Here is a 132794-nt window from a genome sequence, read left to right on the forward strand (position 1 = left end):
AAATTCAATATCCATTCATGATTAAAAAGAAAAGTCAGAAACCTAGGAATTAAAATAAACTTCCTTAGCAAAGGATTTATTAAAATAGTTATAGCATCATCATATTTAATGCCAAAAAGTTGAAAGCATCCCCTTGAGATCATAAACAAGAAAACGCTGGCACGGTGGCTCACGCCTGTAATCCCAGCACTTTGGGAGGCCGAGGTGGGTGGATCACTTGAGGCCAGGAGTTCTAGACCAGCCTGGCCAACATGGTGAAACCCCGGCTCTACTAAAAATAAAAAAATTAGCCAGACGTGGTGGCAGGCGCCTGTAATCCCAGCTACTTGGGAGGCTGAGGCAGGAGAATCACTTGAACCCCAGGGGTGGAGGTTGCAGTGAGCCGAGATCTCGCCACTGCACTCCATGCACTCCAGCCTAGGTGACAGATTGAGACTCTGAAAAAAAGAAAAGCAAGAAAAAGAAACTGTAAAAAAAGGAAAAGGAAGGAAGCTGTACCTCTACTTCACACCATCACAAAAATCAATTTTGCAGAGATTGAAAACCTAAATATGAAGGGCAAAATGATAAATCTTTAAGAATAAAATGAGAATCACTCCATTACTAGGAGTAAGCAAATGGTTGCATGGGCGTTCGATTTAGAATTGTTCTTTAAACTATACAATATGTTTGATGCACTCTGTTTCAAACAGCCTTATCAAGGTATAGCCTACATAAAACAAAGTGTGTGTTGCTTAAAGTATACAGAGGCTGGGTGTGGTGGCTCACACCTGCAATCTCAGCACTTTGGGAGACCGAAGCAGGATGATTGCTTGAGGCCAGGAATTGTGGCATGCACCTCTGGTTCCAGCAACTTGGAAGGCCAAGGCAGGAGGGTCACTTGAGCCCAGGGGTTTGAGGTTATGGTAAACTATGATTGCCACTGTACTCCAGCCTGGGAAACAGAGTGAGACCTGTCTCTAAAATAATGATAATAATAAAGTATATAATTTTGCTGGGCACCATGGCATGTGCCTGCAGTCCCAGCTCCTCAGGAGGCTGAGGCAGGAGGATTGCTTGAGCCCAGGAGTTTGAGACCAGCCTGGGCAACATAGTGAGACCCCCATCTCTAATTTTCTCTAATTTAAAAAAATAAATAACATAAAATAAAAATAAAACATAAATAACATAAAGTATACCATTTGGTCCATTTTGACACAGGTATACACCCTTAAAACCACCACAATCAAGGTAATGAACACAGCCATCACCCCTAAAAGCTTCCTCCTGCATCTCTAAATCCTTCCTCCCAACACGCCCCATATCCCAATCTCTGGGTAAACCCCTGATCAGCTTTCTGTCACTATAGATCAGTTTGCATGTTCTAGAGTTCCATATGATCATACAGTATATCCTCTTAATGTGGCCTCTTTCAGTGTAATTATTTTCACATGTGTTTAGGTCGTTACTTGAATATTGTGTTCCTTTTGGTTGCTGAATAGTATTCCTTTGCATGGATGTACCACAATTTATCATTCACTCTCTCAAGGACATTTGAGACATTTCCAGTCAGAACTACTACAAATAAAGCTGCTATGAACATAAAAATTCACAAAGAGGTTAATTCCAGGTCAAGAATGCAGATTGAACATCTGCATCTCATTCCACACCCCAGTAAAGCTACAGTAAAGCAACTTTTGGGAGAGGAAAAGGGGCATAAATCGACATGAATGGGGAGGGCGGGGGATGACACAACAGGAACAAGGTTTGGGGAGCTGGACAAACAGCTCTCAGTACATCAGAGGGCAAGCTGCAGAGAGGGAGCCCAGGGCCCAGGAACTGGAGCTGGGGGCGAAGGGAGCACTAAAATAAAGAGGACTGGGTGAAGGTTGGCCTCAGTGACTCCCGCCTGTAATCTCAGCACTTTGGGAAGCTAAGGCAGGTGGATCACTTGACCCCAGGAGTTCCAGACCAGTTTGGGCAACATGACAAAACCCCGTCTCTACCAAAAATACAAAAATTAGCCAGGCGTGGTGGCTCATGCCTATAATCTCAGCTACTTCGGAGACTGAGGCAGAAGAATTGCTTGAACTGGGGAGGCGGAGGTTGCAATGAGCTGAGATCGCGCCACTGCACTCCAGCCTGGGAGACAGAGCAAGACCCTGGTTCGAAAAAAAAAAAAAAAAAAAAGGAAAAGAAAAGAAAAAAGGACTGGGTGAAAGCTGGTTACTAATGGTTACTAAGCACTCTGAGCTCCGGGTGCTAGGGTAACCTATTGTTCCAGACACTTTCAGCACTGCCAGTCCTATGTCCTTTGAATGCCCTCAATCCCAGGCAAACCTCTCTGCCCCTGGGCAACTGTGCCTCCTCCATCCTGACAGAAATGGGGGACTTTATTCTCTGGAGAGGGCAAAGGAGTCAGTGAACTGTGGGACACCAGGTCCGATTGAAGGCAGTGAAATTCTACCCAGAGCAGAGTGACGCTGTGAGCCGGCGCTGCCTGCATGCGCAGAGCGACATCCCCTCCCCTGCTCTGCTCCCAGAACTCTGCAGCCAGGCCCCGGCCCTCCAGACAGCTTGTTACAAGTGTCTTCTCTGGGGAATCTGATGTCCCCAGACCTTCTTGTCATTCTCCCAGACTGAAAGGCAGGAGCTGCCAAATGGAAAAGGCCCACAGTATGCCCTGTGTGTGGCTGACAGCAGAGCCTCTCCCAGGCACATCACCATGACATCTCAGAGCACCAAGGATACGAGGAAGGTTCAATGAGCTTCCAAGGAGAGTTTGGTGTAGAAGCAGGAAGCAGAATGGCGGGCCAGTCAAGTGAGCCACAGTACAGGCTCAGGAAAAAAGAGTTGATTGTCCTCACGGGTCCTAGACGTGGGAGACACGGCCGGGCACACGAAGCCCCACAGGGAAGCACCAGGGGGTCGGGAGGTGGAACACAGGGGCGACAGGATGACTGAGGCCAGAGCCTTTATTGGGGTTTCCACAGCAAAGGCAAGGCTGGGCAAGGCCAGCAGTTTAGGGAGCTTAAGGGCACAGGGCTGGTCCCTGGTTGCCTGGTGCCTGCCTCTGGGATGATGAAGGCAGAGCAATCTGGCCTCCTAGGGTGTACTGGCCAGAAGGAGGAGGAAAGGGCCTGGGCTGCTCAGTCTGCACACCAAAGGCCTGTTCAGGGCAGGGCCCTTCCTTCTCTCTAAGAATTGGCTGGCCCTTGGTAGACAGTCTCCCCAACCAGAAAGAGTTTTTTTGTTTTCGTTTTTTGGAGTTTTTAGAAAAGATGTCAAAACATCATAATATACAGGTAATGTATGTGCACAGACACACACACACACACACACACACACACACACACTGCAGTGGCAACACCTGGAGCTAATGGAGCAATTCCCTCCAAATGCTGGAGGAAAATCATTTCCAATCTAGAATTCCACATGTAGCCACATCATCAACGGCATCAGTGGACAGAAGTTTGTCAGACATGCACGCTCTCAAACATTTGTCTCCCATACACTCTTTCTCAGCGCACCAAACTCAGGGGGTAGACAAGAACAAGACGACAAGGGCTACAGGGACACTGGCACCAATAGACGTGAGATGCAAAGGAGACCCCGGGAGGAAGGTTCAGCCTGACCAGCTCCCAGGCTTGAGGGCAGCCAGCCTGGAACGGTAAAATGTGACTTAGAGACAGGTGTGCAGTCTCTGGTTCCCATCCCAGCCCTGTCAGGTGCACGATTGCAGACCCCTGTTTCCCAGGAGTCGCTAACAACCTTGCCCACGGGCTTTCCCAGAAATGAACTGTTAGGGAAGCCAAGGCCAGACCACGACCCAGAAACTCTGTCCGGCTTCCTTCTCCTGGGAGCCTTGGCCTAGAGAAAGGGCAAGCGGGTTGCTCTTTCCTTACTCACCACTTGGTTTTCTATGCATCACCTTTCTTGTACATTTCTACAAAGAGAGACTTCCCTGTCACTCTGTCTAAATTCACAACCCTCCCACTGCCTGTCATGCTAGACTCTGGGGGTAGAACACTGAAGAAATCCGCAAAGATGTCATTTGCTCCTTGACACCAATAACAAAGGCAAGAAAGGTGCGAGTGTGTTTGCAGAAGTTATCCATTCGTGAACTGGCATGTGGTGCTGATGCTGGGCCAGACACTTCCAGACGCTTGAGCCCTGTTCCTGGGGCACACTCCTTTGGGCAGTGAAGACCAAAGTGAACATACCTCTAGAATCTGGAACGTTCAGTAGCGATAGGTGCTTGGAAGGAGGGCAGAGCCAAGGCAGAGAGCAGGACCAGGTAGCAGTGGCAGTGGCAGCTCCTGTTCCAGATGTGCTGGGTGGAGAGGGTTTCTCAGCGGCCAATGCCATTTGAGTAATTGATTCTGATTTCCTTTGCAGCATGATATATTATCATCCTTTGTAAATTTGTCCTTGGAACTACATAGTGCACATTCTCTGTAGTGTGCACAGTGTGACACATAGTTTTAGCCAGCTTGTTTCCTTCTCTTGGTTTTGCCCCAAGAAAAAGACTGTGTCATACTTCTGCCCATTTCTTCTTCACCTACTTCCAGCAAACTGTGCTTTCTCTAATAAATGCTGCCTGGTTCATAAAGATTGATTACAGTTACCTCTTTATGGCAAAGTGGTCTCCTTATTGACATAAAATTATACTTTTTTGATACCATTTAATGTTCTTTGAGTTCTGCTTTGCCAGACACTATTACTACTTTTTTCAGTAATTTACATTTATTCACCCAAACTGAAAGAGGTTGCTGAGAGCAGATGGGTCTCTGAAGAGTTCAGACAGTTGTTCAATTAACTGGTACTTCTGAGGGACAAACAAGTGACCCTTTTCTTGGAATGGCAGGGCCATAGGGCCTAAGTCAGGAGCTGGTTCACAGGGAATCATCCCCATTTTTGAAATAAGTGGTTATCTGGAAGGAAACATTCTGGAACCAAGTCTAGCAAACTCAGATGCGTGGAGCAACAGCGATTTGAACAGTGGCGGCGAGCAGGAAACCCACGTAGATGGAGAACTGTGAGAAAGCCAAGCAGCTCAAATGCTGCTATTCCAAAACAGCACGTAAAAGTCTAAAGCTGGTGGGTAACAACAAGTGAAAAGCTGAACAAATCTAAAAATCAACAGCTTTTCTTAGACCAATAAGAAAAGCTCACTTCCACTGCCCTGGAAGTTGGAGAGACACAGGTGGATACAGAGAATCACGACTGGGCAGAAACATCCATGGGAACCACTGCTGGAGGGGAGACCTGAACTGTAATTGACGAATTGCTGGAGGCTAGGTATGGACAAATTTCAGAGCTAAAAACTTCAGGGGTGGCCAGTGATGGGGTGAGCACGATTTTATGAGTTTTACCTCCAGGAACTTGACCAGGTTCTCACAGTAAATACCAGAGAATAACTTCCTCATGCTTTTGGCAGGGGGAGGGAAAAGGAACCATTTTGAAATCATTACCTCCAACTTCTCAGAAACCCTGGAAGCAAGGAAGGAGCAGAGTGAAATGTTTCCAGTGTTGAGAAACTCCACTGACCTAGAATTCTGTACTCCTGGAAGTTATTCTTCGAGAATGATGGAGAATAAAGACTTTCTCAGACAAATAAATATTGAGAAAATGTGTTGCCAGTAGACCTGCATTGCAGGAAATGGTAAAAGAAGTCCTTTAGAGAGAAGGACGATGACATAGGGTAGAAACTTGGATCTATGTAAGGAAAGGACAGCATCAGAAAAGGAATAAATGAAAGTAAAAGAAAAACGTTTATTTTTCTTATTCCTAATTGATCTAACAGCTAACAGTTTCTTCAAAATAATAGTAGCAACAATGTATTTGATTATGTAGCCTAATACACAGGTGAAATGAATGACAGCATTGGCACAGGGATGAGAGGGAAGCATTAGGATTATTGTGTTATTATAAGGTACTCACACTACCTGGGAAGTGGTGCAGTGCTATTTGAAAGTGGGCTTGGATTAGTTGTAAATGTATATGGCAAACTCTAGGGCATCTGCTAAAAAAGGTATTAAAAAAGAAGTATAACTGATATGCTAAGAAAGAAGAGAAAATAGAATCATATGAAATGCTCATTTAAAACCACAAAAGGAAGAAAAAGAGCAGAAAACAAAAATAGAAACAAAAGCAAAAATCAGAAAACAGCACCAAATATCATTAAATGACAATAGTTTAAGTACACCAATTAAAAGACAGAGATTGGCTGGGCGTGGTTGCTCAGGCCTGTAATCCCAGCACTTTGGGAGGCCGAGGCAGGTGCATCACCTGAGATCAGGAGTTCAAGAGCAGCCTGGCAAAAATGCAGAAACCCCATCTCTACTAAAAATACAAAAATTAGCCAGGCGTGGTGGCAGGCACCTGTAATCCCAGCTACTTGGGAGGCTGAGGCAGGAGAATCACTTGAACACAGGAGGCAGAGGTTGCAGTGAGTGGAGACTGGGCCATTGCACTCCAGCCTGGGTGACAGAGTGAGACTCCATCGAAAGAAAGAAAGAAAGAAAGAAAGAAAGAAAGAAAGAAAGAAAGAAAGAAAGAAAGAAAGAAAGAAAGAAAGAAAGAAAGAAAGAAAGGAAGGAAGGAAGGAAGGAAGGAAGGAAGGAAGGAAGGAAGGAGAGAGAGAGAGAGAGAGAGAGAGAGAGAGAAAGAAAGAAAGAAAGAAGGGAGGGAGGGAGGGAAGGAGGGAGGGAGGGAGGGAGGGAGGAAGGAAAGAAGGAAAGAAGGAAAGAAAGAAAGAAAGAAAGAAAGAAAGAAAGAAAGAAAGAAAGAAAGAAAGAAAGAAAGAGAAAGAAAGAAAGAGAGAAAGAAGGGAGGGAGGGAGGGAGGGAAGGAAGGAAGGAAGGAAGGAAGGAAGAATAAAAGACAGAGATTGTCAGAGTAAGTCACAAAACATGACCCAATTGTATGTTGTCTACAGAAACCCGTTTGAAGTGTAGACACCTGTAGATTAAAGGTAAGTGGATGGAGAAAGATATATCATGCTAACAACTAATCAAAAGAAACCAAGGAGTAGCTATATTAATTTCAGACAGAGCAGACTTCAAAGCAAAGAAAGTTATCATGGATAAAGAAGGGCATTACAGGCTGGGAGCGGTGGCTCACGCCTGTAATCCCAACCCTTTGGGAGGCTGAGGAAGGTGGATCACCTGAGGTTGGGAGTTTGAGACTAGCCTGATCAACATGGAGAAACCCCGTCTCTACAAAAACACAAAAAATTAGCCGGGCATGGTGGCGGGTGCCTGTAGTCCCAGCTACTCGGGAGGCTGAGGCAGGAGAATCGCTTGAACCTGGGAGGTAGAGGTTGTGGTGAGCCGAGATCGTGCCATTGCACTCCACTCTGGGCAACAAGAGTGAAACTCCATCTCAAAAAAAAAAAAAAAAAAAAAAGGCATTACGTAACAATAAAGGGGTCAATTCTCCAAGAATACATAACAATCCTCAATATGTAAGTGCCTAACAACAAAGTGTTCAAATATATGAGGCAAAAACTGGTAGAACAACAAGGAGAGATTGATAAGTCCATTGACAAAGTTAGAGATGTCAATACTCCTCTGTCAGAAATTAACAGATCCAGCAGGCAGAAAATCAGGAAGGACATAGTTGAACTCAACACCACCATCAATCAACCTAATGTAATTGACATCTATAGAATACTTTATCCAACAACAGTAGAGTACACATTCTTCTCAAGCTCCCATGGAGCATTCACCAAGATGGACTACATTCTGGGCTATAAAGCACACCTTAACAAATGTAAAAGAATAGAATTACACAGTGTTTTCTCTCAGACCACATTGGAATTAAACAATAAATGAATAACAGAAAGATAACTGGAAGTCCCCAAATATTTGAAGATTAAACAACATGTGTCTGAATAACACATGGGTAAAAGAAGAAATCTCAAGAGAAATTTATAAGTATTTTGAACTAAATGCAAATGAAAACACAGCTTACTAAAATGTGTGGGATGCTGTGAATGCAGTGCTTAGAGGGAAATTTATAGCATTGACTGCATATATTAGAAAAAAAGAAAGATCTAAAATGAATGATCTAAGCTTCCACCTTAGGAAATTAGAAAAAGAAGAGCAAATTAAATTCAAAGTAAGCAGAAGAAAAGGGATAATAAAAATTATGGCAGGCCAGGGACTGTGGCTCATGCCTGTCATCTCAGTGCTTTGGGAGGCTGAGGCAGAAGGATTGCTTGAGCTCAGGAGTTTGAGAACAGCCTGGGCAACATAGTGAGACCTTATCTCTACAGAAAATAAAAATAAAATAAAATTTAAAGTAAAAATTATAGCAGAAATCAATAAAATTAAAAACAGTAAATTAATAGAGAAAATCAATGAAACCAAAAGCTGGTTCTTTGAAAAGAATAATACAATTTGTATGGCTCTTGCTAACTAGGAAAAAAATAGAGAACACAAATTACTAATATCAGAAATGAAAGAGAGAACATCACTATAGATCCCATGAACATTAAAAGGATAATAAAGAAATCCTATGAACAACTCTATGCCCACAAATTTGGAATCTACATAAAATGAATCCATTCCTTGAAAGACACAATCTGCCAAAACTCACACAAGAAGAAATAAACAATCTGAATAGGCCTATATCTTTTTTTTTTTTTTTTTGAGACAGGGTCCCACTTTGTCGCCCGGACTAGAGTGCAGTGGTGCAATCTCCTCTCACCGCAGCCTCCGACGACGCCCGGGTTCAAGTGATTCTCTTGCCTCAGCCTCCCGAGGAGCTGGGATTGCAGATGCCCACCACCACACCTGGCTAATTTTTTTTTTTTTTGTATTTTTAGTAGACACGGGGTTTCACCATGTTGGCCAGGCTAGTCTTGAACTCCTCACCTCAGCTGATCTGCCCACTTCGGCCTTCCAAAGTGCTGGGATAACAGGAGTGAGCCACTGCGCCCAGCCTAAATAGGCCTATACCTATTAAAGAAATTGAATCAATAATTAATAACCTTCCAAAAAAGGAAGCACCAGGCCCAGATGGGTTCATTGTTGAATTCTACCCAACATTTAAGGAAGAAATTACAGTCATGTGGCACATCAGAGCCTTTCAGTCAATAACAGACTGCACATATGATGGGAATTACAAAGCTTAGGATATGTTTACATACACAAATACTTACCATTGTGTTACAATTGCCAACAAAATTAGTACACTAACATGCTGTACAGGTTTGTAGCCTGGGAGCAATAAGCTAATCCATATAGGCTACCATTTAAGTTTGTATAAGTACACTCTGTGATGTTCACGCAACAATGAAATTGCCTAATGATGCATTTTTCGGAACATATCCCCATCATTAAGCGATGCATAACTGTATACCAGCTCTTTATGATCTCTTTCAGAAGAAGCTGAGAGAATACTTCCCAATGCATTCTATGAGGTCAGCATCACCTTAATGCCAAAACCAGAAGAAGACATACCAAGAAAACTATAGACCAATATCCCTCATGAACATAGATGCAAAAATCTTCAACAAAGTATTAACGAATAGAATTCAACAATGTATACAAAGAATTATGACTATGACCAAGTAGGATTTATCCCAAGTAGGCAAGGCTGGCTCAACATTCAAAAATCAATTAACAAGGCCGGGTGTGGTGGCTCATGCCTGTAATCCCAGCACTTTGGGAGGACAAGGCAGGTGAATCACCTGAGGTCAGGAGTTTGAGACTAGCCTGACCAACCTGGTGAAACCCCGTCTCTACTTCCCAAAGTGGCCGAGACGGGCGGATCACAAGGTCAGGAGATCGAGACCATCCTGGCTAACCTGGTGAAACCTCGTCTCTACTAAAAAATACAAAAAACTAGCCGGGCGAGGTGGCGGGCGCCTGTAGTCCCAGCTACTCAGGAGGCTGAGGCAGGAGAATAGCATAAACCCGGGAGGCGGAGGTTGCAGTGAGCTGAGATCTGGCCACTGCACTCCAGTCTGGGCGGCAGAGCGAGACTCCGTCTCAAAAAAAAAAAAAAACAAAAATTAGCTGGGTGTGGTGGTAAGTGCCTGTAATCCAGCTACCTAGCTACTCGGGAGGCCAAGGCAGGAGAATTGCGGAGGCTGCAGTGAGCTGAGATTGCGCCATTGCACTCCAACCTGTGCAACAGGAGCGAAACTCTGTCTCAAAAAAAAAAAAAAAAAAAAGAAGAAGAAAAATAAAAGAAAAGAAATTTGTCCAAGCGTGGTGGTGTGCTCCTGTAATCCCAGCTACTCGGGAGGCTGAAGTAGGAGAATCGCTTGAACCTGGCAAGCGGAGGTTGCAGTGAGCCAAGATTGCGCCATTGCACTCCAGCCTGGGCGACCGAGTGAGACTCTGTCTCAAAACAAACAAACAAACAAACAAACAAGAAAATTGGGTCGAAAATCTTTAGAGAAACCTCCCCAAAGAAGATAGACAGATGGCAAATAAGCATATCAGAAGATGTTCCATATCATACATTATCAGGGAAATGCAAATTAAAGCAACAATGAGAAGCCACTACACACCTACTAGAATGGCCAAAATCCAGAACACTGATAACACCAAATGCTGGTGAGGATGTGGAGCAATGGAAACTCTCATTTCTTGCTGGCGGGAGAGCGAAATGATACAGCCACCCTAAAAGACAGTTTGGTGGTTTCTTACAAAACTAAACATACACTTGCCAGATGATCCAGCAATCACACTCCTTGGTATTTACCCAAAGGAGCTGATAAATTATGTCCACACAAAAGCCTGCACATGGATATTTATAGTAGCTTTATTCATAATTGCTCAAACTTGGAAGCAACCAAGATGCCTTTCAGTAGGTTAAGGGATAAATAAACGGTGGTACATCCAGTTGATGGAATATCACTCAGTGCTAAAAAGAAATGAGCTCTCAAGCCATGAAAAAAACATTGAAAGAAGCTTAAATGCACATTACAAAGTGAAAGAAGGGAATCTGAAGAGGCTATCGACTGTAGGATTCCAACTCTTTGACATTCTGGAAAAGATAAAACTATGGGAACAGGGGGAATATGGGAATTCTTTGTACCTTCCTCTCAATTTTGCTGTGAACCTAATAGCGCTCTAAAATATAAAGTCTTAAAAATATCTGGCCTTCCCTCTCCCTCAACCTGCAGGGGCAGGTCCTGCTGCCTGCCTGTCCCATGATCCAGGCCTAGCTGGTTTCTGGCTGGATTTGACTATAGGAGACCCGAGCCGGAGACTAGAGGGAAGAAGCAGTGGGAGGAGCAGCTTGGCGGCAGCTGCAGCTCCTACCGAAAGGCCCCTGTGGTTCTAGGCCTTCTCTCTGTGGCCCTCCAGCCTCGGGTGGGCTGTGCTGATCCCTTATCAACCTCCAAGTAGTCCTGGGTGCCCTTTTCCTGGTATTTAGTGCCCTCAGTCGAAGTGGTTTCTGTTTTCCTGGGACTACTCTAAACTGATGAAACAGTCACTTGGAGACGAATATGGTTTGGATCTGTGTCCCCACCCAAATCTCCTGTTGAATTGGAATCTCCACTGTTGGGGGTGGGGCCAAGTGGGAGGTGATTGGTTCACGGGGGTGGGTTTCTCATGAATGATTTAGCCCCATCCTCTTGGTGCTATCCCCACAACAGTGAGTGAATTCTCACCAGATCTGGTTGTTTAAGAGTGTGTGGCACCCTGGAGTCCCAGCTACTCAGGAGGCTGAGGCAGGAGAATCGCTTGAACCCGGGAGGCGTAGGCTGCAGTGAGCCAAGACAGCACCATCCATTGCACTCCAGCCTGGGCAACAGAGTGAAACTCTCTCTCAAAAAAGAAAGTGTGTGGCACCTCCCCTCTCTCTCTTGCTCCTGCTTTCACCACGTGATGTGCCTGCTCCCCGTTTGCCTTCTACCATGATTGTAAGCTTGCTGAGGCCTCCCCAGAAGCCAAGCAGGTATCGGCACCATGCTTCCTGTACAGCCTGCAGAACTGTGAGCCAATTAAACCTCCTTTCTTCATAAATTACCCGGCCTCAGGTATTCCTTTATAGCAATGCGAGAATGGACTGATACACAGACCACAATAAAGAGCTGACTATGCTTAGCCTCGTGGCGGAAGGCAGTGTCTGGTCAGAAGAAGCACTGACCAGATATTAAGCAAAAGAAGATCTTCAAGGAATTTCAAAGAATAGAGAAGAAATAATAAAGAACACATTCTTGGAATGGAAAATTAACAACAAAAAATGCAAAAAAGCAAACAAGCAAAATCCTTTGTTTAGAATTTAGAACTCCCTTTAAAAAAAACTTCAGTCAAGGCCAGGCGCAGTGGCTCACACCTCTAATCCCAGCACTTTGGGAGGCAAAGGTGGGTGGATCCACTTGAGGCCAGGAGTTCCAGACCAGCCTGGCCAACATGGTGAAACCCTGTCTCTACTAAAAATATAATAATTAACCGGGCATGGTGGTGCACACCTGTAATCCCAGTTACTCAGGAGGCTGAGGCAGGAGAACTGCTTGCACCTGGGAGGCAGAGGTTGCAGTGAGCTGAGATCACACCACTGCACTCTAACCTGGGTGATGGAGTGAGACTCTGTCCCAAAAAACAAAACAAAACAAAACAAAACCCTTTAGTCAAAAAAATTCAAAGAAAAATTTGCAGAATATCTAGAAACCAGTAATGATGAAAACAAAGTACCAAGTCAGAATACAGAGATATCAGATCATTAATACATCAATCCCAAACTGGTTCTTTGAGAATACTAAAGCAAGACAAAAAGATAAAACAGTTGCCAACACAAGCAAGGGAAAAACGGAAGAAAACATAATTAAAAGCCCAAACTGGGAAATAATAGATACTGGTGAAGTCTCTAATCTCCTTAGACCTTACAGAAGTGGCCATAAACCTCTGATGCCTAGTTGAGCTTCTGCCACCATTCCATGTCACCTTCAGACCTAACCCTGTCCAGGAGAAGCAAATGGCTGCAGCTTCCAGAAGCCCCTTAGTAGACTTGTCTACCCTTCTCATTGGCCAGAACTAGGGCAGTGACCACCACAGTTCACATTGGGAGTTCTTCCTGAATCACAGATGAAAAAGAGTGGGTGCCGGAATGTAACCACCCACCAATAAGGCAGAAGGGGATCTTCCCCAGTGTGTTTGGTTCTCCTGAGGCTCAATCAATCCCATCGGTCTTCCATCTGTTTGGGCACTGAGAGGCACTATTTTCATCAGTGTCATTTCCTAGTATGTTCAGATACTAAAGCGTGTTTTCCCTTTGTCAACATTTTCTTCGCTGATCTTATGGGTGTATGCTAATGAAACTTAGACTCAAACAGCCAAGTTCTACTACACTCAGGTGGGGGAAAATGGATATAATTTCTTGGGGCCCTTCAAACCCCAATAGGCTTTTGTTCTCCTTCCACTTTCCCACCTCTCCCTTGGTGATTACTTTTCATCTTTATCAGGATGAGATGTAAATGTTAACCCTGACAATGTAAAATTAAAGTGTAGCTGATGCAAAATGGTCAAAGATAACTTTACTAGTGAAAGCTAATAGAACAAGAGGTTTAAATGTATTATTTAAACATACAAAGAACTAAAGATAACAGTGGATGGTGTTACATACATGGTCATATATCAGGTGTGGGGGTCCCCAACACCACCCTCAGGAACACTCAGGCCTGCTGGAGTTATCTCTTGCTACACATAACGAGGAGAGAAGTGTGTCCCATCCAGCAACAAAAACCTATCCCTCCATGTTTTGTGTATAGGTTGATGATAAAAGCTGAAAAGCAAAAACAAAAATTCACATTAGAAAGTCTATATAAATATTTTCAGTGCCAGGTCAACAAGAGGAATGCTAGGATTATATTTCCTTCTTATACATCTAATTCGATAGTCCCTGAGCCATTTGAAAAGAGAACTTTCTTAGCACCCAGGTCTCAGTGATTCTCTTCTTACCATCAATTAGGAAAATTATGATCTATTTTACTTTGCTTCTTTTTTCTTTTTTCTTTGTTTTATTTTTATTTTTTGAGATGGAGCCTCGTTCTATCACCCAGGCTGGAGTGCAGTGGTGCAATCTCAGCTCACTGCAACCTCCGCCTCCCAGGTTCAAGCGATTCTTATGCCTCAGCCTCTTGAGTAGCTGGGATCACAGGTGTGCACCACCACACCAAGCTAATTTTTGTATTTTTAGTAGGGACAGGGTTTTGCCATGTTGGCCAGGCTGGTCTTGTACTCCTGGCCTCATGTGATCTGCCCACCTCGGCCTCCCAAAGTGCTGGGATTACAGACTTGAGCCACCGCGCCTGGCCTGCTTCTCGTTTTGATCATAACTTTCTTTTTTTTTTTTTCGAAATGGAATCTCGGTCTGTCTGTCACCCAGGCTGGAGTGCAGTGGCGCTATCTCGGCTCACTGCAAGCTCCACCTCCCGGGTTCATGCCATTCTCCTGCCTCAGCCTCCGAGTAGCTGGGACTACAGGCGTCCGCCACCATGCCTGGCTAATTGTTTGTATTTTTAGTAGAGACGGGGTTTCACTGTGTTAGCCAGGATGGTCTCGATCTCCTGACCTCATGATCCGCCCGACTTGGCCTCCCAAAGTACTGGGATTACAGGTGTGAGCGCCCCACAGATCATAACTTTCTTGTATAGTTCTTTCCTCCTGGTATTTCTAATTGCTTTTCCTTATTTTCTTGTACTATTTGCCATTATCGTATCCAACTTCAAACTCCCAATCACACCATCTAATATGTTGAATTCACATATACACAGTATTTTTTTTTTTTTTTTTTTTGGAGACGGAGTCTCACTCTGTTGTCCAGGCTGGAGTGCAGTGGTGCAAGCTCAGCTCACTGCAGCCTCTGCCTCCCAGGTTCAAGTGATTCTCCTGCCTCAGCCTCCTTAGTAGCCGGGATTACAGGCATGTGCCACCATGCCCGGTTAATTTTTGTATTTTTAGTAGAGACGGGGTTTCGCCATGTTGGCCAGGCTGGTCTTGAACTCCTGACCTCAGGTGATCTGCCCACCTCGGTCTCCCAAAGTGCTGGGATTACAGGCATGAGCCACCACACCCAGATAAATATATATATATATATATATATTTAATTATTGGAGTCCTCTCTCCCAGAGCCTACCATTCTCCTACTCCAACCTGGACTGATTGCCAACCAGGCTTTCTGCCCAGTTGGCATCCTTGGTATTTCCCATCACAGCTCTCCTGGATTAGATCCATTGTCTTATGGATCCCATGTTTTCCTTTTCCTTGGCTTGCACCCTTGATTTGCTGCAGAACATCCCCAAGTAGCTTCCTAAGAAAGTACATTTCAGAGGCAAATTTTCTTAGGTCTTGTGTATCTAAAAATATTTTTGTTCCATTATCACACATAATGGATATTTTGGATAGTATATTTCTATGTGGAAAATCATTTTCCCATGGAATTTGGAAAGCATTGCCCTATTTTCTTTTCTTGTTGTCCTATGATCTTTTATAATTTGGCGTTGTTTTGAACTCTGGTGCTACTCTGATTCCTGTTCCTTTTTCTTGATTTCATTTTTCAATAATTCTTGTTTGTTAGTTGCTTGCTGGACTTCTTAGATCACTCTTCAAAGTCCCTATATTTTCTCTCATATTTTTGTCCCTATTGTTTTGTTCTATTTTCTGGGAGACTTCTTCAGTTTTATTTTCCAGTAGTTCTATTGAAATTTGAATTTCAGTAATCATATTTTAATTTCCAGTAATTCCTTCTTGTTCTCTGATTGCTCTTTTTACATAATATTCTGTTCTTGTTTTATGAATACAGTATTTTCTTTTAGTCCTGTAGATATGTTAAATAAATTAAAATTTTTTGGTACATTCCCTGAATTTTTTTGAATTCCAAGTTTATATTTTTTTCTACAGGTTTATCTTGACTCTTTTTCTGTTGAAGGCTTTCATCAAATTTCTGATAATGTTTACTGCCTGGTTTATATTTAATAAGGAAGGACTGGATAAGTATTGTGGATTTAATCTGCTGTTGGGCAAATAGGTCTGTTTTCCTGCTGTGACTCTTCTCTGTGTAGGGCAGGGAGGTGAGGAACAGAGTATCCCCCAGATGCTGGAATGAGGAAACAATTGTTCAGGGGTTGTCAGCATCCATGCTGGGAGCCTTAGCTCTCCACCAACATTTCAATCAATTTCTTTAGAGAACTGTCAGGTGTTTTCCCTGTAGGCCTGTGACAGCTCCCAACTCAGCTGTCTGGTGGGGAGAGGAGGTTCCAACTGGTATAGTCATTCTGTACTGGGGCCTTCAATTAATCCCCGTGTGTTCAATCCTATTTAATTCTATTGTTTTCTACCACATGCCTGCTGATTCTGATTGTCTGGTGTTACATCTAGCAAACTGGCTTCCACTTTCTCTGTGGCTCCCTTGTCAAATATTTTCACCTGGATTTTTACTGCCTATTTTATTCATCAATCAATTCCCATATGCTTGCTATAAAGTTGTTGTCCTTTGATGATAACCTTCCATCCTCATCACATTCTCTTCAGTCTGGTGGGTTTATTCCTTTCCTTTTTTTTTTTTTTTTTTTTTCCTTTTTCTTTTTCTTTATGTTTTTTAGACGGAGTCTTGTTCTGTCGCCCAGGCTGGAGTGCAATGCCACGATCTCGGCTCATTGCAACCTCTGCCTACTGGGTTCAAGCGATTCTCCTGCCTCAGCCTCCCAAGTAGCTGGGATTACAGGTGCGTGCCACCACACCTGGCTAATTGTTTGTATTCTTAGTATAGGCGGGGGTTTCACCATGTTGGCCAAGCTGGTCTCGAACTCCTGACCTCAAGCAATCCACCCCACCTTGGCCTCCCAAAGTGCTGGGATTACAGGCATGAGCCACCACACCCTGCCTCCTTTCTGTTTCTTGACATTCTTCTTTTAGTGCACTTCTATGAGTAAAGAAGGAAAACTCTGTGTGTGTGTGTGTGTGTGTGTGTGTGTGTGTGGGTCTGTGTATGTGTCTCTGTGTGTGTGTGTCTGCATATCTGTGTGTCTGTGTGTGCGCGCACGTTCAGGCACATCTGAGCCTGCTCATGGTGTCTTATATCAGAATTTATTCATCTCATATATTTTCTAACAAATATGGTTAAGGCTATTACTTTTTCTAGGTGACCTCTGTAGCCCTATCTCCTGGGTTTTAATATGTAGGGCTCTTAATGTTGGTCATTTCTTTTTTTTTAGAGACAGGGTCTTGCTCTTTCTCCCAGGCTGGAGTGCAGTGGCACGATCCTCCCACCTCAGCCTGCTGAGTAGCTAGGACTACAGGCGTGCACGCGCCCAGCTAATTTATTTCATTTTTGGTAAAAACGGGGTCTCACTTTGTTGCCCAGGCTGATCTCGAACTCCTGGGCTCAAGCAATCCTCCCACCTTGGCCTCCCAAAGTGCTAGGATTACAGGCGTGAGCCAGCGCTCCTGGTATGGATTAGCTCTTCTGAAATATATATATTTTCTATCAGTTCAAGGGATTTTTAGACAAATGGAGTAAAAGTTTGTGTCGTTTGTCATATTGATAAAATCCTTCTGGTTGTGGGCTTTCTGTCAATTACCATCTATACTAGATTTTCCTGGTTTTTAATTTCTACCGTCCTGTTTTTAAGGGGACCTTAAACTATTATAGTCCCATTTTTTAAATGACCGATTTTTAATTCTAATAGTAAATAATTTTGATTATAGTATATTTTTCTACTTTTCAATGGAAAGTGTGAAACTGTATAACTTAAGTCCCTTCTATTCAGTCTAAAGAATTTAGCAAGATTTTCATTATTTCTTAATATTTCAAAAACTTCTTGACTTCTAGTCTTGTACATTACTCTTTCCAATCTAGATTTAACCTGTTACAGCCCATGAAACTTCTTGACTTTTGATTGAGGCAAAGAGTTTCCAGAGTAATTGATGAAGAATAAACATTTCTATAATGTCGGTGCTTCCCTTCCAGGAATATGCTAGTGTCTGTTTTTGTCTTTGTTTTCTTCAGGTCTTCTTTTAGATTTTTCAGTAAAGTTTTGTAGCTTTTTGATACAGGTTTTGACATTTCTTATTAAGTTTATTCCAAGCTGCTTTATAATTTTTGTAGTGAGAGTGAGTTGAATCTTTTTTTCCCTCATTACATTTTCCAGATTTGTATTACCGGTCATGTTTATACGCCTGCATCCTAACACCAGGGAACTGACTTGAAATGGGCCTTTCTCCCCACAGTGACGCACCAAGAATGAGGTTTAAAAGAAAATGGAAGAAGGATGTATGTGGAGCTTTTTATTTTTGTTTTTTAATTGACACATATTTAGGAAGTACAATTTGATGTTTCAGTATATATTTATGTTGCACAATGATCCAAGCAGGGTAGTTAATATATCCATCACCTCATGCATGTACCATTTCTTTGTTGTGGGAATTTCAAAAGTCTCTTTTCTAGGTATTTTGTAACATACAATATATTGCTGTCAACCATAGTCACCCTGCTGTGCAATAGAACAACATAATTTTTTTTTTCTTGAGACAGAATCTCTCTCTATCACCCAGGCTGGAGTGGAGTGGTGTGATCTCAGCTCACTGCAACCTCTGCCTCCTGGGTTCGAGCAATTCTCCTGCCTCAGCCCCCTAAGTAGCTGGCACTATAGGTACCCACCACCATGCCCAGCTAATTTTTGTATTTTTAGTAGAGACAGGGTTTCACCATGTTGGCCAGGCTGTACTCGAACTCCTGACCACAAGTGACCCAGCCACCTCGGCCTCCCAAAGTGTTGGGATTACAAGCATTTGCCACTGCACCTGGCCAGAACACCAGAATTTATTCATCTTATCTAATAAGAACTTTGTACCTGTTGACCAACCTCTCCCCATCCTCCTCTCCCCGATCCTCTCCCTAGTCTCTGGTAACTACTGTTCTACTCTCTGCTTCTGTGATATCAATTCTTTTTTGTTTTTGAGATTCCACATATGACTGAGATCACGTGGTATTTGTCTTTCTGTTTCTGGTTTATTTCCCTTAACATTATGTCCTCCAGGTTCATTCATGCTGTCTTAAGTGACAGGATTTCATTCTTTTTTATGGCCGAATAGTATTCCATTGCATATATGTACCACATTTTCTTTATCCATTCATCTGTTGGTGGACACCTAAGTTGATTCCATATCTGGCTATTGTGAATAGTCCTGCAATAAAAATGGGAGCGCAGATATCTCTTCCACATACTGATTTCATTTCCTTTGGATATATACCAGTAGTAGGATTGCTGGTAGTTCTATTTTCAATTTATTGAGAAACCTCCATACTGTTCTCCATAGTGACTATACTAATTTACTACCCCACCAACAGTATGAAAGTATTCCCTTTTCTCCACATCTTTGCCAACTTGTCTTCTTTCGTCTTGTTGATTAAAGCCATTCTAACTGAATTGAAGGGGTATCTCATTGTGCTTTTGATTTGAATTTCCCTGAGATTGAGTGATGTTGAGCTTTTTTTCTCCTTCCTTCCTTTCTTTCTTCCTTCTCTTTCTTTTTTCGAGACAGGGTCTCACTCTGTCACCCAGGCCAAAGTGCAATGGCACGATCCTAGCTTATTGTAGCCTCAACCTCCTGGGCTCAAGTGATCCTCCCACCCCAACCTCCCAAGTAGCTGAGATGACAAGTGTGCACCACTATGCCTGGCTAATTTTTCCTCTTTTTAGAGACAGCGGTCTTGCCACGTTAACCAGGCTGGTCTTGAACTCCAGGACTCAAGTGATCTTCCCACCTCGGCCTACCAAAGTGCTGGGATTACAGGTGTGAGCCAAGGTGCCTAGCGAGCTTTTTCCCATATACCTGTTAGTCATTTGAATGTCTTCTTTTGAGAAACGTCTATTCAGGTCTTTTGCCTTCTCCTAACCTTTTATTTTATCTGTCTGTCTCTCTATCTAGCTATCTATTTATTTTGAGATGCAGTCTTGATCTGTTGCCCAGGCTGGAGTGCAGTGGCACGATCTCGGCTCACTGCAACCTCCACCTCCCAGGTTCAAGCAATTCTCCTGCCTCAGCCTCCTGAGTAGCTGGGACTACAGGTGCGTGCCACCATGATCGGCTAATTTTTTTGTATTTTTAGTAGAGATGGGGTTTCACCATTTTAGCCAGGATGATCTCAATCTCCTGATCTTGTGACCCATGTGCTGAGATTACAGGCATGAGCCACCATGCCTGGTCAATTTTTTTTTTTTAAGAGACAGGGTCTTGCTTTGTTGCCCAGGCTAGAGTGCTGTGTGCAATCATAGCTCACTCCTGGGCTCAAGTGATCCTTCCACCTAAGCTTTCCAGGGAGCTGGGACTACAGGTGTGTGCCACTACGTCTGGCTAATATTTAAATTTTTTTTTTTTTGTAAAGACCAGGTCTTGCTTCTTGCTATGTTGCCCAGGCTTGTCTTGAACTCCAGTTCTCTGATTTTTAAAAAAAATCATAAGTAGATGTTGAATTTTATCGAATGCTTTTTCTGCATCTGTTGAAATAATTATGTGGTGTTTTTCCCCTTAAGTTTGTTAAGGTTGAGTTTCTAATTGTAAACCATATTTGCATTCTTAGGATAAAACTGAACTCGGTTGTGATAGATCATATACTGCAGGATTCAGTTTATTTAGAATTTTAAAACTTATTTCCACATCTTGTGTCATACTTTTCTTGGCTCATCATAGTAGATATATTAGTCTAGTAAAATAAGTTTGGAGACATTTCTTTCTTTTCTGTGTATGATTGGCATTGCCTACTCATTAAAGATTTGGTAGAAGTCATCCGTAAAGCCCTCTTGGTCTGTTTTCTCTCTCTCTCTCTCTCTCTCTCTCTCTCTCTGTGTGTGTGTGTGCGTGTGTGTGTGTGTGTCTGTGTCTGTGTGTAGGGGGATGGGTAGGTTTTTAAATACATAGTCAATTTCATTCTGGTTACAGGGATTTTCTGTTTCTAGAGTTGGTTTTGGTAAGCTGTACTTTCCCAGGAATGTATTCCTTTTGCTTATGTTTTCAAATTTACTGACGCACGGTTCACAATAAAATCTTTCCATGAGTAATATAATTTACTTTTCTCTTTTCTTTTTATATCCAGCTTGTTAGAGGGTTGGCTCTTGTTTTTCAGCTTTTCAAAGAAGCAGGTTTAAAATTTTCTCAATCCTCTCCATCATTTGTTTCTATTTCATTAAGTTTTATTCATCCTTATTTTTCTTTCTTCTACTTTTGCAGGCTTACTCTGTCATTATTTTATGGCTTCTTGAATTGGATGTTCAGCGTGATGACTTTTTGACTGCTTTAGCTGCATCTCTATACTTCAGCATCACACACCCAACGGCTTACTCAACATCTCCATTTTCACACCACTGGGCACCCCAAGCTTAATATAGCCAAAGCAGAACTCTTGATCTGCACCTCTGAAAATGTACTTTTCCTGTAGTTCTCCCCACCATGGTGAAAGGCACCCTTACTTCCCCAGTTGCTCAGGCCCCAATCTCAGGAATTACCCTTGTTTCTTTCCTTTCTCTATGCCCTACATCCAGTCCTTTTGTTCAGTTTTGAAAACATATCTTGAATCTCGCAACTTCTCAGAGCTGCACTGACTGCTACCACCCTAGTTAAAGCCACCATCATCTCTTTCTCCTAGACTGTTCTAGGGCCTCGCAACTAGCCTTGTGCTGTAGTTTTGTCCCATCATGTCCAGTTCTCCACTCTACACCTGCAACATACATCAGACAGCTCCTGGCTCAAAATCCTCTGAAGGCTTCTCATCTTAGAATAAACTCTCGGTTCTGGCCAGGTGAGGTGGCTCACGCCTGTAGTCCCAGCACTTTGAGGTGGGCGGATCACCTGAACTCAGGAGTTTGAGACCAGTCTGGGCAACATGGTGAAACCCCATCTCTATCAAAAATACAAAAACTTAGCCAGGCGTGGTAAGCATCTGTGGTCCCAGCTACTTAGGACGCTGAGCAGGGAGGATCGCTTGAGCTCAGGGTGGAGGTTGCAGTGAGCCAAGACTGCGCCACTGCACTGCAGCCTGGGCTACAGAATGAGACCCCATCCCCCACCCCCCAAAAAAAGAATGAACTGCCAGTTTTCATAGTGGCCCCGGCTGCCTTTCCAATCACATTCCCTACCACTCTCCAGCAACACTGACCTCCTTGTTAGTCTCCAATATGCCAGGCATAGTCTCTCCTCATGGCCTTTGAACTTGCCTGGAATGTTCTTTCCCCAGATATTCAAATAAGGGAGTAAAATGAGGATGAAAACCCATAGATACCTAAATAGCACCCCCTTTACTCTTACTCTATCTTTCTCAAAGCCCCTGTCACTATGTGAAATGATACATTATATTTACGTGTATGCTAGTAGGAATCTTCCCGGCAAGAATCTTAGTATGCTGTCTGTTCAGTACCATGCATCCAGAGCCTGGAAGAGTGCCTGGCACATAGCAGGTAGTCAATAAATGAATGGGGGCAGGCAGCCAAATCAGAATCAGGTTTTCTTGCTAAGCATAGAACAGAAGGATCACTGAATGGATTGGATAATGACTGGCATCAGGATAAGGTCCCCTTAACAAACACTCCTGTCCTGAACACCTGGTTAGCTAACACTTTTCTCATATTTTCCCAAAACACAATTGCTGGATCTCAGCTCCAAATCAATTTTTCTAGGAAAGTGAACAATTGCTGGATCTCAGCTCCCAAATCACATCTTTCAGGCAGAGCTAACATTGCCCCTTATTCACACCTCCACCAAACCATCTGATCCAACAATGACAGGTGTCACGAGGCCTTGGCATGCACTCTCTTCCCCCGCCAGAGTTCTGCGAAGGCCAGGGTTGGGATTTGTTGTCAGTTTATTCCCCACCCCTACGAGAACGTAACCACTGGGCAGGCTCAGATAAAATAATGCATTGAGTAGGCCTCTGAAACCAAGGCCCCTCAGCTGGGGCAACGTCAGGCTCCAGGGCGGGCAACTTTGCTGCTTCTGCTGAAAATGGTGATATTGAGAAACTGCGGGTGCAGTGAAACGCTTATTGCAGCGCACTCGGTGCATCTGTGGACAGAGGGTCAATCGCCCCTCAGGGCCGCGCAAACAGGCGTCCCGAGCCTGGGCCTTCACTTGCCCCAGCATCCGCAAGGGTCCATTAATCCTTAACATTCAAATTCCGCCCACTAAACCAGCCCCTCCGCGCCCAAGCCGCCTCTTTTCCCCAAACGACGGCCGAAAGCAGCCAATCAACAGCTGGCGGGGACCGCCTCCTTTTCCCTGGCCGAAATGGACAAGAAATCTCGCCAATTGACGGCATCGCCGCTGTGACCGCCCCCCCCGCCCCAGCCCGGCCATCACAGCCAATGGCGGGCTGGCTCGCAGCGGCGCCGGGGGCGGGGCGCGGGCGCGCAGGTGCAGCAGCGCGCGGGCCGGCCGGGAGGGCGGGGCGCGACGTCGACCGTGCGGGGTCCCGGCGTCGGCGGCGCGCGCGCTCCCTCCTCTCGGAGAGAGGGCTGTGGTAAAAGCCGTCCGGAAAATGGCCGCCGCCGCCGCCGCCGCGCCGAGCGGAGGAGGAGGAGGAGGCGAGGAGGAGAGACTGTGAGTGGGACCGCCGTGGCCGCGGGCGGGGACCCTTGCCGGGGGGCGGGGGTCAGGGGCGGGACGTGGCGCGGGAGGGGCCCGCGGGGTCGGACGACACGGCTGGCGGATGGCGTCCCTCCTCTCTACCCTCCCCCTCCCGCCGCCGCCGGTGGCGACTCTCCCTTCGGCCCGTCACCCGTGCTCGCGGGTGACCGTCCTCGGCGCGGCCTCCCTGGAGCCGCCTTCGCCTGACGCCCCTCTTCCTTCCGCCCTCGGCGCGCATCCCGGCCCCCGGCCCCGCGGGCGCCCCTGTCGCCGGGGCTTCGCCTGTCGGGGCTGCGCGCGCTCCTGCCCTTCTCGGGGCTTTGGGCCGCGGCGCCGTCGCGCGCCCGCGGCCCCGGCCTCTCCCTGGATCGCGCTCTCCCCTCTCCTCCCTCGCGCGCCCCCTCTCCCGTTACTTGGCCCCCCCCACCGGCGCGCGTGCGCACTTCGCCTCCCGTCGGGAGAGTGCGCCACAAGGGTTCCTGAGCTCTCACCCCCATCTCTGGGCTTTGCCTCCCCCTCCTTCTCGCCCATTCCATGAATTTCTGCCCCCCCACCCCCTCGCGAGCGAGTAGGTCCACCGGCTCCTTTCCCCATCTAGCAGGAACAAGGAGGTGGGGATTATTGTCCACAAAAGGGACTAGACATTGTGTTCTGGGTCCCACAACTCATCATAAAGAGGTGGTTATAGTTCCCATCAGGAGCCGTGAGTAGGGGACTGTGCGTCCAGCAGCACCCGAGGCTCTTCGGCGCCTGAGGCTCTAAGGTGCGAGCGTGTCCCCAGGGTGCTCAGAGGTTCTTTGGAGTGCTGTGGCCTCGGAATGTGAGCACCCTCGCATCTTACCCTCCCCTTCGCCGGCGATCTTCCAGTTACATAAGTGGAGTGGGACATAGTAGGTAACGGGCTCTCATCGCCCTGGAGCGCTCGGGATCACCGGTACCAGATGGAGCAAGTTCATCGCGACGCTGTGGCTCCTGTTCATTGTGCCTGAAAGGTTATTCTCTGTTCAGTTTGGTTATGACCGAATCACCCAAACTGAAACTCAGATGACTTTTATATGGCAGTGGCAATGTTTCTGTGGTTTTGCACTAAAGACTTAAGGTCATTATGAAGAGTTTAAAAGGATTGCTCTCGCAGGGGAGACCGTTTATGACATTGCTAAGTATGGACCCCAAGGGGGAGAAAGCTCATTGTGGAATTGCTCTGTGGCGGTGACTTCTGTTGTGAGTGTGTTCGGGTGTGGGTTGGTCACAGCAGAAATGGGCTCCACCACAAAATTGATATTCCTGACTCATGGTCAGGCAGATGTGTGCTTCTGGTTATTTTTCCAGGAACAGGAATGGGCTCTGCCGAGGCTTGCACACGTTGTGTCTCTGCTGTGCGGGATCAGTACCCCAAACTGTGAGATAACAGGATCGAATTCATGGGTTGGTTGGTGATCCAGGAACCATACCTACTTGGATGTGATACTGAGTGACTTAGGCGTTGTAGGACTCTCATAAGTTTTAGGCATTTTGTTATACTGTAAAAAGCATATACGGCCTCGGTAGTAACGTTGCACTAATAGGTAATTATTACTCTAGAGAATTTTGGGTTCCGTGGCTGGAATGTTCATCTGTATCTCAGCAATTTCAGTTAATAACCAGATTAAGCTGACCTCTTGAGTCTTTTGAAATCTGCTGGGTCCCTATAATAAGATGGGGTCTGGATTTTTTAATCTTTTGGGAATTTCCACCAAGGATTTAGGGAAATAGGCTTATTTATGAGCTTTTCAGGATTTCTATTTCAAATCCCAGTCAGGAAGTGTAGGAAGCACTTGCTTTTATTTTCTTACGTGAATATGTCAGAACCTTAAATCACCCAATCAATCTAGAAGTAGTAAAGTTGATTAAAATAAGTCACCACAGGTCACCCATTTGTGGCAGGTCAGCTAGGTGGCTGATCACTGGAATACAGTCATATCCCCAGGCAGACACAGGAGCCTCACTTGACGATCCCAAAGTTTGTACCTCTGAACTTGAGACATGACAAGTTGAGGTCTCTGCTTTGTTCTTCATAGTTGGCAGTTTGTCTCCTCGGGTTCCCCTCCAGTTAGCTGTTTATCATATGCCTAGCCCTTTCAACAGTGCAGGCAGCTTCCATAGTATAGTTTTCAAAGTGCCGGGTGGAGGGGTACCTCCTTTTCCATTGTCCTAATGGCTCCATAGGGCTTCCATACCAGCCCTTTCCAGTGTCCTAACAGCTCAAAGAAACCATCTATGACTTTCTTGTTAGCACTGGCCTATCACACCTTCCTATTGCCTGTTACTAAAATTTAACCTGGAATGCTTTAAGCTTAGAGTACTGGGTCTTTGTTTTACCCGATTGATAGGAGAGTGTCATACAGTCAGCAGAACTCCGACTTTTGTGCTGTTTAAATCCTTAGGTAGGTCTGGGGCAAGGCACAAACCACTGTGTATTCAAAGGGTTATGGTGCTTACATTCTGTGTGTATATGTTTGTAATTTCCAACCAGAGTCATTTCCCGTGCCTGCCCTGCCTCTGTGCAATCTAATCTAGTGGAGTAGAGAGGCAAGCTGTGGAGTTTGAAAAAAAAATAAAGAAACAAAAAAACTGGCTAGATGAGTTTAATAGGCTGTTACCCCCTCTGGAACATTCCTCCCATGTGGAGATGAAATGAGAAGTTCGTTTCTTTAACCTAAAATAAAGAACAACAGAGATAAAATTGTTAGTTCCTTATTGGAGCCTGGTTTCCACTGCTTTGGACTCTGCATGATAAATGACGTGTCCTGGAACCTGAAATATTTTATAAAGGGTAATATCAGCAGAAATCTTTTAATTAGCTAAAAGCAGTTTGTTCTCAAGCTGCCCGAGTTATCTTGGAGGAGGAGAGAATCACAGAAAATGTTTGATATTTCTAGTAACCAGTGTTTTTAGTGCACTCCTAGACTGGCCAGTCCCGAAGAGTGTGGCAGGACACCTGCTTGTTTTCCCTGCCCTCTACTATGGTGACATCCTTGCAGACCAGTCTTGCGTGGCTGGCAGACACAATCTCTTTTTCTTGGGTAGAGCATTATCACCGCTGCGATGGAAGGACCTTGTCCTCGGTGCCTCCATACCAGCCCTTTCCAGTGAAACTGCTGCTGTCCCGGCAAGCCGCTGTGCATGTGCAGCATTCCGGGTAGGACAAGACGCGAACAGGCCCCTCTTCTTTGGGCTTAAGTAGAAGTTGAGCTCTTCTGCTTTTATCTGTTTTCTTCTGCCTTTCTATTTCAAGAAACCTTCTCCTGTCAAAAGCTTGGTTCACATGCCATTGCTTAAATACTTTGATGGTATGTATGGTGTGTGGGATAACAGAGTGGGAGCTGGAATTGGGGGATGGGCAGGGCATCCCCACCCCCACATCAAAGGGAGAATGACCATTTCGTTAGAGAATAAAAAGCCTGAATCTTTATAACTTCTTCAAGCACACATATGCTGGGTCTGGTGGCGTGTGAATGTGTCCCCGCTGTGGTGTGTGGCTGTTTTGCAGTTCCTGTAGACACTGTAGTCTGGGCTCTCATTATTGCCTCTGAAGCTGACAGGACTAAACCTTAGTAAGGATGCACTTCTCTTCCTTGCCTAAGAGCTAGGGGTGTTTTATATATATATGAACTTTCTTCTTTATTAGATTTCACAAACTGCTCTCATTTTCTGGCTTCTTTCTTTCTTTCTTTTTTCTTTCTTTCTTTTTTTTTTTTTTTTTTGAGACAGTCTTGTTTTGTCACCCAGGCTGGAGTGCAGTGGCACAATCTCAGCTGACTGCAACCTCTGCCTCCTGGATTCAAGCAGTTCTCTGCCTCAGCCTCCCAAGTAGCTGGGATTACGGGCACCCGTCACCACGTCTGGCTAATTTTTTTTTTTGTTTGGTTTGGTTTTTTTTTTTTTGGTCGAGACAGGGTTTCACCATCTTGGCCAGGCTGGTCTTGAACTCCTGACCTTGTGATCCACCTGCCTTGGCCTCCCAAAGTGCAGGGATTACAGACGTGAGCCACCGCACCCAGCCTCTGTCTCTTTTCTTTTTGGCATGAAATCTTAAGTTAATTATCTTAAACTTTAAGAACTAGAAGGATCCTTAGTCCAGCACCATCAGTTTGCAAACAAAAAAAAAACCCGTGTCCCTGAGAAGAAGTGACTTTTCCAGGGCCTCCTAGCCAGGATACCAGTTTGGTTTTTATTAGATAGCTAACCGAGTAATACTATTAACTTGACTTCTGGGGTTTCAAAGTATTCTATGACTTGACTGTTTAAGGGAATTATGAGGCCTCACTGAACCTCAAAAGATAATTTTAGATACCATCCTGTTAGCTATAGAGCAGCAAAAGAGCAGTAAAAGACTTGGTTGGTGTTGCCCTTCTTCCGGGTTTGATTACATGAGTAATTGTGTGGATGGTCTCTAAGTTGTATGCTCAGAGCTTTTGTTTTTAGCTTATAAAAGTGCTACTTTTGGGCCAGCATAGTATCAGAAATTGGGTAATTAATATGGGGCAGTTTAGGCTTTAACAAGGAAATGATGGTTATCTTAATGACAGAAATGGTACTGACAAAAGTCCTTTTTTGAACATGTGTTCAAAAGCAAAAGAGAAACTATCAAACTGATAACTCAGTTTGTTAAACAGTGAGATTGACTGATCTGAGAGGCTTAAAACTGATTGCCCTGAAATAGACTTGCATGTTTTGGATGATGGCTTTGGGTCTCCCAGAGCACTTGGTTTCCCGTGGTGCTGATTTTTTCTCTCAGGATTAAAGCCCCTTTATGTGATGTTGTTACAGCAGCTCATTGCAACTTCATTCAGCTGCTTGAAAAAGAAGGGAGACTGCCTCTAGGTTCCATGTGTTCTTTCAGGGATGGTATTTTGATGTTGCATATTCTCTTGAATATGTATTCTTCCCCGAGAATTTCTGTGTGACGTGGTGGAAGAAATACTGGCCAGAAATCACCATTCATGGTATGCTTTTGTACTGTCGAAGTGTCCCCTAGAGGTGACAAGACTTGTGATAGTGTTGATTCTAACAAGCATGAGTCTTTCCTCTATTTTAGCACTGTGTGTTACTTACGTGCCAGTAATTTGCAGTTTATCCTTTGTTTCTAGCTAGGTAAGCTGGGAAATAGCATAGTACTTTGTCTGTGTGTTTATCTTCAAAATGTCCCAAATAGCCCTGGGAAAAAGGTCGTGCAGCTCAATGGGGGCTTTCAACTTACAATTTTCTTTGTTTTAGGCTCCATAAAAATACAGACTCACCAGTTCCTGCTTTGATGTGACATGTGACTCCCCAGAATACACCTTGCTTCTGTAGACCAGCTCCAACAGGATTCCATGGTAGCTGGGATGTTAGGGCTCAGGTAAGTAACCTTCCTTTTTTTTTTTTTAGTATATGTCCTGGTTTGGCCATCTGTTTTTTTTTTTTAAAAAAAAAAAAAAAAAAAAAAAGGAAAAAAGGAAAAAAATATACTACTCTTGGACAGTATAAAAGTACCCCAAAGACTAAAGACATAACTGTGCCAAACTGTGCCATATAATAAAAAAAAGTCACTTCCCTGAGCCCTGAAAGGTCAGTGTGGGTAGGGTTACTTGGTCGCTACAGCGAGATCTGGGGGCGGGCGTCAGATTAGAGCCGGAACTGGTGATCTGCAACTTCAGTTCACCTTGAAGCAGGTCAGCTGAGCTGAGAGCGCTTGCACTGAGCCCTTCTGCGCTGCTGCTGTTGCCTTAGCGGTCTTCAGCATGTGTTTACTTCGGTTTGGGGTAAATGCTTTAGTGGTCAGCGTTAGTGAGCAGTGGTAATGCATTTTCAGATATGGGAACTGGTATATGGTTGGTTCCCTAGAAGGACACCCTCCTGAAAGCTGTCTCAGAACACCGGGGGCCGTGACTAATATCATGTGCTTGCCACACTCCTCCCATGGTAACTAAAGAGAGTACCCAGATATACATCTGTTCTTGAGACTCTAGAGGAGGATGAGTACTTTGTAAAAAGCTGGGGGCCCAAGTCATTCTAGGTCTGACACTCAGGTGCTGTATCAGCTGCAGTTTGAACTAGTTGGCACCATTGTGTGGACTTTAGTTTTGTAAAAATGAATGGTTCCTTCAGGCTCAACATCTCAAGCTGTTTGTTGTTGTTGTTTGTTTGTTTGTTTGTTTTGTTTTTGTTTTTTTTGATTAGTGGTCACTCCACATTTGATGTTTTGACGTGTGGATTTCAGAACTTCTGTGTGGTAAAGCCGAATGTTCCAATTGAATTTTCCCTTTTTTTTTCCCCCTAAGCAAAAATGTGGGTTTTCACATATACAGCCATTGTGATTCCAACTGAGACCCTAAGTCATACTTTGTTGTGTCTCTCTTGTGGTTTCTGACACCTCAGTGTGAAGCTGTTGTAGACATCCATAAGAAATAGCCTGCTTAGGAATTATGTGAGGGCAAGGTTTGGCTGAAGGAGAATAGAAGGTGTGGAAGGAAGGAAGAGCATCACACTCCTTGAGTCCCAAATTTGATTCTGCTCCTGATCCTGTGACTCAAATTGTCATTCTCCTTTACTGCTGTGGGGTGTGCTCTGGGCCCGACTGACAGGACATTCTTTGTACTCCACGTATTTATGCTGGTGGGAGTTGTATGGCTAGTGCTTTGTGCTTTGTCTCAGAAATTGTGTGGACTAAATGTAATATGGGCAGTGAATGGGTTTCTTCTGGAAGATGTTAGGCCTGTAGGGTGGTTTGGGTTTTTAAGAGTTTTTCTCAGATCACACGAATGGATGTTATAAAACAGGCAATGTTGACACCATACAGTTTCTCCTAAGAAATGTACAGAGAGTTCAACCCGAGGAAGCTAATTGAGAGTAAACTTTTAAAAAGAAATATAGAAAGAGGAGATTTTTAAAATATCTTATTACCTATGAATGGGAAAGATGTAGCCATTTGAGCTTCAAAGAACTTTTGAGGGAATTCTCAAAGGACAGTACCTGTCTTTAGTAGATAAATGCTTGGTATCTATTTTTCTTCTTTTACTTTTTAAAGAATTACTAAAATAACACATGGATTTATAGAAAAATCAAACCACTTAAGAATTTGTGAGGTGGCTGGGCGAGGTGGCTTGTGCCTGTAATCCCAGCACTTTGGGCGGCCTAGGCAGGTGGATCGCCTGAGGTCAGGAGTTCGAGACCAGCCTGGCCAACATGGCAAAACCCCGTCTCTATTAAAAATACAAAAATTAGCTGGCTGTGGTGGCTCGCACGTGTAGTCCCAGCTACTCAGAAGGCTGAGGCAGGAGAATCACTTGAACCTGGGAGGCGGAGGTTGCAGTGAGCCAAGATCATGCTACTGCACTCCTGCCTGGGTGACAGTGTGAGACTCTGTCTCAAAAGAAAAAAAAGTATCAGGTAAAAAAATGAAGGCTCCCTGCTTAGTCTCTGCTCCCACTACCCGGAATAACCACTGTTAATAGCTTAATGTAGATCCTTCTAAGACTAAACTATGTACTTTTTTGTGTTATACAGGAGGGTGTTTTTTTGTTTGTTTTTTTCTTTCTTTTTTTGAGATGGAGTCTTGCTCTGTCACCCAGGCTGGAGTGCAGTGGCGCAATCTCGGCTCACTGCAACCTCCACCTCCCGTGTTCAAGTGATTCTCCTGCCTCAGCCTCCTAAGTAGCTAGGATTACAGGCACCTGCCACCACACCCAGCTAATTTTTGTATTTTTTGGTAGAGACCGGGTTTCACCATGTTGGCCAGGCTGGTGTCGAACTCTTGACCTCAGGCGATCCACCCGCCTCCGCCTCCCAAAGTGCTGGGATTACAGGCGTGAGCCACCACGTCCGGCCTCAGGATGGTGTTATATATACATGTTCTGCATTTATCCCTCTCATATATTCATCTCTGTCTCATTTCTTTTAAGTAGTAGTGTAGTCCAGGGCTGACTTACCATCATGCATTTCATTGTCTCTCTGTTGGATTTCCCAGTGGTTTGTTATTAAAAATACTACAGGATTGAAATTCCTCATATGCCAGTGATTTTGAAGAATGGCTGCCTAGACTTGGAATTTCTAGTGGGTACCACCACATCACTGTCCAAGATGGCTATCCCAGTTCCCACAATAGTCTGAGAAAGTGCCATTTTCCCATACCCTCCCAGAATTGGACATACATCTTTTAAATTGGTGCTACTTGGATTATTACTGAGGCTAAACCTCAATAATCATTGTCATAGCTCTTAGTGTATTAAAGATGTTAACTCTTTGTCATGCAGATATTTTCCTATTTTGTCTTATGTCTTGATTCTTGTTTTTCTGATATATAATACTTGTGTTATGATTTCTTCTTTTGCTTTTATACTTAGGAAATCCTTTCTTACTCTCTTTTGAGAGGAGTCTCGCTCTGTCACCTAGGCTGGAGTGCAGTGGCGTGATCTTAGCTCACTGCAAGCTCCGCCTCCCAGGTTCACGCCGTTCTCCTGCCTCAGCCTCCCGCGTAGCTGGGAATACAGGATCCCGACACCACACCTGGCTAATTTTTTTTGTATTTTTGGTAGAGACAGGGTTTCACCCTGTTAGCCAGGCTGGTCTCGATCTCCTGACCTCATGATCTGCCCGCCTCGGCCCCGCAAAGTGCTGGGATTACAGGCATGAGCCACCGCACCCCGCCAGGAAATCCTTTCCTACTCGTAACAGCAGATCAGTTGTCATCTGTATTTTCTTCCTAAAAAACCTGATGATGTATTATATTCATACATACGTATTTAATACATACAAAAGGGTCAGATGTGGTGGTTCATTCCTGTAATCCCAGCACTTTGGGAGGCTGAGGTGAGTGTATCACCTGACGTCAAGAGACCAGCCTGGCCAAGATGGTGAAACCCCGTCTCTACTAAAAATGCAAAAATAGCCAGGCATGGTGGCAGGCGCCTCCAACCTCAGCTACTGGGGTGGCTGAGGCAGGAGAATCGCTTGAACCCAGGAGGCAGAAGTTTTGGTGAGCCGAGATCGCACCACTGCACTCCAGCCTGGGTGACAGAGTGAGACTCTGTCTCAAAAATAAATAAATAAATAAAAATAATAATGTTATAGTTAAGTTGTCCTGTGTTTTTCCTATGATTTAAAAAAATACCTGTTTTGTATTTAACTTTGGGGTGGGATAAGGTATAGCCCACTTAGTCAGTTGTGTCTAAGCTACTTGGTGAACCAGTCAATCCAGTCTTCACCTTTAACAAATGCTGATTTCTTGAAGTGAGCAAAATATCTCTTAAACTTTTTCCTATTTTCTCTATAAAGTTGCTTTTTCTGAATTTTTTCTTTATGAAGTTTGATGGCAGCCCTATCAGCAGACAATTGTTCATTCACCCAACAAATATTTGAGCATCTGCTTCAAGCCTGGGGCAGTGCTAAGCCCTAGAAGTGATACCTTCTCCTTATCCGGAGTGGGGCTACAGTGCTCATTCCAGAAGACTCAAGAAAATAGCAGATCATCACAAAAGCAGGTTTTACATAAATGAGGAGGAATCCACAGGGTTGTGTATATGTGTGTGTGTTTTAAATTCTGATGTAAGTTGGAGCTTTAGGATAGACTGTGACATTAGAGTAGTTTGTTTTGCAACTCATGTAATTGCAGGCTGATTTTTGTCTTGAATTATGATAATGGTAACTTTTTTCTGCTGAAACAATTCTGTATTCATCTTAGCTTGGTTGGGATGCAATAAAAGTTTTATACTGGTAAAAATGATAATTTTTTTCTATGAAGATTTCGAAGCTTTTCTGTAACAGCTGATAAAAATAAAGAGAGGGGCCAGGCTTGGTGGCTCATGCCTATAGCCCCAGCTGCTCGGGAGGATGAGGCGGGAGGATCCTATGAGCCCAGGAGTTTAGGCTGCAGTGAACCATCATCACACCACTGTACTCCAGCCTGGGCAGCCTCGTTCTTTAGAGTAAGACACTGTCTCTTTAAAAAAAAAAAAGGCTTTTAGTGAATATATTCTTAGGGTAGCAAGTGTAATTTTTGTCAATTACATTATTTGAATCTAATAAATACCCTCAAAGCTGAAGTTGAATTCTGATTTGGATTGAAAATACTTTTTATTTGAAGGAAGAGGGATAGAATAAATGATATGATTAAGGAAAAGGCTTCTTGTATAAGGCTGGGGTTTTTTAAATGATTTTTTGAATAGTTAGACAGACAATATGGAATTAAAAAGGTGATATAAAAAATTATCTGGGGCCGGGCACAGTGGCTCATGCCTGTAATCCCAGTACTTTGGGAGGCTGAGGTGGGTGGATCACCTGAGGTCAGGAGTTTGAGACCAACATGGCCAACATGGCAAAACACCATCTCTACTAAAAATATAAAAATTAGCCGGGCGTGGTGGTGCACACCTGTAATCCCAGCTACTCAGGAGGCTGAGGCAGAAGAATTGTTTGAGGCCGGGCGCAGTGACTCAAGCCTGTAATCCCAGCACTTTGGGAGGCCGAGACTGGAGAATCACGAGGTCGGGAGATTGAGACCATCCTGGCTAACACGGTGAAACCCCGTCTCTACTAAAAAAAATTACAAAAAAGCTAACTGGGCGTGGTGGCGGGCACCTGTAGTCCCAGCTACTCAGGAGGCTGAGGCAGGAGAATGGCGTAAACCTGGGAGGCGGAGTTTGCAGTGAACTGAGATCTGGCCACTGCACTCCAACCTGGACGACAGAGCGAGACTCCATCTCAAAAAAAATAAAAAAAATAAAAGAATCATTTGAACCCAGGAGGCAGAGGTTGCAGTGAGCCAAGATCGTGCCACTGCATTCCAGCCTGGGTGACAGAGTGAGACTCCATCTCAAAAAAACTAATAATAGAAAAAAGTTATATGGGGCTGGGAATGGTGGCTCACGCCTGTAATCCCAGCACTTTGGGAGGCTGAGGCGGGTGGATCACTTGAGGTCAGGAGTTTGAGACTAGCCTGGCCAACATGGTGAAACCCCATCTCTACTAAAAATACAAAAATTAGCTGGGTGTGGTGGTGTGCGCCTGTAGTCCCAGCTACTTGGGAAGCTGAGGCAGGAGAATCGCCTGAACCCGGGAGGCGGAGGTTGCAGTGAGCCAAGATCATGCCATTGCCCTCCAGGCTGGGTGACAAGAGTGGAACCTCGTCTCAAAAATAAAGAAAAAAAAGTTGTATTGTAAAGTCTCTCTGCTACCCTCTTCCCAAACATTCATTTCTTTCACTGGAGGCAGCCACTATTACCAGTTTCTTTAAAAAAAAAAAATATATATGTGACTGGGCGCAGTGGCTCACGCCTGTAATCCCAGCACTTTGGGAGGCGGAGTTGGGTGGATCATGAGATCAAGAGATGGAGACCATCTTGGCCAACATGGTGAAACCCCATCTCTACTAAAAATACAAAAAAATTAGCCAGGCACAATGGCAGACGCCTGTAGTTCCAGCTACTCGGGAGGCTGAGGCAGGAGAATAGCTTGAACCCAGGAGGCGGAGGTTGCAGTGAGCTGAGATCACACCACTGCACTCCAGCCTGGTGACAGAATGAGACTCCATCTCAAAAAAAAAAAAAAAAAAAAGTGTGTGTGCACACATGTGTTAAATTTTTTTATAAAATATATATAATAATTTACAGTTTTAATTTTAACTGTACAATTCAGTGGCACTGAGTACATTCACATTGTTGTACAGCCATTACTACCATCCATCTCTGCAACCTTTCGTCTTGCAAAACTGAAATTTCATACCCATTAAACACTAACTCCCACTTCTCCCCTTTCCCCTTCCCCCTGCCTACCCTCTGGCAACTACTGTTCTACTCTTTGTCTCTATTGGACGTATTTTTGTGTGTTTAGGTTTGTGTATATATTTTACATGTGTATACATACACAAGGGTTTGTGGGCGTTGTGTTTTTATATGTACTGTAAAATATTGTGTACATTTGTTTGTTTTAGTTAATGTATCCTAGAGATTATTTAGAATTAGTTCATATAGAACCATATCATTCTTTTTAAGGGTTGGGTTTAAATAGTCTATTATGGATGTACCACAATTTATTTAACCAGTTTTTAAATTTTTTACTTATTGTTTGAAATTATTTTTTTAGAGACGGAATCTCACTCCTTTATTCAGGCTGGAGTGCAACAGCATGATCATAGCTTACTGCAGCCTTGAACTCTGGGGCTCATGTGATCCTCCCACCTCAGGCTGTCTTGTAGCTGGGACTACAGGGATGTGCCACCATACCTGGCTAAATTTTTTATTTTTATTTTTGGTAGACACGGGGTTTCACTGTGTTGCCCAGGCTGGTCTTGAACTCCTTGGGCTTGAGTAATCCTCCTGCCTTGGCCTCCCAAAGTGCTGGGATTACAACCATGAGCCATGGAGCTTGACAAGAGTGGCCTTTTAATTGCACACTATTAAAGAAAAAGCTGCGTATGAGTAAATAAGCATACAAATATACCACTGCAATACTATTTGTAGAGATCAGATAGCTATTAGGCTAGGAAGAAGCTTTTAGCAGTTAGCACTAGAAAGCAAAACTTTGGAAACTTCCATTTCATCAAAAGTGACTTCATCTGAATAGGGCGTGTGAGGGAGGACCTTTTTACTTGACAAGAGGAACTTCAGCCAGTTCTTGTTTGTGAACCTTGAAGAAAGTGGAGCATTTTTATTTTGGGAGCATTCTAGGTTGTGGTAGCTCCTTGGTACTTGGGGTTGGAGAATCTCCCTCTGCTGCTGGACCTTCTGCCTCCTTCGTGCTGTAATATGCATAAGAGGTATCCAATTCAGGAACGGGCTGTGGTTGCTTCGTTCTGTGACTGTTGAACTCTTTATATAGCAGTACTTTATTTAAGCTGTACTAATTGAACACTTATTATGTGTCAGTTACTGTGCTAGCTGCTGGAAACTATCCTACCCTCAACAGTCTTCTGGTCTAGTGGGAGGTACACAGACGGGCAAATGGGCTATGACTTTACAAGAGGCTAACTTCTGTGATGGAGAGAAGTTCCAGCCACTAAGGGAGCACATAAAAAAATCAGAGGAGATCCTACCAAGAATTGGGAGGTGGGTCAGGGAGGAGACTTCTTTGAAAAATGGCATCTAAGACCTGAACAGTAAGGAAACATAACTAGGTCAAGAAGAAAGCATCAGTGGGGAGAGATGCATGAGTCTTTTGGAAGGACCAGCATGTGTAGAGGCTCTGACAGGAGAGAATCTCTCAGGCCCATTCAAAGAGTCCAGTATGTGAAGACGAGGCGGGAACAACCAGCCAGGACATGTGGAGAGGAGCATTTTTGTTTTCAGATTGTGCAGTTAACAGGTGTTCAGGCACCACTGCCCCAGGTGTGTCAAATAGGCTCAACTTGCTTTTTTTTTTTTTTTTTTTTTTTTTTGAGATAGAGTCTTGCTCTGTCACCCAGGCTGGAGTGCAATGGCGGAATCTCGGCTCACTGCAATCCCCACCTCCAGGGTTCAAGCGATTCTCCTGCCTTAGCCTCCCAAGTAGCTGGGATTACAGGTGCCCACTGCCACGCCCAGTTAATTTTTGTATTTTTTGTAGAGACGGAGTTTCACCATGTTGGTGAGGCTGGTCTCGAACTCCTGACCTCAGGTGATCCATCCATCTCGGCCTCCCAAAGTGCTGGGATTACAGGTGTGAGCCCCTGCACCCGGCCAGGCTCAGCTTTCTTTCCAGGCCCCATCACACTCTGAGATGTTCCCTGGGCCCCAGAAGGCAGCGTGAGGTGCTCCGCCCATCTATGCTGTCCCTTTCCACCCCACCCTATCCACTGGGCCCCTGGGGCTCCCACTCCACTCCAGGTCTCTTCATGGAACCTTCTTTCCCTTCACTTCTGTCCCAGGAGACCTGGGAGACTCATGGGGACAGGGCATCATCTTCTCCAGCATGGTTCATTGTCTAATGCACGAAAGTGCCAGGCTGTGAGAAGGTCAGGAGCTTGCATGGAATGGGAGTCAGCTATGGTACAAAGTGCGCTGCTTAGTTCTATTTTTTTATTTTTTATATTTACCTAAGACTTTGATGGTAAAGGAAGCAGTGTGTGAGCAAGCTGACTCCTGTCTTGTCAAGTACCAAGTCCACTCTGATGAGCCCCTGTGGACAGCACTGCTGTAACTCCCCAAGCTTGGGCTCAGGAAGTGGGCCCTAAGCCCTGTTGCCAGCTCTTCCTCCGTGCTGTCAGCTCTTCCACCATTCCTGGCGTCATTTTAAGGTCCTGTCTTCCCATAGTCTTCCCCCACCCTCTTCCTTCGTGGCCTCTACACTCAGCTCAAGTAGTAGCTATTTGGGTACTTTTCACCCAGACTTAGGAAATGTTAGCAGTTGGTCGTATTCCTGTCAGCCCTCTTACTATGGAACTCAAATAGGACAGATTCAGCTGAATTCCCAGCCCTGTAGTTGCACTCTCTGTCTGCCCTGCTTCCCCAAGGTAGGCTGTCCCCTAAAGGTCACCAGGATACTCCCCACGCAAGGTTTTTGTTGTATTACACATGACAACATGGAATAAAGTGTTTTGCAAATTTACTGGATGATATCCTACTATATGAAACATCCTACAACTTACTCTTCGCTCAACATTTGACTTTTGAACCTGGTCCATGTTGCTCCATGCAGACCAGTGTTCATTCATTTGATATGTCTCCTTGTGCCATAGAAATAGTTTTACAATAGAAGCCTGTCCAGAGCCACGGGGGAGAAGGGGATTGTAGAGAAACAAGGATTGGCATCTGGTTTATGTTTACATCCTTTAGTCCTGTTAACCGAGAAGAAGATATTTTTATTTCCTTGTTTGTGAAAGCTTTCCACAAAAAAATGGCATGCATTTTCTAGACTTATTAATAGGGCAGTCCAAAGGTTTTATTTTTAGATTTGAAAGAAAACAAAGTAGGCTTCTGAGATATGCACATTTCCCTGTGTCCCTGTCTCTTTTGCAACATTCCACATTGCTGCTAAAACTTGAACTTGAGCACTTTCAAGCATGTGCTTACTTTCTATGTATGAATCATTTTTTAAAACATTAAAGCATTTTCGGCCGGGTGTGGTGGCTCACGCATATATTCCTAGCACTTTAGAAGGCCGAGGCGGGTGGATCGCTTGAGGTCAGGAGTTCAAGACCAGCCTAGCCAATATAGTGAAACCTCATCTCTACTAAAAATACAAAAAGTGGCCGGGCGCCTGTAATCCCAGATACTCAGGGGGCTGAGGCAGGAGAATCACTTGAACCCAGGAGGTGGAGGTTGCAGTGAGCAGAGATCGAGCCACTGCACTCTAGCCTAGGCGACAGAGCGAGACTCTGTCTCAAAAAAATAAAAAAAACATTAAAGCACTTTGTCTGGTGGTATGTAAGTTTTGGCATTACTTTGGTAAGTTGTATTTTAAGTCTTTCTACACATAATAACTTATTTTTAAAATATAAGTTTCCGTGTGCTTCTGGGTTTTGTGTTTTTGTAAACAGCAGAAGGTATTAGTCCATATTAAGTACTAATTTGTTCTAATATTTTCAGCTGTTTTTGGTATTATACTTGGCAAAAAAATAGACAAATGTCTGCAGTTGTGACAGTTTGTCTTTTTGTTCTTTTTAACTCCAGAATAAATAATTCTAGTGAGTTTTTTTCTTAGCTTGTAAGAACACGGGAATGATTAGAGTCATCATAACACTTAAGTAGTTATGGAAGATTGAATGTCTGTAATCAGTTGTATAAAATTTCCTAGTCATTCTTCCAGGTTGTTTAAAACAAACAAATACATGTGTTGATTAAGCTCTTATAAAATTTAATTGTAAAACATCATTGTAGAAAACTTTGAAAATGCATATAGGTACAAAGATAAAAAATTAGCCAGGCATGCCGTGGCTCACGCCTGTAATCCCAGCACTTTGGGAGGCCAGGGTGGGAGGATCTTTTGAGCCCAGGAGTTCAAACATATTGAGACCCTATCTCTACAAAAATATTATAAAACAAAATAGAATCACTCTGGCGATTCCACTATCCAAAAAAAAAAAAAAAAACTGCTGTTAATGTTTGGTGTGTATCTTTCTAGACCAAGGTCTCCAACTTGGGTTGAGAATTCAGCAGGGTCTGTGACCTTGGATGGGAAAAACATTCAGTCTTTATTTTCACTAATCTCTCTGAAAGTCCAGAGTTTTAGCCGGGCATGGTGGCTCATGCCTATAATCCCAGTGCTTTGGTAGACTGTGGAGGGCAGATCACTTGAGCCCAGGAGTTTGAGGCCAGCCTGGGCAACATAGCAAGACCCTGTCTTTAATTTAAAAAATCCAGCTGGTTGTGGTGGCTCGTGCCTGTAATCCCAGCACTTTGAGAGGCTGAGTCAGGCAGATCACCTAAGGTCAGGAGTTTGAGACCAGCTTGATCAACATGGTGAAATCCTGTCTCTACTAAAAATACAAAAATCAGCCGGGCGTGGTGGTGGCTGCCTGTAATCCCAGCTACTCTGGAGGCTGAAGCAGGAGAATCACTTGAACCCAGAAGGCAGAGGTTGCAGTGAGCCGAGATCACGCCATTGCACTCCAGCCTGGGTGACAGAGCGAGACTCCGTCTCAAAAAAAAAATCCACATTTTTCTTCAATGACAGTTGTAAGCAACAGACCATGGTAGTGTTAGAATAGCAGTGACTCACCAGTAGAGATCAAAGATACTTTCATATCATATTATAGTTGTTACAGATATTTTGAAATATCATATATTCTCATCACTGCTTCAAACTTAGGGGAATTACTGAACCCATCTCTAGATCTGGTTATTTAATGATTTACTGAAGAAGCACATATTCGAGCACCAACTCTTGAAATATGTTGTTAATCAATTTCTGTGCATTTTACACATTTCAAAACATTCTTCTGAGGAGGGGTCCAGAAGGCCAGAAGGGTCCATGGCAGAAAAAGGTTAAGAACGCCTGTTCTGTACTTCATACCATGTGGCTACAAATATAAAAACAGACCTTAAGCCAGGTGTGGTGGTGTGGTGGTGCACACCTGTAGTTCCACCTACGTGGGAGGCTGAGGTGGGAAAATCACTTGAGCCCAGGAGTTTGAGGCCAGCCTGGGCAGCATAGCAAGACCCCGTCTCTTAAAAACCAATCAGGACTTGACTAGTCAGTCAGTGGGGGAAAACACAGGTATAGTAAAAGCAGTCAAAATTACACTTAAACTTAGATCATCTTATTATATTAAACATTTATTAACATGTCTAGTGTTTTGTGTATATTATGCAAAGTGTAATGCACCTAAAACCGTTTAACGCTTCTCAATATCGCATAAATTGGTTGGTACATAATAGCCTAAAAGTTACTTTTGCTGTTGGCATTTTATTTTATTTTATTACTTACTTATTTATTTATTTTTGAGACAGAATCTCACTCTGTCGCCAAGCTGGAGTGCTGTGGTGTGATCTCAGCTCACTGCAATCTCTGCCTCCCTGGTTCAAGGAATTCTCCTGCCTCAGCCTCCCAAGTAGCTGGGACTACAGGCCCGCGCCACCATGCCCAGCTAATTTTTGTATTTTTAGTAGAGATGGGGTTTCGCCATGTTGACCAGGATGGTCTCCATCTCTTGACTTCGTGATCCGCCTGCCTCAGCCTCCCAAAGTGCTGGGATTACAGGCATGAGCCACTGCGCCCGGCCTGCTGTTGGCATTTTAAACATCCTTCCAGAGTCTTTCTTATCTGCTTGTAAGCATGTACACATGTTGTTGTTTTGAGTCAAGGTCTGTGGCCCAAGCTGGAGTGCAGTGGTGCGATCACAGCTCACTACAGCTTCGACCTCTTGGGTGCAAGTGGTCCCTCCCACTCAGCCTCCCAAGTAGGTGGGACTACAGGTGCCCGCTACCATGCCCAGCTAATTTTTCTGTTTTATTTTGTAGAGACGGAGTTTCACCACGTTGCCCAGAATGGTCTCAAACTCCTTTGCTCAAACGATCCTTCCGCCTCAGCCTCCCAAAGTGCCGGGATTACAAGTGTGCACCTCTGTGCGCGGCCCACATAGTGTTTTAGATAAATGAGATCATATGTGTACTTTTGTAACTTGCTGCCTTTTCTCAACAAAATGTTGTAAATATCCATGTCCATAAAAATAGACATATATCTTCACTTTTCCCTAAAATGAAAATAACTTACTTGCATTTTCTTTCTTTGTTTTTGTTTTTGTTTTGAGACAGGCTCTTGCTCTGTTGCTCAGGCTGGAGTGCAGTGATGTAGTCACAGCTCACTATAGCCTCCACCTCCAGTTTCAAGTATTCCTCCTACCTCAGCCTCCCAGATAGCTAAGACTACAGGCACATGCCACCACACCTGGCTATTTTAAAAAAATTTTTTGTAGAAATGGGATTTTGCTATGTTACCCAGACTGGCCTCAAACTGCTGGCCTCAAGTGATCCTCCTGCCTTGGCCTCCCAGAGTGCTGGGATTACAGTCATGAGCCACTGTGCCCAGCCTGCATTTTCTTATTATAAAAGTAATACATGTTCAATGGACAAAAAATTTTCAGAAAATATGCAAAGATGAAAATTAAAAACCGTCCGTAAATCTGTCATCTACAGATAAAGATAACGTCTAGATAATGTTTTTCTGTCATCATTTTTAGTAACCACATAACATTTCATTGTATGGCTATGCCTTAATTTAATGAAGAGGCATTTCCATTATTTCTGCATTTTCATGACTGAATGATGATGTGTCTGCCTGCTGATGGCTTCAACTCCGTTTTTGCATTTCAAACCTCTCTCTTGAGCTCCAAATTTGATGGCCTCGTCAGCATTTACTTGAGTTGCTCATAAGTATCTCAAATTTAACAAGTCCCAGTCTTGATTCTTTTCCCCCTTCAAACCTATTCCTCCTGTTGTCTCTATTTCAGTAAACAACATCAATATCCACCCAATTACTCAGTCCAAAATTCTAGGAGTCATCCTTGATTCTGCTTTTTTTTTTTTTTTTTGATACGGAATCTCATTCCCGTCACCCAGGCTGGAGTGCAGTGCAGTGGTGCAATCTTGGCTCACTGCAACCTCTGCCTCCTGGGTTCAAGCAATTCTTCTGCCCCAGCCTCCCGAGTAGCTGGGATTACCGGCACCCACCACCACGCCTGGATAATTTTTTGTATTTTTAGTAGAGACGGGATTTCACCATGTTGGCCAAGCTGGTCCCGAACTCCTGACCTTGTGATCCGCCCACCTCAGCCTCCCAAAGTGCTGGGATTACAGGCGTGAGCCACAATGCCTGCCCTGATTCTGCTCTTTCTCTCATCATCCCTGAATCTGTCAGCGAGTCCTGTTAGGCCAACCACTTCTCAGCATTTGCACTGCCAGTATGCTAGTCCAAGCCACAAAACACCTCTCGGAGGTGTGCAACAGGACTTTGTTCTTGTTTTGTGTGTGTGTGTGTATTTTTTTTATGGTAGAATTATTTTATAACTTCAAGTGTAGGGATGACCTTTCTTTTAAAATTTTATTTATTTTCTTAATGTTTTATTTCCATAGGTTTTGGGGGAAGCGGTGGTATTTGGTTACATGAATAAGTTCTTGTGGTGATTTCTGAGATTTTGGTGCACCCATCACCGGAGCAGTATACACTGAACCCAATTTGTAGTCTTTTATCCCTCACCCCCTCCCACCCTTTCCCTCAAGTCCCCAAAGTCCATTGTATCATTCTTATGTCTTTGCGTCCTCATAGCTTAGCTCCCACTTGTGAGTGAGAACATACGGTGTTTGGCTTTCCATTCCTGAGTTACTTCACTTAGAATAATAGTCTCCAGTTCCATCCAGGTTGCTGTGAATGCCATTAAGTCACTCCTTTTTATGGTTGAGTAATATTCCTTTGTGTGTGTGTGTGTGTGTGTGTGTGTATAAAACCACAGTTTCTCTATTCACTTTTTGATTGATGGGCATTTGGGCTGGTTCTATATTTTTGTAATTGTGAATTGTGCTGCAGTAAACATGCATGTGCAAGTATCACTATGCAATGAGGAACAACTTCCTCACTGATATCCTCGTGAAACGCTACATATTTCATGGGTCTGTTTGTTATACCAACACTCAATTCTAAATGATGGAATTATTTCACATTTGGTCTCTTTTTCATCTGGCCATTATAGTTCAGTTTAAACACTGAGTTCCATTCCTGCCCCATGCTGAAGGATTTGCAGTACATCAGGCTGTAGTCCATTGATTCATTCCAGAATTGAGTAAGTAAGGTATCTATAGTACCTCAGGCCCTGTGTTGGGCAGGGATGCGGTATCCTAGACAGATTTGGTGCAGCTTGAGTTCAGTGGCAGAGACAGATCTTAGATAATTATACAAGTACTTAAGTATTCAGAAGGACAAGTATGGAGGTGGGACCCCGCTACACTCCTCTACAGTCACGTGCTGCACAACGACGTTTCAGTCAGCAGCAGAGCACACATACAGTGGTGGTCCCATAAGATTAGAATGCCATGTTTTTACTGTACCTTTTCTATGTTTAGATATACAAATACTTACCATTGTGTTCCAGTGATCTGCAGTATTAAGTATAGTACTATGCTGTACATTTTTATAGCCCAGGAGCAATGGGCTATATACCATATAGCCTAGGTGTGTAGTAGGCTACACCATCTAGGTTTGTGTAAGAACACTCTCTGATGTTAGCACAAGTAAATCACCCAATGACACATTTCTCAGAACATATCCCTGTCGTTGAGTGACTCATGACTGTACAATGGGGGAACCACTCAGCCTTGGGAGGGTTAAGGAAGTCTTCCCCAAGGAGGCAACACCGACACAGGGAACCAAGGGTTGAACGTAAGGGGGCAAGGTGCAGAGTGGAAGAAGGCCTTCCAGATGGAGAAGAACATGTGTGAAGGCCCTCAGTCTGTCAAGAGCTTAGTCCTGTGTGGCAGGAGCTGAATGAGGGGTTAAGGGAGAGTGGCAAAGGGGCCGGGCCGTCAGAGAGGTCAACAGGGGCTGGATAATACAGGATTTTGGATGTTAACATCAGAGCAATAGAAAACATGAAGGGTAAGGTTGTTTGGGTTTTGAATTTTTATCAAAATATTGCAACTACTCGGTAACAAGTTAGATGTAACAAAAGACGTTATTGTAAAAACAGCAGTCTACCCCTTCCCCTTCCCTTCCCTGACCCAGACATGTCAACTTTTAACTGTTTCTGATTTTAGGTCCTTTGATGGTTACCTTCAAAATTGAATCATATGCTTATACATCTTTCTTGATTTGCCAACTTTAGGGAACTATATTAACTCCCTGAAATGAAAGAGAATGACTTAGCTTACGTTACCTCCCCATGTTGAAATTCATATTCACATTTCTCTGTTATTTTATTTTATTTTATTTTTTAGTTTTTTTTTTTTTTTTTGAGATGGAGTCTCACTCTGTCGCCCAGGCTGGAGTGCAGTGATGCGATCTCTGCTCACTGAAACCTCTGTCTCCTAGGTTCAAGCAATTCTTGTGCCTCAGCTTCCTGAGCACCCGGGACTACAGGCACTCACCAGTGCATTGGGCTAATTTTTCTATTTTTAGTAGAGGCGGAGTTTCACCATGTTGGCCAGGCCGGTCTTGAACTCCTGACATCAGGTGATCTGCCTGCCTCGGCCTCCCAAAGTGCTGGGATTACAGGTCTGAGCCACCGTGCCGGGCCCACATTTCTCTGTAAATTTTAAAAAGTATTTTAGTCCATATGTCAGTTCCCCTCTGTGTAAGATAAGGATATTAATAACCCTACTTTTCCTTCCACTTTCCCTCCTCAACTTCTGCCTCCTAAAAGCTATACTTGACAATACCCATTCTTGCAATTGTTAACATTTATGTTCTGCCCTGCAACCGCAGCCAAGTTGTAGGTTAATTCTAAAGTTGAAAATAACATTATTTACATTATTACACATGTAACTATTGTTCTTGGCAAAACCAAATAATGAATGTTCCAGGATTACATTTCCTTCTTCACAGGTCTGGACCACTCAAAGGAGAACGACCAAGCAAGGTCAAATGGATTCCCTTTTCTTAGACTCCGTCACCTACTTAAAATCCTTGCTAGGATTTAATCTGCTTCATATTCAAACCTTGGCTTGCTTAAATAGCTCTTTGTTTTGCTCACTGTTTCCAGTTGCCTTTTTATTTTGTTTACTATTCCTCCTCAATTATGTTGTAAAATGCTCTTAGCAGTGCTGTTTATTTCGTATGATTCTGCTTTTTCTCCACCGAAGACCTTTCTCTTGAAAGGCCTCTGCCCTTCTGCAATCTGGGCAAGTATTTGCTCTTTAAGGTTGCATACAGCTATACCTGGATCTTTCCTTCACTGGGCTCTTGGATTGGAGCCCCTGTGTCTTAGAACCCATATCTTCCTTTTACATGGTTTGCTTCCTCGTTTTCTGAACTGCATCCTTAAATAATGTGCTCAGATAGAGTGCATGGGGAGTAAACGGTAGTGGATACCGTTGTCACTTACCCCATATACATTTTTTCTTTGCCCATTCCTAACAGAATCCTGATATTATTCACCTTTCTACCTTATTCCCAACTTCAGAAAGGATCCTTAAGTAATTCCACACATTGTGTTCCTTTGGCAACTGTTACTGGTCAAGTATGGACATAGGATCTAAGTTGGTCCACTCAGACTGAAGGGAAGGACTTTGATGGCACGGTTCAGGGAAGACTTTCTCTTTTTTCTCTCTCTGGAGTAAATGAGAAAGGTGTCGCTGGGGGCCCTTTTGTAACCTCAGACTTAGGGACAAAGCCTGAGGATAAAGCCTACTCACCAAGGAAGGCGGAGCAGAGAAACAGAAAGAGCCTGGGTCTTGATGCCGTTGCTCAGCTGGTGATTGCACTGTAGCTGGGGCCTGCCCTACCTGAGCTAGGGACTCAGGTAGGATGGACTTTCTTACTGGATAAGCCAGCTTTAGTTTTATTTTCTGTTACTTGTAGCCAAAAGCATTGTAACAGATAGGTCTTCTGAGTCACTGCATGTCTGAAATACCTTTCTTCTACTCTTATACTTGGTTGACTGAGTATAGGGTTCCAACTTGAAAATCATTTTTTTCCTCCTAACTTTGGAGGCGTCTCTTCTAGTATGCAGAGTAACAAATGCAACAAATGCCTGATGCCAATCTGATTATGGTTCTTTTGTAGGTGCCCTTCTTTTCTCTTCCTTCCCTGGAAGTTTTCAGGATTTTGTCTCTTTATTTTTAGTGTCCTGAAATCTCATGAGAATGTGTCTAGAGTTGTGTCTTGTTCACTCATTGTACTGTGGTCATTCAATCTGAATACTTTTGTCAACTCTTTTTTTTTTTTTTTTTTAAATTACTAATTTACATCCTTTCATTTTCTCTATGGGGACTACTGTTTAACTTTGGACCTCTTATATTGGTCCTCTGTCTTCTCTCATATTTTTCATTTATTGGGCGGTGGGGGGTGCTCTGAATTTTGGAAGATCTCCTGCATTTATTTTCTTTTTCTTTTTTCTTTTTTCTTTGAGGCAGAGTCTTGCTTTGTCACCCAGGCTAGAGTACAGTAGCCTCATCTTGGCTCACTGCAACCTCTGCCTTCCAGGTTCAAGCAATTCTCCTGCCTCTGCCTCCTAAGTAGCTGGGATTACAGGTGTGTACCACCACGCCTGGCTAATTTTTGTATTTTTAGTAGAGATGGGGTTTCACCATGTTGGCCAGGCTGGTCTCAAACTCCTGACCTCAGGTGATCCACCCGCCTCAGCCTCCCAAAGTGTGTGAGCCACTGCACTCAACCTCCTGACTTTATTTTCTATCCCTTCTGTTAAATTCTTGATTTCAGCCAAACCTTTTTTGTTTTTTTTTTAAAACTTACTGTGAAGCCTGTGTGCCCACTGCTTAGATTAGACAGTTGTTAACATTTTGGCATATTTTCCTGGTCTGTATAGATAGGGTGCATTTTTATACCATTTTGCTCACCATTTAAAAGGAACTCACAGATGTCATGACATTTCACCCCTAAGTATTTCAGTATACATCTCCTAAAAATAAGGACATTTTCCAGTATAAGCACAATACCCCGATCACATCTTTAAAAGTTAACAATGATTCTCTAATGTTATCAGGCACCCGCTTTAAATTCAGATTTCCTCCAAATGTCTCTTATCGCTGTTGGGGGGCTCCAAAGCAATTAGGATTTATACATTTCATTTGAATATGCTTCCTTTGTCTCTTATTTATTTATTTTATTTTGAGACAGAGTCTCGCTCTGTCTCCCAGGCTGGAGTGCAGTGGTGTGATCTCCGCTCACTGCAACCTCCACCTTCCAGGTTCAAGCGATTCTCCTGCCTCAGCCTCCCAAATAGCTGGAATTACAGGTGCCCACCCCCACGTCCAGCTAACTTTTTTGTATTTTTAGTAGAGACAGGGTTTCTACTAAACCATGTTGACCAGGCTGGTTTTGAACTCCTGACCTCAAGTGATCCGCCCACCTCGGCCTCCCAAAGTGCTAGGATTATAGGCATGCGCCACCGTGCCCAGCGCCTTTGTCTCTTTCAACAAGAACAGCCTACCCACCTCTCCTTCACTTGTGATACTTTTTGAAGCAGTCTGCTCAATTGTCATATAGAAGGGCTCACATTTTAAGATACACATGTATTTTTAGAGATGGCATGTCACTATGTTGCCTAGGCTAGCCTTGAACTCCTGGCCTCAAGTAATCCTGCCTCAGCCTCCCAAGTAGCTAGGACTACAGGCTTGTGCCACCACAACTAGCTGGCCCACATTTTAGATGTCTCTCTTTTCTTGTGATATAATTTAATTTGTTTGTCCATATATATTACTTGTAAATGAGAAGTTAGGTCTACAGGCATGTTCAGGTTAAACATTTTGAGCAAGAATATTTCATAGGCAGTACTGTGTACTTCATATAGCATCAGCTTACCAGGCACTTAATGGCTCGTTACCCTGTGGTTTGTGATGCTACGTTTTACAGTTGATTAAAGGAGAAGGAGGTCGGGCGTGGTGGCTCAAGCCTGTAATCCCAGCACTTTGGGAGGCCGAGACAGGCGGATCACGAGGTCAGGAGATCAAGACCATCCTGGCTAACATGGTGAAACCCCGTCTCTACTAAAAAAATACAAAAAACTGGCCGGGCGCGGTGGCTCACGCCTGTAATCCCAGCACTTGTGGGAGGCCGAGGCGGGCGGATCACAAGGTCAGGAGATCGAGACCATGGTGAAACCCCGTCTCTACTAAAAAATAGAAAAAAATTAGCGGGCGCCTGTAGTCCCAGCTACTCGGGAGGCTGAGGTAGGAGAATGGCGTGAACCCGGGAGGCGGAGCTTGCAGTGAGCTGAGTTCCCGCCACTGCACTCCAGTCTGGGCGACAGAGCAAGACTCCGTCTCAAAAAAAAAAAAAAAAATACAAAAAACTAACCGGGCGTGGTGGCGGGCGCCTGTAGTCGAAGCTACTCAGGAGGCTGAGTCAGGAGAATGGTGTAAACCTGGGAGGCGGAGCTTGCAGTGAACAGAGATCCGGCCACTGCACTACAGCCTGGGCGACAGAGTGAGACTCTGTCTCAAAAAAAAAAAAAAAAAGAAGGAGGTGACTGCCAAATCTCCCCATTGTAGATGTACAGTTTTCCTGTGGTAATTGATATATAATCTGTGATGTCATTCTTTGGCACCAACAAATATCCTGTTGCCCAACAGCCATTTGCATAATGATTTTAGCATTCATTGATCCTTGCCTGAAACCATTATTACATTGGGGGTTGCAAAATGATAGTTTTTTTAATTGTCACCTCTTCTACATTTAGTACTGTCTTTTCTCTATAATGAATTTTCCCTCATCAAATAAGGAGGCATTATATTTCCCCCTAAAAAGACAGTATCGGTGCTTAATCTTTGCCTTTAATTATTACATTTCAGAGTAAGGAGTTGGTATAATCACCTCAAATGGTGGCAAAATATTTGCTGTTGTGTTTCCTTTTCTCTTTCATGTCAATGTGGACTCATAGAGATTTATTTATTAAATGTTTTACAATTCAAATTGGGTCAACGAGAGTCCCTTCATGTTGGTGCCTATATTCTCCTGGCATACCCTCATTAATTAGTCTTTGAGCAATTTCTTATTTTCTGGCACAAGATATTCCATCCCAATATGTGCTTTTCCTGTCCTAGAACTGGTTCCAGGGAGATCTCTGGTTCTTTTTAGTGGCAATGGCATTTAGAATCCAACATGTGGGGGCTAAATGTGCTGATTCTTACTGGGGTAGCGTTATATCTAGGCACTTTCAGAGGACACAGCTAGAAAATATATTCAGTTTTTATTTTTTATTTTTTTGTAGAGACGAGGTCTATGTTGCCCAAGCTGGTTTCGAACTGAGCTCAAGCAGTCCTCCCACCTGAACCTCCCAAAGTGCTGTTAAAAAAAATTTAAAAATGAAAGTGCTGGGGTTACAGATGTGAGCCACTGTGCCCTCAATTTTTTTTTTTTAAGTCATGAATGCATAATGATGTCTTCTATGGCAATTTAACATTACAGGGTTCTTTTTTAACGTTATTTATTTATTTATTTTGAGGCAGGGTCTCACTCTATTGCCCAGGCTGGAGTGGTGCAGTGGTGTAATCCTAATTCACTGCAGCTTCAAATGCCTGAGCTTCAAACAATCCTCCTCCCTCAGCCTCCCGAGTAGCTAGGACTACAGGTGCACATCACCAGGCCCGACTAATTTTTAAAATTTTTTGTGGAGATGGGGATCTCGTTTTGTTGCCCAGGCTGGTCTCGAACTCTTGGCCTCAAGTGGTCCTCCCATCTCAGCTTCCCAAAGTGCTGGGATTACAGGTGTGAGCCACCACGCCTGGCTAACTTTTATTGGATCTGTATATATATTTTCCTTACACTGAAAATGTTGGGTCTTACTAATACTAATATAGTTACTTATTTGCTGTATCTTGTAATAGACAAAGTTACAAAATTATAATACCAATATTACGGTTAATAGCCAGGCATGGCGGTGCACGCCTGTAGTCCTAGCTACTCAGGAAGCTGAGGTGGAAGGATTAGCTTGAGCCTAAGAGTTTGAAGCTGCAGTGAGCCGTGATTGTGCCACTGTACTCCTACCTGGACAACAGTGTTGGGCAGGGGTGGGGAGTAATAATAGTGGTAAGACCCAGAGAAAGCCCCAAATATTTGAAAATTAAACAGTACACTTTGTAGCTTCCTCACCTCTCTCAGCCTTCATAGAATTGAAGAGAATTAGGGCCTTGCACTAGATTAGGCTTTGCCTTAAGGAAATGTTGGATTTGGTTTGATCTTTTATCCAGACCATTAAAACTTCCTTGATGTTTTTTAGTAATAAGGCTGTTTCACTTTCATGTCATTTGTGTTTTCACTGGAGTAGCACTTTTAGTTTCCTTTAAGAACTTATACTTTGATTCACAACTTGGCTAACTTTGGTACAAGAGGCCTACCTTTTGGCCTCTCGGCTTTCAACATGCCCTCCTCACTAAGCCTGATCATTTGGTTTTTGGTTTAAAGAGAAAGACATACGACTCTTGAATGCTTAGAGGCCATTGTAGGGTTGTTAATTGACCTGATTTCAGTATTGTGTCCAAGGGAATAGGTGGGCCCAAGTTGAGAGAGAGAGAGATGGGGGAACAGCTGATTGGTGGAGTAGTCAAAATATACACATTTATCCCTTAAGTTTGCCATCTTTTTTTTTTTTTCCTTTTTTTTTTTTTTTTTGAGACAGAGTCTCAGTCTGTCACCCAGGCTGGTGTGCAGTGGCGCAATCTCAGTTCACTGCAACCTCTACCTCCCGGGTTCAAGCAATTCTCCTGCCTCAGCCTCTCGAGTAGCTGGTATTACAAGCATGCACCACCACACCTGGCCAATTTTTGTATTTTTTAGTAGAGACAGGGTTTGCCATGTTGGCCAAGCTGGTCTCGAATTCTTGACCTCAAGTGATCCACCCACCTCGGCCTTCCAAAGCGCAGGGATTACAGGTGTAAGCCACTGCACCTGGCCAACTTTGCCACCTTTTTTTTTTTTTTTTTCTTTTTGAGACAGAGTCTCACTCTGTCACCCAGGCTGGAGTGCAGTGATGCAATCTCAGCTCACTGCAATGTCCGCCTCCTGGATTCAAGCGGTTCTCCTGCCTCAGCCTCCCGAGTAGCTGGGACTACAGGCATGTGCCACCATGCCCAGCTTGTTTTTTGTGTTTTCAGTAGAGACAGGGTTTCACCATGTTGGCCAGGCTGGTCTTGAACTCCTGACCTCAGGTGATCTGCCTAACTCAGCCTCCCAAAGTGCTGGGATTATAGGCATGAGCCACTGCGCCTGGCCAAGTTTGCCATCTTTTATGGGTGCACTTTGTGGTGCCTCAAAATGATGATAGTACTAACATCAGAGAGCATTGATCACAGATCACCATAACAAATATAATAATGAGAAATTTGAAACATAGTGAGAATCACCAAAATGTGACAGAGACATGGAGTGAGCACATGCTATTCAACATTATACTAGAGGTCATAGCCAGTATAATGATGCAAGAAAAAAAGATAAGAGGCATTAATATTTAAAGGAAGTAAAACTGTTTCTATTTGTAGGTGATGTAGAAAATGTGAAAGAAACTATCAAAAAGAAAGAACCTACTAGAACTAAAAAGTGAATTCAGCAAGATCTCAGGGTACAAGATCGTTATTCAAAATTTTCCTGATTTTCGGGGTAACATGTTCAATATTTCACAGTTAAGTATAATCTTTTTCTGCGAAAAGCCTCTTGGTTGCAGATAGTGAGTTTTTAAGAAATTGAAGGTGTGTGGCAGCCCTGCATCCAAAAAAACCTCACTATCTGCAAAGTACAGTAAAGCGAAGCACAATCAAATAAGGTGTGCCTGCATATTACCACCAAGAGGCTTTTCGTAGAAACACGAGTGTGCTTCAACATTCAAAAATCAGTTGGTGTAATTCACCTCGTTAAGATAAAGGAGGCCCGGTGCGGTGGCTCACGCCTGTAATCGCAGCACTTTGGGAAGCAGAGGTGGACAGATCACTTGAGGCCAGGAGTTTGAGACCAGCCTGGCCAACATGGTGAAACACTGTCTCTACTAAAAATAGAAAAATTAGCTGGGCATGGTGGCATGCACCTTTACTCCCAGCTATTTGGGAGGCTGAGGCAAGAGAATCCTTGAACCCGAGAGGCGGAGGTTGCAGTGAGCTGAGATCACGCCAATGCATTCCAGCCTGGGCAACAGTGAGACCCAGTCTGCAAAAAAAAAAAAAAAAAGATAATAAAGGAGAAAAACCATATAGTCTATTCAATAAATACAGAAAAAGCATCTGACAAAATTAAGTGCCCTTTCATGATAAAAACTCAGCAGATTAGAAATAGAGGAAGTGCATGTATGAAAGAGCTATAGATATAGATTGTACTTAACTGTGAAATATTGAACATATTACCCCGAAAATCAGGAAAAAGGCAAAGATGTCCACTCGTAACCACTTCTATTCAACATTATACTAGAGGTCATAGCCAGTATAATGAGGCAAGAAAAAAGATAAGAGGCATTAATATTTAAAGGAAGTAAAACTGTTTCTATTTGTAGGTGATGTGAAAATGTGAAAGAAACTATCAAGAAGAAAGAACCTACTAGAACTAAAAAGTGAATTCAGCAAGATCTCAGGGTACAAGATCATTATTCAAAAATTAATCAGAAATGAAATTTCAAATGCAGTACCATTAGGAATAATTTAATAAGTGTACAAGATTTACACACTGAAACTGAAAATGTTGCTGAAAGAAATTAAAGACCTAAATAAATGGAATGATGTACCATGTTCATCAGCTGAAAGACTAAGGGTCTTTACAATGTCAGTTCTCCCTTCATTGAAGTGTAGATTCATAACCCCAGTCATAACTGCAGAGTTTTTTTTTTGTAGAAATTAATGAGCTGATTCTAAAATGTATATGGAGGCTGGGCACGGTGGCTTATGCCTGTAAACCAGCACTTTGGGAGGCTGAGGCAGTCAGATCACTTGAGGTCAGGAATTCGAGACCAGCCTGGCCAACATGGCGAAACCCCGTCTTTACAAAAAATACAAAAATTAGCCAGACAGGGTGGCACACACCTGTAATCCCAGCTACTAGGGAGGCTGAGGCATGAGAATCACTTGAACCTTGAGGTGGAGGTTGCAGTGAGCCGAGATCGTGCCACTGCACGCCAGCCTGGGTGACAGAGTGAGACTTTGCCTCAAATAAATAAATAAATAAATAAATAAAATGTATATGGAAATGCAAAGAACCTAGAACATCCAAAGTAATCTTGAAAGAAAAGAAAATTAAGGGGCTTATGTTATGTGACTTTATAGTCATTTGATTTTTAACAGAGGCACCAGAACAGTCCAGTGTGGGAAAGGAAAGTCTTTTTAGCACATGGTGCTGGATGATAGCAAATGACATCCATACCAGACAAATGAACCTTGACCTTACCCTAAATATTAGTTTCCTAGAGTTGCCACAAACTAGGTGGCTTAAAACCACAGAAATTTGGCTGGGCGTAGTGGCTGACGCCTGTAATCCCAGTCTTTGGGTGGCCGAGTCGGCTAGGAGTTCAAGACTAGCCTGGCCAACATGGTGAAACTTTGTCTCTACTAAAAATACAAAAAACTTAGGTGTGGTGGTGCACACCTGTAATCCCAGCTAGCCGAGAGGCTGAGGCAGGAGAATTGCTTGAACCTGGGAGGCGAAGGTTGTACTGAGCCAAGATTGCACCACTGCACTCCAGCCTGGGTGACAGAGTGAGACTCTGTCTCAAAACAAAACCACAGAAATTTACTGTCTTGTAATTACAGAGGCTAGAAGTCCAAAATCAACTGTCAGCAGGGCCATGGTCTCTGTGAAACCTGTAGGGGAGTCCTTCCTTGCCTCTTCCTAGCTTCCAGTGGTTGGCAGCCTTTGGCATTCTTTGATTTGCAGCTGCATTACTTCAGTATCTGTCTGCCTCATCACACAGCATTCTCCATGTATGTCTCTGTTTTTACATGGCCTACTTCTTGTAAGAACAACAGTAATATTGGATTGGTGCCCACCCTACTCCAGTGTGACCTCATCTTAACTACACCTGCAACAACCCTGTTTCCAACTAAGGTCTCAGTGTGAGGTACTGAGGGTTAGGACTTCAGCATATCTTTTTTGGGGGACATAGTCCAACCCATAGCACTACCTCGCACCGTATGTAAAAATTAATTCATGAGAGATTATAGGCCTAAATGTTTTAAAAGCTAAAGATATAAAGCTTCTGCAAGAAAACATAGGAAAATATCTTTGCAGTCCAAAGAAAAAGGCGTGGCACACACCTGTGTTTTTTTTAAAGCACAGTTTCATTCTGTTGCCCAGGCTGGAGTGCAGTGGTGTGATCTCAGCTCACTGCAACTTCTGCCTCCCGGGTTCAAGTGATTCCCATGCCTCAGCCTTCCAAGTAGCTGGCATTACAGGTGTGCGCTACCATGCCTGGCTAATTTTTGTATTTTTAGTAGAGGCAGGGTTTTGCCATGTTGGCCAGGCTGGTCTCAAACTCCTGACCTCAAGTGATCTGCCTGCCTCGGCCTCCCAAAGTGCTGCCACCGTGCCAGGCCAAAAAAAGATTTATTAGGATACATGAAGCAATAACTATTAAAAGAAAAAATAAATTGGACTTCATTAAAATTCAAAACTTTTGGTCCTCAAAAGATATCATTAAGAAAATGAAAAGACAGAGCTGGGCGTGGTGAGGCTTGCCTGTAGTCACTACAGGGTACTTGGGAGGCTGAGGCGGGAGGACCACTTGAGCCCAGGAGTTCTAGGCCAACATAGGCAATATAGTGAGACACTGTCTCTTAAAAAAAAAAAGAAAAGAAAAGAAAATAGGCTGGGAGCTGTGGCTCATGCTTGTATTCCCAGCACTTTGGGAATACAAGGCAGGTGGATTGCTTGAGCTCAGGAGTTCAAGACCAGGCTGGGCAACATAGCAAAATCCCATCTCTACAAAAGATACAAAATATTAGCCAACCATGGTGTCATGCACCCATAGTTCATAGTCCCAACTACTCAGGAAGCAGAGGCAGGAGGATTGCTTGATCCTAAGGAGGTCAAGGCTGCAGTGAGCCGAGATCACACCACCGCACCCCAGCCTGGGTGACTGAGTGAGACCCTGTCTCAAAGAAAATGAAAAGACAAGCCCACCAAGAAAATAGTTGAGGCCAGTCATAGAAAAAATAGAAAGTCATATATCTGACAAAGGATTTGTATTCAGGAGAAGAATTCCTACAACTCAGTAATAAAAAGACAATCTGATTTTTAAAGGGTGAAAATATTTTAATAGATTCCTTTTTTTTTTTTTTTTTTGAGACAGAGTTTCACTGTGTCACCTAGGCTGGAGTGCGGTGGTGCCATCATACATAGGTCACTGCAGCCTTGAACTCTTGGACTCAAGTGGTCTTCCTGCCTCAGCCTCCTGAGTAGCTAGGACTACAAGCACGTGCCACTATGCCTGGCTAATTTTTAAATTATTTTTGTAGACATGGGCTGGTGTCTCTGTGTTGTCTAGGCTGGTCTCGAACTCCTGGGCTCAAGCGATTCTCCCACCTCTGCCTCCCAAAGTGCTGGGCCACCATGCCTGGTATGGTGTCACCAGACTTGAGCCACCACGCCCTGCCTGATACTTTTCTTTTGTTGTCTGTTTATTTCTTGTTTATGGGTGTTTCTGTTCTGATTTTATGACTCTTCTATATTCTAGGATTTCTCTGAGAATATTATTTGTTTCCTCTAAGGACAGACTTGGTCTCTCTTCCATGGGGCTGGCTCTTGAGCCACTGGGGATGGGGAGAGGAACTGGGTAGCTGCCGCACTGCCCCTTCTCTGCTGTGGTGGAGTGGCCTGTTGCCTGCGGGGTCTGTCTCTGAAGGGTGGTTTGGAGAAGTTCTGTAGAGGCGAGGCAGGGGTCAGCTCTTGCCCCCATGGACCCTTAGAGGCTGGGAAAAGGTAGGCATCACCTGGGCTGCTGCCAGCCACTTCAAGAGCCTTTGGTTGGGTGGGGGATGCGGGGAAGGGAAGGTTCTAGCTATTGATTTAGAAAGGACCCTTTGATTTCTTGCCTGAGGGAAGAAGTGGCACCTTGCCACTCCAAGTTTGCTCTGCTCACCAGCCCCAACAGCATCAGCCTCACCTGGGAGCTTATTGAAGGTGCCCTGCCCCAAAGCTTGTGGGTCGAGATCTGGCCGTCAGCAGCCCCCAGGTGTTGCACACATGAGAGCACTGCTTGCCCCTCCTCTGGTCTGGTCTGGTCTGATCTGAGAGCTTCTTTGGGGCCCTGACAGGTATACAGGCTCTCATCTGCTCTATAGCTCTCTTGTAGTACATTCCTCTCTGTTCCGTTAAGTCAACATGTTCCTGCCTACTTTCAGCATCTAGAAATTTGCTGAGCATATCTTATCCGTTCAGAGGTCCTCTCCTGTTATTGCCTCTGTTAGAAATTTCTTCCTTTGCATATGTCTGGACTTCTGTTTCTTTGAGGTTTGAAGGGTCAAGTGGCAAATAAAGGTACGCAGTTGGCCATCCTCTGGTGAAGGCTTTTAAGCCAGGAATAACAAGATCCATTGTGTCTAAAACTAGCAAAAACCCTACGTGTCACATGGTGAACTGAATTAGAGGTGATGGGGACAGAAGCCATATTGGAGTGATGGAAGGTGAGGGAGTGGAGGTTGGGTATAGACAACTCTTTTTAAGAAGTTTTGTTGTGATGGTGACCAGAAAAATAGGAGTGGGCTAAAGGGGGATGAGGGTGTTTTTCAGGTGGGTGAATATGAGAGCATGTTTGCATCCTTCTGGGAATGGCCCAGGAGAGAGGGGAGCATGAGGAGGAGAAAATGGGGACCTGCAGGAGCAGACTCCTTGTGTGGAGGGGGGAAGCGGCATCTAGAGCTGTTGCAGAAGGTGGGCTTTGAGTAAATGCTTCCTCTAGAAGTTGCACAGACTTTGTTAAAGCTCAGAAGCTGAGAGAGAATTAGAGCTCAAGTTTACGGAGTAGTCAGAATAAAGTACCCCTAACTGTATTCTCACACAGTGCAGGAAGCCTGGGGTCTGAAATCAAGATGTTGCGGGGCTCCACTCCCCCCAGAGCCTCTAGCATGGGATCCTTCCTTGCGTCTTCCAGCTTTTGGTGGCTGCCTGGCAGTTCTGGACTTTCCTTGGCTTGCAGTTGCGTTGCCCCATTCTCTGCTTGTGTCTTCACATGGCCTTCTCTGTGTCCCCATATTCTTCTCTGGATGCTTGTCACTGTATTAGGCCCACCCTAAATCCAGGATGATCTCATATCAAGATCCTTCATTTAATTACAGCAGCAAAGATCTTCCAAATAAGGTCAGAACCACAGGGTCTGAGGGTTAAGATGTACACCTAACTATTCAGGGCTACCATTGAACCCCTGTAGAAGCCTGTCCATTTCCAGGATAGCAGAGCCCAAGGAAGGACCAGAAGTCCCCCCAAAACAGTTGTTTGCATTCACCAGACTCTAAGCTATAAGCAGATGGGCAGTGGCAGTCAGTCCTAATCCATATACCATTGGCAACAATAGTTTAGCCTAAAGGAGTTCACTGTAGACATACGAGATGCTTATCTTCTGCTGGGTAGTCCTCATGGTAACACCCATATCATTCCTGGCTTTGAGTGACAGCGCTGTACTCTTGTCTGGTGCCCATACTTCAGCAGATGTAAACAAGACAGTGCTCGTTAGTCAACAGAAAGTTTCTGTAGTTAAAAATCAAGTGATCCCTTGAGTCCATTCTAATATTTGTCTGTACCATGTTCTGTGACGAGACATGGAAACAAAACATTAAGAAGTGAAAGTATCTTTGATTATGCTCTTGAAGACAACTTTTTTTTTTTTTTTTTTGAAACGGAGTTTCGCTCTTGTTGCCCAGGCTGGAGTGCAGTGGTGTGATTTCGGCTCACCGCAACCTCTGCGTTCCCGGGTTCAAGCAATTCTCCTGCCTCAGCCTCCCAAGTAGCCGGGATTACAGGCATGCACCACCATGCCTGGCTAATTTTTTGTTTTTAGTAGAGATGGGGGTTGCACCGTGCTAGTCAGACTGGTCTCGAACTCCTGACCTCAGGTGATCCACTCGCCTTGGCCTCCCAAAGTGCTGGGATTACAGGCGTGAGCCACTGCGCCTGGCCAAAGACAACTTTTTAAAGATGCATATGCTCCAAGCCGGGTGCGGTGGCTCACACCTGTAATCCCAGCACTTTGGGAGGCTGAGGCGGGTGGAACACCTGAGGTCAGGGGTTCAAGACTAGCCGGGCCAACATGGTGAAACACTGTCTCTACTAAAAGTATAAAAATTATCCGGGTGTGGCGGCGGGTGCCTGTAATCCCAGCTACTCGGGAGGCTGAGGCAGGAGAATAGCTTGAACCCCAGAGGCAGAGGTTGCAGTGAGTTGAGATTGTACCACTGCACTCCAGCCTAGGCGACAGAGTGAGACTCAGTCTCAATAAATAAAAATAAAATAAAATAAAGATGCGTATGTTCTGAAGGCTAACTACATTTTGTTCTTTCTCAGACAACTTTTACAGTGGATAGTGCTGTAAAGGTTGTTTAGCTCTGGTCATTTTTTTTGTGATCTGCAAAAGGAAAGATCCTTTTCCTGTTCACTGCCTCTAATACCCAACTCCAATACTCCTTTGACCTCACAGGCACTTAGAATCCATCAGTGGCTCCATCTTTTCTCAGACTTCACCTCCTTTGTATCCTTATTCCTTTCCTTCATAGCTTCAGTGCCAGTCAGAGACGTCGTTACTACCTGGCACACTGCCTCAGCACTTCAGCACTTCCTTGCTTTGTTATATTCAGTCGACAAAGCCCCAGCCTCGTGAAATTCAGTCATGTCTGCCCCATGCCTGCTCCATCTTGAAGCTGAATGTGACTCCTTCATTGATCCCCCTTTAAGTTTATGTCCACCCCAGGTAAACTTCTTGCCGCCAAGCCCACCAGCATACTGCAGTTCCCTGGTCTCTCCTAGCCCCTCCCACCCTCCTCATCAGCTGTCACACCTCCTTGCAGCTGATGTCTTAGTTCCCAGAGAGCACAGAAGCAAGCTCAAGAGAATGTCTACAGACCAGCGTCTGCTCCTTTGCTCTGCCTCCCTTGTGCTGTCATGGAGCGCCTGTCCCAGGCCCTTGCTGCTGTTCTAAGGCATCTCTCCAATCCTCTACTGCACTCTCCTGCATCAGAGATTCCTCCCTCGCCTGCCCTAGAAACTTGTTGCTACTTCTCCCACCTTGATAAAAGCTGCTCCTAACCCCCCTCCTGTCTAGCATCTCTGCTTTCCTTTACCAGCAAGACTCCAGTCCCTGTCCCCACACCCTCTTCAACCTTCTACAATGTTCCTTTGCTGCCACAGCTCTGCCAAGCTGCTCCATGAGGTCTCCAGTGATGACCTTCATGTTGTTAAATCTGGGAGCTGCTTGTCACTTCTTGTCCTGGAGCTGTCGTCGTCAGTTAACCCCAATACCCATACGAGGCAATCCTTTCCCTCCCTTGAGTCTCTGCACTGATGTGCACCTTCTCAAACCACAGCTTTTGTCTCTTTCTAGCTGAATACGTGACTGACTGTGCTTATCTTAGCTATCACCCCTGCCGGAGCAGAAGCTCCACAGGACAGGATTGTCTCCTTGATTCACAGATGTAGCCCAAGCTCCTAGAACAGTGCCTGGCATCTGTGGGTCCTCAGGAAGTCCTGGGTGAATGTGTGAATGTCTGTCCTCCTCAAGTCTTTTCTGTTTCGCATGTGATGTTGGAAGGCCTCAAGCTCAGGCTTTTCTTCTCCACCCTCACTCCCGAAGTGATTCCGTCCAGCCTCATGGCTCCTAAATTTATGTCTCCAGGCTGACTGGGTCACGGGAACTCCTTATCCTCCCCAGATCTTCTCTTTCCCTGGTCTTCTCCTTTCCAGTAAACAGCAACTCCAACTCCCTGCTCCTCAGGCCAGAAACCTGGCGCTGGTTATCTCGTTTGTCCACAAATACTGTGACTCCACTTGCAAGATGGATGCAAAATCTGATGAGTTCCCCTGCCTCCACTGCTCCCACCCTGGTCCAGGTGTCCAGCTTCCCTGCCTCTGCCCTTGCCCCCTGGTTCTTGGTTTAGTTCTGCAATATTGTGCGCCACACCAGGGTGCTCTTCTGTTCAGAACCCTCCAGTGGGTCCCTGCTCACTCAGAATCACAGCCCAACAGGATCACCTCTCTTGCCACTCTCCCACCACTCATGCACTGCGGCCTCACTGGCCTCCTGGCTCCTCCCTGGACCCTCGAAGTATACCCCTGCCTCAAGGCCTTGACCTCTCCTCTGCCCTCTGTCCCAGGTATCACGCATGTCTGCTCAAGTGTCACCTTCTCAGTGTGACCCTTCCTGAGCACACCCCTGTCTGTAAATCAGGCAGCCTGCCTCTGTCCCACCAGTTCCCCCTGACAAGCATAGGACTTGTCACCATCTGCCACAAGCTGTGTTACTGCTTGGTTTTGTTTGTGCTCTCCCACTCCCTTCCCTCCCTTTCCCCACTCCTGTAGAATCTGAGTCCCATGAGGACAGAGGTTTTTTTTTTTGCCTCTTCCTCGATATATCCTCAGTGCCTAGAATCATGCATATTTTAATTTATTGAGTGAATTAACAAATAAATTCTGTAGTGGGACATTGCCCTAAAGTTTTGTCTTATAAGAGGGACAGAAGAACATGCAGCCTGCTCTGCTGTTGGCTCCTTAGCTTCTCCATGGCTAACAGGAACAATATTGTTTATGGGTTAAATCAAAGCCGTAGTCATGAGTTAGAAGGTACACATAAAGGCAAATATGTGGAGATTGAGTTACTTTGGCGGGGGAGGGGTGGAGTGCAGTTATCTGAAAACATGGAACAAATCAGTGAGAGTCTAAATAGCACCCACATATTTGCCCCTCTTTTAAAACATACCTCCTTTATGAGCATATAATTTAACAGCACAGTTTCTCAGTGCAGCTTTGCGAAACAAGAGAAATGAATTTTGAGGGCTATCGGGTGCCTTTGCAATCTGTGGCTTAGTATTTGTGTGGCAGCATTTGTGTTTTGCCAACAGATGCACTGCTTAAAGTACCCATGAGAATGGCCTCTGTGGTTTCCTGCTTGCTCAGATGGAACCTTAGGAACTGATTATTGAGAAGAGGTTGACACTACCCACCTCAGCTCCCAGGCTTCAGGGCCTTGGTTACTACTCCTTTGGGCCCTCACTGACCCTTGCAGACGTCCTTTGCAACCTCTGTAGCCAGAAGTGACAACCGCTTTCTGGCATTTTGCTCTTTCCCTAATGGCTTATGAGCTTCTTGAGCACCAAAGCATGTGTGACTCCCTCACGCCTTCCCCTGTATAGTATAGCACCACTAACTGTAAGTATAAGGAGAAGGAGTGAGCAATTGATGGTGTCCCCCTGGATCGCCAAGGGGAATGGGAAGGGGCAGGGTTTCTGGATTCAATCATGTGGAATCTAGTCGTTGGTGACTAAATGTGCCTGTTACTTGGGGCCAATGTCCAGGTTCACTCAGGAGGCTTAGCCTGCTCGTTTCCCTGCTAGGTATCTATACTTTGGGAGAGCATTTTTTATGCTCTAATTGAACTTTCTGGGTCTCAGCAATTTGAACAATGCTTTGTTTTGCTTCTAGTGAGGTTACAAAGGAAAGAAAAGGAATCTGGTGTTGTAGGAGGTGGTGTGTTGTGTAATTGGGTTTTTTTTTTTTTTTAAGTTTTTTTATATTTTTGCAACAAGGCAAGTTTTCTTTGAATAAATAATGCTGGGAGCTTATGACATAGAAGGCATATGTGTTGTACTCAGTACATTCTGAATTATCTGGGTTTATTTTTGTCTCTTGAATTCACTTATAAACAATTCAAAGGCTGCTTTTTTAGCTAACAGAAATAGGAAGAGAATCTCAGAATCTATTTTGTCATTTTTTCAATGGGTTGAGTTATAGTGATTGTGATAACTCGGTGGAAAAGCAGTGTAGTGAGTAAACCTCACTATGGCATATCATGAACATTTTGTTGTTTTTTTGGCTTCTGACCATCTTCATACCTTTTTTTGTGTTAAAAGTCTCCCCATTGTGTATATCTTAGTAGGAGGCAGGTGGACCCTAGTTTCTACCTGAGAAAACCTGAAGATGGGGTTGGGGGCCTGTGGTATACTTCCTTCTCATGCTGTCCATGACCACTGCAGTGGCTTTGTAAGGATCCAGGACCCTGGGCCCCTCAGTGGGTGTCTTCCATTTCTCGAGACTGCCTCTTGGTTGTGAGATGACGGTTGCTGCTCTAGTCATTGCATCCACTCCTCCAGGTAGGAAGAAAGAGGTCATAGGGGAAAGGCAAAATGGCACTTGACATCTTAACTTCTAGGCCCATTCAGTATTTCCATTTCCATCTTCACACCCATCATCTTGTCCCAGGGAACACACAGCACCAGCAGCTCAGTAGGTATAACAGCAATTATTTATTTCTCACACATGGGTCTGGGTCAGCTGCAAGATGGGATTCAGATCTGTTCTCAAGCCTGTCGTTCCAGGACCCAGGAGGGAGAAGCAACTGCCAGGGGAAGTCTCTTCGTAGGCGGAGGTCAGGAGTCCAAGAGGAGTGAGCAGAGTCACAGAAGCCTCTTAAAGCCTCTTCTTCCCCCATCCCATCAACACGTGAGCAAGCCCAGAGTCAGTGGGTGGGAAGTGTGCTCCGCCCATAGTAGAACAAGAGCAAGCTTGAAAGAGAATGATGAACAGGAGTGCGCTCAGCCACTGTCTCCTTAGCCGTAACGTAATCCCATGGTCTACTGGGAAGCGGGAAATAACTCTCCTTAGCTGAGCACAGGGTCTCATTAGTAAGGCAGATGGAGAACATGGATGTTGGGGGACAGCTGGCAGTGTCTGCCACAGGGGAATGGATATATTCCCTCCCCTTGCTCTCTGGAAACGAGGGGATGGCGATGAAGCCTAGGCTTGGCCAAACCCATTCTGCCTTCATGGATTTTGACTCTTGAGGGACAGTAAAGGATTAGTCATGGTGGTGACACCTAAGCCACAAAACCAACAATCGTGGCTAATGTCTACTGTTGATGTGCAGCAGTGCCCAGGGTGGGTGTCCCAACCAGCAGGTCCCTACACTGTAACCTTGGCTGTATTTGCAGTGGTGCAGCCTCTATTCCTGCAACTTTTCTGAGCCTAGTTCTCCAGTTCTCTCTCCATTTCCAGATCTGCTGCCCAAGAACTCCTTTGTGATTGAATTTAACCAGAGTTGATTTCTGTTGCTTGAAACTCAGGACCTTGATGCAGTGTGCAGGGTCTGGGCAAGGTAAAAACACACTTTCATGATTTTGCCTCAAGTATAGTAGATGAGCTTAGGCTTTTTGAGCCAGGTAGCCTTGGGATTAATTCTCAGCTCTTGAACCTAGCAGGTGACCTTGGCAATCAAGTCACTTGCCCTCTTTGAGCCTCAGTGTTGCCCTCAGTTAAACATTGCTTACATGTGTTGCTGAGCATTCAATGAGATTGTATATAAAGTGATCATTGTGAAGGTATTGGAAGATAATTTGGGAAAGTGTTCTGGTCTAAGCTTTTGATTGGCTCTCCATCATTTGGGTAATGGGATAGTAATTTAGGAGTACCATAGCGGTTCAAGGGGCCCTTCTGGAAAGGGTATGAGGAAGGTCAGGGACAAGTCTGAAGTGAATCATCCTGGGCTTAATGCCTCTAACTGGGTAGTGGGTACAATTATCTCAGGCTAGTCAGTAGTCATTTATTGTGAGAATACATGGGCAGATTTTTTAATTTCCTTCTCAGTCTAGACTTGAATGCAAACAGTTCTTATTGCTAACTTACCACTAGTCACCACTAATGAACAAAGACTATGAACAGGAAATTCATAAAAGAAGAGATACAGATGGCCAATGAAGATAGGAAAAGAGTTCTGCCTGCTGGTAATCAAAGTGATGCAAACGAAAACAAAAATGATGCCTTTTCACCTACCAAATTTGTCAAGATTAAAAAGAAAGCAAAGAGCCAGCGTCAGCTGATGTTCATACCTGCACCTGCTCAGTAGCTTGCTAATGTTCTGCCTGCTCCACACGCCAGGCCAGCCTCCACGGCGCAGCCAGGTGAGGCCTTTCCTTGTATACAGGCACGTTTGGATTCACTGTTGCATAAGTGACACATGTGCATGCTTCACAATTCAGGAAGTGCAAACTCCAGAGTGATGCAAGGTCTGAGTGTCCCTGCTGCCCTGGTCTCCCAGCTGCCTACGCCTCTCTTCAGGGAACAGCTGCATCCAGGGTCTTGTCTGTGTCTTTTGAGGTGTTCTGTGCACACACAGACACATCTAAACCTATTTTTATTTTCCCTGCACCTGCTTGGGCTACTGTAAGCTGTTAAATTTTTTTTTCTAAGAATTTGTCCATTTTGTCTGACTAGCATAAAGTTGTTCATGTTATAGTTTTTTGTACCTTTGCAACATCTGTAATTATATCTGCTTTTTCACTGCTAGTATTTGTTGTTTACTTGTACCTTCTCCCATTTTTCCTTGTCTTGGTAAAAGTTCATTGGATTCATTGGTCTTACAAGAAGCAGACACGTAGGCATTATTGCCCTGTATTACTCTGTGTCTCTTTTCTAGTTCATTAAATTCTGCTTTTGCTTTTATCTTTATTATTTTTTCTATGGTCTTAGAGTACATTCTCTGTTTTTTTGTTTGCTTGTTTTTTTGTTTTGAGAGAGAGAATCTTGCTCTGTTGCCCAGGCTGGAGTGTAGTAGTGCGATCTCAGCTCACTGTAACCTCCACCTCCCAGGTTCAAGTGATTCTCGTGCCTCAACCTCCTGAGTAGCTGGGATTTACAGGCATTTGCCCCACACGCGGCTAATTTTTTGTATTTTTAGTAGAGATGGGGTTTTGGCATGTTGACCAGGCTGGTCTCAAACTCCTGACCTCAGGTGATCCACCAGCCTCGGCCTCCCAAAGTGCTGGGATTACAGGCATGAGCCACCGTGCCCGGCCCTAACTTCTTAAATTATAAATGTGGTTCATTGATTTTTCTACCTTTTTTTCAAATGTAAGCATTTAAGGCTAACCCTCTGGAACTACTTCAACTGTATCTAGCAAGTTCTGATAGTATTGTCACTTGAAGTTAGCCCAAGGATTTTAAAAATTTTCTTTGTTTCTTCCTTCGACTCACAAATTACTTTAAAATGTTTTTTTCAATTTCCAAGCACGTGGCTTTGGGTTTTGTTTTTTTTTTCCCCCCAGTTGCTCTAGAAAAAAAAATTGACCACACAAGGCGGCTCACGCCTGTAATCCCAGCACTTTGGGAGGTCGAAGCGGGCAGATCACCCGAGGTCAGGAGTTCGAGACCAGCCTGGCCAACGTGGTGAAACCTCGTCTCTACTAAAAATACAAAATTAGCCAGGCATGGTGGCACACACCTGTAGTTCCAGCTACTCGGGAGGCTGAGGCAGGAGAATCACTTGAACCGAGAGGCGGTGATCACAGTGAGCTGAGATCGCACCAATGTACTCCAGCCTGGGCAACAAGAGCAAGACTCTGTCTCAAAAAAAAAAAGAAAAAATCAACTTATAACTAAATGGCACTGTGGTCAAAGAACTTGGTCTGTGTGACACCAGTTCTTGCAGTTGGACAGAATATGTCACCGCCAAGCATGGGTGCAGGATTCTACATATATTCATTACCTCTGTCTTATCCTTTTATTGTGAAAGTATTTTCTCTTACTGTCATTTTGTTTACTTGATTTGTCAACTGATGGGATATGTGTTAAAATCTACTGTAGTGATGGACACATCAGTTTCTCCACAGAGTTTGGTAATTTTCATTTTATTATTTATTTTTAGGCCACGTTTTCAATTTTAGATACAGTTTCACATTCCTGGTGTATTGAACCCTTTGGTATTATGAAGTGACCATACTAATATTTTATTTTTTAATTATTATTTATTTATTTTATTTATTTTACTTTTTTTTTTTTTTTTTTTTTTTTGGGACAGGGTCTCCCTCTGTCACCCAGTCTGGAGTGCAGTGGTGCAATCGCAACTCACTGCAACCTCTGCCTCCTGGGCTCAAGTGGTCGTCCCACCTCAGCCTCCTGAGTAGCTGAGAGTACAAGCTTACACTAGCACGCCTGGCCAGGTTTTTGTATTTTTAGTAGAGACAGGGTTTTGCCGTGTTGCCCAGGCTGTCTCAAACTCCTGGGCTCAAGCAGTTCACCAGCCTTGGCCTCCAAAAGTGTTGGGATAACAGGTGTGAGCCACCACGCCCGCCCATCCCAGTTTTTTATTTTCTTCCTTTCTGTGTCTTTGGTATGTAGAGCTTTTGAAAATGTCAGATAGCTAGATTTTTTTTTTTTTTTTTTTTTTTTTTTTTTTTTTTTTTGAGACGGAGTTTTGCTCTTGTCTCCCAGGCTGCAGTGCAATGGCGTGATCTCAGCTCACTGCAACCTCCACCTCCTGGATTCAAAACAATTCTCCTGCCGCAGCCTCCTGAGTAGCTGGGACTACAGGCATGCGCCACCACACCCGGCTAATTTTGTATTTTTAGTAGAGATGTGGTTTCACCATGTTGGCCAGGCTGGTCTCAAACTCCTCACCTCAGATGATCCACCCACCTCAGCCTCCCAAAATTTTGGAATTATAGACGTGAGCCACCATGCCTGGCCAATAGCTAGTTTTTTTTTTGTTTTTTTTTTTTTCTGAGATGGAGTCTTTGCTCTGTGGCCCTGGCTGGAGTGCAGTGGCCGGATCTCAGCTCACTGCAAGCTCCGCCTCCCAGGTTTACGCCATTCTCCTGCCTCAGCCTCCCGAGTAAGCTGGGACTACAGGCGCCCGCCACCTCAGCCGGCTAGTTTTTTGTATTTTTTAGTAGAGACAGGGTTTCACCGTGTTAGCCAGGATGGTCTCGATCTCCTGACCTCGTGATCTGCCCGTCTTGGCCTTCCAAAGTGCTGGGATTACAGGCTTGAGCCACCGCGCCCAGCCTAATAGCTAGATTTTTTTAAAAAATCCATTCTGTCTGTTTTGTCCTTTAACATCTATTTGATTTCTGATACATTTAGATTTGTTTATAGCATATTATTTTGTGCATTCTATTTTTCCATATTTTCTGTTCTTTTAAATTTTTCTTCTCCTTTCTTGCCTTCTCTTAGACTTTTTAAAAAAACTGTGGTAAAATACACATCACCTAAAATTTACCATTTTTAAATATACAGTTCAGTGGCATTAAATACAAATTGGAGGCCAGGCATGGTGGCTCACGCCTATAATCCCAGCACTTTGGGAGGCTGAGGTGGGAGGATTGCTTGACCCTGGAGGTTGAGGTTGCAGTGAGGTGTGATCACGCCACTGCAGTATAGCCCAGGCAACAGAGTGAGACCCTATCTAAAAAAAAAAAACAGATCGGTATCACACGGTGTGTGTGCTGCTGTGCCGTGCTTTATCATTTAACATTAAAACATAAACATCAGCACTGTTATGGATTGAATGTTTGTGTCCCCCATAATTCCAGTGTTGAAGCTCAAACCTCCAATGTGATGTTATTTGGAGATGGGGTCTTTGGGAGGTGGTTAGGTTTAGATGAAATCAGGAGGGAGGGTGGGTCTCCTTATGACAAGAGACAGCAGAGAGCTTGCTTTCTCCACTATGTGAGTATGCAATGAGAAGGTAGCCATCTCCAAGCCAGGAAGAGAGCCCTCACCAGGGGCTAAATGTGTTGACACCTTGATCTTGGACTTCTAGCCTCCAGAGCTGTGAGAAATTTCAGTTGAGTAGGCCCCCCCAGTCTATACTATTTTGTTATAGCCTGAGCAGACTAGTACATCCATGTTATGAAAAGCTATAAACATCCCTTTAAAGGCCACCTAACATTCCATCGTATTACCTCATGCATCTTCTCTGCTGAGCTTTCCAAAAGAGTGGCTTAGGCTGGGCATGGTGGCTCATGCCTGTAATCCCAGCACTTTGGGAGGCCAAGGCGGGCAGATCCCCTGAGGTCAGGAGTTTGAGACCAGCCTGACCAACATAGAGAAACCCCATCTCTACAAAAATACAAAATTAGCTGTGCATGGTGGCGCCTGCCTGTAATCCCAGCTCCTCGGGAGGCTGAGCCAGGAGAATCACTTGAACCTAGGAGACAGAGGTTGGAGTGAGCCAAGATCGTGTCATTGCACTCCAGCCTGGGCAACAAGAGCGAAACTCCATCTCAAAAAAAAAGAGTGGCTGGCCGGGTGCAGTGGCTCATGCCTGTAATCCCCACATTTTGGGAGGCCTTGGCGGGTGGATCATGAGGTCAGTAGTTCAAGACCAGGCTGGCCAAGATGGTGAACCCCCCCCCCCCCCCAGTCTCTACTAAAAATAGAAAAATTAGCCGGGTGCAGTGGCAGGTGCTTGTAATCCCAGCTACTTGGGAGACTGAGGCAGGAGAATCACTTGAACCTGGGGGGCAGAGGTTGCAGTGAGCCGAGATGGTGCCACTGCACTCCAGCCTGGGTGACACAGCGAGACCCCGTCTCAAAAAAAAAAAAAAGGCGTATGTTCCCGATCTCCACCTCTCATTCATCAGCCCCTGTGATCAAACCTCTGGGATTAGATCTCCATTGGGTCCCTCCCCTTACCCTAACCCCAACAAGGCAGGCTTGTCCTTACCCACACTCTTCAGGTGAAAACTTAATCAGATGCAAGCGTTTATCTTAGTGGCCTCTCGTGGAGTGTGGTCTCCTTCTTGCAGCTCTTTACTGGCTAAAACTCTTCTGGGAGTTAAACCAGGTGTGGTCCTTGACCCTCATGATTTTGTCCCATCTCCTATGCTGGGCTCTGTATCCTTGTCTCCAAGCGGTCTCATGTGACAGGAAAGTTACCTATTATTGCATGTTCCCCTCTTGTCACCTCTGGTGTGACACTTGTTCAGTGAATGAGAGTTGTGAATGTGTCACATCTGTGGGAGGAAGGCAGTTCGCAGCAAGAGTTGTAGTTCCCTTGCTTTGCCCTGAGGGCCAGGACTTTACAGTAGATTTTTTTTGTTGCATTCCTGCACTCATAAAGTACACGTAAACTTAGAGGTGGTGTGTTAAATGCTAGAACTTGAAACTGAGTTCAGCTAGGCTTAAGTGCCCCACAATTTTTGTCCCACCAAACAATTTCATGAATATCTACAGATTGTTCCTTCAATATGCCTTAATATTATACCCGATTTGGGGAGCGCAGACCAGTCAAGGTTGATGTGCATCTGCTGAACACGATCTTAAGTTGTTGAAGTAGGTATTATTAATGAATGGACGTCTGTTTTAGCTCCAAGAGCCCCTGGTCTTCCAGAATAGACTCCCGATGATCTTCCAGAAGAGCTGGGCCTCTTTTGGTCCTCCCCCACCCAGGTGCATGGGTGAGTTTGATTCCTCTGCCGTTGAATAGGCTAGGCTGCTACCTCTTGAGCCTCTTCCACCAGGCCGTCCGTTAGGTGGCGACAGAGAGCACTAAAAGGAACTACTATGGAAATAAAACTTGTTTTGCTTCTTGGAGGGGAAAAAAAAAGAAAAAGGCTTGTGGGGCGTGTGTGCCTTTTAGTCAGATTTTACCGTGCAAACATTTGAGAGATGTCTGCCCTCTTTCTCCCTTCCGTTCTTTTCAACTCACTGCCCGCCCTACCACCCCCATCTCCTTCAAGATAAGGTAGATAGATCAGAAGACCAAATAGACAAATGCCATGTCCACTGTTTTCTGTCACAGTTGATAGCCATACCAGTCACCCAAGCTGGAAACCCAACAGGCCCCTGCCCTTCACTGCCCACATCCAGGGGAGCCACCAAGCCCCACAAATTGTTCCTTTAACTGTTTGTCCCTTTTCTGTCTTCTTTCATCCCTTCTACCGCTGTCCTGGTTCAATTCCCTCATCTCGCCCTAGGACTCCCGTGATAACTTATGATCTTTCCTCTACCTCTCTATCTTCCACACAATCCCTATCGTCAATCTCATTCTCCTGCTTTAAACCCAAGAGTGGCACCCTGTGTTCAAGTGACATCAGGGCCCCTCATGTGGCTCCTGCCTCTCTTTGTGGTCCCTTCTGTTGCTGCCGCTTTTCTCATGGACATAGCCCTCAGAAGTCCAGGACTGCTTGTAGTTCCTCCCAGGTACCATGTTTCTTGCACTCCTGGCCTTTGTCATTGGCTCCCCTGTGCAAGTCACCTTCTCTTCTCCTTTCCCTCCCCTGTGGCCTTGCCTTGTCCTGCTTATCCTTGAAGACCCAATCAGGTATCTCTTCCCCAAAGAGCCCTTCCTAACCACCACCGCCCCCTCCCTGCCACGTCACACACACACCTGGGTTAGGCCCTGCTTCTCCATGCCTGTGCCTCCTGCCAAGTCCTCAGCAGTCTCTGATCCCATGTACCTCCAGGCATGGCATAGGGGGGCTGTGACACTCAGCCTTTTGGCCCACAGACCACTGTTGTGGGCTTGCTCACTGCCCCAGTCAGTCCTTTGCTGTTGAGGATTCCATGCCAGTTCCTGACTCCAGCACACATATGCATGTAGACAGCCCTCCTAGTGCCTGGTTCCCTCCGTCTCTTCTGCCACTCATTCCCATGGTTGTAGCCTGGAGTTGGTCATCACTGGAAACCCCTCCACCCACAGAGTTCTAACTTAGACAGCTCTGCCTATAATGAGGACTTACTGTCTTCATAGTTTTCAGTGTCAACCACTGTTTGACGCCCCTGGGACTCCGTCGGTCTTCCCTCCTCTTGTGAACTGTGCCCATCACCAGACGAACTTGTTTTAGAATTTACCGTCGTAACTGAGCTCCCTTCAGCTCATACCTTCTCGGCTCCTGCTCAGTCTCTCTTTCTCCTTTTAGCCAAACTCTCTAAGAGTTCTCTCCACTCATGGGCCCTCATCCTTGCCTGCTGCTCCTTGCTCAGCTTGCTCCATGAACGCTTGCTTTCCCACATTCCGTGAAATAATCTTATCAGTCATTGGTGGCTGTCACTCCTTCTCAGCCCTTTCGTTATGTCTCTTCTGGTACCTCATACCCTCCAGGGGGCCATCTCCCCTCCCATCTTGAACCCCCTCTGGGTCTGGGAGAATTCTCACCTCACGAGTTTGATAGGAGCCCAGGCGACCTCTGATTGTAGTCACTGCAAATGTCAGATGCTTATTTGCCTAGCTTCCCTTTCGGTCAGGGCAGCAGTTGGCAAACAGTATTTCCAGGGCCAAGTCCAGCCCACTGCCTATTTTCGTAAATGAAGCTTTACCAGGACCCAGTTCCACCTCGTCCTTTGTGCATTGCCCAAGACTGCTCTCCTGTACAACAGCAGGTAGGCTGGTTGTGGCAGATACTGTCTGGCCCACAAGGTGGAAAATGCTGTCTGGCCCTTTACAGAAAGAAATTTCCTGAGTTCTACATGAGGGTGTAGGTATGTACCTTGGCCTCTGCCAATCAGACTCACATGCTAGAAGGAGCAGGGCCAGGCAGGAGAGCCTTGTCTCCTGGCACTGGGGCTGCAGGAAAGACGAGCTCCTAGGCCACAGTGCCAGTGGCCAGTGCTGCTGCCTTGCAGGGTCGCAAAGGCACTACTGGCTGCTTGGACTGGCTTGGCAGAAGGATTTGGAGTATTGTTCCTGGCCAAATGGACTCAAACCTGTTCTTCCAACACTCTAGGGATTCTCTCATCACCCAGTAGCCTTTTCCCCCTAGTTTTAAAAATTGCAGTAAAATACACAAAAGATAAAATGTACTTCCTTAACCATTTTAAGTGTACAATTCTGTGGTATTGAGCACATTTATATTGTGCAACCATCACCACATGCATCTTCAATAGCTTTTCATCAGTCCTTGTCTGCATAAATCAGCTAGAGTTGGTTTCTGTTGAGTGCCACCAATAATATTGACAGATATGTCTGATCTTCCTTCTCTGCACTGTCCTCTTTCTGTTTCCTCTGTTGATTCTTTCTCCTCATCACAACTCCAAATAGCAAGGGGAGGGTTGTTTACATTTTTATTCAGCATGCCCTCACCCACTTGCCTGGCTCTTCAGACCTCTTCCCTGAACTCCAGACTCATACATCCAGCTGCCCTTTAGGCCTTAGAAAACTAAATACCTCAGTATCAAAAACATGAGATACGGAAGTCAGAGTCCTGGATCTGTCGCCCTTTCCCTGTCTCAGTGCACATGCCCTTCAGGGATGGCACCTAGACCAGCCCCCTGCATCCCTGCCTAGACTCTATGGTAGTCTCACGTGGCAGACCCGGAGGTCACTCTCCTCTCCAGATCCCCTGCGGACACTCCAGTTAGCAGTTACTGTCTGCTGTTCCTTCAGCTGGCCTCAGCTGCAAAAGCCTCCTTACCTAAGATCTCTCTCTTTGACTTCTTCCCACCTCCCTTTATGGATGTCAGTTCCTGATGAACATCTTACACCCCAAACTGTGACCCAGCATCTGCTTCTGCAGAGCCCCTCTGTGGCATCTTGCACATCTTGCCCCGCTCTTTCTACTCTACATCTTCCCATAGTTAGAATGGATCTTTTCCTTTTTTTTTTTTTTTTTTTTTTTTTTTTTTGAGATAAGGTCTCCCTTTGTCACCCAGGCTGGAATGCAATGGCACAATCACGGCTCACTGCAGCGTCAACCTCCTGGGCTCAAGCAGGCCTCCCACCTTAGCCTCTCAAGTAACTGAGACTACGGGTATGCACCACCACACCTGGCTAAGTTTTATATTTTTTGTAGAGACTGGGGTCTCCCTGTGTTGCCCTGGCTGGTCTCGAACTCCTGGGCTCAAGCAATCCTCCTGCCTTGGCCTCCCAAAATACAGGATTACAGGCACACACCTCTGTGCCCAGCCTCAGATGGGCTCTTTGAAGAACGTTCATTAGATCAGGTTACTCTCTTGAGAAAAACCCTCTCAGAATAAAACCCAAAGTCCATTACTTGAAAGCAGAGCCAGCTTCATGGTCCTGTGTAACTGCCCAGAGTTTGCTGAAACCCAGGCTTGGTTTATTACTCTACTGTCACCATCTCAAAATTCTTAATTTTTGAACTAGAGGCCCTGCATTTTCATTTTGTACCAGGCTCCACAAATTGTGTAACCGGGCCTGCCTCAGCAGCCACATGGAACGTGATCTCTCCCTGCCTATTTGAGCTCATTCTCTACCATTCTCTCCCTTGCTCACCTGGCTCCCACTGCTCTTGCTCTTCCTGCAACTGGCCAGAATGTTGCTAGAGTCAGAGCCTTGGCTCTTACTGCTACCTATTGGCTGGACCCCTCTTTACTTGACCTGTTCCCTCACCACACACTTCCTTCAGATCTGTGTTCAGATTTCATCTCAGAGAGGCTTTGGCCCCTGTCCATCTCTCTGAATTTACCTCTGACCTCTCCCCCACTACCACTGCGCTAAGCTGCCTCAGAACTTTGTAGACATTTTGTCTGGTCTTCTGATGTTTCCCCCTTAGAAGAATCCCAAGGTGCCTGAAGAATGCTTTCTTTATCCTTGAAGTTGAGTAGGTTGACTAGAGTCTGTCTTGCTATTGAGCATTCTTTATCAAATTGTCCTGGGAACATGGTGTATTCTTTTAAGCTGCAGATGTAGTCGTTGCTGTTTCAGGTCAGCTCTCTTATGGATCTTTGACAGCATCTTCTGTTCCATTTGTTGAGTTCTGTACTTCAGGGACACAAATTCCTTATGTGGGATTGTCTTTGTCTCTCTTCCAATGCTATTAGCTTTGCCCTAATTGTTTTAACTTTTGTCTTTTTCGTCTGCATTTACTTTGTCTAATTTGATTTTCAGCTATGTATATTCTGTTTCTGGCTGTTTTTCAATGTATTTATTAGTTTCATAATGATGTGTTTTGGTCTGCAGTTTGTTTCTCTAGGTTAGAAATTTGTCTTTTCATCTTATTCTGTTTTATCATCCCATCTTTGAACTCTTTTATTAGGAACATGTTCTTATGAAGTTGTGGGGAATTTTTTTCCCTTCCTTGTGTGTTCTCTTCTTAGTGGGAGACTTTGCCTTTCTCGTGCCATCTCCCTCCCTGGGCCTCTTTTTTTTCTTTTGGCCATAATATGTTTGCATAGTTACATGTCGCTTCTTTTCATCTTGGCTCAGGCTTGGATGGCTCTGCATAGTCGTTCTGTTTGCTTTGAGACAGTGGAGGAATTCTTGGCGCTCTCTTCCTGGTTTCTTGGCATCCTCCCTCGCTGTTTTCCCCTCTGAGCTATCTAGTGCAGGCTTGTTATCTTGTATTCGGAGAGAATTTGCACGCTGGAGGGAGCTGCAGCCATGTAGTCTTCAGCCCTATCTGGATTCTTCTCTTTGTTCTAAGAACTGTGTTGGATGTCTTATACTAAGGCTCACTCTAGCTGCATGAGGGATGTGTGTGCTATTTCCATGGGGATAGGGGCACCTCAGTCTCTGGGTGGTTCCATAATCTGTGTATACCTAAGAGCAGTTGCTTCCCACAGAGCTGGGCTGGCTCACTGGGCACTTCGCCATTTCTCCTGCACCTCCCAGATGGAGTTTCTGGGTCTAAAAGGAAAAAGTGAAGGACTCCCACTTGGTTGCTTCTCTCCAGCTTACTGGCTGCAAATTCCCAGGGTGTTGCCTGCTCCTTAGGGTGGTTTCTGGGGACAGGGCAGGAGCCTGGCTTTGCTACTGCATTGTCCTCTGGAGTCTTTTCTCAGACTGCTTTGAATTACACCCCTTTCCTTTGTTTGCTGAAGTCTTCCCTTCACACTCCCCTTCCCCGCCTTTCTTTTGTGTCTTGTCTTACTAGGATTGGAAGAGGGCAGTTGTGCAGGAGGTCTGCATCTAATTCCCTAATCCATGTGAGAGTGCTCCTGTTGTGTGCTATGTGACACGATGGTGAGAAATACTCCCTAGAGCAGTGGCTACCAGAAGCAAGCCATCCCCCCCACCCCTCACACACACACACACACCTTCTGACTGTCCTCAGATACATATTCTAGGTAAATGTCAGATTCCAAAGAAAATCCAGTTGGGATCTTTTTTCTTTCTTTCTTTTTTTTTTTTTGAGATAGAGTCTCACTGTGTTGCCCATGCTGGAGTACAGTGGCGCAGTCTCGGCTCACTGCAACTACAGCTTCCTGGGTTCCAGTGATTCTCCTGCCTCAGCCTCCCAAGTAACTGGGACTACAGGCGCCCACCACCTGTAGTGGCTAAAATTTTTTTGTAGTTTTAGTAGAGACGGGGTTTCACTATGTTGGTCAGGCTGGTCTCGAACTCTTGACCTCATGATCTGCCCGCCTCAGCCTCCCAAAGTGCTGGGATTACAGGTGTGACCCACCGTGCCCGGCCTCCAGTTGGGATCTTGACTGGAATGACTGGTGTTCAATCATTATGGTTTCCACCTAATTTGTATTTGTACACAGGACAGTTACTAATTTGTTGATACTTGTTTGATCCCCAGTCCCGATCATGGGATGGAGCTCCATGGGATGGAGCTTCAGTCCCTGCTGCTTCCCCTTTGGCAGCTGGAATCAGGGTGGGGACCCAGGGTGCTGCTGGCAGATTCTTGAGACAAGTAGAATCTCCTCTATATCAGTGTCTCTCTCTTTCCCAGCAGTGCCCAGGAAAACCTGGCCAGCCTGTCACTGACCTCTCCACCTAGGGCACTGGTGGTTCAGGTCCTTCTATTTGCCACCGGCAAACTGCACTTCTGCCAGTCTGGCTCTTAGGCCCAGTTTCTCTGGTCTTGCAGATTTTCTCTGGCTCTGCTACGGAATCCTCATACCTCCCAGCAGGTCCTCCTTTGCCCATGTGTTTAACTGTGGTGGAATCATGTGAGCGCTGCTTCTCTCACATGAATCTCAGCCGCACCACATTCTACAGCAGTTCCTCTGAAGGCATTGATGGAGATGTTTCCTCCTGTTTTGCATTTCGTTGGTCGTTTCAGTAGAATCAAGGTGAAATAAACACGGGGGCTCAGATGTCAGCATTACGAACCAAGTACATCAGGCAGGCTGATGCGGACTGACCTACACTAGTGAGACACAAGATGACGAAAACAAGGGCACTCACTCCATGTTACTGATGAGATGTTTGGATCAAATGAGCCAGTCCTTAAGCAGAGTTATCTAGTAAAAGAGATCTCTTTTCTGCCCTTTTTTGTTCCCTAAAATGTGTTGCCTTCATGATGAAAATTTATTTTGGCAGATTTTCTCTTCTTCAATAAAAGCAGCCAACACTTTGTTAAAAGTCTGTGAAACTTGTTTACATGAAGTATGCAAAGGTAAGAAAAAAAAACATTATTAACAAGAAATGGGGAAAACCAGCAGCTGTGGGAACATGTCGCTGAGGACAGAAAAGTCATGCACAGTGTCAGTGTCTATGGAAACAGGCCACTTGGACCTTAAGGACTAGGTACTTGGAATTGGAGGTGAGTTTGGCCTGGTGAATCTCTAACCACTGTGTGTAGGATCAGCGTGAGAACCCTGCTAGAATATAGAGGCAAAGATGTGAGGGGAAATCATTGGAGAAGTTACCAGGGAATGGTGAAATCTGAAAAAATGCATGCTTCTAAGTTGGGCATGGTGGCGCATCTGTAGTTCCAGCTACTTGAGAGCCTGAGGCAGGAGGATCGCTTGAGCCCAGCCTGGGCAGCATAGCGAGACCCTGTCTCCCTAAAAAACCTTTTTTATTGTTTTGTTTTGGGATTTTTTTTTTTTTTTTTTTTTTTGGTCTTTTTTCCTCCTCTTTGTGAGTAACGGGGTCTCACTGTGTTGCCCAGGCAGATCTTGAACTCCTGAGCCCAAGCAGTCCTTCTGCCTCTGCCTCTGCCTTCCTAAGATTACAGGTATGAGCCACTGTGCTAAGCAGGGGGAAAAAAAAAAAAAAGCCTTTTTAAATGAAAATCATTTTCTAAAAGACAGGCTTTCCGGGGGAGGGCTATTATTCCACTTATATGAAGTGTCGTCAATAGGCAGATTTGTGGAGACAAATAGATTAGTGGTTACCAGGGGCTGAGAGGAGTGGGAGTGGGGAGCAACTGCTTAATGAGTAAAGGATTGTCTTTGGAAGTTATGAAAATGTTCTGGAAGTAGATAGTGGTGATGTTTGCATGACATTATGAATGTACTAAATGCTATTAATGGTAAATTTTATGTTATGTGTATTTTACCATGATTTTTAAAAAAATGATCAAATGCCCTCGGAATAGCCAACAGCCTTCCACTTGGCTAAATGCCTACTCATTAAACTTCTTGAACTAAATTCCTTTCTGATTGTCATGGTTACTGTGTCCTGGGCTTCAGAGTTTCACATTCAGGTTGGATTGGTCCAGTCTGGTATGTATCACTATAGGTCCCCACATTGGCCTCTTCCTCAGATGGACAGCCCATCTATCTACTGGGGCTCTGTGCCACAGCCAGATACACTTGCTCTGAGACAGCTGTGTGGGCTCTGAGCACTGGCCAGGCATCACAAAACGTATCTTTATGATTTAGAGTAATTGGTGGTCAGCTGCTGTTTTAATGTTGTTTTTTTTTTAATTTAGATATTCTCATACCATGAAATTTACTCATTTAAAATGTACAATTCATTCTTCAATATAATTCATAGGCTCACAGAAAAAACTGTTTAAAAATAAAGTGTGCGATTCAGTGACTTTTAGTACATTCACAGAGTTGTGCAACCATTGCCTCTGTGTCATTCCAGAACATTTTCAACACCCAAAAGAAACCCCAGACACAGTAGCAGTCACCTGTTATTACCCGCAGCCCCTGGCAACAACTAATCCACTTCCTGTCTCTATGGATTTCCCTATTCTGGACATTTCCTATAAATGGAATTATGCACTATGTGGCCTTTTGTGTCTGGCCTCTTTCACTGAGCATAATGTCCTCAAGGTTCATCTGCACTGTAGCATGAGTCAGAATTTCTTTCCTTTTTGAGGCTGAATAATACTACATCCTATAGATAATGAGGTTTTGATTATCCATCCATCCCTTGAGAATGTATATTTGGGTTGCCCCTACCATTTGGCTATTGTAAACTGTGCGGCCATGAACATTGGTGTACGGATATCTGTTTGGTTACTGGTTTTGGTTTTTTTTGTTTGTTCGTTTTGTTTTTTTGAGACAAGGTCTCACTTGTCACCCAGCTGGATTACAGTGGCGCGATCTCTGCTCACTGCAACTTCCACCTCCCAGGTTCAAGCAGTTCTCCTGCCTCAGCCTCCTGAGTAGCTGGAACTACAGGCACTCAACCACCATGCCCGGCTAATTTTTTTTTTTTTTGTATTTTTAGTAGAGACGTGGTTTCACCATATCGGCCAGGCTGCCCTACCTCAGCCTCTCAAAGTGCTGGGATTACAGACGTGAGCCACCACGCCTGGCCTAGTTTTGGTTTTTTGAGTGTATGGCTAGGAGTAAAATTGCTGGGTCATATGGTAACTCCATGTTTAACATTTGAGAAACTGCTCTCCACAGCAGGAATTTTTTAACCTGTATATGGTGGGCTTGTGTTTAGGTTTTCATTTTACACATCTGTAAAGATGAGATTTGCCGTATGGTTGCCTGCATTTGGGAAGGGTTCTGCTTTTGGTTGGCAAGAACTGCCTTTTATTTAAGCTTTGCAAAACATAAGTGGTTTCTCGCATCTTCTCAAAACTGGAGGATTAAGAAATGGACGGTGAATTCAGAGCAGGGCAGCTGAACCTCAGTCTCTACCATTGTAGCCTTCAAGCTGAACCTCATTCTGTCTTGCTCCCTGGAGACCACTGAGACACTCTGCCTGTGCCACTTTGATTTGTCACATTTTTAAAGGGCTGAAGCTTGTGTCTCAAAGTGCTGTAGCCTTTATTGATTCATGCAGAGAAGCCTCCTTGATTCCGCAATTCTGCACCTAATACTGGAAGTAGAAAGAATTGGAAGCACCATCTGGATGACACTTTAGGATGGAAGCAGCCAGTACAAGGCAGGGCTAATTATTTCCTCTGGTCCCAGACCGTTCACCTGGAGCCTTAGCCACCACCCTGCCCTTAGGTTAACTGCCTCAAGTGGAAGCGAAAGATGCTGAGAAATGCTGTCTCCAGAAAGTGGAGAGCACGAGTGAATTTATGAAAGGTTGGGATATTGCTGGGGCTCTGGAATTTTCTTTGGAGCTCACTCCAGGGGACAGAGAGGGGCCTGGATTCCAGTTCAAGTGAGAAATACCTTTCATCTGCCTTGTTCACCTGGCTTTTTTTTGCCTTTTTGTAAATTCTGAAAATCTCAGGGATTGAGTAGTCTTTCCTCAACTGCAGTTGCCTGGCTGGTCACACCTGCCAGCTGTTGCTTGCATGCCTGTAATGTGCAGGGCCTTCCAGACCTTTCTCACAAGATCACTGCAGTCACATTCATGAGGAAAGTGCAGGCAGTTCCTGCCATCAGACCCCTCGGGATGTCATGGTTTGGCCTGAAAACAAGATTCCTGCAACTCTAATTTTCCTTTGCTAGATCAAACAAAGGATTTGATCTAATGTTTGCATTCTAGCAGCAAAATCACTGAGTATTTTATTTCTTAAGAGCCTTACTTCGTATTTTGTAGTTATTTAAGATTTTGTAAAGGCCTTTCTGCTTCAACGTGTGATGTGTGCATTCTTAGAAAAAATCTTGTGTTCTGTAAATCACACAATAAAAACATGATTTTGTGCAGGAAAACCTGGGGTGGGGTGGATCACTCCAAACTTGGGTTGTGTGGTAACTGGAGCTCACTGATGAAATCATGAACAGTTCTGGCTGAAAGAACCCCACAGTACACTGAGGTCTGTTGGCATTGCCACCAGCCCCGCCATGGTCCCTTTGTGCACGCCACCACGCCTGGGTAATTTTTTATTTTTAGTAGAGATGGGGTTTCACCATGTTGGTCAAGATGGCCTCGAACTGACCTCGTGATCCACCCACCTCAGCCTCCCAAAGTGCTGGGATTATAGGCATGAGCCTCTGTGCCCAGCCTCCAGCTTTTTTTCTTAATGTCTTTGTGTAATATGAAGGCATTCTCTTTAATTGTTAAAAGCTTGCCTGCGACTGCTTCAAAATATTACTGTCAGTTGGCACAGCTTCTGATTATATTGATGTCATCTCCCTCCTTTTAAACATGTTACCATATTGGCACTGTGTGTCCCCCAGCCCATTGATCACTTGAGAGTTAGTCATAGTCCTCGTGCTGTTTCACTCCTAAATGTTTAAGCATGCCTTTCCTCAGAGCAGACAGTACAGTTAAGACGCTCAGGAAGTTTAGCAATGAGCTAACACAGAACCTTAACATTTTTCCACATACGCCATAAATGCCTTTTTTTAGAGCCTTTGAACCTGGAATGCAGAGTCTAGGACCGTGTGTTGTATTCCATTGTGTCATCCCTTCAGTCTCCTTTATCAGAAATGTTCCCCCATCCCCTTGTTTTCTCTCATCGTCTTGAGGAGTCCAGGCCGTGGTTGCATGGCATGCCCTCTCTGGACTCTTCCTGCTGTCTCCTCATGGTAAGCTTCAGTCTCCCACTCGTGATGCTGGTTCATCTCAGCAGCACTGAGGGGCCTGAGCTCAGTTTGGTCATTTGTTAAGGTGGTGCCTGCCAGATTTCTCCATAGAAAAGGGCCCCATGCTTTCCTTTGCTCTTCAGCCTGTGTATTCCTTCCTTCCTTGTCAGCTTGTGGGTGGCTTCTTTAGCAGCTTCTGTAAGATACTCAGTTCGGCAGTTGTAGTTGTTTCAGCAGAAGAGGTGTCTACATACCTGACCACCACATGGCTGGAAGTCAATCCATCCTCCTGGTGTAACCATCCTCCATGCTACTGTCCCTGGGGCACTGAGGCCCTCCTCAGTGACTTCCTCCACCTCATCTTCTGCCATCTCCAAGCCACCAGTGTCCAGCGGACTACTGATACTTCCCAAACTCATCATTTGTTTATCCACCACTTCAGAGCCCACCTTATTTTCAGCACTGAGCTAGCCTCTCCTTGCTAGAAGCTTATGGTCGAAGGTCTCCAGCCATCAGAAGAAGCATGTGGAGCGCTGCATCCGTGTTGTGGTTATTCATCCAGCATGTGTTGAGTGAGGGTTGCACCTGTGCCTGGCATTATGCATTGAGCCGAGAGATGGGGGTTGGCATGCACAGTGGGGTGTTCTAAGTACACTGAGGGCTTGGGTGCCCTGGCTTACAGAGCAGGGAGGGAGGCAGGAGACGCAGGAGCAGGGAAGGTGTCTCAGAAGTGCCTTTTTTTTTTTTTTTTTTTTTGGAAATGGAATCGTGTTCTATTGCCTGGTCTGGAGTGCAGTGGCGTGATCTCAGCTCACTGCAGCCTCTGCCTCCCAGGTTCAAGCGATTCTCATGCCTCAGTCCCCGAGTAGCTGGGACCACAGGCGCACACCACCATGCCCAGCAAATGTTTTGTACTTGTAGTAGAGGTGAAGTTTTGCCATGTTGGCCAGGCTGGTCTTGAACTCCTGGCCTCAAGTGATCTGCCCACCTCGGCCTCCTAAAGTGTTGGGATTACAGGCATAAGCCACTGCGCCCTGTCTAGAAGTGCCATCTTAACTGAACCTGAAAGATGAAAGTTCTCCAAATGAAAAGGTGGGAGGGGGCGACAGGGTTAGGCCCAGAGCTTCTGGTGACACAGGGTGGGCATCATTGGTCACTTTTTCCTCTAGGGAGGGGTGTCACACTGGTGATAGGGTAGGAGCTATAACCATGTTGATAGTGCCACCTCTGCCCATCTGGCCTGGCATGCCCTGAGCCCTCCATCCCACCTGTGGAATTCATAAGCCCTGACAGCCCACCCACTCCTGATTCATTATCCACACCCCTGTGCTTCCACTGTGCCTGGAACAAGCTTTCTTCAGGGGGAAGGGAAACTGGAACTATGTTGTTGTTACCTATTTGTCCTCCCTTCCAAACTGTGAGCTCTTGGAGGTGGAAGGATGCTGCAGGATCTACCTCAGAGCCAAGGCAGTTGGTGAACAGACGTGTGTTTGTGACTCACGGTGATCTCAGACAAGTTCCTCTGTCTAGTTGAACTTCCTTTTTTCCATCTGTAACACTCAAGAGTTGAATAGGTGGTTTTTCTGAGGATACTTCAACTCTAAAATATATAAACTTGTGAACTAGATATTTAGTTCTCCTGGTAATCAAAATTGTGTGGGTGCGGGGTTCTGATTAGAGGGAGGATGAAGAGTGGTGTATGGTTTTTTGTTTTTTGTTTTTTGTTTGTTTGTTTGTTTGTTTTTGAGATGGAGTCTCACTCTGTCACCCAGGCTGGAGTGCAGTGGCGTGATTTCAGCTCACTGCAACCTCTGCCTCCTGGGTTCAAATGATTCTCCTGCGTCAGCCTCCCGAGTAGCTGGGATTACAGGCGTGCACCACCATGCCCAGCTAATTTTTGTATTTTTAATAGAGATGGGGTTTCACCATGTTGGCCAGGTGGGTCTTGAACTCCTGATCTCAGGTGATCCGCCTACCTCGGCCTCCCAAAGTGCTGAGATTATAGGCATGAGCCACCATGCCTGGCAGGTTTCTTTGAAAAAGTTTCTGTTTCAGCAAACACCATAAACTCCCTGGGGGACAGCCTTGGGGAGTCACCTGGTACCCTAGCCCAGCCTCCCTCCCTTGGGTCCTGCAGTGAAGGCCCAGTGAGGATGTGCAAATGCCCAGGTCACCCTGGGACTGGGCAGGCCCTCTGGGCTAGGGTAAACTCATCTGGAGTGCCTGTTTTCTATCATTGTTTTTTATTTGTTAAATTTAAGGGATACAAATGCAGTTTTGTTGCATATTGTGTAGTGGTGAAGTCTGGGCTTTCAGTGTAGCCATCACCTGAATAGTGGACATTGTACCCATTAAGTAATTTCTCATCCCTCACCACCTCCCACCTTTCCCATTTCCCAGTCTCCAGTGTCTGCCATTCCTCACTCTGTCCATGTGCACATGCTATTCAGCTCCTGCTTCTAAGTGAGAACATACAGTATTTGACTTTCTGTGTCTGAGCTGTGTCACTGAAGACGATGGACTCCAGCTCCATCCACGTTTTTAATCATTTTTGCCTGCACTCCACACCCGGCAGAATCCAGGCGGCTTTGTGGGTTTTTTGAAATTTGTCTTTAATTATAAAAGTAGCAGCCAGCAAATTAACACCCATGTGCCTTTCCACAGAATATATTTGCTTCAGGTAATTTCAGTTAGAAAGAACTAGAATATTACAGTAGAGTTAAAGACCCTTTATTTCCCATCTTCAGTGCTATTAAAAGTTCATTTAGGGCCGGGCATGGTGGCTCACACCTGTAATCCCAACACTTTGGGAGGCCGAGGCAGGCAGATCACCTGAGGAGCTTGAGCCCAGCCTGGCCAACATGGCGAAACCTTGTCTTTACTAAAAATACAAAAACTAGCTGGACGTGGTGGCGCGCATCTGTAATCTTAGCTATTCAGGAGGCTGAGGCAGGAGAATCACTTGAACCCCGGAGGCAGAGTCTGCATGCAGTAAGCCGAGATTGCGCCACTGCACTCCAGCATGGGTGACAGAACAAGACTCCATCTCAAAAAAAAAAAAAGTTCATTCATTGTACACTTAGAAATAGTTAAAAAGGTAAACTTTGTTTTGTGTATATATATATATACACACGTATACACACACACACACACACACACACACACACACACATAGAGAGAGTTGAGACATATATATGTGTCTATATGTGTCTGGTTAATTCGCCCAGGCTGGAGTGCAGTGGCATGATCAGCAGCTCACTGCAGCCTCAACTTCCTAGGCTCAAGCGATCCTCCTGCCTCAGCCTCCCAAGTAGCTAGGATTACAGGCACACACCACCACGCCCAGCTAATTTTTGTGGGTTTTTTGTTTTTTGTTTTTGTTTTTTGTAGAGACAGGGTTTTGCTATGTTGCCCAGGCTGGTCTCAAACTCCTGAGCTCAAGCGATCCACCTGCCTCGCCTCCCAAAGTGCTGGGATTACAAGTGTAAGCCACTACACCCGACCCGTTTTGTATATTTTACCACAATAAAAAGCCTTTAAAACCCCCAAGCAAACAGTTCATTCAGGCCCAACTCTGAATCTGATCACAGCTGGGTTTCCTCCCTTTATAGTGAATAGCTGAAGAATTGTTTTCTCTCCTTGATGGTATAACTCGCTGTGGGTGTTGCTCCCCTGCCGCTCCAGTGGTTTTTTTTTGTTTTGTTTTGCCTTTTTTCAGACGGAGTCTCACTCTGTTGTCTAGGCTGGAGTGCAGTGGCGCGATCTCAGTTCACTGTGACCTCTGCCTCCTGGGTTCAGGTGATTCTCCTCCCTCAGCCTTCCGCATAGCTGGGACTACAGGCACCTGCCACCAGGCCTGGCTCATTTTTGTATTTTTAGTAGAGACAGGGTTTCACCATGTTGGCCAGGTTGGGCTTGAACTCCAGACCTCAAGTGATCCACCTGCCTCAGCCTCCTAAAGTGCTGGGATTACAGGCGGGAGCCCCCGTGCCCGGCTGGCCCCTCAGTCTTTTCCTTCCCAGTCAGTGGGACCACCATCTCCCCAGGCTTTGGACAGGTGGTCCCTGACTCACCCCTGCCCCTCACCCCCACACTAATCCACCAGCGAGCTCTGTTGCTTCACCACCTAGACCAGCCCCAAATCCTCAACTGCCCCCACCCTGGACCACACCTGGACCACTGCTAGAGGCCTCTCACGGGCCCTCCCTGTTTTTCTCTTGCACTCCCCAGGCTTTCTGGCACAAGATGCCCCAGAAGCAGAATCACATATCTCTCCTGGGAGCCAATCCAGTGTGTTTACTGCCCCTGGAGTGTTATTGTTGGCCTTAGAATATGTCCCACTACAGGTTTTCAGAGCACTGTAGTCAAAAGTTATTTGAAATGAATCTTTTCTCTGTGGTATATTGTCAGCTTGGTGTAGAATTAAATCTGTTTTTTTGTTTTTTTTTTAAGAGACAGGGTCTCAGCCAGGCATGGTGGCTCATGCCTGTAATCCCAGCACTTTGGGAAGCCAAGGTGGGTGGATCGTCTGAGGTTGGGAGTTCAAGACCAGCCTGGCCAGCATGGTGAAACCCCATCTCTGCTAAAAATACAAAAATTAGCCGGGCATGGTGGCAGGCACCCATAATCCCAGCTACTCGGGAAGCTGAGGCAGGAGGATCACTTGAACTCGGGAGTCAGAGGTTGCAGTGAGCCAAGATCACGCCTGCCATTGCACTCTAGCAAGACTGCCTCAAAAAAAAAAGAGAGAGAGAGAGAGATGGGGTCTCGCTCTGTTGCTCAGGCTGGCGTGCAGTGATGTAGTAGTCATGGCTCACTGCAGCCTCAGACTCCTGGGCTCAAGTAATCCTCCCACCTCAGCCTCCCAAAGTGCTGGGATTGTAGGCTGAAGCCACCATGCCTGGCCCAAACTCATTTGTTTCTATTTGCATTAAGTGTAATAAGGTTTTGTTACTTTTAGTTTGAATTTTATTTTAGGTAATATTTACATGATTCAGAAGTCAGAATTACACTGAGGCATGTTCAGCTAGGTCTCACTCCTGTGCCTGTACCTTCACCTTGTTCCCCCTACCCCATGCAGGGAATCAATTTCATTAGTTCATGGTGTGTCCTTCCTTAATACCCCGCCCTTCTTTCTTACCTAGGTAACATGCAGTAGATATGTTTGCACTTTGCTCCTTTTGCTTCACAGTGGATCCTGGAAGTCACTCCATCGCAGTTCTTAGAGCTCTTGTTTAGTCCCTTTGGAGCTGCACAGTACTCCAGTGTGTGGGTGCACCGTAAGTTTATTTAACAAGTGTCCTGGTGATAGGGATCTGAGGTATTGGAAGCCTTTGACTAGTAAAAATAATGCTGTGGCAAATAACGTCATGCATATATTCTTTGAGATTTCTGGAGGTGTCTATATAGATTTCTAGAAGGCATTCCTGAGGTCATGTTTAGGTTTATAGTTTGACCTCATGGTGATTAAGGTATTTGGGAAATGTACATGAGAGTTTTGAAGAAGCCAGATCTTTCCCATTATTCACTGTTTTTCTCTGACATCAGGACCGTCCAAGTTCCAGGGAGCAGCCCTGGCATTAGGCAGCACCATGATGGATTGTGTAGAAGTAGCGATTCCCATCTATCTGCTTTCTTGGCCCACTCTGCTGGTGGCTCCCCTTCTCTCCCTCCTTTATGGGGAGCTGCCTAGGGGTCCATTCTCAAAGGCTGATCTTGGGTGGGCCACAGGCCACACGTAGCTTCCCAGCGTTCTTCATCATTTCCCATTGAGAGCCATAAGACTCAGAGACTTGAAAAGCAAGCTCTGGCTGGGCGTGGTGGCTCACGTCTGTAATCCCAGCACTTTGGGAGGCTGAGGCGGGTCGATCACCTGAGGTCAGGAGTTCGAGACCAGCCTGTCCAACATGGTGAAACCCTGTCTCTACTAAACATACAAAAATTAGCCCAGCGTGGTAGTGCGCACCTGTAATCCCAGCTACTCAGGAGGCTGAGGCAGGAGAATAACTTGAACCCAGCAGGTGGAGGTTGTGATGAGCTGAGATTGCACCATTGCACTCCAGCCTGGGTGACAGGGCGAGACTCCATCTCAAAAAGAAAAGAAAAGCGAGCTCTGTGCCGGGACAGAATAGGGACCCCATTTTACAGCAAGAAAGACTGCCCTCTGGGTTGTAGGATGCCTCTGTGTATGCAATGGCTCTAGGTGACTCTGGCAGCCACACTCTGGGCCCTAAACTGCTGGTGGAAGATACAGGATAGGGAGGAACTCAGGGGTGATTCATAGTGGGGACAAGACATTCCCTCACTCTAAGATCTTGTCACTAGATTGGAACATCTCTTGCCTCCCTACACCTGACCTGATGGTTCTGGAGAGAGACATCCTTGTAGCTTCCGAGTCCCAGCACTAACCGCCTTTGGTAACTTCCCTACATCATTTGAGTCCTGGTTTCCCAAGGATGCTTGCCAGTGAGTGCCATGGTGCCCTCATTGCACAGTCTGTGCAGTGTAGACAAGAGGAGAAGTCTCTTGGGGTAGACCAGCCACAAGGCAGTGACCAGCACTGATGTGAACCACATGGGACAGGCGAGTTGTGGGGCTGAGAACACGGAGGGCAGGAGTAGTCATGCTCTTTTCCAGAATGAACTGCTAACGAAGGGACTCGCAGGTGGCTGCTGCTGCTTTCCAAGCTGCCCCTGTTGTTGCTGAGACTCTGGAGTCCTAGGAGGTCTCACAGTGGCATACTAGACAGATTACTAGAGCATCATGGCCAGACACTGATCCTGGGGCGTGGGGCCTCATGGTGGCCATTTCTGATGAGACCCCACCAGGCCAAAGTGATGTGTAGAGAAGGAGCTGCTTCTGTCACCAGAAAAGAATGGGGAAGCCTCCCACACTAGAATAGGTAGGGTGCTCTTCTGCACCAGCAGGAAGGGGACATATGGCTCTGCCTGGACCACACCTTTTTCCTTGCTCTTCTCGCCGCGTCTGCTGTGGCCGAGGCCATTCCTCATCAAGGAACATTTTGTGTTAAAGGCTCACTGCACCTGGGACCTCTTCTCTTACCACTCCAGAAACCTAGGCGGCAGTTTCCTGTGGCCTGAGTTAGCTGATATTTATATAGTGCCATTGTGCCTTTTTTCCTGTGATGCTCACAGTAAGGATGTCTAGATGGGGTTACCTGTTGTCAAGATAAGGAAACTGAAGCACAGAATGCTGAGGTCATTTGCTGGGTTCATGTTTGGAAAGCGGCAAAGGATTTGAGTGCAGGTTGGCTGGCTCCAAACCTGTGTGTGCTTTCCATGACACTGTACTGTGTGCCTCATTGAGCATTCATTCTAGAAAACTGAAAAGACACCCAAGCCCTGGCTTTCACAAAGGAGACCCCCTCCCCCATTTGACTCCGTTTCCAGCAGTCAAAGGCCTCTTGTCAGCCATCGAGCCCAGAGGCCCTTGAGGTTCGACTCATGCTGGGGCGGTATGCTCAGGAGCCACGATGTTTCCGCTCAGAGTAAAGGGCTCTGATTCTCCTGCAGTGCTAGGAGACTTGCAGGTGGCCACAGTGCAGGTCAGGCACACCGGCCAGCACCACCCGTAGCCCAAATTCCTAAAGAAATATTTGGGTCCCAACTTGGCCCAAGGTTCTGTTGTCCTGGGGAAGGACATCAAGATCTGAGTGTGTGATGGCGTGGGGCGTTGCATGTGGTGGGGATCCAAGCCTGCCTCTGCCCACTTGTTCTGCAGACTGGCATGTTCTCTGTGATACTTACATACTTGTTTAACACTTCAGGGAAGAAAAGTCAGAAGACCAGGATCTCCAGGGCCTCAAGGACAAACCCCTCAAGTTTAAAAAGGTGAAGAAAGATAAGAAAGAAGACAAAGAGGGCAAGCATGAGCCAGTGCAGCCGTCAGCCCACCACTCTGCTGAGCCCGCAGAGGCAGGCAAAGCGGAGACATCAGAAGGGTCGGGGTCTGCCCCGGCTGTGCCGGAAGCTTCTGCCTCCCCCAAACAGCGGCGCTCCATCATCCGTGACCGGGGACCCATGTATGATGACCCCACCCTGCCTGAAGGCTGGACACGGAAGCTTAAGCAAAGGAAATCTGGCCGCTCTGCTGGGAAGTATGATGTGTATTTGATCAAGTAAGTAAGAGCAACTCCTGCCTCTACAGGGCAGGGAGGGCAGGGACAGGGATCCCTCATGGAGCAGGAAAATGTATATGTCTAACCCCAGGGTGGGGGCGGGGGGAACATAAACAATAAACACTGAGATCAGGTATGCTTGAAATGACCGTGTAAAGAGGTCGCTGCCCTGAGTGGGAAGTTCTTAAGGTAGCAGGTCCTCTATCCTCTCCATACCTCGAGTCCTTATCTGGAGATGGAATCGCTGCGGAAGCAGAGGAACTTGCAGAGCCAGGGGTTCAGAGGAGTGAAGAAGCATGTTTCAGTTCTGCCCCTTAAATGATCCCAAAAAGGTTAGCAGTTTTCAGATGACATTTGCAGACAGCCTCATTTAATTCCATAACCCTGAGAAGGGTGAGCAAAGGATTATCTTGTTGAAACTTGATTCCTGGAGAGACTGACCACCATACCTGAGTTCAAAATTGGGTATGTTCTAGGTGGTGACTCAGGCCCAGGCACCAACCAGCAGAATGGGCCTCAGTCCAACAGCCCTTCTGTACCAGGCCTGACTCTTTGGTTGCTGGACTTTGGAGAGGCCTGGGGGGGTCAGCGGCAGGCAGACGAGTGAGTGGCTTTGGTGACAGGTCCTCAGGGGCAGCCAGGCAGTGTAACTCTTGTTCAATAGTAACGTTTATCAGAGTGTTGTCACCAGCATCTGCTCTGCCCTATCTCTGACATTGCCATGGAGAGCCTCTCATTGTTTCTTGTGTCTTTCCATTTGTCCCCACAGTCCCCAGGGAAAAGCCTTTCGCTCTAAAGTGGAGTTGATTGCGTACTTCGAAAAGGTAGGCGACACATCCCTGGACCCTAATGATTTTGACTTCACGGTAACTGGGAGAGGGAGCCCCTCCCGGCGAGAGCAGAAACCACCTAAGAAGCCCAAATCTCCCAAAGCTCCAGGAACTGGCAGAGGCCGGGGACGCCCCAAAGGGAGCGGCACCACGAGACCCAAGGCGGCCACGTCAGAGGGTGTGCAGGTGAAAAGGGTCCTGGAGAAAAGTCCTGGGAAGCTCCTTGTCAAGATGCCTTTTCAGACTTCGCCAGGGGGCAAGGCTGAGGGGGGTGGGGCCACCACATCCACCCAGGTCATGGTGATCAAACGCCCTGGCAGGAAGCGAAAAGCTGAGGCCGACCCTCAGGCCATTCCCAAGAAACGGGGCCGAAAGCCGGGGAGTGTGGTGGCAGCCGCTGCTGCCGAGGCCAAAAAGAAAGCCGTGAAGGAGTCTTCTATCCGATCTGTGCAGGAGACCGTACTCCCCATCAAGAAGCGCAAGACCCGGGAGACAGTCAGCATCGAGGTCAAGGAAGTGGTGAAGCCCCTGCTGGTGTCCACCCTCGGTGAGAAGAGCGGGAAGGGACTGAAGACCTGTAAGAGCCCTGGGCGGAAAAGCAAGGAGAGCAGCCCCAAGGGGCGCAGCAGCAGCGCCTCCTCACCCCCCAAGAAGGAGCACCACCACCATCACCACCACTCAGAGTCCCCAAAGGCCCCCGTGCCGCTGCTCCCACCCCTGCCCCCACCTCCACCCGAGCCCGAGAGCTCCGAGGACCCCACCAGCCCCCCTGAGCCCCAGGACTTGAGCAGCAGCGTCTGCAAAGAGGAGAAGATGCCCAGAGGAGGCTCACTGGAGAGCGACGGCTGCCCCAAGGAGCCAGCTAAGACTCAGCCCGCGGTCGCCACCGCCGCCACGGCCGCAGAAAAGTACAAACACCGAGGGGAGGGAGAGCGCAAAGACATTGTTTCATCCTCCATGCCAAGGCCAAACAGAGAGGAGCCTGTGGACAGCCGGACGCCCGTGACCGAGAGAGTTAGCTGACTTTACACAGAGCGGATTGCAAAGCAAACCAACAAGAATAAAGGCAGCTGTTGTCTCTTCTCCTTATGGGTAGGGCTCTGACAAAGCTTCCCGATTAACTGAAATAAAAAATATTTTTTTTTCTTTCAGTAAACTTAGAGTTTCGTGGCTTCAGGGTGGGAGTAGTTGGAGCATTGGGGATGTTTTTCTTACCGACAAGCACAGTCAGGTTGAAGACCTAACCAGGGCCAGAAGTAGCTTTGCACTTTTCTAAACTAGGCTCCTTCAACAAGGCTTGCTGCAGATACTACTGACCAGACAAGCTGTTGACTAGGCACCTCCCCTCCCGCCCAGACCTTTCCCCCATGTGGTCGTTAGAGACAGAGCAGTTGAGAGGACACTCCCGTTTTCGGTGCCATCAGTGCCCCATCTACCACTCCCCCAGCTCCCCCCACCTCCCCCACTCCCAACCACGTTGGGACAGGGAGGTGTGAGGCAGGAGAGACAGTTGGATTCTTTAGAGATGGATGTGACCAGTGGCTATGGCCCGTGCGATCCCACCCGTGGCGGCTCAAATCTGGCCCCACCCCAGCCCCAATCCAAAACTGGCAAGGATGCTTCACAGGACAGGAAAGTGGCACCTGTCTGTTCCGGCATGGCTAGGAGGGAGTTGTCCCTTGAACTACTGGGTGTAGACTGGCCTGAATCACAGGAGAGGATGGCCCAGGGTGAGGTGGCATGGTCCATTCTCAAGGGACGTCCTCCAGTGGGTGGCGCTAGAGAGGCCATGGAGGCAGTAGGACAAGGCACAGGCAGGCTGGCCCAGGGTCAGGCCGGGCCGAACACAGCGGGGCGAGAGGGATTCCTAATCTCTCAGAGCAGTCTGTGACTGGTAGTTAGGGATTTAGTGGACAGGGAAGGGGGCAAAGGGGGAGGAGAAGAAAATGTTCTTCCAGTTACTTTCCAATTCTACTCCTTTAGGGACAGCTTAGAATTATTTGCACTATTGAGTCTTCATGTTCCCACTTCAAAACAAACAGATGCTCTGAGAGCAAACTGGCTTGAATTGGTGACGTGTAGTCCCTCAAGCCACCAGATGTGATGGTGTTGAGAACTACCTGGATTTGTATATATACCTGCGCTTGTTTTAAAGTGGGCTCAGCACATAGGGTTCCCACGAAGCTCCGAAACTCTAAGTGTTTGCTGCAATTTTATAAGGACTTCCTGATTGGTTTCTCTTCTCTGCTTCCATTTCTGCCTTTTGTTCATTTCATTCTTTCAGTTCTTTCCCTTCCTCTGTCCTCCTTCCTAGTTCATCCCTTCTCTTCCAGGCAGCCGCAGTGCCCAACCACACATGTCGGCTCCAGTCCCTAGAACTCTGCCTGCCCTTTGTCCTCCTGCTGCCAGTACCAGCCCCACCCTGTTTTGAGCCCTGAGGAGGCCTTGGGCTCTTCTGAGTCCTACCTGGCCTGTCTGTGAAGAGCAAGAGAGCAGCAAGGTCTTGCTCTCCTAGGTAGCCCCCTCTTCCTCGGCAAGAAAAAGCAAAAGGCATTTCCCACCCTGAACAACGAGCCTTTTCACCCTTCTATTCTAGAGAAGTGGCCTGGAGGAGCTGGGCCCCATTTGGTAGCTGAGGAAAGCACAGAGGCCCCCTGTGGCCTGCCAGTCATTGAGTGGCACAACAGGGGCTCCATGCCACCCGACCTTGACCTCACTCAGAAGTCCAGAGTCTAGCGTAGGGCAGCAGCGGTACTGATGTAGAACTCCCGAGACCCGAGCCGGGACCGGCACCTAGGTCCCCAGCCCTTCCTCGGCTCCTCCTTTTCCCTTGGAGTTCTTCTATAATGGAAATGTTTTGCTTTTGCTCGATGCAGACAGTGGGACCAGAATACCACACATTTCACTATCTGGTCCATAGCTGTGGTGTAGGGGCTTCAAGGCATGGGCCTGCTATGGGTTTTTAATTGATCAGTTTTCATTTGGGATCCCATCTTTTTAACCTCTGTTCAGGAAGTCCTTATCTAGCTGCATATCTTCATCATATTGGTATATCCTTTTCTGTGTTTACAGAGATGTCTCTTATATCTAAATCTGTCCAACTGAGAAGTACCTTATCAAAGTAGCAAATGAGACAGCAGTCTTATGCTTCCAGAAACACCCACAGGCATGTCCCACGTGAGCTGCTGCCATGAACTGTCAAGTGCGTGTTGTCTTGTGTATTTCAGTTATTGTCCCTGGCTTCCTTACTGCGGTGTAGTCATGAAGGAGTGAAACATCATAGAAACTGTCTAGCACTCTTCCTTTGCCAGTCTAGTGATCAGGAACCATAGTTGACAGTTGCAGTCAGTAGCTTAAGAAAAAAACGTGTTTGTCTCTTCTGGAATGGTTAGAAGTGAGGGAGTTTGCCCCATTCTGTTTGTAGAGTCTCATAGTTGGACTTTCTAGCATATATGTATCCATTTTCTTATGCTGTAAAAGCAAGTCCTGCAACCAAACTCCCATCAGCCCAATCCCTGATCCCTGATCCCTTCCACCTGCTCTGCTGTTGACCCCCGCCCCCCAGCTTCACTTCTGACTCTTCCCCAGGAAGGGAAGGGGAGTCAGAGGAGAGGGTGAGTCCTCCAGAACTCTTCCTCCAAGGACAAAAGGCTCCTGCCCCCATAGTGGCCTCGTACTCCTGGCACCACCAAAGGACACTTAATCCACAAGAGCGCAGCATCCAACCAGGTTGTCACTGAGAAGATGTTTATTTTGGTCAGTTGGGTTTTTATGCATTATACTTAGTCAAATGAAATGTGGCTTCTGCACTCACTGTCCGGAGCTGCTTCCCCATCACCTGGGTGTCATCTGGTCCTGGTAAGAGGAGTGCGTGGCCCACCAGGCCCCCCTGTCACCCATGACAGTTCATTCAGGGCCAATTGGGCAGTCGTGGTTGGGAACACAGCATTTCAAGTGTCACTTTATTTCATTCGGGCCCCACCTGCAGCTCCCTTGTTCCCCAGCCTCTTTCCTTTTGAGTTTATTCCAGAGCTGCCAGTGGGGCCTGAGGCTCCTTAGGGTTTTCTCTCTGTTTCCCTCTTTCTTCCTCATTCCCTCTTCTTTCCCAAAGGCATCACAAGTCAGTCGCCAGCAGACAGCTTTGGCGGTTTATTGCCCTGGCAGGCAGGGGCCCTGCAGCTCCCATGCTGCCCCTGCCTTGGGGTCAGGTTGACAGGAGATTGGTTGGAGGGAAAGCCTTAAGCTGCAGGATTCTCACCAGCTGTGTCCGGCCCAGTTTTGGGGTGTGGCCTCAATTTTGTCTGTACTTGAACACTATGAAGATGGGGGCCTCTTTCAGTGAATTTGTGAACAGTAGAAGAAGACCAACAGCTTTCCAGTACCTGTGGGGCTAGGTCATTAAGGTCACATCCACAGTCTCCCCCACCCTTGTTCCAGTTATTAGTTACTACCTCCTCTGACAATACTGTAGGTCGTCAAGCTCCCCCCAGGTCTACCCCTCCCAGCCCTGCCTGGTGGTGGGCTTGTCATAGCCAGTGGAATCGCCGGCCTTGACAGCTCAGTGAGCTGGAGATACTTGGTCACAGCCAGGCGCTAGCACAGCTCCCGTCTGCTGATGCTGTATTCCCATGTCAAAAGGCACAGGGGACACCCAGAAACGCTACATCCCCCAATCCATCAGTGCCAAACTAGCCAAGGGCCCCAGCATCCAGCTCGCTGGATGGCAGAAGCTGCTACTCGTGAGTGCCGACGCGGGTGCAGACAATCTTCTGTTGGGTGGCATCATTCCAGGCCCAAAGCATGAACAGTGCACCTGGGATAGGGAGCAGCCCCAGATTGTCACCTGCTTCTCTGCCTAGCTTTTCATTGCTGTGACAGTGATGGCGAAAGAGGGTAATAACCAGACACAAACTGCCAAGTTTGGTGGAGAAAGGAGTTTCTTTAGCTGACAGAACCTCTGAATTTTAAATCACTCAATAAGCGGCTCAAGCCCAGGAGGGAGCAGAGGGATATGAGCGGAGTCCCCTGGGCGGGACCATCTGGATTTGGTTTAGCCCAAGTGGAGCCTGACAACTAGAACTCTGTATCCCCCCTCTAACCACAGCTCCTTTTCCAGAGCATTCCAGTCAGGCTCTCTGGGCTGACTGGGCCAGGGGAGGTTACAGGTACCAGTTCTTGAAGAAGACCTTTGGGCATCCATTTTTAGCCTGTGTCATTGCCCCAAATAGATTCCTGTTTCAAGTTCATACCTGCAGATTCTAGGACCTATGTCCTAGACTTTAGGAATGAGCTGTTTCTAGAGCCCCTACCATGGAGCAGGTCTGGAGGACCTGCCCAGTTGGGGGCAGAACCCTTCCCTCCAGGTCTTCCTGCTCTTCTCGCTGTTCCGAAATGATTTGTTGATTCTCTCCATTTTGGTGTCTTTCTTTTTTAGCTATTGTATCAATCTTTAGAAAAGGCATAGTCTACTTGTTATAAATCACTAGGATACTGCCTTCCCCAGGGTCTAAAATTACATATTAGAGGGGAAAAGCTGAACCCTGAAGTCAGTTCTCAACAATCTAGAAGGAAAACCTAGAAAACATTTGGCGGAAAATTACATATTGATGTTTTTGAATGAATAAGAGCAAGCTTTTACAAAAATGCTGTTCTAAAAATACTTAGCACTTGTCCTGAGATGCCTGGTGAGCATTACAGGCAAGGGGAATCTGTGGAGGTAGCCGACCTGAGGACATGGCTTCTGACCCTGTCTTTTGGGATTGGTATGGAAGGTGGAGCGTTCACCAGTGACCTGGAAGGCCCAACACCACCCTACTTCCCACTCTTCTCATCTTGACAGAGCCTGCCCCAGCGCTGATGTGTCGGGAAAACACCCAGGGAACTAGGAAGGCACTTCTGCCTGAGGGGCAGTCTGTCTTGCCCACTCCTGCTCTGCTCGCCTTGGATCAGCAGGCCGCCTGAGCTGGTCTCTCACTGCCTCCTCAAGGCCCCCTGCCTGCCCTGTCAGGAGGCAGAAGGAGGCAGGTGTGAGGGCAGTGCAAGGAGGGAGCACAACTCCCCGCTACCACTCCGGGCCCCGACTTTGCACAGGCAGAATCCAGACCCTGGAGGAAATCCAACCTTTGAATTCAAGAACATTTGGGGAATTTGGAAATCTCTTTGCCCCCAAAACCCCCATTCTGTCCTACCGTTAATCAGGTCCTGCTCAGCAGTGAGAGCAGATAAGGTGAAAAGGCTAAGAGGTTTGGCTCCTGCCCCCTGATAGCCCCTCTCCCTGCAGTGTTTGTGTGTCAAGTGGCAAAGCTGTTCTTCCTGGTGACCCTGATTATATCCAGTAATGCATAGACTGTGCGCATAGGCCTGCTTTGTCTCCTCTATCCTGGGCTTTTGTTTTGCTTTTTAGTTTTGCTTTTAGTTTTTCTGTCCCTTTTATTTAACGCACTGACTAGACACACAAAGCAGTTGAATTTTTATATATATATCTGTATATTGCACAATTATAAACTCATTTTGCTTGTGGCTCCACACACAAAAAAAGACCTGTTAAAATTATACCTGTTGCTTAATTACAATATTTCTGATAACCATAGCATAGGACAAGGGAAAATAAAAAAAGAAAAAAAAGAAAAAAAACGACAAATCTGTCTGCTGGTCACTTCTTCTGTCCAAGCAGATTCGTGGTCTTTTCCTCGCTTCTTTCAAGGGCTTTCCTGTGCCAGGTGAAGGAGGCTCCAGGCAGCACCCAGGTTTTGCACTCTTGTTGCTCCCATGCTTGTGAAAGAGGTCCCAAGGTTCTGGGTGCAGGAGCGCTCCCTTGACCTGCTGAAGTCCGGAATGTAGTCGGCACAGCCCGGTCCCCTTCCACCTCTGGGAGCTGGAGTCCACTGGGGTGGCCTGACTCCCCCAATCCCCTTCCCGTGACCTGGTCACGGTGAGCCCATGTGGAGAGTCAGCCTCGCAGGCCTCCCTGCCACTAGGGTCCGAGTGTGTTTCATCCTTCCCACTCTGTCGAGCCTGTGGGCTGGAGTGGAGACGGGAGGCCTGGCCTGTCTCGGAACCTGTGAGCTGCACCAGGGAGAATGCCAGGGACTCCAGAGTCATGTTCATCAGTCCAGTGGGTCCCATCCAGGAAGTAGTGAAGACTCCAGAAATGTCCCTTTCTTCTCCCCCATCCTATGAGTAATTGCATTTGCTTTTGTAATTCTTAATGAGCAATATCTGCTAGAGAGTTTAGCTGTAACAGTTCTTTTTGATCATCTTTTTTTAATAATTAGAAACACCAAAAAAATCCAGAAACTTGTTCTTCCAAAGCAGAGAGCATTATAATCACCAGGGCCAAAAGCTTCCCTCCCTGCTGTCATTGCTTCTTCTGAGGCCTGAATCCAAAACAAAAACAGCCATAGGCTCTTTCAGTGGCCGGGCTATCCGTGAGCCCCTCGGAGGACCAGGGCTGGGGCAGCCTCTGGGCCCACATCCGGGGCCTGCTCTGGCATGTGTTCAGTGTTAGCAGTGGGTCACGATGCTCTCTCCCCACCCAGCCTGGGATGGGGGCAGAGGCGGCGAGGAGGCCGTTGCCGCTGATGTTTGGCCATGAACAGGTGGGTGTCTGCGTGCGTCCACGTGCGTGTTTTCTGACTGACATGAAATCGACGCCCGAGTTAGCCTCACCCGGTGACCTCTAGCCCTGCCCGGATGGAGCGGGGCCCACCCGGTTCAGTGTTTCTGGGGAGCTGGACAGTGGAGTGCAAAAGGCTTGCAGAACTTGAAGCCTGCTCCTTCCCTTGCTACCACGGCCTCCTTTCCGTTTGATTTGTCACTGCTTCAATCAATAACAGCCGCTCCAGAGTCAGTAGTCGATGAATATATGACCAAATATCACCAGGACTGTTACTCAATGTGTGCCGAGCCCTTGCCCGTGCTGGGCTCCCGTGTATCTGGACACTGTAACGTGTGCTGTGTTTGCTCTCCTTCCCCTTCCTTCTTTGCCCTTTACTTGTCTTTCTGGGGTTTTTCTGTTTGGGTTTGGTTTGGTTTTTATTTCTCCTTTTGTGTTCCAAACATGAGGTTCTCTCTACTGGTCCTCTTAACTGTGGTGTTGAGGCTTATATTTGTGTAATTTTTGGTGGGTGAAAGGAATTTTGCTAAGTAAATCTCTTCTGTGTTTGAACTGAAGTCTGTATTGTAACTATGTTTAAAGTAATTGTTCCAGAGACAAATATTTCTAGACACTTTTTCTTTACAAACAAAAGCATTCGGAGGGAGGGGGATGCTGACTGAGATGAGAGGGGAGAGCTGCACAGATGACCCCTGCCCAGATCAGCCAGAAGCCACCCAAAGCAGCGGAGCCCAGGAGTCCCACTCCAAGCCAGCAAGCCGAATAGCTGATGTGTTGCCACTTTCCAAGTCACAGCAAAACCAGGTTTTGTTCTGCCCAGTGGATTCTTGTTTTGCTTCCCCTCCCCCTGAGATTTTTACCAACACTCCGTACTTTTAAGGAAAGACAAGATTGATGTTTCCTTGAGGGGAACCAGGAGGGGATGTGTGTGCGCAGAGCTGAAGAGCTGGAGAGAATGGGGCTGGGCCCACCCAAGCAGGAGGCTGGGATGCTCTGCTGTGGGCACAGGTCAGGCTAATGTTGGCAGATGCATTTGGCCACTCCCCCCGATGCAGCTCTTCCTGGACAGGCCAGGCGGTGGGCATTCTCTCTCCAAGGTGTGCCCCATGGGCATTACTGTTTAAGACACTTCTGTCACATCCCACCCCATCCTCCAGGGCTCAACACTGTGACATCTCTATTCCCCACCCTCCCCTTCCCAGGGCAATAAAATGACCATGGAGGGGGCTTGCTCTCTCTTGGCTGTCATCCAGTCGCCAGCAAAATTTAGATGTGAGAAACCCCCTTCCCATTTCATGGCAAAAACATCTTAGAAAAGCCATTACCCTCATTAGACATAGTTTTGGGCTCACAAAACACCTGACAGCCCCTCCCTCCTCTGAGAGGCGGAGATAGTGCTGACTGTAGTGACCATTGCGGGGTGCAGCATCTGGAAGAGCCAGGCAGGGTGTCTGCCCCCTCCTGAGTTGAAGTCATACTCCCCTGTGCCAGTTCAGAGGCCGAGAGCTGTGGACAGCATTGCCAGTAACAGGCCACCCTGTGCAGAAGGGAGCTGGCTCCAGCCTGGAAACCCGTCTGAGGTTGGGAGAGGTGCACTTGGGGCACGGGGAGAGGACAGGACACACTTAGCTGGAGATGTCTCTAAAAGCCCTGCATCGTATTCACCTTCAGTTTTTGTGTTTTGGGACAATTACTTTAGAAAATAAGTAGGTCGTTTTAAAAACAAAAATTATCGATTGCTTTTTTGTAGTGTTCAGAAAAAAGGTTCTTTGTGTATAGCCAAATGACTGAAAGCACTGATATATTTAAAAACAAAAGGCAATTTATTAAGGAAATTTGTACCATTTCAGTAAACCTGTCTGAATGTACCTGTATACGTTTCAAACCCCCCCCCACACTGAATCCCTGTAACCTATTTATTATATAAAGAGTTTGCCTTATAAATTTACATAAAAATGTCCGTTTGTGTCTTTTGTTGTAAAATCAAGTGATTTTTTCATAAGGTTCTTTTACTATTGGAAAAGATGGGCAGCACGCAGTTTTATTTTATTTTTGTAAGTTTTTTAATACATGTGAAAGCAAAGAATACTCAGCATGCCTTTCTAAGTGACGCGTTTGCACCTTTTGTTGGGAAGTACTGTATCCTGTGCTGTTAGCATTCTCGATAAATCTCTCTGTGAAAGTGACTCAAGGTCTGGGCTTTCATTATAAGACAGAAGTCCCCCTCCAGCTCACATGACAGCATGGTGCTGTGTTTCCTCATTGGATCTGGCTGTCCCTGGACACAGATAGCTGCCTTCAGGCCTGCCACGAGAGGCCAAGGGACGCTTCCTTCATATGCTGGCCTTGCCGGCCCCCTCAACTTGTTCCAAGCCAGTGCTTTCCAGGCACACTGCTCAGCGTGTGACAGGAAAGGCCTGGCATGAGTCAGCCTGCAGCACCACCTCCCTGCTCCTGACCCGTATGGTAGGGGCACCCCCTAGGTCTGGATGTGCTGTGGTGCTTTTGGACACCCCCACCCCTGCAGGCTGTGGCTCCTCCTGTGTCTCATTCTGGCCAGGACCCTCACATGCCCTCTGCTGACTGTTAACCTGGTTCTCTGACCAGACAAGGGCAGGCTGAGGGGTTTGCCCAAAGGGGGCCCCCTTGTTACTTAGACTTCCTTGGCTCTCAGGAGCAGTCTCACCAGGTTGGTAAGGAGCTGGAGGAGACAACTGCTCAAAGGAGTCCAGCTTCACATGCACATGCTAGAAGGTACCCTCTAAACGCCGGGCCTTGAAAGGTAGATCCCAGGATTGAAAAGTCAACTTGTATGCATTGAGCATCTCGTGCACCAGCCCTGTTCCAGAAGCTGATGGGCCTTTGTGTGTAAGCAGGACAAGTCCCCCCGTGGAGGTTAGCATGGGTGTGCATAGTCATTTCAGATACTTGAGTTGGTACATCTCAGTAAAGTCTATCCCGTGAGAAGCCATGGGTTTCATAGTATGGTTGGCATCTTCCTTAGGAGTGGCCACAGTGGTGGTGGCTTCTGGGAAGAGACTCCAACAGGGGCCAGCTGTGGGCCTTGGCAGATCTCGTTTCTAGGAAAAGTTCTAAGCCTGTAGGGCTAGGGGTGGGGAACCCCTTCCCTGTCAGGATCAACAGGGCAAGGGGAACTGTCGCTGGGAGAGACATCCAGCTGGAGAAACTTTAAAAAGAGTAAGTCTGCGTTGCTGCTTGTGGGGTCTTCCCCATCTCAGGGCGGGGACCGGGGATGGCGGTCCAGACAAGTGCTCAAGGACGATGCCCAGGAGGGGACAGGAGCTCTGCCGGCGGGCTCAGGAAGCCTTCACAACTGCTTGAGCTCACCCTTGCCAAACGAGGGCTGGGGCAGCAGCAACGCGTACACTCACGGCTGTGGGGGCCAGCGTTCTTGGCACATTTCAGGACACCCAAGGAGTCTGAATGGCTCAAGGCTGCTGCTCTGTGCAGGGGGCTAGACGTGGGGCGAACGGGCAGGGCTCCTGGTAACAGCCCTGTAGGCCGCAGTGGAGAGCAGGGCTCCCGCCGGGCCGCCCAGGAGCTTTCGGCAGGCCCGGCCCCGGCCCCTTTCCGAGCAGCCCGGGCCTCCGCCCTGCCCTCGGTCCCCAACGCCGGGAGCCGCCGTTCGTCCTCCAGAGCCCCGCCCGGGCGAGCCCGGGAGGCCGACTGCCGCGCGCGGAACGCGCCAGGACCCGCACCCTCCCCGACGCGGGGCGCCCCCGTGTGGCCGAGCGCGCGGCCGCGGCGCGCAAGATGGCGGCGAGCCCGGGCACCGCCCCTTCCGCCCCGCCGGGTGTCGCACGAGGCCCGCTCGAAGGGGAAGTGAGTCAGTGTCCGCGGACCCGGCCGGCCCAGGCCCGTGCCCGCCGCGGCCTTGAGAGGCCCCGACAGGCCCCGGCCCGGCGGCGGCGGCGGCGGCCATGGCCGGGGGGCCGGGCCCGGGGGAGCCCGCAGCCCCCGGCGCCCAGCACTTCTTGTACGAGGTGCCGCCCTGGGTCATGTGCCGCTTCTACAAAGTGATGGACGCCCTGGAGCCCGCCGACTGGTGCCAGTTCGGTGGGTGGCGGCTGGCGGCCGGGGGGCGGAGGGCGGGGGGCGCGCGGGCTCCCGGCGCCGATGCCTGACGCCCCCTGCTCCGCAGCCGCCCTGATCGTGCGCGACCAGACTGAGCTGCGGCTGTGCGAGCGCTCCGGGCAGCGCACGGCCAGCGTTCTGTGGCCCTGGATCAACCGCAACGCCCGTGTGGCCGACCTGGTGCACATCCTCACGCACCTGCAGCTGCTCCGCGCGCGGGACATCATCACAGCCTGTGAGCGCGGAACTCCGGGCACCCCACGGCCGGGAGGCCGGCGGGCCCCACGGGGCTCCCCGACCCGGGCCTCAACCTTCCTTTCCTTCCTTGACGTCCCAGGGCACCCTCCTGCCCCGCTTCCGTCCCCAAGCACCACTGTCCCGAGGCCCAGCAGCATCCCTGCACCCGCCGAGGCCGAGGCCTGGAGCCCCCGGAAGTTGCCATCCTCAGCCTCCACCCTCCTCTCCCCAGGTAAGAGGGCCCGGTTGTTGGGCTCGATGGACCCAAAGAAGGACCCACCTTGACCATGGCTACGGTTGTAGACCCTGCTGCTGGTCTCTGCCTGCCTCTCACTGGTGTCTTTATGAAGCTTTTCCAGGCTCCCAGACCCATTCAGGGCCTGAGCTCGGCCTGGTCCCAAGCCCTGCTTCCCTGCGGCCTCCACCACCATCTCCAGCCCCTTCCTCTACCAAGGTAGGTGTCTCCTGCCCCCTAGGGAAGATTCGAGACAAGGAGGAAGGAATTCAGCCTTTGGTGTACCACAGAGCCGCAGTCAGCCAAGCTGGGTCAGCTGGGAGGCAGCTGTGGTGGGGAAAGCCTGGAGCCTTCGGCAGAAGGGAGGAGACAGGGACCCCACCTGATCCAGGCTCTCTTTCCACAGCCAGGCCCAGAGACCTCAGTGTCCCTCCTGCAGGGAGCCCACCCCTCTCCATTTTGCTGGCCCCTCTGTGAGATTTCCCAGGGCACCCACAACTTCTCAGAGGAGCTCAAGATCGGGGAGGGTGGCTTTGGGTGCGTGTACCGGGCAGTGATGAGGAACACGGTGTATGCTGTGAAGAGGCTGAAGGAGGTGAGTGTCGCACCCTGGCAGGGACCCTGGAAGGCCATCAGACAACCCTCACTCACTTCTCCAGCCTTTCCCCCTCGCTTCCCCACACAACTCCTTCAGCCCTCATTCCGGCGCAGGGTCCCTGGCCCCTTGGTTGTTCTGGGCCTCAGGCACGTGGCACTGGTGGCCCGAAGGCCTTCGCTTCGAGAGCCTCACCCTGCCCGTCTTCCCTGCCCCTTCCCCCACCGCACCCTGGGGGCTGCAGGACGCTGACCTGGAGTGGACTGCAGTGAAGCAGAGCTTCCTGACCGAGGTGGAGCAGCTGTCCAGGTGAGGCCAGATGGGGAGCCACACCAGGTCCCGTGGGGCTTCAGACCACACACTACAGGACGTGGCTCCCTTGGGCACCTGAGGCCTGCCAGGCCCAGGCAAGCTGAGGTCCCAGCCAGGGCTGCCCACCCAGTCTGGCCTGATGGAAAGTGCTCCCCTTTTTCAAACAGGTTTCGTCACCCAAACATTGTGGACTTTGCTGGCTACTGTGCTCAGAACGGCTTCTACTGCCTCGTGTACGGCTTCCTGCCCAACGGCTCCCTGGAGGACCGGCTCCACTGCCAGGTAGGCTCACCTGGCCCAGCACGCTTCCCACGACCCAAAGCACTCCTGACACCTGGCTGGAGCCGGGCGCGGGGCCTGGGGCTTTTAACCTGTGTGAGCAGGTCCTGCCAGCAGGCCAGGCCTGCACTTCCAGCTCCCCAGCAGCACCCCGCTCAGGATTTGGCCCATGGTGGGGTCACTTTTTTTGAGATGGAGGCTTTCTCTGTCACCCAGGCTGCAGTGCAGTGGTGTGATCTCAGCTCACCACAACCTCCACCCTCCAGGTTCAAGCAATCTTCCTGCCTCAGCCTCCCGAGTAGCTGGGACCACAGGCACACACCACCACACTTGCCTAATTTTTGTATTTTTAGTAGAGATGAGGTTTTGCCATGTTAGCCAGGCTGGTCTCAAACTCCTGACCTCAAGTGGTCTGCCCACCTCAGCCTCCCAAAGTGCTGGAATTACAGGTGTGAGCCACCGTGCCTGGCCCGGCCCACTGTTTTCTATAGAGCTCTTCCCCAGGCCCCTCCCCTTTGCAAGCGGAGTAGCTGGAGGGTCTCATCAGCAAGCCCCAGAGGCAAGGGGGTCTGTGTTTGGGGAGAGTGGGAAGAATGCCTTCAAGGACTTCCTGACCACCCAGGGACAAAGGGATGAGCCCTGGGAGCCTATGCCCAGCAGATTCTATTGAACATGTCCCCAGCCACTGCCCAGCCTTGAATGCTTTGACAAGCAGCCAGAGTAGCTTAGTCTGCACCCGCTTAAGAAGTGCAGGTCACGGAGCCTTTGCTCCTCGTTTTCCAGAAGGGGGAAACTGAAGCCTAGAGAGTGAAGTGGCTGTTCCAGGCTGCACGGTGACAGATAGAAGGTAGGTTGGGATCAAGGAACGGCCACCCAGCAACCTCCCCTGTCCCCCTTTGCCGCCCCAGACCCAGGCCTGCCCACCTCTCTCCTGGCCTCAGCGACTGGACATCCTTCTGGGTACAGCCCGGGCAATTCAGTTTCTACATCAGGACAGCCCCAGCCTCATCCATGGAGACATCAAGAGGTGAGGAGGGGCCCATGAGAACTGCAGGGGCAGGGCCTGCAGCAAGGGGGGCCCCATCCCGTCAATGTGGGGATCAGGCATGGCCTAGGACCTCAACACCCGGTATGGCACAGGTGTGGAAACAGGCCAAGGATGGGCCCCACTGATGAGCAGAGGCCCCCAGGCGGCTGGAGTACTCAGGGCAGTGCCAGCACTTTCTGTGGGCAAGGCACTGGGCTGGCAGCCTCAAGTCCAGCCTTACCTAAGCCGGGCAGGTGTAGGAGCTAGGACTGGGCTGACGCCACTGTCTTCCCTCCCCAAGTTCCAATGTCCTTCTGGATGAGAGGCTGACACCCAAGCTGGGAGACTTTGGCCTGGCCCGGTTCAGCCGTTTTGCCGGGTCCAGCCCCAGCCAGAGCAGCACGGTGGCCCGGACGCGGACAGTGCGGGGCACTCTGGCCTACCTGCCCGAGGAGTACATCAAGACAGGAAGGCTGGCTGTGGACACGGACACCTTCAGCTTTGGGGTGGTGAGCCACTGACCCCTCTGCTGGCTCAGAGGAGGAGAAGCCACAGGCAGGCAGAGGTGGGGGCCGCAGAGTGCACTGCAGGCCAGGGGCCATCTGCCAGGACCCCAAGAGGCTGCAGCTCCAGGGCCCCTCCCTCCGAGGCTCTCCTCCTCGCCCTGCACCTAACTGTGTGTTTGTAATTTGTCTTCGAATGGGCCCTCAGGTCGCCTGAGCTTCAGTCCCATAACATCTTGCTCTGCCTTTGTCCGCACCTTTGTCAGGCCCAATCCATGTTCACACCAGAGGCCTCTTCCCTGCCAAGGCCACTGCCATGCTCTCCCTCTTCCCTCTCTCCAGGTGGTGCTCGAGACCCTGGCTGCTCAGAGGGCTGTGAAGACGCACGGTGCCAGGATCAAGTATCTGGTGAGCCCCCTGAGGCGGGGCCAGGCGGGACACACAGCTGCTGGCAGCCAGCAGGCACAGCCCCAGCGGTGGGGATGATTGGGGCGCAGTGCCCATGGATGCCTCTGCTGCCACAGTGGCCGCATTTTTGAAAGTTGGCAGGGCCTCACACAACTCCGTTTCCCTTGCTGAGGACAAACCTGTTTGCCTGCAGACACTATGAGCCTTGTACAGACCCCATCTGGGCTGGGGGCAGGGGAAGGGGCGGTCCCAGGGCGCTGGGACCCAAGCCGCAGCAGAACTCAGAGGACTCGGGCTGGAGAAAGGTGGTGGTAGAGAAGCAGGCCCCGAGGAACCTCCTGGGCCCTAGCAGGCTGCAGCTGAGCTCTCCACGCCGTGCAGAGCAGCCTGAGCTGCCTCATACTCTTACTCCACTCTGTCTGCCTCACCATGGACTGTGGTGGGGCCAGGAGACTGGAGACCTGGGTTTTAGCCCCAGCCTGATAGTGGCCTTCCAGCAAATTCCTGCTCCCCTCTGGGCCTGTTTTCCCATATGCAAAACAGACCTCACAGAATGTGCTCAGCCAGTAATTGCTTCACTGCTTCTCCTCCTGTTTGGGGCCGTTCCTGTGTGCTGTGGGGTCTCCATCAGGATTCAGCCCCGCTGAGAACCCAGGAGCCGGGCTCAAGCCCTCCTTCCTTTCCCCTCCGCGTCCATCCATCCATGCATCCTGCTGAAGAAGCGCACCAGGCTCCTTGGGGGTCCTTGGACTTCCCCACTTGCTCCCCACCCTGCAGCCAAAGTGCTCTTTTCAAAGGCCCCTTTGCGTTTTCTCTGCTCTTGGGGTGAAGGCCCAATTCCTTATGTGGTTGACCCCACAATGCCCCAGGTCCCCAGGACTCGGGGCGCTCCCTGCCACCTGCTTCACAGCCTTAGTACGTGCCGTTCCCTCTGCGAGAAAAACCACCGCCCACCCTGGCCGTTCCTCCTCGTCTGTCTGATCTCAGGACTGGAGATGGCCTCTGGTCCTGTTTCCACCCCCAGGGTGCCTCTCTCTGCGGGGTGCCTCTCTCTGTCAGGTGCCTGTGGGGTGCCTCTCTGTGGAGCATCTCTCTGTGGGGTGCCTCTCTCTGTGGCACACCTCTGTGGGGTACCTCTTTTGCTTTGGGGTACCTCTCTGGCGTACCTCTCTGTGGGGTACCTCTCTATAGTATACGTCTCTCTGGGGTGCTTCTCTCTCTGTGGGGTACCTGTCTCTGGGGTACCTCTCTGTGGGGCACCCTCTCTGGGGTACCTATCTCTCTCTAGGGTACCTCTCTCTCTGTAGGATACCTCTCTCTGGGGTGCCTCTCTGTGGGATACCTATCTCTCTGGGGTACCTCTCTGTGGGGTACCTCTCTCTATGGGGTACCTCTCTCTCTAGGATACCCCTCTCTCTGTGGGGCACTTTCCTTCTCGGCTCTGCCCTCTCAGGCTACTTCATGCCTCAGACCCCAGCTCCTGGGTCACTTCCTCAGGTCCTGGTAGAATGCTCCATGGGCCTCTCCCCCACCAGGAAGTCAGATCTGTCAAACCAGGGCCCAGGGTTCTGTTTGTTCCTGTATGCCTAGAGCCCAGAGCACCACTGGTCCACAGTAGGTGTTTAATAAATCTCTAGAAGCTACTCGGGAGTCTGAGGCAGGAGGATCACTTGAGCCTGGGAGTTGGAGACCAGCCTGGGCAACATAGCAAGATAGGCATGGTAGTACACACCTGTAATCCCAGCTGCTTGGGAGACTGAGGTGGGAGGATCACTTGAGCCTGGGAGGTTGAGGATGCAGTGAGCCACGATTGCACCACTGCACTCTAGCCTGGGTGACAGAATGAGTCCCTGTCTCAAAAAAAAAAAAGTAAGTTGTAGAAAGACCAAGAGCTGTGGCACAGTGTCTCACACCTGTAACCCCAGCACTTTGGGAGGCTGAGGCAGGAGGATCACTTGAGCCTAGTTGGAGACCAGCCAGGCCAACATAGCAAGACCCCATCTCTTTTTTTTTTATCAAAAAAACAAAAAAACACCATAGGATTGAGTGACAAGGACTTGAGAATTGCAGCTGTAGGTGTGGCCACCTGGTAGCCATATTCACATTATCTATCCCACAGAAAGACCTGGTGGAAGAGGAGGCTGAGGAGGCTGGAGTGGCTTTGAGAAGCACCCAGAGCACACTGCAAGCAGGTCTGGCTGCAGATTCTTGGGCTGCTCCCATCGCCATGCAGATCTGCAAGAAGCACCTGGACCCCAGGCCCGGGCCCTGCCCACCTGAGCTGGGCCTGGGCCTGGGCCGGCTGGCCTGCTGCTGCCTGCACCGCCGGGCCAAAAGGAGGCCTCCTATGACCCAGGTAGCCAGCTGCCCACTGGGATGGGGTGGCCAGCAAGAAAGCCCGCATTCCAGGCCCTGCTCTGTATTGACCCCATCTCAGCACCTGCTAGGTCTCTCTGGAGTCTCCACGCATTTCTTACTTGCCCTTTGGTTCTGTTTGGGGCAGGGCCTCTCTGAACCGAGGGTCCCGGGCAGTCCTGCTTTGCGGAGCCCAGCTCTGACCCCACTTCACATAGAAAGAAGGAAAGAGCTTCTGCAGTGCCCCCTGCTGGGCGCACTGCGCCACTGCATCTGCCTTTTTCTGTCCCCTCCCTAGTACCCCACCTCTTCTCTGGCCCCGTTTGAGGGCAGTGGGGCAGTGAGATTCACTTTGTAGAAGAGAAAGAGGTCATTCTCAGTCCTTGCCTTTGGCAGCTGCGGTTCTTAGCACTCCCTGTGACGGGAACAGAGGGGCGAGGGGCAGAGCGTTCCCAACTGCAGGGTATACCGTTTTAGAGCCCCAAGGCAGGTCACAGATGGCCCGGAGCATCCCTGTGGTTTGCCCACGGGGTGACTGGCCAGGGCTGCCATCTCACCCTGAGAGTCCCTCTTTTCCACTTGCAGGTGTACGAGAGGCTAGAGAAGCTGCAGGCAGTAGTGGCGGGGGTGCCTGGGCATTTGGAGGCCGCCAGCTGCATCCCCCCTTCCCCGCAGGAGAACTCCTATGTGTCCAGCACTGGTGGTGCCCACAGTGGGGCTGCCCCATGGCAGCCCCTGGCAGCACCATCAGGAGCCAGTGCGCAGGCAGCGGAGCAGCTCCAGAGAGGCCTCAACCAGCCTGTGGAGAGTGACGAGAGCTTAGGTGGCCTCTCTGCTGCCCTGCGCTCATGGCACTTGACTCCGAGCTGCCCTCTGGGCCCAGCACCCCTCGGGGAGGCCAGCTGTCCTCAGGGGGACACCGCGGGAGAATCGAGCTGGGGGAGTGGCCCAGGGTTCCGGCCCACAGCTGTGGAAGGTAGCTGGGGAGATGGGTTCCCAGGAGAGGGACCAGGGCCTCCTTGGGCCAAAGCCTCTGTAGTCCCCACCCCAGCCTTCTAGAAGAGAACCAGGGCCGGGTGTTCAGCTCGCTGTGTCCTTAGCAAGCCTGGTTTCCCCTCCCCAGGCCACGTCCTCCCCAGGTGGAGCTTGCTCTCCAGCCCTCCCAACCCCATTCCTGAAGGCTAGGAACAAGGAGTGCTCTGTCCCGGGTAGCCTGAGAGCTGGGCCCTGCCCTTGGACTTCTCTGAGGAATTCAGGCCTGAGGCCAGGGAGGCAGGGTGCTAGGCTGGGGGTTGGGGAGACGCAGCATGAGGCTAAGGGAGTGCTATCTCCACCCCAGGACTGGCCGTGGGCAGCTCTGCATCGTCATCATCAGAGCCACCGCAGATTATCATCAACCCTGCCCGACAGAAGATGGTCCAGAAGCTGGCCCTGTACGAGGATGGGGCCCTGGACAGCCTGCAGCTGCTGTCGTCCAGCTCCCTTCCAGGTGCTGCCGCCCGGGCTGGCCTCTGGGGTGCTCAGGCGCATCCGTGCCAGCCCCAAAGAGCAGAGTGTCTGTCCCAGTTGCGCTGAGGGCGTGGGGCAGCCGGGCAGGCCACTGGCTCTGGCGACCTCTGGAAGCCCAGCTGGCCCCACATGCCTCCCTTAGCAAGACCCTGGCCCACTCCCTCCCTCCTGACAGTAACCCCTCCTTTAGCCCGAGGGCGCTTGCCCCACTCTGTGCTTTCAGGAAATTAGGAAGCCCCAGCAGGAATTTTCCATCCCGGGTACTATTTGAAGAACCACTGCTTAGGAACCCTCAGCTGGGTGAGGTGGCTCATGCCTGTAATACCAGCACTTTTGGAGGCTGAGGTGGGAGGATCACTTGAGCCCAGGAGGTAGAGGCTACAGTAAGCCGTGATCAAGCTACTGCACTCCAGCCTGGGAGACAGAGCCAGACCCTGTCTCAAAAACAAACAAACAAAACCCCTCAGTTCCCACGAACACCCCAGGAGATAAGGGAGTATGGCCCAGCCCTTGAGCCAGGGCTTCGGGCAGTGGGGGAGCCTCCCCGATTTGCTAAGCGGACTTTCCTCTTCCTTCTGTAGGCTTGGGCCTGGAACAGGACAGGCAGGGGCCCGAAGAAAGTGATGAATTTCAGAGCTGATCTGTTCACCTGGGCAGATCCCCCAAATCCGGAAGTCAAAGTTCTCATGGTCAGAAGTTCTCATGGTGCACGAGTCCTCAGCATTCTGTAGGCAGTGGGGGCGGGGGCCTATACCCGCGGGGGAGAGAAGGCGGTGGCCCTGCTGTTCTAGGCTCTGTGGGCACAGGCAGGCCGAGTGGAACCCGGCCTCCATGCCAGCATCGGGACAAGGAAGGCTGGCATCCAGTGAGGAGGCTGGCGCATGTTGGGAGGCTGCTGGCTGCACAGACCTGCGAGGGGAGGAGAGGAGCTGCTGCGTAGGGGTGTGGAGCAGGGAGCTGGTTACCCTGAGAGCTAGGCAGGGCGTCCGCAGCCTAGGCCTCTGGCAGCAGCCCTTTGCCCATCTCTTTGGACAGTGGCCACCCTGCACAATGGAGCCGATGAGGCCCAGGGCCCTCCTAGCTGCTTACAATTTGGAAAAGTGTGGCCGGGCACGGTGGCTCACGCCTGTAATCCCAGCACTTTGGGAGGCCAAGGCAGGAGGATCACTTGAGCCCAGTAGGTCAAGACCAGCCAGGGCAACATGATGAGACCCTGTCTCTACAAAAAATTGTTTTAAACAATTAGCCTGGCGTGGTAGCGCACACCTGTGGCCCCAGCTACTTGGGAGGATCATTTATGCTTGGGAGATTGAGGCTGCAGTGAGTCATGATTGTATCACTGTACTCCAGCCTGGGCGACAGAGCAAGACCGTGTTTTGAAAAGAAAAACCCTGGGAAAAGTATGGCTATAAGTCCTGCGATTCAGTCCTAGCAAGAAGCAAGAATTCTGAGATCCTCCAGAGAGTCGAGCAGCACCCACCCTCCACCTCAGGCCAGTGTGTTCAGGCTTTACCAGGGACCTGTGAGCTGGCCTAATGTGATGGCCTGCAAGTCAGGCTGTCCATGGGCGCCACAGACGAGCTCCAAGCCAGGTCAGGCTTTGGAGGCCACAAGCACAGCCTCAGGCCCAGGCACTGATTGTGGCAGAGGGGCCACTACCCAAGGTCCAGCTAGGCCCAAGACCTAGTTACCCAGACAGTGAGAAGCCCCAGGAAGGCAGAAAAGTCGGGAGCATGGCAGACAGGGAAGAGAAACATTTTCAGGGAAAAAACATGTATCACATGTCTTTAGAAGCAAGTCAGGTTTCATGTAACCTAGTGTCCTCTTGCGTGTCCAGAAGTAGCCCAGGGCTGTAGCACAGGCTTCACAGTGATTCTGTGTTCAGCCGTGAGTCACACTACATGCCCCCATGAAGCTGGGCATTGGTGAAGTCCAGGTTGTCCTTGAGTAATAAAAACATATGTTGCAATCTCGGGCTGTACTTGTGGACTTTGTTGCACTGAAAGCCTTGAGCTTTCCCAATGCTTTACACCTCAGGGTTCTTGAGTATCCCAGGTCTTGTTACTACTCTGGGCTGGCCACACCCAGTACTTCCGTGTCAGGTTTTTCCTGATGTAGTCCATGTTTTTTATGCTATTCTAAATGATATCTTTGATTTTCTAATTCATCATGATATTATACAGAAATGCAATTGATGCTGGGTGTGGTGCTTCACGCCTGTAATCCTAGCACTTTGGGAAGCTAAGGTGGGCAGATCACTTTCGCCCAGGAGTTTGAGACCAACCTGGGCAACATGGCGAAACCCCGTCTCTACAAAAAGTACAAAAATTAGCTAGGCATGGTGGTGCCTGCCTGTAGTTCCAGCTACTCAGCAGGCTGAGGCGAGAGGATCGATTGAGCCCAGGACATTGAGGCTGCAGTGAGCCATGAGTCCACCACTGCACTCCAGCCTGGTCAACAGAGGGAGACCCTGCCTCAAAAAAAAAAAAAATGCGGTTGAGTTTTGCATATGAACCTTATATTCTGTGACCTTGTTTAAATTCTTTTTTGTTTTTCCTTTTTTGAGATGGAGTTTTGCTCTTGTTGCCCAGGCTGCAGTGAATGGCGCTATCTCAGCTCACTGCAACCTCTGCCTCCTAGGTTCAAGTGATTCTCCTGCCTCAGCCTCCCGAGTAGCTGGGATTACAGGCGTCCACTGCCACACCCAGCTAATTTTTTTTGTACTTTTAGTAGAAACGGGGTTTCATCATGTCGGCCAGGCTGGTCTCAAACTCTTGACCTCAGGTGATCCATCTGCCTCGGCCTCCCAAACTGCAGGGATTACAAGCGTGAGTCACTGCACCTGGCCCTTTTTTTTTTCTTGATCAGCCTAGATAGATAGAGGCTTATCAATTTTTATTGTTAATTTCAAAGGACCAATTTTTGCTTTTACTGATTTTTCTCTGTTGGTTTATTTTCCATTTTGTTGATTTCCACTTTTTGTTGTTTCTTTCCTTTCGTTTATTTTGGGTTTAACCTGCTTATCTCTTTCCGGCTTCCTAAGGTATCACTTTAAATCACTGATTTTTAAGCCTTTCTTTTTTTGAAACGAAGTCTCACTCTGTCACCTAAGCTGGAGTGGAGTGGCACGATATCTGCTCACTGCAACCTCCGCCTCCCAGGTTCATGCCATGTTCCTGCCTCAGTCTCCCGAGTAGCTGGGATTACAGGTGACCACCACCATGCCCAGCTAATTTTTTTGTATTTTTAGTAGAGACAGGGTTTCCCCATGTTAGCCAGGCTGGTCTGGAACTCCTGACCTCCAGTGATCCGCCCACCTCGGCCTCCCAAAGTGCTGGGATTACAGGCGTGAGCCACTGCGCCTGGCTAGCCCTGTTGTTATGAAATGCGCCTTTCAATCTCTGGTAATATTCCATCTTTCAAAGTCGGCTTTGTCTGATATGAATATTGCTACTCCAGCTTTCTTATGCTTAATGATTTTCATGGTCTAATTTTTTGCATTATTTTCTTTTAACCTAGCTAGCTGTCTCTCCCCTCTCTCTCAATCTCTCTCTCTGTGTGTGTGTGTGTATATATATATTTTTTGTTGTTGTTGTTGTTTTGTTTTGTTTTGTTTTTTTAAAGCAAGGATCACTCTGTTGCCCAGGCTGGAGTGCAGTGGTGTGATCTTGGCTCAGTGCAACCTCCACCTCCCAGGTTCATGCAATTCTCATGCCTCAGCCTCCTGAGTAGCTGGGATTACAAGTGCGTGCCACCGCGCCCGGCTAGTTTTTGTATTTTTAGTAGAGATGGGGTTTCACCATGTTGGCCAGGTTGGTCTTGAACTTCCAACCTCAAGTGATCTGCCCGCCTCAGCCTCCCAAAGTGCTGGGATTACAGGTGTGAGCCACTGCATCTGGCCCAAGCTGTCTTTATATTTACTTTTTTCCCTTTTTTTTTTTCTTTTTTTTTGAGATGGAGTTTTGCTCTTGTCGCCCAGGCTGCAGTGCAATGGCATGGTCTTGGCTCATTGTAACCTCCGCCTCCCAGGTTCAGGTGATTCTCCTGCCTCAGTCTCCCTAGTAGCTGGGATTACAGGAGTCCACCACCACGCCCGACTGATTTTCCTATTTTTAGTAGAGATGGGGTTTCCCCATGTTGTCCAGGCTGGTCTCGAACTCCTGACCTCAGGTGATTCACGCACCTCAGCCTCCCAAAGTGCTGGGATTGCAGGTGTGAGGTACTGCACCCGGCTTTTTTTCCAGATAAGAGTCTTACTCTGTCACCCAGGCTGAAGTGCAGTGGTGTAATCTCGGCTTACTGCAACCTCTGCCTCCCAGGTTCAAGCAATTCTTCTGCCTCAGCCTCCATAGTAGCTGGGACTACAGTTGTGTGCCACCACGCTTGGCTAATTTTTATATTTTTAGTTAGTAGAGACAAGGTTTCACCATATTGGCCAAGCTGATCTCAAACTCCTGACCTCAAGTGATCTGCCTGCCTCAGCCTCCCAAAGTGCTGGGATTACAGGCATGAGCCACTGCACCCAGCCCAGCCTTACTCTTTTAAACAATCTGACGATCTCTGCCTTTAGTTGGTCTGTTGAATCCATTGACATTTAATGGTTAGGGTTAAGTCTATCATCTTGTTATTTGTTTTCTATTACCCCATCTGTTCTTTGTTCTGTTTTCCTCTGTTTTTGACTTCTGGATTCATTACATGTTTCTGGGATTCCGTTGTTTCTCTACTATTGGCTGGGTCGCTCTGGTAACTCTGAGAGTGCTGGTGCTGCTCAGACCCCCTTGCTAAACCATGGTCTGAAAGTGCCTCCAGGCAGAAACTCAGGGTGCTTGTAAGGCTCACCTTCTTTGTTTTCTCTCTGCTCACAGCCCTGCACGGCCTATTGTCCAATATCTAAAGATAGTTGCCCAGTTTTTTAGGTGTTTACAGCTGGCATCAGTTATTCCATCGTGGCCAGAATTGCAAGTTTCTCCTCTTTTCTGAGGACTTCTTCACTCATAATGTCACCCCACATGATCAATTTCTTCCTGGCTTCTGGATCTATTTCTTTTTTCTTTCTTTCTTTCTTTTTCTTTTCTTTTTCTTTTTTTTTTTTTTTTTTTTTTTTTTGAGACAGAGTTTCACTCTGTCGCCCAGGCCGGAGTGCAGCGGCGCTATCTCGGCTCACTGCAACCTCCACCTCCCGGGTTCAAGCAATTCTCCTGCCTCAGCCTCCTGAGTAGCTAGAACTACAGACGTGCACCACCAAGCCTGGCTAATTTTTGTATTTTTAGTAGAGATAGCGTTTCCTCATGTTGGCCAGGCTGGTCTCCAACTCGACCTCAGGTGATCCACCGACCTCGGCCTCCCAAAGTGCTGGGATGACAGACGTGAGCCACCGCGCCCAGCCTCTGGATCTATTTTCATCAAACATGTCCTGCTAGCTTCCGTTCTTGAAGAATAAAAATAAAAACTCACTTGACCCAACACCCCCTCCAACCACAACCCTAATTCTCTGTTCCTCTTTGTAGGTGAACTTTTCAGAATCCTTGTCTGTTTTCTCACTTGCCCATTCCTTGCGCAGTACCTCTTCCTCTGCTTCTACGCTGCCACTCCATCCAATCAGTGTTCGTCCAGGACAGCAGTGATCTCTGTGTTGCCAAATCCATCCAGTCCTCTTGGACTTTCTCTCGCCGGTGCCCACTCCCCTGCCAACCACTTGTCTCTTGTGACCTCTGTGATGCTGAAGTCTGTGCTCTTTCTGTGTGCTGTGGGCTCTCTCTACCCAGCCCCTACAAGGTGTGAGTCCCTCCAGATACATCCCTGCGCCCTCTTAGCTGCCTGCATCTCCGTCATGCTTTCTCCTCTGAGGTTTTGGTCTTCCGATTTCTCTCACAGGCACCATAAACTTAAATGGCCAACCAGACTTGGGATTCCCTTTCACCGAGCTTCCCACCTCAGCATGTGGGACTAGTTCCAGCGCTCACCCAGCTGCCCACGCCAGAGCCTCAGGAGTTCACGCTTTTCTGAAAGACGTTGTTAGGGAGGTATAAGTTAAAGGTAGAAAAGTACACAAACTGTACTTGTACAGCCAATGACTGTTTTATACATACACGGCCATGTGGCAGCCACCACATAGACCCACATATTAATCTGCTCCAGTTATCTCTTGCTAGATACCAAGCTGCCCCAAGATGTAAGGGCTGAAAATAATGGCAATGTTTGTTTTGCTCGTCAGCCTGCGCTCTGTGAGGTCTCAGTTGGCAGAGCTCATCTGCTGCAGTTGGTTAGCCGGGGCGGCCCAGTGGCCACGAGCTTGAACCACCCATCCTTCGTATCCAGCGGAGGATGCTGCCAGGGTGAGGACACCTCTACGTCCCTGGAAGGCTGGGTTCTCCGGGGAACATCTCAAGCCAGAAAGCCCAGCGGAGGCCACATCATCTGCTGGCCTGACGTCGGGATCAGGTGCTGCCACTTCCCCGGCAGCCTGCTCACTAGACGCAAGTCCCTGAGGCCAGTGTATGCAAGGGGAGAGGTGCTGTAGGTCGCCTTTTTTTGATGAGTGTAACACCAGAGAACGTGTGGACATGTTACAAACCACCCCAAGGGGATTCTGGCACCCCAGAAAGGTTTCTTACAAGAGACAACCACTCTCCTGGCTTTAAACACGTATAGTTTTGCATGTTCTAGAAGTTCATGTCAATGAGATTGTGTTGTGATTTAGTTTGGGTGCGTGTCCCTGCCCCAGTCTCCAGTGCTGGAGGCGGGGCCTGGTGGGAAGTGACTGGGTCTCATGAATGGTTCCACGCCATCCCTGGGTGCTGTTCTCATGATAGTTGTTTAACGGTGTGTAGTGCCTCCACTGTCTGGCTCTTGCTCCTGCTGTGGCCATCTGATGTGACTGCTCCCCCTTTGCCTCCCGCCATGATTGCAAGCTTCCTGAGGCTTCCTCAGAAGCAGATGCAGCCATGCTTCCTGTACAACCTGCAGAACCGTGAGCCCATTCAACCTCATTTCTTTATAAATTACCCGGTCTTGGCTATTTCTGTACAGTAGTGCGAGGATAGATTAACACGTGTGGTGTGGCCTCGCGTCTGCCTTCTGTCGCTCTGCACTGTTGTTCTGATGCAGCCATGAGTAGCGCTAAGCGATTGCTTCGCCTTCCTGGGTAGCGTTCCATTGTATGAACAGGCCACATTTGACTCTTTCTACTCTTGAATGTTTGGATTGAGTTTGGCTGGCATAAAGCTGTTATGAACATTTCTGAATATGTCTTGCTGCACGTATGCACTCGTTTCTCTCGGGTGGTGTACACATCTGTATACACATGTTGGAGCATCTGAGCAGGGACACTCGATGGGAGCTGGCAGTGCTGTAGTGGCCCCACAGCAGGCCTCACAGCACACGAATGCCTGCTGCGTCCCCCCGCCTTCCAGATCCCAGGCGAACGGCTCCTGTGGGTAACCCTAACCCAGGGCTACACAGGGACAGGGATTCTCGGAAACACAAAAGCATCACAGGCGTGTGTCCCTAGGAGCAGAGTTGCTAGGTCACAGGCAGCGCATGCGCTCAGCTTTAGTAGGTGCTGCCGGACACTATCCAGAGCAGCTGGACCAGCTGACGTGTCCCCAGCAATGTATGAAAGTTCTGGCTGCTCCACACTTGGTACTGGAAGCATGTTTTCATCGTAGTCATTCTAACAGGCACAACGTGGTATCTCATTGTAGTTTTCATTTGCATTTCCCTAATGACTAATTGATGCTCAACATCACTTCATTTGCTTATTGGCCTTTCTGTGAAAGGCATATTCAAATCTTTTTCTTATTGTTTAACTAGGTTGTCTTTTCCTTATTAATATATGGTACTTCTTTGCATGTTCAAGATAGATGATGCCTTTTCGGCCGGGCATGGTGGCTCACGCCTGTAATCCCAGCACTTTGGGAGGCCAAGGCAGGCAGATCACTTGAGGTCAGGAGTTCAAGACTAGCCTGGCCAACATGATGAAACCCCATCTCTACTAAAAATACAAAAATTAACCAGGCATGGTGGTACATGCCTGTAGTCCCAGCTACTCAAGAGGCTGAGGCTGGAGGATCATCTGAATCTGGGAGGCGGAGGTTGCAGTGAGCTGAGGTCATGCCATTGCACTCCAGCCTGGGCAACAGAGTGAGATTCCATCTCAAAAAAAAAAAAAAAAAAAAAAAAAATAGGTTGGTCGCAGTGGCACAGTGGCTCACATCTGTAATCCCAGCACTTTGGGAGGCCGAGGTGGGCGGATCACCTGAGGTCAGGAGTTTTAGACCAACCTGGCCAACATGGTGAAACCCCATCTCTAATAAAAATACAAAAATTAGTCAGGCATGGTGGTGCACACCTCTAATCCCAGCTACCCGTGAGGCTGAGGTGGGAGAATCACCTGAGCCCAGGAGGTCAAGGCTGCAGTGAGCCGAGATTGTGCTACTGCACTCCAGCCTGGGTGACAGAGACCCTGTCTCAAAAAGAAATGATGACTTTTGATGAACAGATCTTAATTTTTAAAACATTATGCCTTAGGGATAAAAGCACATGATTCTTAATTTTAGCGTAGTCGAACTCACCCCTCATTTCTGTTATGGTTAATGCTTGCTTTATTTCATATTTAGATCTGTGCTACATCTCAAATTGATACTTGTATCTGGGGTAGGTAGGTATCAAGATGTCCTTTTTTCACAGGGACATCCAGTTTCGCCCACGCCCCTTAGGAGAAAGACTCCCTGCGGAGTCTAGCAACAGAAAGGGGCAAAGCACTCAACTCAACAAAGCAATGACTCCATTTCTGTGCTGGTCTAGGAAGTGTCAGCGCCTGCGGGTAGGCAAAGAGGAATGGGCTGGAGGAAGGGATGCTGGAGGCACCAGGAAACTTTTGGTTTATTCTTATTTGGTTTATGTTTATTCTCTTTTATTTATTTATTTACTTACTTACTTAGAGACAGAGACCAGCTCTGTCACCCAGGCTGGAGTGCAGTGGTGCAATCATAGCTCATTCCAGCTTCCACCACCCAGGTTCAAACCATCCTCCCACCTCAGCCTCCCGAGTAGCTGGGACTACAGGCACTCACCACTATGCCTGGCTAATTTTTTTTTAATTTTTTGAGACAGAGTCTTGCTCTGTCACCCAGGCTGCACTGCAAGTGGCGCGATCTCAGCTCACTGCAACCTCTGCCTCCCGGGTTCCAGCAATTCTCCTGCCTCAACCTCCGGAGTAGCTGGGACTACAGGCGCCCACCACCATGCCCAGCTAATTTTTTTTTTTTTTGTATTTTTAGTAGAGACAGGGTTTCACCATGTTAACCAGGCTGATCTCGAACTCCTGACCTCGTGATTCACCTGCCTCGGCCTCCCAAAGTGCTGGGATTACAGGCGTGAGCCACTGCATCCAGCCAATTTTTGTATTTTTTGTAGAGATGGGGTCTCGCCATGTTGCCCAGGCTGGTCTCAAATTCCTGGGCTCACACAATCCACCTGCCTCAGCCTCCCAGGTAGCTGGGACTGCAGACATGAGCCCCCATGCCCGGCCTGGTGTGTTCATTCTCTTGATTGTGGTGATAGTTTGGCAGATATAACTTTCAAACTGTTCACTTTAAATGTGCAGTTTATTTTATGTCAATTATACCTCAATAAAGCTGTTTTTGGCCGGGTGCGGTGGCTCACACCTGTAATCCTAGCACTTTGGGAGGCCAAGGTAGGCGGATCACGAGGTCAGGAGATCGAGACCATCTTAGATAACATGGTGAAACTCCGTATGTACTAAAAAAATACAAAAAATTAGCCAGGCGTGGTGGCGGGCGCCTGTAGTCCCAGCTACTTGGGAGGCTGAGGCAGGAGAATGGCGTGAACCCGGGAGGCAGAGCTTGCAGTGAGCCAAGATCGCACCACTGCACTCCAGCCTGGAAAACAGAGCGAGACGCCATCTCAGAAAAAAAAAAAAAAAGCTGTTTTTAAGAAATAAAATGCAGCCGGGCACAGTGGCTCATGCCTGTAATCCCAGGACTTTGGTAGGCTGAGATGGGAAGATCACTTGAGGTGAGGAGTTTGAGACCAGCCTGGCCAACATGGTAAAACCCTGTCTCTAGTAAAAATACAAAAATTAGTGGGGTATGATGGTGCATGCCTATAATCCCAGCTACTCAGGAGGCTGAGGCAGGACAGTCACTTGAACCCGGGAGACGGGGTTTGCAGTGAGCTGAGATTGCACCATTGCATTGCACTCCAGCCTGGGCAGCAGGGTAAGACTCTGTCAAAAAAGAAAGCAAGAAAGAGAGAGAGAGAGAGAGAGAGAGAGAGAGAGAGAGAGAGAGAGAGAGAGAGAGGGAAAGGAAGAAAGGAAGGAAGGAAAGAAAGAAGGAAAGAAAGGAAGAGAGAAAAAACGTCTCTTTGAGGCAGCATATTGATTGATTGGTTTTATTTTCCCTCTACCCCAGCCCAGCAATCTGTGTGTGTTTATCGATTTTCATTTTAACGGATTTGCCAATATGGCTGTATGTGCGATCTTTTATTGTGATAAAATATACACAACATAATATTCATCTGTTTAACTATTCATAAGTGTACAACTCGGGAGCATGGGCTTTGTTTCTTCACCCTCAACATCCTCCTCCTCCTCCGCACCATTAGACCGTGACCCCCGCCACCCTCCTGCTCTGGCTGTGTGTGAGGACCAGTTTACCATTTGTTTTCTGTTGTCCCATCTGTTGTTGGTTACTTTCTTTCTCTTTTTTTGCCTTTTCTCAGTGTCACTTTTCATTATTACTCCAGCAGTTACCCTAGGGATTGAGTCTGCAGCCCTGCCTTAGGATAGCCTTAGCACCGGCACAGCGGCCCAAGCAACGCCAGAGCCTCCCAGCAGCGAAACTGTGTTTCCGCCTGGCCTTGGGTGCTCTTGTTTTCATATATTTTAAATCCCAAAGGACATTATTAGTGTTGTTCTAAACAACTCATTTTTTACCCACGTATATGCCCTTTCTAGAGCCTTCCATGCCTTCCTGCAGATCTGTTCTTCCACCTTAGATCTCAATCTCTCTCTCAAATTACTTTATTTTTTGGCAGAAAATAGAGTCAAGAAAATAACAAGTGGATAACATCATCTCAGTAGGAGACATTGAAGAATACGAGTGAACACCCATTCTCAGCTCCGTTCTGATCCTGACTTATTCCTACAGACATGCCGCAAACCCTCTCTGGGTCCCAGCACATAGAAGGCAGCGTATTTTGAGTGAAGTTTGTGTTTCTTTCATGTGTTTGTTGAGAGGGCTTTGGGTGATCAGGATCATGCTGGGACTTTTTTTTTTTTTTTTTTTTTTTTTTTTTTTTTTTTTTTTGAGACAGTGAGACAGGATCTCATTATGTTGCCCAGGCTGGAGTGCAGTGGCGTGATCATAACTCACTGCAACCTTGATCTTCTGGGCTCAAGCAATCCCCACCTACCCGCCCCCCCAGCCCCTGCTTTAACCTCTGGAGTACCTGGGACCTCAGGTGCATGCCACCATGCCCAGCTAATTATTTTTACTTTTTAGTAGAGACAGGGTCTCGCTATGTTGCCAAGGCTGGTCTCAAGCCCCTGAGCTGAAGCGATCCTCCTTCCTCAGCCCCCCAGAGTACTGGGATTACAGCTGAGCCACTGTGCCCAGCTATCCCGGGGTTTTGAACAGCTTTGTTAAGACACCTCACACACCACAAGGTTCAGTTGTTTAAAGTGTGCAACTCAGTGTTTTTAATAGATTCACAGACTTGTGCAACCAGCACTGTATTTGAGCATATTTTCATCATTCCAAAAGAAACACTGGCCAGGCGGGGTGGCTCACGCCTGTCATCCCAGCACTTTGGGAGGCCAAGGTGGGTGGATCACCTGAGGTCAGGAGTTTGAGACCAACCTGGCCAACGTGGTGAAACCCCATCTCTACTAAAAATACAAAAATTGCCCAGCAATCGTGGCAGGCACCTGTAATCCCAGCTACTCAGGAGGCGGAGGCAGGAGAATCTCTTAGAACCCAGGAGGCGGAGGTTGCACTGAGCCGAGATCGTGCCACTGCACTCCAGCCTGGGGGACAGAGCGGGACTCCATCTCAAAAAACAAAACAAAACAAAACAAAAAAAAAAACAAAGAAAAAGAAACATCATACCTTTTAATAGTCACTGCCCATTTCTCCCCCATTTTCCCTTCCAGCTGAGGCAGTCACTCATCTCCTTTCTGTCTCTATAGATTCACCTACTCTGAACACTCCATATAAACGGGATAATACTCATGGGATCTTTTGTGTCTGGCTTCTGTCACTTAGCATTATGATTTTGGGGTTCATTTATGTTGCAGCATGCCTCAGCATGTCATTCTTTTTTTTTTTTTTTTTCTGAGACTGGGTCTCATTCTGTCACCCAGGCTGGAGTGCAGAGGCATGATCTTGCTCACGGCAACCTCCGCCTCCCAGGTTCAAGCAGTTCTCTTGCCTCAGCCTCCAGAGTAACTGGGATTACAGGCGCCCGCCACTACGCCCAACCAATTTTTGTATTTTTAGTAGAGATGGGGTTTCACCATGTTGGCCAGGCTGGTCTCAAACTCCTGACCTCAGGTGATCCACCCGCCTCGGCCTCTCAAAGTGCTGGTATTACAGGTGCGAGCCACTCGGACCAATGCTGGGTTTTCTTTGTATTTATTTTGCTTAATGGTTGGGACGCCCACATGCATCCCTTGGCTTTTCTCTCAGTTGAGTTTATGAGCCACACTGAGTTCCACCACTCGGGATGTTTGGTTGGGTTTTTTACTAAAAATCTCCCCAAGAGCCATGCCTGTGGTCTCTAGGACAGCAGTTGCCGTGGCAACCCCCAGCAAGCGCTTGTGAGCGGAAGCTGGTTTCACCCTGTCAGCAGGAGGGGCGAGACAGGGGACAGGCTGGCAGAGGGACCGGAACCTGTGGTTTCTGAGGGACAGGGCGGCACAGAGACGCCACTCACCTAGTGAGAGGCTGGAAGAGTGGGTAGGCTTCTCACTACCGCCTTCACGGCGGAGCAGCTGCCACCCGATAGCAAATGTAACAGAAATGGCCTCGCCCATGCTTTTCTAGGAGGGAAGGAAAGTCAGTGAATGAACAACTCCCTCTTGGGTTGGGTTTTCTGCTGAGTCACTGCCTTAATGGCTACCAGAGACAACTGACACCCCCTCGCTAGGCCGGTTTCTAAGGCAACCATTGAGCAAGGCGGCCAGTGCCGACCAGCCTGGAATCAGAAGAGACGCCTATACTCGGCCACCATGTTGCCTTTTTTATTTCTCTCCAGAATTTTTAGAGCCTATTTTTTAAAAGAAAAACAAAACAAGCTTTTCTTTAAAAAAAAAAAAAAAAAAACCCTCTCAAAAAAAAAAAAAAAAAAAATCCAAATAGTACAGACATGTACAAAGTAAGAAAAACCCTTTCTCAGTCTCCCAGTCTCCAGTCCGCTGACTAACAGTAGCTGTGGCCACCAGTCCCTGGTTTAAGTCCCCTCTACTCACACTTCTCTCATGATTCCACACCTTGCTAGTTTCACAAGACAAATCGAGAGTGTTCCCTGGACACAGATGACCCTGATTTTTAGAGCTGTATGAATGTACTCTACGTCATTTATTTCACCAGCCTCTCCGAAGGGTCAGTTCGGTTGTTCCAGTTTCTGTGTCTTCAGGCGAGATCTCTGTGAGCAGCAGTCAGGGTCTGGCTCTGTCACTTAGGCTAGAGTGCAGTGGTGCGATCATGGCTCACTACAACCTCGACCTCCCAGGCTCAAGTGATCCTCCCATCTCAGCCTCCTGAGGAGCTGGGCTACAGATGTGTGCCACCATGCCCGGCTAATTGTTTATTTTTCTGTAGAGATGGTGTCTCACTATGTTGCCCAGGCTGGTCTCAAACTCCTGACCTCAGGTGATCCACCTGCCTCGACCTCCCAAAGTGCTGGGATTACAGGTGTGAGCCACCGTGCCCAGCTGAAATGACCCTTTTAAATAAATGTTGGGTTAAGGAGGAAATTAAAATTTTAAAATAATAAATATAACTTTATGGCAACACATTTGAAAATCTAGATATAACTGAATGACTTTCTGTGAAAAATAGAAATCTTCAGAGTTGTCTCAAGAAGTAAAACTGCGCCAAGCACGTCCCAGTAAAACTCATCCCAGCACTTTGGGAGGCTGAGGCAGGCAGATCACTTGAGGTCAGGAGTTTGAGAGCACCCTGGCCAACACAGTGAAACCCTGTCTCTACTTGAAAAATACAAAATATTAGCTGGGTGGGCACCTGTAGTCCCAGCTACTCGGGAAGCTGAGGCAGGAGAATCACTTGAATCCCGGAGTGGGAGGCTGAGGCAGGCAGATCACTTGAGGTCAGGAGTTTGAGAGCACCCTGGCCAACACAGTGAAACCCTGTCTCTACTTGAAAAATACAAAATATTAGCTGGGTGGGCACCTGTAGTCCCAGCTACTCGGGAAGCTGAGGCAGGAGAATCACTTGAATCCCGGAGGTGGAGCTTGCAGTGAGCCGAGATCATGTCACTGCACTCCAGCCTGGGTGACAGAACGAGACTCCGTCTCAAAAAATAAATGAATAAATGAATAAAGAAGTAGTAGGCCAGGCACCATGGATCACGAGGTCAGGAGTTCAAGACCAGCCTGGCCAAGATGGTGAAACCCTGTCTCTACTAAAAATACAAAAATTAGCCGGGCGTGGTGGCATGCACTTGTAATCGCAGCTACTCAGGAGGCTGAGGCAGGAGAATGGCTTGAACCCAGGAGGCAGAGGTTGCAGTGAGCTGAGATCGTGCCACTGTACTCCAGCCTGGGTGACAGAGCAAGACTCCATCTCAAAAAAACAAACAAACAAACAAAGGCCGGGCATGGTGTCTCACGCCTTTAATCTCAGCACTTTGGGAGGCCGAGGCAGGGGGACCACCTGAGGTCGGGAGTTCAAGACCAGCTTGACCAACATAGAGAAACCCCGTCTCTACTAAAAATACAAAAAATTAGCCAGGCATGGTGGCGGGCACCTGTAGTCCCAGCTACTCGGGAGGCTGAGGCAGGAGAATCGCTTGAGCCCAAGAGGCGAAGATTGCAGTGAGCCGAGATCACGCCATTGCACTCCAGCCTGGGTAACAAGCGCAAAACTCTGTCAAAAAAAAAAAAAAAAAAAAAAGAAGTAGTAAAACTAAATAGAACACGAGTCACATATAAAAAGGAATTGCTGGGCTAAGCTTCTAAAGGGTCCCTCCAGGTCCCCAGGCCGCTGTGACAGGCACAACCCATCCCTGGTGCAGAAGAAATTCTAAGAACCAAATATGGTCTGTATTTCTACCCATCTGCAGCCACCAGGTGCTAAAAGGGATTCCCGGCTGCCCTGTCTATGGAGTAGCCATTCTTTTATTCCTTTACTTTCCTAATAAACTTGCTTTCATTTGACTGTAAAAAATAAAAACAAAAAACAAAAGGGATTCCCCACCCCCGCCCCATTTTCCCCATTTCAGCTGTTGGCTGTAGACTCCCCAAAATCACCACCAGAAAAACCTGTTGTTCAGGCAAAGCTGAGTTTATTGGACTCACTGCAAAGAGGAAGAACACTCCCTCGACAGAGCCGGCCTTGGATCACTACGGAGGAAAGGAAGAGAGAAAATGCCCGAAGTGCGAGCCAGCGCTGAGAGGGCCAGGTAGGAAGCATGGTCAGCCTCGGCCTGCTGGGTGCAGCCTCGGGCCGGGCTCTGCGAGTCTCGTCTTTCAGGAGCACGGGTGTGTTGGTCCTGGAAGTGAATTGACTTGTGCTAGTTCTCAGGATTGTGTGGCAGAGCGCCAGGCCCCAGAACTGTTGACCATGGGGATACGAAGTCACCTCGCTCCCGGCGCTGTTGAACACAGGGCTAGGAAACGATGCTGGGTTCAGGCTTCCCAACCAAGATCCCCAGCGGACAACAAAAGGAAAACAACGGCCACTGCCCACTCCCACTCCCCTACGAGCCCACCGAGATCACCTGTTGGTAAAGTCATTGCTGCCTGCGGTAAGGGAGACTGCAACCTTGCCCATGCCTGAGAAGTTTCTGGAAGAGTGAGGTTAAGGTTCATGTTGGAAAATAAGTACCCTTGGGTTTAAGAACTAGAATGAAGCCAGAGAGTGGCGCACACCTGCAGTCCAGCACTGTGGGAGGCCAAGGCAGGTGGATTGAATGAGCTCAGGAGTTCGAGACCAACCTGGGCAACATAGGGAGACCTAATCTCTACAAATAGTAATTAAAAAATTAGCTCGTGCACTTAAAAAATAAATTAAGAGTAGGCTGGGCATGGTGGCTCATGCCTGTAATCCCAGCACTTTGGGAGGCTGAGGCAGGTGGATCACCTGAGGTCAGGAGTTTGAGACCAACCTGGTCAACATGAAGAAACCCTGTCTCTACTAAAAATACAAAAATTATCCAGGTGTGGTAGTGCACGCCTGTAGTCCCAGCTTCTCAGGAGGCTGAGGTGGGAGGCTTAAGCCCAGGAAGTTGAGGCTGCAGTGAGTCCAGATTTCATCACTACACTCTAGCCTGGGTGACAGAGTGAGACCCTGTCTAAAAAAAAAAAAAAAAAAGAAAAAGAAAAGGAAAAAGAAAAAAGAAAAGACAACCTGCCTGCCATTCTATTCAAGGCCACTCCTCTGCTCGCTGAAACAAACGCATATTGGATCGCCTCCTTTGGAGAGGCTCATCAGAAACTCAGAACAGCACAACCATTAATCTCTTATCTACCCATGACCTGGAAGGCCTCTCCCCGCTTCGAGTTGCCTTTCTGGACCAAACCAATGTTCATCTTACATATGTTGACTGATGTCTCAAGTCTCCCTAAAATGTATAAAACCAAACTGTGCTCTGACCACCTTGGGGACATGTCGTCAGGACCTCCTGAGGCTGTGTCATGGGTGCGCATCCTCAACCTTGGCAAAATAAACTTGGCAAAATAAATTCACTGAGACCTCTCTCAGATATTCAGGGTTCACACCCGACTCCTAAAAAATGCAAAGAAGTGAATATACTATAACCAAATGTATACAACATATTGTTATTAACCATAGTCATGATGGCGTACAATAAATCTCTTGAACTAATTGGAATTTTGAGTCCCTTGGCCAACATCTCCTCATCCTTCCGTCCCCACCCACCGCCCTGCAGCCCCTGGTACCCACCATTCTACACTATGAGTTCAGCTTTTTGATTTTCTACCTATCAGTGAGGTCGTGTGGCATTTGTCTTTTTGTACCTGGCTTATTTCATTTAACATAGTGTTCTCCAGTTTCTTTTTTTTTTTTTCCGAGATGGAGTCTCGCTCTGTCGCCCAGGCTGGAGTGCAGTGGCCGGATCTCAGCTCACTGCAAGCTCCGCCTCCCAGGTTCACGCCATTCTCCTGCCTCAGCCTCCCGAGTAGCGGGGACTACAGGTGCCCACCACTTCGCCCGGCTAATTTTTTGTATTTTTTAATGGAGACGGGGTTTCACCGTGTTAGCCAGGATGGTCTCGATCTCCTGACCTCGTGATCCGCCCGTCTCGGCCTCCCAAAGTGCTGGGATGACAGGCTTGAGCCACCGCGCCCGGCCCGTGTTCTCCAGTTTCATCTACTTTGTTGCAAATGACAGGATTTCCTTCTTTTTTATGGCTGAATGGGATTCCGTTGTGTACAGATCCCACACTCTCTTTATCCATTCACCCACTGATAAACTCTTAGGTTGATTCCATCTCTTGCCTGTTGTGAATTGTGCTCTAGTGACCACAGGAGTGCAGGTATCTCTTTGACATGGTGATTTCAACTTTAAATGTATACCTTTAGTGAAATTGCTGGCTAATACGTTAGTATTAAAAGCAGTGAGCAGAGGAGTGGCCTTGAATAGAATGGGAGGCAGGTTGGCCATAAGCAGCTCCCAGCTTGACTTTTCCCTTTAGCTTAATGATTCGGGGGCCCCAAGATTTATTTTCCTTTCACACAGGTCTCCCTCTGTCACCCAGGCTGGAGTGCAGTGGTTTGATCACGGCTCACTGCAGCCTCAGACTCTTAGGCCCAAGCAATTCTCCCTCAGCCTCCAAGTAGCTAGGACCACAGGCTCGCGCCACCATACCCACCTAACTTTTGTATTTTTTTTTTTTAGAGATGGACTCACCATGTTGCCTAGGCTGGTCTCAAAGTCCTGGGCTCAAGCAATCCTCCCACCTCAGCCTCACACAGTGCTGGGATTACAGGCATGAGCCACCGTGCCCAGCCTGGATATTCATGCCTTGATCTGCTTTTGGATGATATTAGCTAATGTTTTTATTTTAGAAATGCCTACCAGTGTTTAACAGCAGTATTGATACTTTTCCGTGTGCAGATTCAGTGAGTCAGCCAGGAGTACCTACTGTGTACCAGACACCGGTGTGGACTCGCAGTGGAGAAGCGACCAGGACCCTTAAGAATCTGTCTTTGTAACACTAACATTCTCCTGGGGGACAAAGGTTATTCTGGCTTCATGAAGCACATCTGGAAACTTTTCTTTACTTTCTTTGAAACCCTGGAATTACCTGTCTCTCTCTCTCTCTTTTTTTTTTTTTTTAGACAGAGTCTCGCTCTGTCGCCCAGGCTGGAGTGCAGTGACACGATCTCGGCTCACTGCAAGCTCCGCCTCCCGGGTTCACGCCATTCTCCTGCCTTAGCCTCCCGAGTAGCTGGGACTACAAGCGCCCGCCACCACGCCCAGCTAACTTTTTGTATTTCTTTTTTTTTTTTTTTTTTAATTTTTTTTTAGTAGAGACAGGGTTTCACCGTATTAGCCAGGATGGTCTCGATCTCCTAACCTCGTGATCCGTCTGCCTCAGCCTCCCAGAGTGCTGGGATTACAGGCGTGAGCCACCCTGCCTGGCTGGAATTACCTGTCTCTTAAAGGCCAGAAATAATTCACTGGAGGATTCACTAGGCATGGGCTGTGTGACAGCCACCATTTCTTCTCTGCTCAGCTGCTGGTGGGGCGCCCCTGCTTCTCCAGCCACCCCACTGTGGAAATGAAACTGTTCCTTAAAACCCTGAAGGCCAGGCACAGTGGCTTAGGCCTGGAATCCCAGCACTTTGGGAGGCTGAGGCGGGTGGATCACCTGTGGTCAGGAGTTCGACACCAGCCTGGCCAACATATTGAAACCCCATCTCTACTAAAAATACAAAAATTAGCTGGGCGTTGTGGTGGGCACCCGTAATCCCAGCTACTTGGGAGACTGAGGGAGGAGAATCCCTTGAACCTGGGAGGCGGAGGTTGCAGTGAGCCAAGATCACACCATAGCACTCCAGCCTGGGAGACAAGAGTGAGACTTTGTCTCAAAAAAAAAAGAAAAGTAGTTCTAAATACTTTCGAATTCTCATTATGATTTTTTTTTCTTTTTTTTGAGACAGAGTTTCACTCTTGTTGCCCAGGCTGGAGTGCAGTGGCATGGTCTCCACTCACTGAAACCTCTGCCTCGTGGGTTCAAGCATTCTCCTGCCTCAGTCTCCCAAGTAGCTGGGATTACAGGCATGTGCCTCCATGCCTGGCTATTTTATTATTATTATTATTGAGACAGAGTTTTACTCTTGTTGCCCAGGTTGGAGTGCAATGGCATGATCTCAGCTCACTGCAACCTCCACCTCCCGGGTTCAAGGGATTCTCCTGCCTCAGACTCCCGAGTAGCTGGGATTACAGGCATGTGCCACCACACCCATCTAATTTTTTTTATAGAGACAGGGTTTCTCCATGTTGGTCAGGCTGGTCTCGAACTCCCAACCTCAAGTGATCTGCCCGCCTCGGCCTGAGGCCCAAACTGCTGGGATTACAGGCGTGAGCCACCATGCCCAGCCTCATTATGATATTTTTAATTTGCATCATATGGAGAGTGCGTGTGTGTGTGTGACTGACTCTAGTTCAGTAGCTTGTGCTCTGAAAATGTGATCTGTCTGACTCCAAGTCTTAGAACTGAATTGCTTCTTGCTTTGTAGCTCAGATACCACCACTGCCTCTAGATGCCACTTGTGGACATGGGGAGGTGTGTTTTGCACCCATGCAGGGTACAGACTGCCACATTTGTCCATCAAGGCGCCTTTAATCATGGGCCTGCTCACACTGTCTGTGTCTTCATGGAACTGTTTTTGGCTTGCCCTAAATCTCTTCCAGGAAAGCCTTGTAGAAACCTTCCTCTATGGGCCGGGTGCGGTGGCTCACACCTGTAATCCCAGCACTTTAGGAAGCCAAGGTGGGTGGATTACCTGAGGTCAGGAGTTCAAGACCAGCCTGACCAACATGGCAAAACCCCGTCTCTACTAAAAATACAAAAATTAGCTGGGCATGGTGGTGCATGCCTGTAATCCCAGCTACTCGGGAGGCTGAGGCAGGAGGATCACTTGAACCGGGGAGGTGGAGGTTGCAGTGAGCCCAGACTGTGCCACTGCACTCCAGTCTGGGTGATAGAGCCAGACTGTCTCAAAAAAAAAAAAGGGAAAGAAACCTCCCTCTATGATGCTTCATGTGCCTATTTCTCCCTAGAGTTCTGTCAACTTTTGCTTAAGATATATAGAGCCTATTTTAACATCATTCCTAAACTGTTTTTGTTTTATCCCAAAGCCTATTTTGTCTGATGTTAATATAGCCACGGCAGCTTGATTTTGGTAGTAACTGCCTAGCATTCATTCTTTCACATGTAATATTTCCATGGACATATGTTTGAGGTGTGTCTCTAGTAAACAGCATATGCTGGAAGTGGGGGTTTCCATCCAATCTGACAATCTCTGGAATCTCTGACAATTCCTGATCTGAAGTCCTCGGAGGGGGGCTACATCTGCTGCTTGTTGTGTCTGTCCCAGCAGAAGCCCCGCAGCAGGGCCGGCTGGGCAACCTGCACATCTCAGCTCCGTGTGGGAGCTGTGGGCTGAGCTTCTCCACCTGTTGGGGCTGCACTCTATACAGAGCCAGCGGGGAAGACAGCCCATCTGGACAGCGAGATGGAGAGCTTCAGGCAGCAGGGGCGGGGAAGTCCCTGGGGAAGCTCAGATGCAGGGACTGGGTGCAATGGCCTCCCTGTGTCCACATTTGACCTGTGGCGCGAATGAAGGGTGGTTTCCAGGGGCTGCAGGAGGGGACTGGGGAGTTAGCATTTAATAGGGACAGGGTTTCAGTTTGGAAGGATGAAAAGAGTTGCACCATATTATGAATGTGTGTAATACCACTGAACTAACCAACCACAAAACTGGTTAACATGGTACATTTTATGTTATTATGTATTTTACCCCAATAAAAAACATCGGGCCAGGCATGGTGGCCTGTAATCTCGGCAACTCGGGAGGCTGAGGTGGGAGGATGGCTTGAGCCCAGGACAACTGGACAACATAGCAAGACCCCATCTCTACAAAAAAAAAAAAAGAAAGAAAAAGAAAGAAAAGAAAAAGAAAATTTCACCGTGTTAGTCAGGATGGTCTCAATCTCCTGACCTCATGATCTGCCCGCCTCAGCCTTCCAAAGTGCTAGGATTACAGGCGTGAGCCACCACGCCCAGCCTCTAAAAAATTTTTAAAAATGAAAAAAATATATTTTCAAATGAAATTTAGATCCCAAGTCACAGTGGTCATGGTGGAAGGGCTCCCTGGAATGAGTGAGGAGGAGCTCCAGGCAAAGTCCAAAGCCCCAGGGCAAAGCCCACCGCAGCCACTTCCTATCACTGTGAACTTGGCCATTCAATTTCTCTAAACTGACTTTTCTCGACAGTAAGCCCTCGATCGCTGCTAGCCAGCATGGCCTCCGTCTAGCCATCTATGAGACAGTGGTGGTGAGGGAGTGGCCCTGCAGAATTACCCATACGAGATTTTGTGGTGTCGACCTAAAGGAACCCACTGAGGCAACATTAATATAAGGAGAGTGTATTTGGGCCAAATTTGAGGATTGCAACCTGGGAAACACATCCAAACTAAGTTTTGGTATGTATTCTGAGTTGAGGTGGTTACAAGCAGATATTAAGGACAAAATGAGGAGGCTGGGCCCACTGGCTCATGTGTGCTATCCCAGCAACTGGGGATGAGGCATGAAACTGAGGCATGAGGATCACTTGAGCCCAGGGATTCAAGACCAGCCTGGGCAACATGGTGAGACCCCATCTCTGTAAGAAATAAATAAGTAGAGGCCAGGCGCCGTGGCTCATGCCTGTAATCCCAACACTTTGGGAGGCCGAAGCGAGTGGATCACTTGATGTCAGTAGTTTGAGACCAGCCTGGCTGACTTGGTGAAACCCCGTCTCTACTAAAAATACAAAATTAGCTGGGCATGGTGGTGCAGGCCTGTAGTCCCAGCTAATTGGGAGGCTGAGGCAGGAGAATCACCTGAACCCAGGAGATGGAGGTTGCAGTGAGCCAATAGCATGCATTGCACTCCAGCCTGGGCGACAAGAATGAAACTGTCTCTAAAATAAAATAAAATATAAAAAATTAGCTGGGCGTGGTGGCGGGCGCCTGTAGTCCCAGCTACTCCGGAGGCTGAGGCAGGAGAATCGCTTGAACCAGGGAGGCAGAGGTCGCAGTGAGCAGAGATCACACTAACCATTGCACTCCAGCCTGGGTGACAGAGTGAGTCTCTGAAAAAAAAGAAAGAAAGAAAGAAAGAAAAGGAAAGGAAAGGGGAAAGGAAAGCAGAAAGGAAAAAGGAAAGGAAAGGAAAAGAAAAAAAGAAAAGAAAGACAGAAAGAAAGACTAACTCCAGGCCGGACACAGTGGCTCAGGCCTGCAATCCAGCACTTTGGGAGGCCGAGGCAGGCGGATCACAAGGTCAGGAGATCGAGACCATCCTGGCTAACACGGTGAAACCCCATCTGTACTAAAAATACAAGAAAAATTAGCCGGGCGTGGTGGTGGGCGCCTGTAGTCCCAGTACTCGGGAGGCTGAGGCAGGAGGAATGGCGTGAACCCGGGAGGTGGAGGTTGCAGTGAGCCAAGATTGCACCACTGCACTCCAGTCTGGGCAACAGAGCAAGACTCTATCTCAAAAAAAAAAAGAAAGAAAAAGACTAACTCCCCAGCACTCTCCCCGCTCTGGCGACCATCATCCTGCAGTGTGTCTCTGAGTCTGCCACGGGTGCCTCTGTCCTGGCTTCTTTCACTGATTACGATGTCCTCCAGGTTCATCCATGTGGTAGCCTGTGTAAGGATTCCCTTCCTTTTCATGGCTGAATAATATTCCATTGTGTGGATAAAGCAGATTGTGTTTATCTATGTATTCATCCATGGACACTCGGCCAGCTCCCACCTCTTGGCCGCTGTGAATTGCATCCCTTCAAGCTCCTGCTTTCAACTCCTTTGTGCCTATATCCAGCAGTAGAACTGCTGGACCCTATGGGAAATCTATGTTTAATATTTTGAGGCAACCTCGATTTTAAGCTGAAAAAGGCAAAAGAGGACAAAATGAAACTGTCACTCCTGTCAGATCAGCAGATCACCCTGGTGAGCACATCAAGTGCTGTTGAGGCTGTGGTGCAGTGGGAGCTCTGTCCCCACTGGCAAGGGATTTGGTAAATTCTACTTGAGTTGAAGTGCGAAGCTCTCACACATAAGCACCAAGAGACGTGCGC

The 132794-nt window shown here is 47.5% G+C and overlaps 2 protein-coding genes across 10 annotated transcripts; both read left to right on the plus strand.

The window, feature by feature from the left end:
• The first annotated feature begins 23389 nt into the window (after positions 1 to 23389).
• MECP2 (methyl-CpG binding protein 2) lies at positions 23390 to 99629 on the plus strand. Of its 7 annotated transcripts, XM_037988840.1 has the most exons (7): positions 23424 to 23537; positions 28821 to 28944; positions 63146 to 63269; positions 63822 to 63921; positions 64485 to 64723; positions 88864 to 89214; positions 89984 to 99629. In XM_037988840.1, the coding sequence occupies exons 6-7, from the start codon at positions 89117 to 89119 to the stop codon at positions 91065 to 91067; spliced, it is 1182 nt and encodes a 393-aa protein (XP_037844768.1). In that variant the 5' UTR covers positions 23424 to 23537; positions 28821 to 28944; positions 63146 to 63269; positions 63822 to 63921; positions 64485 to 64723; positions 88864 to 89116; the 3' UTR covers positions 91068 to 99629. The 7 variants fall into 7 exon arrangements, with proteins under 7 accessions (XP_007991317.1, XP_037844765.1, XP_037844768.1 ...); XM_073013317.1 differs by having other exon boundaries at positions 23430 to 23537; positions 63146 to 63921; positions 64410 to 64723; XM_073013318.1 differs by having other exon boundaries at positions 23430 to 23537; positions 63822 to 64723.
• Positions 99630 to 101503: 1874 nt separating this feature from the next.
• On the plus strand, positions 101504 to 111183 carry IRAK1 (interleukin 1 receptor associated kinase 1). Of its 3 annotated transcripts, none has more exons than XM_073013314.1 (15): positions 101521 to 101736; positions 101822 to 101989; positions 102092 to 102223; positions 102342 to 102445; positions 102633 to 102821; positions 103066 to 103130; positions 103301 to 103415; positions 104321 to 104439; positions 104741 to 104948; positions 105285 to 105350; positions 107470 to 107598; positions 107638 to 107706; positions 108291 to 108681; positions 109045 to 109194; positions 109796 to 111183. In XM_073013314.1, exons 1-15 carry the CDS (start codon positions 101601 to 101603, stop codon positions 109852 to 109854), a joined length of 2100 nt encoding a protein of 699 aa, XP_072869415.1. In that variant the 5' UTR covers positions 101521 to 101600; the 3' UTR covers positions 109855 to 111183. The 3 variants fall into 3 exon arrangements, with proteins under 3 accessions (XP_007991316.1, XP_072869415.1, XP_072869416.1); XM_073013315.1 differs by having other exon boundaries at positions 107644 to 107706; XM_007993125.3 differs by having other exon boundaries at positions 101504 to 101736; positions 107470 to 107706.
• The last annotated feature ends 21611 nt before the right edge of the window (positions 111184 to 132794 follow it).

The sequence above is a fragment of the Chlorocebus sabaeus genome, chromosome X, assembly GCF_047675955.1.
Source record: "Chlorocebus sabaeus isolate Y175 chromosome X, mChlSab1.0.hap1, whole genome shotgun sequence".
In the NCBI taxonomy this organism is placed as follows: Eukaryota; Metazoa; Chordata; class Mammalia; order Primates; family Cercopithecidae; genus Chlorocebus; species Chlorocebus sabaeus.

Excerpts from the sequence above, each read along its gene's own strand:
- IRAK1 (XM_007993125.3), top strand. The coding sequence starts at position 101,601 with ATGGCCGGGGGGCCGGGCCCGGGGGAGCCCGCAGCCCCCGGCGCCCAG. Across the intron at positions 102,446-102,632 it reads CAGCCCCTTCCTCTACCAAG|CCAGGCCCAGAGACCTCAGT; the intron begins GTAGGTGTCTCC and ends CTCTTTCCACAG. Across the intron at positions 109,195-109,795 it reads GTCGTCCAGCTCCCTTCCAG|GCTTGGGCCTGGAACAGGAC; the intron begins GTGCTGCCGCCC and ends TTCCTTCTGTAG.
- MECP2 (XM_037988837.2), top strand. The coding sequence starts at position 23,476 with ATGGCCGCCGCCGCCGCCGCCGCGCCGAGCGGAGGAGGAGGAGGAGGC. Across the intron at positions 23,538-88,863 it reads GGAGGCGAGGAGGAGAGACT|GGAAGAAAAGTCAGAAGACC; the intron begins GTGAGTGGGACC and ends TTAACACTTCAG. Across the intron at positions 89,215-89,983 it reads TATGATGTGTATTTGATCAA|TCCCCAGGGAAAAGCCTTTC; the intron begins GTAAGTAAGAGC and ends TTGTCCCCACAG.